The following is a 144,179-nucleotide window of genomic DNA, read 5'->3' on the forward strand; positions in this document are numbered from 1 at the left end:
CAGTTGCATGCGAGGAAAAGTTGCAAGATTGGCTAGAATTGATTCAGTTCGTCGTATACACAAACCGATGTTGCGAGCGCATCGGGTCGGTAGGTTTATGCTAGGAATGCCCCTGTTGTGCATCCTAAAGCACTAGAACATCGAGAGTCATACCGTACCGATGCGATCTCTCAAGTGCCCTGAGTCCAAAAAATTGTCAAAACTTGACGGACTATTTCTTCCAATCCAGGACACATACAGTCAATCCATTTGATCCTGTGGGGTCATATGGGACTACTCTACAATGGCCTATCTTGGTTTTCAACAACTCAGAGCCATTTTTGATTAGTAGCATTTTTTCGCTTGCTCCAAAAGTCGTTAGTTGCATGCAATGAAAAGTTGCAAGATTGGCTAGAATTTATTCGATTCGTCATGTGCAGAAACTAACGTCGTGAGTGCATCTTGGTGGGTAGGTTTACGCTAGGCATGCCCCTTTTGTGCATCCCAAAGCACTAGAACGTCGAGAGTCATACCCTACCGGTGCGATATCTCAAGTGCCCTAACTCCAAAAAATTATCAAAATTTGACGGATTGTTTCTTCCAATCCAGGACCCATACGGTTGATCCGTTTGATCCTGTGGGGTCGCGTGAGGCTCCTCTACAATGGCCTATCTCAGTTTTTGATGATTCAGAGCAATTTTTGATTAGTAGCATTTTTTTGCCTGCTCCAAAAATCATCAGTTGCATGCAATGAAAAGTTGCAAGATTGGCTAGAATTGATTTGGTTCGTCGTGTGCACAAACTGACATTGCAAGCACATCTGGGTGGGTACGTTTACACTAGGCATGCCCTTGTTGTGCATCCCAAAGCACCAAAACGTCAAGAGTCATACCCTACCGGTGCGATCTCTCAAGTGCCCTGAGCCCAAAAAATTGTCAAAACTTGACGGACTGTTTCTTCCAATCCAGGCCACATACGGTCAATCCGTTTGATCTCATGGGGTTGCGTGAGGCTCCTCTACAATGGCCTATCTCAGTTTTTTATGACTCGAAGCCATTTTCAATTAGTAGCATTTTTTTGCCTGCTCCAAAAACCGTCAGTTGCATGCAAGGAAAAGTTACAAGATTGGCTAGAATTGATTTGGTTCATCGTATGCACAAATCGACATTGCAAGCGCATCCGGGTGGGCAGGTTTACACTAGGCATGCCTCTATCGTGCATCCCAAAGCACCAGAACATCGAGAGTCATACCCTACTGGTGCGATATCTCAAGTGCCTTGAGTCCAAAAAATTATCAAAACTTGACGGACTATTTCTTCCAATCCAGGACACATACGGTCAATCCATTTGATCCCATGGGGTTGCGTGAGGCTCCTCTATAATGGCGTATCTTAGTTTTCAACGACTTGAAGCCATTTTCAATTAGTAGCATTTTTTTGCCTGCTCCAAAAACCGTCAGTTGCATGCAAGGAAAAGTTGCAAGATTGGCTAGAATTGATTGGCAAAATAGTCACAAATCATCTCATGGGATTTTATACAAAATTTGGCATTACAATATGTACGATTCAGCTCATCACCATTTTAATATACAAATCATCTCATGGCCTTTTATGCAACATTTGGCATTACAATATGTGCGATTCAGCTCATCGCCATTTTAATATACAAAATTTGGCATGTACATATGTACAAATCAGCTCATTGCCACTTAAATATACAAAATTTTGCATGTACATATGTACAAATCAGCTCATTGCCACTTAAATATACAAAATTATGCCCCTAAACATGTAAAAATTAGCTCATGGGCATTTATATATACAAAAAATGAATATAGAGACACTATATTGCCTCGTGGTCAGATTCACGAACTTTTCATAAAATATAGAGACACTAATTTTCTTGGATACTTTTGAAAAACACTTTGGAAGAAGATGAAGACAAATTTGAAGTTCAGTTCTACTTTTCACCCATAGACCGATGGACAGACAGAGGTAGTGAATAAAAGTTTTAGAAATCTATTGAGATGCTTAGTTGGAGAGAAAAACGAAACTTGGGACTTGATTCTTGCAAAACTAGAATTTTCCTACAATAATTTAGTGAATAGGAGTACCAGAAGAACACCATTTGAGATTGTTACCGGAGTACACCATAGAGGCATATAAGAATTAAGAGACATCAGTAATGAGGATAAGCAAAGTGTAGAAGCAAGGGAATTTGCAAAGCATATGAAGACAATACATAATTAGGTTAAACAACATTTGGAGGACATAGACAACAAGTATAAGAGAAAGAAAATGAGAAGAGAAGAAATAAGGAATTTGAAGTTGTCGATGAAGTGATGGTGTATCTCAGAAAAGAGAGACTCCCAGTCGAAACCTATAACAAGTTGAAGATGAAGAAGTTTGGACCTTGCAAGATCTTGAGGAAATTCAATTTCGAAAATGCATATGAAGTGGAGTTACCGGATACTTTAGGTATTTTCGTTGTATTCAACATTACAGATTTGTATCAATATCATGAGGTAGAATTAAATGGAGACAGTGCAGCAAACTTGGAGAACTAGATACCCTAGAAGGTATCAGACCAGATTGAAGAGATTTTGGATAGCAAAATTGGGCGTAGCAGTCGTAGCAAGTAGTAAAGAGAGTATCTTGTGAAGTGAAAAGGCAGACCAGTTGAAGATTCATCATGGATTTATCAGGCTGAGTGGACCATCTCGGTATTCCTTTAGCCCCGACAAAGTGAGGGACTCACTTTTCAATCAAACTCAGATGTTTGATGTAGGAGAATCCCCGGTTCTGGACAATCTTGCATCAATAAAAAATATATTCCTTTCAATTTGTTTCCTATTTTACAGTTTCAGTATTTCTTTCAGTAAAAATATATGGGACAATTTTCTTTCCTATGTACCAGAGTCGCCTGGACCTATTTGCTATTGGTGATTCTTGTGGATCCTTATTGTTGTTTCCAACATTCCTTAGTTTGTGACCAACCTTACTTTTGGGTCCGCACATCATTATATGTTGTTTTTAGAGGGATTTCTTGGCGGAGGCTAACCTTGTGTTCTAGATGTTTTATTTTTCATTCTTCAGTGTTTGTTCCTTCTTGGGCCGACATGGATCACTTTGGAGCTTGTATTTCATATAAATTTTTGTATTTGTAGTTCTAGAATAAATTAAGATAGAATAGATCAAAGATAGAAGAATAATCATAAGTCTTCGAGATTCGGAGCTGGCTAACATTCTTGCTTGAGCCTGGATGTTGTGTAATTAGGCCTGTGAGCTGAATCTGTGAGCTCGGATGTTGTTGGTAGTTTGATATCAAATTTTATGATACAATAAAGACTAATTCTGCATTGCCTCCATCGCACTATGTTGTTTGTGTTGTGTTTGATTTGTTGGATGATCCAGATTGTTCTCTTTGAGGACCCACCTAGCCTTGACTGGACCAAGTGGAGATAGAAAGAACAGGGGAGATCCAACAAATAGATACCAAAAAGTACCCAAAACCAAGATAGAAGAACCCTAGACCAAGGAACTTCGAGCACCATGGTCTAGGACTTGGGAACTTTGAGCATCTTGGTCCTCAGAAGTCAGAAAACTAGAGTGTGCTTGGCAACTAAGTCCACTAAATCCAACTTCAAGTTTTAGTCATAGGTGCACCTCTATATTTCCTATTCATTTTTGTGCATGTTACAATGTTTTTGTTTATGCATCAAGGTATTACACCCTTTTAGGTTTTCATTTACATCATATCTAAATCCTAATTTAACATCATCTCAAATCCATACACTTTCCAAAGTAGCGAAGGAATAGAAGCCCTAAGGTACTATTTAACTCTCTTTATCAAGAGTTAGTTAAATTAATCACATCTTTGTGACTTCGTATGCCAATGTTTGTGTGAAAGTATATCTTTTCCTTAATCCCACCTTTCTTTATTTTTACATTAGACACCACATATTCATGGATACTTACATAATGTCAAGGTCTTGTAGGATAACCATGAAAACACAAGGAGTACTCAAAAGTACCCCTCATATATCTACTTAACTAAATCCCAATGCACCCATCCATGATTAGGGATACATAGACTTCAAACTCACACGACTTGGGAAATTTTTGTTCTATTATGGACCATGACATACATAAGACAACCAACAACAGTTATATAAGGAACATTGGTCTTGTCCTCTACCCCATTCAAAGATTTTGGGCAATCCTTCATAGATAAATTTCGTCATTATTCCATAGGAACTATCGTTGATCTACAACTTGTCATGTTTAATATTTCTAACATAGAACTCACATACTCTAGCTTAACCCAAGATTTCTAATAGATTTATTATTTCATTTCAAATTGGGCTAACAACTAATACTTCAAGTCAGATTACAAAGATCCATCCCAAAAGAGAAACATATCATCTACATATAATAAAATAGTAAGAATGTGGCCACTATTTGTTTTGAAATAAATACAATGATCAAATTTACCTTTGAAATTTTAAACCCAACACTTAGGTATCAAAATTTTGGTACCACAACCTAGGAGATTGTTTTAGATCATATTAGGACTATTCAAGTTGCAAAACTAGATTTTATTTACCTTTTACCATGAAATTATTAAGCTAATATGACAAATAGATTTCTTCCTCCAAATCACCATGAAGGAATGCTATCTTCACATACATCTATGCAATTTTCCAATTATAGGTTGTAGAAAGTGATAACACACACCAAATAGATGTCATCTTTGTAATGGGAGATAAAATACATAATTTGTAATCTATTCCCTCAACCTACAAGTACCCCTTTGCAACCAATTGTACTTGTTGTCACAAGGATTTGCACATGAGAGCTAAGCTGGAAGCTTAGCAATCCCATGAAACATGGGAACATCTTCGAGCCTATGAGTTGCTCATAGTGAAGATGGACCTCCAGATTATGGGTTGGCTCCCCTTTAGATATCATAAGAACTAATGACTTGATTGAGAAAAGGGATAGAAGTATGCTACAAAACTAAAACTAAACTAAGAAGATGATACACCAATGATCAAAGGACTTGATTTTCTATTGAACTTACAAAAAATTCTCAACTACGAAGCTATCTCTACTCACAACTCATCTATACATGTTTTGCATTAATATTTCATGTGAAAGGTTTGGATGTTTATTGTTTGATTGAAGGAAAAAAATGATTATTTCACAGCATTCATTCAACAAAAAACAAAATGCACAATCCATAACCTGCACTATAACAATATGTTCTTTGAATCAAGCATTGAAAGAATAAGATAGAAATGAAGTATTTTTAACAAAATCATAATATTTTTATCTAAATTACTCACATATAATGCTAGAACAAAAGATCGTTTGAAAAGGAACTAATCTTCTTTATTGAGAAATAGAAGTCTTTTTCATTACAAGTCTAAAAAACTTTACATAAATCTAAAAAATACTCATAAGACAATGTGTTACAAAGCATAGATGTTGCTTCTATAGCAAAAACAAACTCAGAACTAAGAAGAAAAGAAGGAAAATGACTTATATCAAGAAGGAGCTCCAAAATATTTGAATTTTAAATTGTTGGTTGTCTTTGACTTGATTTTTGACTTCTCCAACCCCTCAAAATCGATTATTAACTGGTTGTGAGTCACCCTTTTCAGCAGCTGGGCAAGATGACTTGAAAATTCCTCAAAAAGAGGGTTGGAACTGAGGTTTAGTGGTTGTTAACTATCTCAAAACTCCCCTTGGGTGATGAATAACTCTTGGGGGCCTTCAAATCAGGTGTAGAATTATAGATAAGTCCTTGAAAATTCTTTCAAAATTAGGGATCTCTCTTTGAACGACCCTATTGGCTCATCTTTGAAAATTTGAGCTTGCATTAAAGATTGATTTGAATTTGAAATTCAAATCTCACTATCTTATTCCATGAAACTTTCTTTGATGATTAAGATGGTTATCTTTTCATATCTTTTCACTGTTATCAACCATCCTTTCTCATAGGGGATTGTACTTTAATCAGAGTGCCTGTGATGTTCTCTTTGTGTCCATTGAAGTAAGCTTCTTTGCAATCTTTCCCTGCTCTAAGGTCCATAAACTATTCTTTTTGATGGTTAGTCACAAATGTCTTGACATTTTCAAGTTTGCCCTTATTGAATGCATCACTATCACTATATTATTGATGTTTGCTTTTATGATCCACAATCCCATCTATCTCTATTGATGCTACAAACACACTGACTTTGTTGTCTTAAAATGTTATGATGGATGCTATTACATGAAATTTTCTCATATGATTGTCTCTGTTATTTCTTTGAATACCCTCACTAGAGAACAAAGCTTATCCTTATTCCCCTCCATCAAAATTTCTTGAACCATGACCTTCAGAAACACTTTCTTCTTAAACTATGATTGTCTTTTACTTGAAGTTGCTTACTGTCTTCATGGCTACAATAATACTTCTTTTACTATTTTTTGGCGATTGTGCAAGGTTGTCACTTTCTTTCAAACTTTTGAAACTTAGTTATCCTTCTTTCTCTATGGATGGTTGCTATTAACCTTACTCACTAAGAATATCTTCAAATAAAAGACTGTTGCAATTTATATGGAGGCTACCAAAACAATAGAAAGCAATCAAAACATTCACTATTCACTTTTACAATCACACAGACCCTTCTGAGACTATAAACTACATTTATTACTATACTCTTTGTGTGCATTTCTTTATCTCTGATCTAGGTTGCTATCAATGTCTTCTTTGAGGGCTATACATGGTTTGGGCCTTAATACAAAGGCAACTTGCCAAATGTATACTAAGGACAAGAAAACTTTCACTATGTTGTTCAAAAGCGTTGAACATCTTGCATCTATATTTAGATATTCCTCTTCTTAGGGATATGATCCTAACATAGAATAGAGCAGATTCACAAATCAAATAAAACAAAGACCCAAGAATGATTTAAAAGAAACAAACCTTCTCTAAGAGATAAAGACTTGTATGCCCTTCCCACGAGCTCTTCTTTATTAAAGGAGTGTATTTCATGTTCCTCAAACTTCTTAATGACTTCTTGACTTCCTGAAAATGGGGAGTTTGGCCATCATGAGAGGTTGGTTACAACAAGAATGTTAGGATTCCCACAGATACTGAGAGGGGGGGGTGAATCAGTATCTAACCGGTATGTGTAATTTCTTAACTTAAAACATGTAGACCATATTATAACAGTGTACTGGTAAGCAATCTAAATAGTGAAATAAACAGAATTAAAAGCACACCATAACACAATGTTTTAACAAGGAAACCTGGTGTGGGAGAAACCTCGATGGGATTTGTGACCCACAATATTCACTTACTAGCCAATAAGAGAATTTTACTACTACAAGAGGGGCCTGCACATGCAGGAAGGCCAAGTGCCTAGAGCTCACTACTCAATTACAAAAGGGAAGTCTCACTGACTTACAAAATGTATTATATAAATCTAGTGTCTTGTACTGCTTCAAAATAGCATCTATAATGCCAGATTCAGTACCGGTTTTTGCTCTGCTTCTTACATAAACCCTTAACCTATATTTCCCATAATAGGTCTACCTTATTTCACCTAATTACATTCTTCCATCTTTTTTTTAATGTCCTACAATGATCTCTTAAATATATGAGTCATTTTACAATGTTTCCAAGTTGGCTTCTAAAGATTTTACAATAATAAAAAAAATATAATATAACAAAAAGTCATGTCGGCCTTTGTCCCGGTATGCTTCCTTTCACTGCTGGTGCCGGTGGTCTAAGTGCTGGTGTAGAGTCTTATCTTGCTAGTGTCGGTGTGATGCCTTGTTGGTGCCATAGGATTGTAAGGTTGCCATCAATGACAAAACCTTCAATCACCTACAATGTCTCATTGGAGTGTGCATATACCAACAAAGAAAACTTAAACATGGAAAAGCTTCGTTGTGGAACAACTCCATCTTCCTTGATAGAAACCCTAGTTCAGCTCATGATATGTGGAAGAATAATACATAAAATGTTTAATGCACACCTAGACTCTCAGATTCTCTTCACACATTTAAGGCTTCTTTCACTTTGAAATTCAATTTCCCTCTAAATACATGAATTATGACCCTTTGACTCTTATTAATCATAGAGGATATAATTTCTTCCCTTCCTTTTAAAAGACCTTAATCGTCAAAGGACTAAGTAAAACCTATCTTAAATGAACCAAAGAATTTCAATTTAATAATTAACTCTTAACCATTGAAATCCTTGAAATTTTTTACCATGAAGACCAAGGACCCTATTTGACATGAAGGGCACAAAATAGGAAATGTTCAGTTCTTTATGCTTCTCAAAACTACCATCAGGACCATACTTTTTCTTGGACACCCATTTACATCCAATGGGCTTATGTCCTTTATGAAAAGGTACCATATTACATGTATTATTATTCTTTAAAGAAGTCATCTATTCATCCATGGATCTCGTCTAGGTATCTGCATCACTCATACCTATAGCCTTTCTAATAGTCCTAAGATCATCAATGTTAAAGAAATCAAAGGAAAAATACAATTAGAATCTAACATTGAATAACAAAACCTATATGTTTTCCACATAATTCTCATAGACCTCCTTAAACATTGAGCTCAAGGTTCTTCTTCTTCTAAATTTTAAAATCTACTAGATCTCTCCTCATCATAATGTCTATTAGGATCTCATAGTTCCTCTTTCTTATACATAGAGGGAGCCTCAACTACCTCCCTTTTCTATTTATCGCATTTCTCTTGCTATAGCTCAAATGTGTAAGGTTTCATCTCTATGAAGATAACACTTCTACTGTAGACACTAGTATATTTGGAGCGGTTTTCCGATGAGCTATGGGATTTGTTTTGTTTATCGGCTTAATTTGTTTGTTTTTTCAAAAATTACCCTGTGTTTGTCGAAATTCTGATGTGTTAAAATTTCAAGTCGGAATTTGGACGAAAAACCGATGAACATTTCCGACCGACTATGGGATTTCTTTTGCTTTGTCGGATTAATTTTTTTTTTAAAGTATACCCTGTGTTCGTCGGAATTCGGACGTGTTGAAATTTCACATCGGCATCCCGACGAACACAGATTTTACTTGTTGATCGGCATATGTTGGTCTGATGATTTTCACAACCTCTTGATTTCTTCTTACTCATCGGGATAACATAAGCCGATGACCTCTCTTCCTGCTGATCAGTGCGAGTTATCCTGCTAGTCTCATCAAGCATCAGGAAAGCTTAAAATGTGTTCAGGCGATTGGTATAATTTTCCTTATGTCTTTTCCCTCGATGTAGCTCCTCCCGATACATTATGTCTCATTAGCATAAGCTTTGACCTTTTATCATCGTAACCTTTGCTGATGTGTTTTACTTTTTCCAATGTCCAACTAGATAAGTCTTACTGATAGCATCATCGACTATCAGCAATACAAGATTTCTCCATTGCCACTAGTGTGCATTCTACCGATGGACTTCATCGGTGTATTCTATCCTGATCACATGCTTCTACTTGTGTGTTACCATCGGGTTGACTTTTGTTGATAGTTCAAATTTCATATTTGACGCTGGAATTCTGATGAACACAAGGTATTTTATAAAAAAAAGGTAATTACACACCATCATTATACATGGGCTCAGTGTGCGAAAATTGGGAGGAAGCGAGCACAATTGTTGTAGATAGATGCTTGACAACAACTGTACAAAAGGTTGGTCCTTTTGTTCTTGTCATCAAGATTTGTTTGCAATTTCCTTTCCTTTCCTTGCATTCTCTTGTTCACTTTATTTCCAATTGTAACCAGCTTTAATTCCTAGTAAATGGTCCCATAGAATAGTAGGGCCTTTGCTTTCAATTTGAATGAATTGGAATTTACTTTTAGTTTGAATGAATTGGAATTTAATTTGAATGAAATGGCCCTACAATTCTATGGCCTTTGCTTTTTGGGTTGGCTAAATCTTTTAAGTTTACTTTTGGTTTTTGCATTTGTCCGAAAAACTTCCATAAAAAGAGGTTCTTAATACCTCCCTTTATAATAGTGGGGGCATGAGATTGTATTATGTCTATATTCCTATAGCAAGTTCAAATTGCATGAGATTGTATTATGTTTGTATTCCTATAGAAAGAACAGATTAGCATATTTCTTGCCTAGATGGCAAACTATCCATCTATATTCCTATAGCAAGAACATGAATAGTAAGAAGTGGGGAGCTCGGGTAGAGGGCAGAGAAGTGGGGAGCTAGGGCATATAGGTGGGTAGCCTCTATAGCTTCTTCCCCAGTCGTCCCCTCCCTGTGTAGGGACGAAAAAGTCAGGTGATTTGGAGATGCCCCTATTGGGGCCTCATTTCCCAGCTACATGAATCCCAAGTTATTCTGTTAAGAAAATCGTGACAAAAATATTAGCTCAAATTCCCTTGCTGAATAGAAGGGCGTTAGCAACTAGTAATCAAATTGTTACCAAATTATTAGCTCGAATTCCCTTGCCGAATAGTAGGGTGTTAGCAACTTGTTCACTTTGTTTAATGGTATCCTCTTTGGAAAAATATGAATCCTCAACCTCCTTACCCTCTCCATTCCATGGTTGTCAGTTATAAATACAAGTCACTTCATAGCTTCTAGAGGGGTCAACAATTCTCTGTGACTGTAAACCCTTCCATCCCTCAAAATAGCCCTTTGTATGGAAGAAGTTTTTCTACGATTATTTAGGATTCTATGAGCAGCTGCTTGTACAATTTTCCCCACTAAAAGGGTCTCTTCATTTTCTCCAGTTAGCAGATAAAATTCATCATCCTATGATGGCTCTTTATATGGTGTTTGCCAATCCTTAAATCCATGTACCAATTCAATCTTTATGTCAGCAAGAGTTTCTCGCTTTTTATTGGATGTCTGTTGTTCGACACTTCTAGCATATTCGTCAATATCAAGGGCCTTTAACACATGGGGATATTTTTTAACATGTTCAATTTCCATTTTTTGTGTTTCCTCATGCATATCATCTATATCCTATCTTGCATCTTCATAGTATACATCCTTAGCCATTTTCTTGGCTGGTTCATTTGACATTGGATGAATTCTAGTATCATCCAATGGATCCATAACATGGTTCCCAGAAGTTGCTTGCCTGGTCCCTCTAACCCTTAAAAAACCAACAACATTTATAAAGGCAAGTCACTTCATAGCTTCTAGAGGGGTGAACAATTCTTTGTGACTGTAAACCCTTCCAGCCCTCAAAATATCCCTTTGTATGGAAGCAACTTTTCTAGGTCCAAGGCCAGCTACAAATTGCATATTTTATTTGTCAGTTGCATATTTTGTTATGGGTTAATAGAAGTATGGGTATTGTATAGAACTTTAAAAGAATTGATGGAGTAACTGTAACATCTCCATCAATTCAGTAAATTTATAGTGGAATTCATAGATTTAATTTCCTTTTGGTACTACACGATGGGCTCAACCCTCATGGGAGCCATATTTGTCCCCACATATAGCACTCGTGTTCATGTATTAAGCAAACTCTATAATTGATGCATATTTAATTGTTTTATCCTTCAAGTCTTTCATTAATGAACTTCAATAACAATGATCAAATAAACCATTCTTCTCAAGTTGAATGGAACCTTTTATACCAATGCATCTATGTTTTCCTCCCCTCATGGCTCAAGACTTGACATCAGCTAAACAATCTTCTTTATGTCATAGCATTTCTCCGAAGTGCCTTTGGCATGCTTTAGATGTGTCTATATTAACTACATTGAATATATTTTTAAAGTCTCTTAGCACATTCCATGACAAGGAAATGACTCATTTGGATTAAGGAGTACTTTCCTAAACCATTCCTTCATATTCAACAATCCCTTCCCATACCCACATCATAATCCATATCCATGTTAGTTGTAATGAGTGTTTAAAACCAACAATCAATGAATCATAGGATAGAAGAAAACTCATTATACACAAGGATAAGTATTTCAATCAGTGATTCTTAAACATCCATTGTGATTAAACATCACATATCATAAGCCTTTTTAACAATCACTAGGGTTGTACATAATATTCAATCATATCATAGGATATAAATTATCAATAATTATAAAGAAAGAGAAAGCCAACTATATAAGCCCAACAAGCCACCATACAAAAATAATATTTTGTAGAAAATAAAATAAACTATATGTTAACATACCATATATATTTTATATATAAACTATATGTTGACATAGCATATATATTGTACTCACATAAATATGTCTAGTTTAAGTAAATGAATATTTGATATTTATTTGATTAAAAACCCACTAGCCAATAGTTAAGTAAATGAATATTTAATTAATTCATCTTCTAACATTCTCCTATTAATTAAATAAATTATTCAATTTATTTTAATTAATTCATTAAACCAAATTCACAATCAATTAAATGAATAAATCTTATTTATTTCATTTAATCCCCTTTCCTCTTTTAAATAAATAAATAAAAACATTTATTTAAATCATTAAATCCCCCCCACTTGCATTCTCCTAAAAATGCAAGTTGCAACCACAAGTTGAAATAAAGTAATTTTATTTTAATTAAAATCTTATTTTCCCTCACCCACCAAATCCACTTGCAAGCCTAATCCCCTTCTAGATTCTTCTAACCCCTTTCTAATTAGCCTAATCCATCCCCTAATTATTGTCACATTCCTAAGCAACTTGAAGTCACTTCTCAAAGACTCCAAAGTCTTTGAAAAGCATTTAATGCTTTATGTGTTCAACAAGCCAAACCTCTAAAGTTTTCCAAACCACTAATGGCTCTTACATGACCATTAATGGCACCTACATAACCATTTATGGTTAATTCCACTTGCACTCATGTGTCTTCTCAAGCATTTATTGCTTTGACCATGGTTATCCCTTTAACCTTTGCATAAGAGTTTATCCATTGGATAAAAGCATTATTCTTTGGATAATGATTTATTCACTCAACCTAACCTTAAACTTAACCCCCAAGTTGACTCCTAGGTCATGTCAAACATTTAATGCTTATTCTCTCTCCTCTCAACCCATCTCATGTTGACACTTGCCATCCTGGGATTGGGTTGAAAGTCCTCACATGGATTGAATATCATTCAATCCTGACCCTTATTGAGATTATTGAATCTCAACCATCCGTTGCTCCATTTTTTCTATAAATAGAGCCCATTTCTTCATACTCCAGATCCTGAAAAATTGTATGCATTTAATCTATAGTCAATTTTAGAGAGAGCATTTAGCATAAATCACATATATTATCATTTTGGACTAAAATAAATCTTAGATCTTTTTCATAATATATCTAATTAGTTTGTTTTACACTTGCATAGCGTAGTTAAAACATTTCAAATCTTGAACCTCCATAAGCATCCATAGTGCAAAAAGCTGCTAAGAGCTACACTAATTTGGAACCTGAAGAGGAGAGGAACAAGGGAGAAGGAGCTAAGAGCATGAGAGAAGGCATTTGGAGATGCCTTGTTGTATTTACTTCCATAGTTAAATATCTTATCATGTTTTTAGTGTCTCTTTTGATATGCCTGCTTAGATTAGTTTTTGGTTGAATAACACTAACTTTGATCTTTGTTGCTTGTGTTTTTATGTGTTATTCCACCATAGGTTCTAGTCTAACCTCGTCCATTTTGCAGAGCATCATTTGGTGAACCCGACGTGAATCCAAAACTAACCTTTTTTGAAAAACTAACTTTTTGAATGTTTTAATTGACACACAGGTCGCACTTTAGCACCGTTGACCACGCTTTAGCACCTTCGAAAGTTGGCATTTTAGCGCTTTTGTTGGCTAGTTAGCGCCATTGTCCTCTATTTAGCACCTTTGTAATAGTTTTAGTGCTATTTTCACTCTTCTAGTGCGTTTGCGCTCTCTGTTTGGAAGATATTTCATTCTATGTAATAGTTTTTAAGTTTCTTTGTTGTTTCAGCACTTTTGTTGTTCTTTTCGTGTTTTTGTTGTTCTTTTAGCACTTTTGTTGTTGTTTGAGCACTTTTTTTGTTGTTTTAGCACTTTTGTTGTTCTTTTAGCGCTTTTCTTCTTTTAGCGCTTTTGTTTACATAGAAAAGCGCTATTGTAACAGAGAGTTGTAAAAAGGGCTTTTTGTAACCGATAATATTTTTTTTAGGCTTGTGGAAGCCCACCATGTTTTTGGATTTTTCTAACTGTTCGTTTTGTGTGTGGGTTTTAAACTAATCCCTTTATGTAATTAGCAATCAAAAACACTTCTTTTGGTGCTTAAAAATCAACAAAAACAAATTTTATTTCCTTGCAAGTTAGGTTCATTTCTTTTGGCACTTAAAAATCAACAAAACAATTTTGTTTACTTGCAAGTTAGGATTCAAATCTTCATTTTGGTGCTCTAAAAATCAACAAAACAAATTTGCTTTCATTGCAAGTTAGGGATACACTCTATTTTGGTGCTTAAAACAAGACCAGACAAAATTTATTTCTTGCATCAAACTAAAAATTCACAATCAACATTTCAACTTATTGTGCAAGTTAAAAAGAATCCCCAAATTTGTCAAAGTTGTTCTCAAAATGATTTACTTCATGCATACGTGCTTCAATTTCAGTTGACCAGGATTTCAAATTCTAGTTTACTCAAACATATTACCTTTGAAGTTAAAAAGAACATCATGGTTGTTGTAGCAACATCTCCAAATAGATAGAAGCATCATTGCAATGACAAGTTAAAAAGAACAAGTGTCTTTTGTGTTTGGCACACTTGTGCACAAGAGTTTGTCGAGTGGTCCTACTTCTAACACACACTATCCTCTCCCTTGGCTCTCATGGTCCTATGTGCAAGAGAAAAGTGTTAGTAACACTCAAGTTTTATCTTTTTAAGAGAGGCCTGCCAAGATACACATCACTCTTGGGAATGACCTCGTGTGGTAAATCCTTCGAGCCACTATAGAAATCAAGTGTGAGCAAAAGCTGTAGCCTTGGGTATAGTTGTTCCTACAGTGTAACTTGCCGAAAGGACAAATGGGCCCCACCACTAGTTACAAGGCTCTTAAGTGAGTCACTGGAGAATGAACTTATGTCCAAAAACATCGAACATTACTAAACACCTTTAAGTAGTAGCCCAACCATTCTATTGATTTAGGATTTTTGTGATTAAATTCAGTGCAAGAGAGTAGATGGTTTTGCTCCCAAGATACTCACCATACATATTTCCTTGAGTAGAAACATAGCTTTTTGAAAAGTCACTTGTGGCTTGATGAAAGTGGTGACTCCCCCATCATAGGGATCATCTATTTTTTATGCTCGTGCAAGACTTAGTATATCACATCCTTACCTACCACGATGAGATTCATAAGGTATGTAGTACCAAAGTTGAAGAAATATCAAGATGTGGGCTGAATTTATTGCAATTGGCCATTTGACCTTAGGGATAAAAAGTGTTTGAAGTGTTTTCATTTAGTCAAGACCAGTGCAAATTGAGCTGACTTTGGGCTTTGGAAAAACACCTAAAAATCATTTAAAGGAAAGGGTCATAAAAGTTCAAAGATTGGGTTGATCTAGACCCACACTTATTTGTGCCTTTTGAGGCAACATTCTTGTGTTTGTGTGCTTGCTTTGTTTTCTTGTCAAAGAAAAAATCAAACATCTTATTCCAAAACAAGTATCCATGCAGCACAAAAATAGTTTCAAATACCAAACAAAAGATCAAAAACAAAGTACAAGAACAAGGTATCAAAATATATGACCATTCTTCATATCTTGAGAAAGAAGAATATTCATCAACTTGTCAACTTAAAGAGAAGACCATTAAGTTCAAAAGCTCTCATCAAAAGAAGGAGATTCTTTTATCTCAATAGACAAATCTTTGTCTCTCATAGAGCTTTTCTACGTCACATGTGTCTCTGTCTTCAAGGGAAATCAAATGAGTTTGATCAAGAGTCATTAAACCACAGAGCTTTTATGCAATTTAGAGCTTTGAGTTATCACAATAACAAAGGAGGCAAAAACATACCTGACTTCTTTCCAGACATTTGCTTCACTTATAACATAGCTAGGGAAGAACCACCAACTCCCGAAAGAGAAGAGGTTGAATTTGTTCCATTTGTAACACAGAGCTTTTATTGAAGTTAAACATTTCATCCATTCTCACATACACATATCAACCCGTTTCAACTCTCAAAACATAAAGAGGTCTTGTCCAAAGTTCCTTTAGTAATTGCTTGAATCAAACACAAAACATATCACTTTTTAGAGTGTCTCTACATCTAGGATCAACTCATTCTAAGAGGCATTTCTACGTAGGTTAAAACTAGTGTATTCCTATCCTTCAAAATAATTACAATAAATACATCTTTATTTCTTTCTTTATGCAATTAAGTAAAATCTGCAACTAAGGTAAAATCTGCATCTCCTAGCTTTCTTTCCCAAGCAACCAGCATTTAAAATTTAAGGGTTGTGACCATGGGGTGATCACCTCCCAGCCTAGGCTTACTAAAAGCCACCCCTGAGCTTGGAGAACCAAATCCTAGACGAGGTTACAATCAAGCAAACACAAACAAGCAAGGGGAAAACAAAACACAACAAACACAATTGCCTTCCCAAGCTAAAACTTCATCACAAAATGTGATGTTTTACTAGGGTGGAAGTGGACCAAGTACCCTAGAGGAGATCTACTAGATAGTAACTCATAGCCAACTCATGGCATCCAAGAAAACACAATAAAACTCATCTTAACCCCCATATCCTTATGACCCCCCAAAGGCATACTTGCCATATTTTCTCCCCTTATGACCCCCAATGAAATAACACAAATATACAGCAAGGGTCACATGGACATACCCTTGAGATCACTCTCATAATGAGAGCCTCTCACTCTAAGGCTACCAAACGCCTTCCACCCTAAAGACCATTTTACCCTCCCAAGACACAATAAAATGCATAACAAGGTAAAGGAAGAAACCACATAAAAATTTTCACAATACAATACAATTTACACACATGCAAACATTTACGTTTATGAATAAAATACGATACATACGGGGTGTTGTCTCTCCAAATAGACAACCCCTAGTTTTACGAACGTACATAGGTCTAGGCTCGGTTCTCAAAATAATTTCCATGGTCACACGGACAATTTTCCTACACATCTCACTTGCACATTAGTAATTCCAAAAATCACGTATAATATTATCCAAAAGAACACAATTCAAACATTGCATAAAATTCCAACTATATAAATCAAGTATCCAATTTTCTGATATACATCCACATACAAGCATCTACTAAATGGCATCATCTATAAATGAAGTACTACAAATCAAGGTAAATGACATAATCATATCACTGTTATCCACCATATGAGATCATATAAAATCTATGTCCAAAATGCATCACAATATAGTATCCAAAATAGGTCCAACATGAAAATAACAAAAATGTTATGATGGGTCGGGGTAGGGCCTCACAGACTAGAAGACTTAATGAAAGCGCTGATGAAAATTTGAGGCTTGGTCATGAAAATGATATGCTTAAGACATATTTGATTCACATGCAACATGATAAAGAGGAATTTATAAGACAAGTTAACATTCTGGAAATTGAGTTGGTCATTGCAAATGAATACAAAGACAAATTCAAGAAAAGTTCAATGAAGCTTGATGATATGCTAAAAGGTCAGAAACCTAATGGAGATACAATTGGACTTGGATTTCAACATGGAGAAAGTTTCAGGACTGCAAACAATCAAGATCACAACTAACCAGTAAGACAACCTAATGCCTATAAATTCAATGGAAAATATTTTATTTGCAACAAATTTGGTCATAGAGAAAGTAATTGCAGATTTAGGAATAATTAGAATACAAATTTACCCACCAATCAATGCTCCAAATGCAATAAAATTGGACATAACTCATACAATTACAGAATGGATGTAAAATGCTATGCTTGTGGTAGATTTGGACACTTATCTAATCAATGCAAAACACAAATCGGTCAAGGTTATGGAAAAGCTATTCAGAGGAACAATTTAACTTGTTATGCATGTAATAAGATTGGGCATATTGTAAGATTTTGCAGAAGTAAGATTGCACTGGTGAACAATAAATAATCTAATGACAAAGGCAAGGAAAAAGTGGATGAAATCAAGCAAGAATTTTATAACAATGGATTAAGAAGAGAGATCAGAGAATTGATGAATCTGTCTCTGCACCGGTAGAACAGGGTAACCCTCCACTAGTAGGAGATTATTCATATAACTAAGGACTAATCCTTAGAGGCATGCCAACAAGTTAAAAATCATGCATTTACCCTTGATTGATGGTAAGAAGTTATGATTCTTCTTTACCGACATATATGTGGCATTTTTCACTTCACCGACGAAGCATTTATTGCAGCTGTAACTTAATTTTTGGTTATAAAGAAACTGTAACTTCTCATTTCAACTCACCCAAGAATTCAAGGATTCAAGAGAGTGAAATTGAGAAAAAGAATTATATAGGTGAAGCAGCAAAGGTCTTTTCAAAGCATTCAAGGTTTTCACAGTTAAGAGGTATTTATCTTTGCAATGGCTTCCTCATCCTCTATTCCTATATTTGTAGCAAACCCTACCATTGTGGAGAATATAAAATGACCTTGACCCATTTTCAAAATTATCCCTAAAATAGAAAAACTAGATGACTCTATTGGTGCATTTTCTAAAATCTTGAAGGGATTCGCGTTTGCTGAAGACCCTAGGGCATACATACGTTGCAACATAGAGATTTTAGGAACTAAAGATCTAAAGAACATGTATATGAATGAAATCACTAATAAGAATGGGGTAGTGAATGCAGAACATAAGATTGTTGAGGATTTAGGTTTCAAAGATATCCTCCATATATCAGAATTTACAGATGAAGTCATTTGGCTATGTCCTTAGCAGGGTTCATGGCGAATTTATATGGCTGGACTCAGTATTTGAGATTACCAAAGAAGCTATAAGGGTTGTTACTGGTTTACCCTCCACCAGTTCCAGACCTGACAAGAATAACAAAATCCCTAACAAAGAGGTTATGAGGTTAACCGGTGCTACATTTAACAACTGGTCACTTAGGGTCAATGATATAAAGGATAAAAATGTTAAATTTGCTAGCATGGTCATTGGTTATAAAGTTGGTCATACTAATAGGTTGAATTTTGTATCAAGTTCTTGTATTCACAGTGCTCATGAAATGATTTTGAACAATGCTAAGATTGATATTTGTGAATGGCTAAAGGATGAACTGTTAGAAAATTTGCACAAAATCAAAGGTGATAAGAAAGGAACCTTCAAATTTGGAAAACTGATTTTATGTCTAATGCTTTACTTTTCTAAAGAGATCCCCAGTATAGGACATAAGGATTTTGCCTATGATATTTATGTTGGAAAAAAAATGGAGGCAATTACCGGTATGGGATCTAACAGTGATGATTTGGTGAAAGATTACTTGAAGAACTTCTAAGATAAAATGAAACAAAGGGAAAAGATTTAACAAAGCATCATAGATAAATATGATAAGCAAATATTCTTTGTAGTAAAAAGAGATTAAATTTTTGGTAATGCTGAAACAATAGAGAAGGTAGTTGACATGCAAAAATAGAGGAAGAAAAGAGAAAAGCTAATGAAAGATGCTTCAAAATTGGTTCAGGAAGTGACAAAAGGATTAATGAATATTAGTGGTATTACTGGTAGTGTGAAAAGTCAATTGAAGCAGAAACCGGTAGCTCACATTTCCCTTGTGGCTACTTCTTCTGATTCTGACACTGATTAGGCAGTAAAATTCAAGAGAGTGGATAGGAAGAAAAGAAAACCCTCACCGGCACCTGCTCCATCTCCCAAGAAGTCAAGGACACAAATAAAGAAGCAACATGTTGTAAGAGATCCCAGTGGTCAGAAGAAGAAGAAGGTCACTCCAAAGAAGAAATCAAAACCTAAGGCACCAAACACTCTTTCACCAGAAGAGTTAATAAATGAAATCAACCAAGAAGGTAACCTTTCAAATGTAAATAAATTTTATCATTCTTTCAATGATTCTGATAAGGAAACCATAGAGGAAAGAATTATTTTATATCTAGATATATACAAGAGGGAACTCATTGAAGTTATAGATGTTTTGTTGAATGATTTATATTTGAGGTTAGAGGCTAAAAGAATGTCAATAATGGAGTCAGACAAGAAACTAAAGGTAGAAGCTCTACTTGTTGTACATCTTGTTAACTCCCAGTAGGAAATTCATGATTTAATATCAGAGGCAAATAGAACAGGTTTTGTGAGTGGTCACCGACAAGTCAGTCTTATGGCTAGTAGAGTCAAAGAAATAGTAGATGAAACAATAGACAAATGCGACATATTTTTTGTTGAGAGAGTGAAGAAAGAAGAAAAGGACCGATAGAAGGTAGACAAATATTTTGCTAACGTATACCAAAAGGTTGATAAGGGTAAAGGGAAAATTGGCAATATACTGGATATCATAGTTAAAGATATCCTACCTCCACCAGTACATGACACCCCTCTGGTAGTAGCAGAGGCATGGACACAAACTGAAATTGATCTTGAAGAAGAGAAGTCAGAGGAAATGATGAGAGATGAAACTAATTTGGAGTCAGACATTATTTTTACTATGAATGTGGACAATCGGGACTTCAACATTGTCATGGATAAGGAAACTTATCAGCCTAACACTGAAACACCAGTAGAAGCAGAAACAAAAACCAGAACTCGAAAAGAACATGAATAGAGTATATCAAAACCAGTAGATAGAAAGGTTGAAATATAGAATGAGAATAAGGAAGAGGTTAAAGATGGAAACAAGAGTGTAGAAGTGGTTAAGGATTCCACAGATGAGAAGAAACCAACTGTGGAACCTCACACTCCACCTAGCACTTCCACTATGGACTAGAAACCTACTAATGTGATAGATGTACGTTTAGATTCCATAAGGAAGATCACTGAATGCAATGCCTTAGCATTTATGGCCATTGATGATTCTTTATCAATTTTGCAACTCATTGCACCGAATTGTAAGATAGATCATATTTCTGGATCTTTAGGTAAATTGGACATATTGTCCAAATTCATTGCTTCAAATATTCAAACTGTAGATAAAATTAATGAAGAGACTATTAAGGAAAGGATGAATAAGGAGAAAAATGAATTCTTTGATAAGACTATTAAGGACTTTGCAAAGAAGATTGATTCTTTATTACCGGTACTTAATTGCACTATTATGAAATATAAAGAATTGTATAAGGAAGTATGCAAGCCTCACCACCTAACAGAAGGCATTGATAAGGAGATAAGGAAAACACAAAAAGAGATTGATGATATAGCAGATAATATGATTGTTTCTTTGGAACTTACTCATTTTTGGATCAGGAAATGACAGTTTTTGAGGAAAAGAATGAGAAATTAGAGAAGGAGAAAGCAAGGATAAGAATGAAATCTCAGGAGTTGAAAAATAAACTTGGTCCTAGATTGGGCAATCTTCTAACACACCGGATTGAGTTGTCTAAAGCAACTATTCAAGGAGAAAGATCATAGGAGAAATAGATGCATTATCTGACCAGAATGATTAGACAGACTGAAACAATTATTTCTAATAGCACCAAATTTATGCAGAGTCTTAATCTGATTTTGGTGGATATGTTTCAGATTGTAAATAACCGATTACAGGCTTTAAGGTAAAATTTTGGAATTATTTTATTCATTTTTACATCCTTTGTCATTGATGTCAAAGGGGGAGTAGTGTATTGAGAAAAATGTACAGAAGGGATCATTTGCTCAGGGGGAGCACTCTCATTTTTGGATCAGTTTTTGAACTTCACTTTGGATATCAGTTTTTGGATTTTTCTCATGAGTGTTGCCATCAATGCCAAAGGGGAATATTGTTGGCATTATACACTCAGATGAGAATAGTTGATGTTGTCATTGATGGCAACCAACTGGTATTATGGTTCATGAGTTAGACCAGCAACAAACATCATTTACTAGTACTGGTAGGCACTTCACATTGGCATCCAGTCTACACCAATAGTAGATCATACCGACACTCTAGGACGACTTGGAACAATAATGTTTTGTATTGTAAAATATATTTTTATTGACGACTTGATGTATTGTAAAGACTCATATATGTATGAGATCTTGTAAGTCATTTTGTAATGTGGTAGTGATGTAATAAGGCAATGTAATGAACAATATATGAGATATTGTAGGATGGTTGTTTATGCATTTTCATGTATCTATTTTGAAGAGCGAATAAGAAGCAGAGTAGAGTGATGTTTATTCACCGGCAAGGTTTTTGGTTAAGGTATTTGTTTGAGCTTAAACCGGTACCGAATCAGGCATTGCAGATGCTATTGTAAAGAAGTACATTGTATTTGGATCTAACCATCCATTTGTAGTTAATGGGAATCCTTTCTATTGTTGAGCAGTGAGCTCTAGGCTATTGGCCTTCCTCCATGTTCAGGCCCCTATTGTATAAGTAATATTTATTCATATTGGCCAATGAATAAATATTGTGGGTCACAAATCCCACCAAGATTTTTCCCTTACCAGGTTTCCTCGCCAAAAATATTTGTGTTATGGTGTGCATTGATGGTTGTATTTTTGTTTCTCCTTACTGCTTTATTATTTGTTTAGGGGCATATTAATCTAGGTTGTAAAGTTGCAACTAAGTTCAAATCTTTCATCTATCGGTTAGACATTGATTCACCCCCCCCCCCCCCCCCCCCCCGCCTCTCAGTGTCTTTGGGAATGTCATAGCATCTAACAATTGGTATTAGAGCATAGTCATCTATTTTCAGAACTCTAACAGCTTGAGGAATATTCTGAAATCAGTACCAATGAAAAGTTTGAGACAACAGTTAGAAGGAGCTCTTGAAGATTTTGATGCTAAAAAATTGAAGAATATCAAACTAGAAGATGATCTCAAAAATGCCCAGGAATTCATTAAAGCACTTCAAGAGAACTTGGTTATGGCACAAAATAAGAGCAAGGAACTTCATGAGCAAATGCAGAAACAAGATGATGATGAAAAGGAAACTCTTAGAGATATTGCATAAAAATTGAGAGAGGAGAACACTAACATGAAGAATAAAATGCAAGATTTAACCATGAGGCTATGTAAGGATAATGAAGACAGAAAGAGGGAACAAGAATATTTGACCAGAAGACTTAATGAAAGAGATGATGAAACTTTGAGGCTTGGTCATAAAAATGATATGCTAAAGATAGATTTGACTCACATGAAACATGATAAAGAGGAACCTATGAGATAAGTTAGCATTCTGGAAAATGTGTTGGTCACTGCAAATGAATACAAAGACAAATTCAAGAAAAGTTCAGAGAAGCTTGATGATATTATGAAAAGTCAAAAACCTGGTGGAGATATAATTGGACTTCGATTTGAATATGGAGAAAGTTCTGGGATTGCAAACATTCAAGATCACAAAAAACCAGAAAGACAACATAATGTCTATAAATTCAATGGAAAATGTTTTAATTGCAACAAATATTGTCAAAGAGAAAATCAGTGCAGATTTAGGAATAATCAGAATACAAATTTACCCACTAGTCAATATTCCAAATGTAATAAAATTGGACATAACTCAGACAATTGCAAAATGAATGTAAAATGCTATGCTTGTGATAGATTTGGAAACTTATCTAATCAATGTAGAACACAAACTGGTCAAGGTTATTGAAAAGATATTCAACGGAACAATGTAACTTGTTATACATGTAACAAGATTGGGCATATTGCAAGATTTTGCAAAAGTAAGACTGCACTAGTGAATAATAAAGAATCTAATGACAAAGGCAAGGAAAAAGTGGATGAAGTCAAGCAAGAATTTTCTAAACAATGGATTAAGAAGAGAGATCAAAGAATTGATGAATCTGTCTCTACACCGGTAGAATAGGGTAACCCTCCACAGGCAAAAGATTATTCATCTAACTAAGGAATAATCCTTAGGGGTATGGAAACAAGTTTAAAATCATGCATTTACCCTTGGTTGATGGTAAGAAGTTATGATTCTTCTTTACCGACAGATATGTGGAGTTTTTCACTTCACGGGCGAAGCATTTATTGCGGTTGTAAGTTAATTTTTTGGTTATAAATGAACTATAACTTCTCATTTCAACTCACCAAGCATTCAAGCATTCAAGAGAGTGAAATTCTGCAAAGGCATTCTAAAGGCAAAGCAACAAAGGTCTTTTCAAGGCATTCAAGGTTTTCACAATTAAGATGTATTTATCTTTTGCAATGGCTTCCTCATCCTTTGTTCCTGAATTTGTAGAAAACCCTACCATTGTGGATAATATAAAATGACCTAGACCAATTTTCAAAATTATCCCTAAAATTGAAAAACTAGATGACTATTGGTACATTTTCTAAAATCCTGAAGTGTGTCATGTTTGCTGAAGACCCTAAGGCATACATACATTGCAACATAGAGAGTTTAGCAACTGAAGATCTAAAGAACATGTACATGAATGAAATCACTGATAAGAATGGGGTAGTGAAACCAGAACATAATATTGTTGAGGATTTAGGTTTCATAGATATCCTCCATATACCTTAATGTTTAGATGAAGTCGTCTGATGTGTCCTTAGCAGGGTTCACAGTGAATTTATATGGCTGGACTTAGTGATGCCCTCCTAAATGGCACAAGGTTAGCAAATGATAAACAACACCAAAGACACAAAAACCGTTAGTGTTAGTCAATCAAAAACTAATCTAAAAAGGCATACCAAAAGAAACACTAGAAGCATGCTAATATATCTAATAAACAAAGCAAAGATTATGAGGCATCTCCAACTGCCTCTTAGCATGGCTTTAGCTTCTTCTCCCTTCTTCCTCTCCTCTCCAAGTTCCAAAATAGTGTAGCTCTCAGCAGCTTTTTGCACTATGGATGCTTATGGAGGATTGAGATTGTAATATAGCTCTAAATATGAAATAAAAAGCTAATACTGTGCTAAAATGATTGATTTTATCAAAAAGACAAGATATTAGATAATTATGCTAAAATGCTCTCTAAAAATGTCTATAGCCTAAATGCATACAAGTTTTCAGGATTTGGATTATGAAGGAATGGGCTCTATTTATAAGAAAAATGGAGCAATGGATGGCCAGGATTGAAGGGTTTAATCAAGGGTCAAGCTTGAAAGTTGGGGATCCATGTGCACAATTGGCACCAATGAAATGGTGACAAGTGTCAACATAGGGTTGGGTTGAAAGAAGAGGTTGGAAGCATTAAAGGCCTGAGAAGACCTCATGGTTATCTAAAGGCTAAGAGTCAAGTCTAAATTAGGATTACCCACTGGATTAGGAATTAATCCAAGAATAAAACTTTGTGCAAATGATTAAGAGATAATCATGGTCAAAGCATTAAAAGCTTGATGAGACCTTTGGGTTGGGTAGAGGTTGAGTCAAAACAAATGTTTTAACCATGTGGGAGGGTTGAATTAACCATTAATGGTTATTGGAGACTTTGGGGATTAAGTGGTTGAAGGTTGAAAGCCTTCAATGGTTATCAAAGACTTTCAGCCATTTAGTGGTTGAAGGTTGAAAGCCTTTAATGGTTATCAAAGACTTTGAGGGTTTGAGAAGTGACTTCCCTTTTGCTTAGGAATGTGACAAAGTTTAGAGAAGGGGTTAGGTTATTTAGAAGTGATTAGAAAATTCTAGAAGGGGTTTAGGCATGCAAGTGGATTTTGTAGGAAAATGCAAGTGGAAGAAATTTTGGTATTTTCAATTAAAATAAAATCATTTATTTCAATTAAATGGTGTAATTTGCATTTGGATAAATATTCAAATAAATATTGATGCCCTCCTAAATGGCACAAATGTTAGTCTAAGATTAAACAACACAAAACATTAGCGTTAGTCAATCAAAAACTAAAGCATGAAGGCATTCCAAAAGAGACACTAAAAGAGACATGCTAAATATATCTAATAAATAGAACAAATGATCATGAGACATCTCCAACTGCCTCTTAGCATGGCCTTAGTTTCTTCTCCCTTGTTCCTCTCCTCTCCAAGTTCCAAAATAGTGTAGCTCTCAGTAGCTTTTTGCACTATGGATGCTTATGGAGGATTGAGATTGTAGTATAGCTCTAAATGTGAAATAAAAAGCTAATGCTAATGCTAAAATGATATATTTTAACCAAAAGACAAAAGATTAGATTGTTTATGCTAAAATGCTCTCTAAAATGTCTATAGCTTAGATGCACACAAGTTTCAGGATCTGGATTATGAAGGAATGGGCTCTATTTATAGGAAAAATGGAGCAATGGATGGTCAGGATTGAATGATTTAATCAAGGGTCAAGCTTGAAAGTTGGGAATCCATATGCACAATTGACACCAATAAAATAGTGACAAGTGTCAACACGGGATTGGGTTGAGAGAAGAGGTTGGAGGCATTAAAGGCCTGAGAAGACCTCATGGTTATCTAAAGGCTAAGGGTCAAGCCTAAATTAGGATCACCCACTGGATTAGGAGTTAATCCAAGGATTAAACCTTTGTGCAAATGATTAAGAGATAATCATGGTCAAAGCATTAAAGGCTTGATGAGACCCTTGGGTTGGGTAGAGGTTGAGTCAAAACAAATGTTTTAACCATGTGGGAGGGTTGAATTAACCATTAATGGTTTTTGGAGACTTTGGGGATTAAGTGGTTGAAAGTTGGAAGCCTTCAATGGTTATCAAAGACTTTGAGGAATTAAGTGGTTGAAGGTTGGAAGCCTTTAATGGTTATCAAAGACTTTTAGACTTTGAGAAGTGACTCCACTTTGCTTAGGAATGTGACAATAATTAGGGGATGGATTAGGCTAATTAGGAAGGGGTTAGAAGAATCTAGAAGGGGATTAGATTTTGCAAGTGGATTTGGTGGGTGAGGGAAAATAGGATTTTATTAAAAATAAAAATTCATTTATTTCAATAAATGTGTGCAAGTTGCATTTGTAGGAAAATGCAAGTGGGGTGGGGATAATGATTTAAATAAATGTTTTATTTAATTTATTTAAAAGAGGAAAAGGGGGATTTAATTAAATAAATAGATTTTATTTATTTAATTGATTTGTATTGGATTTAATGAATTAATTAAAATAAATTGAATAATTTATTTAATTAATAGAAGAATGTTTGGGGATGAATTAATTAAATATTAATTTAATTAACTGGTGGCTAGTGGATTTTTAATTAAATAAATAGCAAATATTCATTTAATTAAAATGGACAGATTTGTGTGACTACATTTGCCCCTCTTTGAGACGGTGCAGTTTATCGCATCGTTTCAAAGAAAGAAAAACTGGTGTGAAGAAATGCCCCATAAAATGTAAATTTAATGGGTGGTATGCCCCCTCGAGAGATGGGTCGAAAAATTTCGAAAAATCGGGTGATCTCTCGAAAAAGAATGAAAATTGGCAGGGTGGTAGAAGAGAAGAAGTTAGGTATACTGGTGGAAAATAGAAGAAATCGGGGGAAACATGGAGAAATGGGGGGTTCGGGAAGTTCACAGGGACCACGGCGATGAGCGAGGCGAAGTTACGGTGATGGCGGGGGGTATAAATGGGGTGAAAGGGGTGAAAACAAGACCATTTGTGACCGCGACGAGTTGAAAACTTGAGCTCTGACAGTGACATTTGGAGGAGCAAGGAGGAGCAACGATGCCATTTCCGATCACCGAGCACCGATTTGAGCGAGTGCGACGATTCTAGCGCCCAGCCGACTATGGACCAGCGGTACGGAAATTCAAAAACTCACTTTTCATGCATTTTTGATAGGTTTTTAGCTGAGTCCAAGTCAAGTCGGAGCAAGAGCGCTCGAACTATGTTTTTAGTGCTTTTGCTCCATGAATTAGCGCTATTGTGCCACAATAGTGCTTTTGTAGGCTAGTTTGAGCGCTTTTGAGATTAATTAGCGCTTTTGTAGGTAAGTTTTAGCGCGTTTGATAAATTAGCGCTATTATAGGGTTAATTGAGCGCTATTGGCTCGGAATAGCGCTATTGTATGGCAGTTTTAGCGCTTTTGGTTGTGTAGCGCTATTGTAGAGCTGTTTGAGCGCTATTGATGTGGTTGTAGCGCTATTGTGTATATTTAGCGCTATTGTAGATAAAATAGCGCTTTTGCCTTAAGATAACGAGATGCCCTAGTGTCGGACAAAATAAATCTCCTGATGCCTAACGATTGATGGATGGCGAGGTGAAGTGGGAGTTGTTTTGAACCATAGCAGCCCGATGAGACTTAGGTCATTTGTTAGGATAAATGTCTGTTGAAGTCTAGGCGGCCATGATTGCTTACCTGGTGAGACCCGAAGATACTTGATCAAAGTATCTGATGATAGTCTAGGTTTAAACTTAAGAAAGTTTGATAACAAAACAACTGATGGTGGTTGGATGAATGTCTATGTGCAGGAGGATCTGCGCGTGTTGCAGTTACGCGAGCGCCACCCCGCAACACAGGGATTGCGGGATCGATTGACGCAGATAGAGATTGATTGTATTGCGGCTACTGGCCTCTACGAGGTGATGCATATGCCCGTGATTCGGATGAATCACGGCCTGATCACAGCATTGGCAGAGCGATGGCACAGTGAGACGTGCACGTTCCATCTGGCCCAGGGCGAGATGATGGTGACTTTAGAGGACGTGTGGCGTATCCTTTGGATTCCGATTCGGGGGCAGCTGGTGACATATGATTGAGCTTGGGGGACAGTGTCTTGCCAGAGGATATTTGATGAGGACGTATATATTGATGATGGCTCGATCGCATGGGAGGATATAGCGGCACTATATGAGCCCCTTCCAGCAGTATTGTCAAGGATCGTGGGAGGACTTCTGTGTCCAGACAGGCAGTCACATGGATTGGCAGTCGGGTGGGGACAGGTTATAGAGATGATGGTGACTGAGGGGACCCGATATGCCTGGGGGCCGTGCGTGTTAGCGCACATGTATCAGGAGTTACATGAGGTAGTGTACCGAGGGAGAGGGTCTCTAGCAGTGGGCATGACACTACTGCATGTGTGGGCATGCTAGCACTTACCAGTGACTCGACTGGTGAGTCTCAGATTTCGATCCATGGACCAGCCATACATGTTTATGTATAGTGGTATGATGAGTCAGCCCCACTTGGGGAAGTTAGAGTGGTGGCGGCGGGAATTGGATGACCTAGATGCAGTGATCTGGCGGCCATACTTAGAGTGTGAGCCATGGGAGGATGATGCAGAGGCACTACCGTATTGCTTCATGACCCGATTCCTTATTGGGAGGACGTCTTATCATGTAGAGAGACAGGTGCCAGGACGGGTGATGAGGCAGTTTGGGCGGCAGCAGGGACTGCCTAGCGGATCAGGGGAGTATGCACGAGTGATCCGAGAGCGGTATGCATGGGGTCCAGTGCTACCGTATGATCAAGCACTAGCAGAGTTCCGGACACTGCAAGCGAGGCCATGGGACTTACGACCGAGGGTCGTAGATGCAGGTGTGACAGCAGAGTATACACAGTATCGGGCGGCCCACCCAATCCTGTGGATATCAGACCCAGCTGAGCCGATCCTAGCTTTTGAGGATGAGAGGGGACGAGGACGGAGAGCAGGAGGTCGAGGAGGAGGAGATGGAGGAGGAGGTGGAGGTGGTGGAGGAGATGGAGGAGGAGGTGGAGGTGGTGGAGGTGGTGGAGGAGGTGGAAGAGGTGGAGGATCTGTGGGGATGCCGAGACAGCGGAGAGGGAGAGGTGGACTACCTCTGCAGATATCACAGGGTCCTTTGATGCAGGGAGGAGTGCAGCTAAGTGGGAGGGGGATGGAGAGAGAGATCCCGATGGATATAGGTGCAGGAGAGGGCGGTACAGGGGAGGGTGGTGCTGGGGGTGATACAGGTGCAGCAGCCATGGATATGGGGGAGGGAGCTACTGGGGATCTGTGGGAGCACATGATAGGTTATTTGCAGACCCGGGTGGAGAGATTAGAGGCGGAGGTAGCAGCTAGAGATGTGCAGCTATTTGCACGTGAGGCAGAGCTAACAGTGGTGCTGCGGGAGAGAGATACGGCAGTGGAGAGATTGGCGGAGCTGTAGGAGAGAGTCCGAGCAGGAGCACAGGGTCCGTCAGGGGAGACTATGAGGCAGTTTGGGCGAGCGCAGGCTGAGATAGAGTATTGGTGAGGTTTATATGAGAAAGTTGTGCCATTCAGTCAGCGAGCTCTCAGTTATACCCAGATGCGACAGTCGAGATCCGAGCGATCACAGCGGATGCAGAGCAGTGGGGGAGTGATGGGTCCATTGAGGCGGGATAGATCAGGAGATGCAGGAGGGAGTGGGGGTTCGATGAGGCCTCCATGGAGAGATGGATCAGGTGATGCCGGTACCAGTGGTGGAGTAGGTAGGGGTGGGGCAGGTACAGCATCTGGCTAGAGCGGCATTTGAGAGAGCATTTTTGCATACATGTATTGTATCATTGTCTATTTTTTTGGACTGTATCTTGGATGGCTCTTGGTAGCCGATTTTGTAGACTTCATTGTACTCTGATATATGAGTTGATATATATGAGGAGATCCCATATTGTGATGATTATGCATGTGATTATGGATGGATGTTTATGCATGGTTATGATTTATTGCTTAGATGTATATGTGTACATGTATGCATTTGATGAGATGTTTCTTTTATGCATGTTTTTATGATGAGTTATGATGTGAGATACTGACATATGAATGCAGGTTTATATGTGTATGATGTATTTGATTTGTGATGTAAATGCTTTATGTATGGAATGCTATGATGATATATGCTTATGCTTGATGCATGAACAAGATTTGATGTTGCCTATTGCAATGTAATGATGAGATGATTTTAATGCAATGTTTGGAATGAATGATATTATGTATGAATATGCATCTAGATGTGTTTAGATGAATGTAATATGGATAAACAAAATGTAAAGTACAAATGTTTATATGATGATGTCTAAATGAATGCAGATGAATAAACAAATGTAAAGTACAAGTGTTTATATGATAATGTGTTTTAAATGAATGCATACGTAAAATGGATATATGAAATGGTATGAACCAATGTTTTGTAAACAAATGGTCTTATGAATCTAAAATGCGTTTAAAATATGTTTGTAAGTACAAATGATAATGGGATGATACTATAACTAATATTTGTAATAACTGTACCTTAATACAATTAAAAAGAGGATAATGAATGCAATGTGAAAATGAATCCTAAAATGAGCATTATAAGATACTTAGTAATGAATGAATGCATCTTTTAACTATAAAGAAATGTATGCAAATGATAAATGATGAAAAGATAATAAAATGATAATGGGTAATTTATATTGGATGAAATGCTTAGTAAATGATTTAAAACAACCAAAGACAATTTGATCCCATGAATGAATATAATTATTTATGATTGATGCAATGATGAAAATGATTTTTAATGAAAACTAATGTCAATAATGAACTATATGCAATGTTTTAAGTTTAACAATGACATGAATGGACATAATGCAAGATGCACCTAAATGCAATGATGATATTGCCATGAGGAATGCAAGGTTTTTAAGACTTTGCATGATGCACTGATGATGTATCAGAGTACTCGGTCGTGATTTGTATCCAAGACCAGCTTTTAGGTATTTTTGCATGTAAATGCTACGTATGAATGAATGGATGGGTGATATGCAACGGAATGCAAGATAGAAACAGATGAGGTGAAATGACGATCCATAGTGCTCTATTTTCATCATTGAGCTTTAAAATGTTGGAAGAAAATACAAGCATCTTGACATAATGATTCAAGATGACCTGAGTATTTCTTTCATGGATTTTAATATAGAAAGTGAATACAAACGACTTGATATAAGGGTCAAGTCGACCAGAGTATTGCTTGTGGAACAGACAAGGATTATCTCCGTTCGTGCATGACTTGGATCGTCCTCCTTGATCTTAGGCTGATCAGATCCTGAGACAAGTGCATACCATACTAAGAAATAAAAACCTTTATCCAATTTGGAGGAAGAGGAACCAAAGAATGAGCATTGTACCTGCAACCAAACAGCATATATACATAAAGAATAAAGAATAAGGATCCTTGGTAATGGTTCATGCTCATATGGTCGAGGTATACGCTGTAGTCAGCAAGCCGTAGTGATCTATGACTGCATTTGACATAAGATCACGTATCTTGGTGAACTTCCCACGTAGACACCATTAGTACATGCCCCAGAACTTCATCGGAAATAATGTGCAAATGATACAAAACAATGCGGAAAGATTCTGATACAGATAAACAAGCGATTGTACTTACAAATCAACCAAGTATTTGATAGCTTAACATAATTTTCTTGTCAAAGAAAACGTCATCTTGTCTTTGTTTTTAATAAGGAAGGATGCATCCTTGTTGAAGACAGTTTGATTGTTGATGTGGATTGTGTGGTCGTTTGGTAAGTGGTCATTTTGTGAGTATTTTATCAATGCTTGTTTTGGTATCTGCATGGATGAGTATGTATAATGTGTTGCCATGTTTTTGTGTGATTTTCGATGGGTTTTTCGATGTTTTTGGATTTTGTGTAATAGTTTTTGAATGTTTTTGGATTTTGTGAGTCATTTTTGAATGTTTTTGATATTTTCTGATGATTGCCTGAATGAAGAGCGTAATGATATATAAGACAATGTAGAATCCACTTCCATCACTAGGGTAAGGGTATTGCCCCCAGTTTGTAGACCTGACTTATGAAAAGGTGGGATGCTAAACGCATGGAGTACTATCTTAATTGCAGATCAAATAACAAGCCATGGTTGGGATGGATGGATGTATGTGTGCATGAATATGATCGCAACGAACCTGAAAGATAATGGAGCCATAGCCTTTACGAGTGACGCCTGTTTGCCAGGTTTTCACCATCGTACTTACCCAAGGTGCCACCGGAGTGGTTGTTCACCGTTTGGATGCATGATTTTTCTTTACTTTTTTGAATGTTTTTGTATTTTCTTCAGGATATTTTCTGAATGTTTTTGGTATTTTTCTGATATGTAGGGGAGCCTGATGCTCTGTACACCTTAGGTATAAAACCATTTGAGGTGCATGTTGTTGATTGGATCTGCAAGCGGTTCTCCTTCTGATGTAGCCAACTGATATGCCCCAGACCCGAATACAGCAGTGACAACATATGGGCCGAGCCAATTTGATTCAAACTTGCCTTGATGTTCTCTATTTGGTTGGTTGCGAGGATTTTCGCGAAGAACAAGATCACCTACCTCAAATGTACGAGATCTAACTCGGTGATTGTAACTTCTGCTCATGCGCTGCTGATAGGCTTTGAGGTGATTGTATGCAGCTTGTCGCTTCTCATCAAGTAACTCTAAGTCCTGAAGATGTGAGACTCTGTATGCTTCATCATCAATGAGATTGTGCAAGGAAACCCGTAGTAATGGTATCTCAACCTCAATAGGTAAGATAGCTTCTGCACCATAGACCAATGAATAAGGAGTTGCACCTGTAGGGGTTCGAATGCTAGTTCGATATGCCCATAATGCTGGATTCAATTGAACATGCCAATCACGACCGGCATCATTGACTGTCTTCTTTAGGATCCTCAATATGTTTTTATTGGATGCTTCAGCCTGACCATTGCCTTGTGGGTAATAGGGGGTGGAAAAGCGGTGTTGGATATGAAATTTCTCACAAAGTTCACGGACATCCTGATTTTTAAAAGGAAGACCGTTATCTGTGACAATGGACATGGGTACATCATACCGGTAGATGATGTAGTTGAGGATGAATGAGGCGATCTGCTTGCCGGTGACTTGGGTAAGTGGAACAGCTTCGATCCACTTTGTGAAATATTCGGTGGCGGTAATAATGAATTTATGGCCATTAGATGAAGATGGATGAATTTTACCCACAAGGTCAAGGCCCCATTGACAGAAAGGCCATGGTGTTGTGATTGGTTGCAGTTCTTGTGCTGGTGCATGTATCAGGTCGCCATGAACTTGACATTTCTTGCATTTCCTGACAAAGTAGTAAGAATCCTTTTCCATAGATGGCCAATAGTATCCAGCTCGCATGATCTTCTTGGCTAGTGATGGACCACTTGAGTGAGTCCCACAAATTCCTTCATGTACCTCTTCCAAAACCTTTGTTATCTCATCTTGTTCCAGACATCGAAGGAGAGTACCATCAAGACCACGTCGGTATAGGGTTTCGGCAATAATGGTATATCGAGCAGTTTGGCGAATGAAGGTTTTACGTTGGTTATTTGATTGGTTGGGAGGAAGGGTATGATCGCAGAGATAGGTGTAGAACTCACCGTACCATGGGGATTCGGAACCAACAAGGCGACATATCATTTCAGATTCGGGGATATCATAAGCGGGAATCCAAAGCTGTTCTACCAAGAACTCGTAGCGTGTTGAATTTTGTGGAAGATCTAGGAGAGATGCGATGGTAGCCATGGCGTCAGCAGCTCGATTCTGATCTCTTGGTATCTGCTCAAAAGTGATAGTAGTAAATGATGTCTTTAGAGTGTCCACCATTTGCTTATATGGCATGAGTTTATCATCTTTGGTCTGATACTCATCAGTTGCTTGTCGAATGACCAGTTGAGAATCGCCATATACTTGTAGTTCTTTTAATTTCCATTATATGGCTAATCTGAGTCCTGTGATCAAAGCCTCATACTCTGCTATGTTGTTTGTGCATGGAAATGTGAGCCTGTAAGACTTCGGGATGCTATCACCTTGAGGTGTGATAAACAAAATGCCTGCCCCCGAGCCATGGTTAGTGTATGAACCATCAAAATATAGCTTCCATGGTTGTGCTTCTATGATCATGAATATCTCTTCATCTGGAAAATTGGAAATGAGGGGATGATCGCCTATGAGTGGTGCATCGGCCAACTGATCTGCAATAACTTGACCTTTGATAGCTTTACGGTCCACGTACCCAATGTCAAATTCACTTAGAATCATTACCCATTTGGCCAAGCGTCCTGTCAATGCTGCTTTGCTGAGTAAGTACTTGAGTGGATCAATCTTTGCGATGAGTTGTACGTTGTGTGTTAATAGATAGTGTCGCAATTTAGTGGCTGCTAAGATTACTGCTAGGCAAGCTCGCTCGATAGGTGTGTAATTGAGTTCATAGCCAACCAGTGTGCGAGAGATGTAGTATATAGCACATTCTTTGCCTTCTGCATTATGTTGTGCCAGTAGTACACCTAATGTTGTACTTGTCGCTGAGATATAAAGTAACAACGGTCTACTTGGATCTGGTGGCATCAGCAATGGTGGATTCATGAGATAGTCTTTAAGCGTCTGAAATGCTTGCTGGCATCTGTCATCCCACTGAAAGCGGATGTTCTTGTGTAGCAGGTGTGTGAATGGGTGACACTTATCAGCCAATTGTGCAATGAATCTTCAGATGGATTGAAGCCGTCCTTGTAGTGTCCTTAGTTGACTGATACTCTTTGGAGGTGGCATGTCCATGATTGCTTTTACCTTTGCTGGATCGACCTCAATGCCTTTGCTTGAGACAATGTATCCTAGAAGTTTCCCAGAGGTCACTCCAAAGACACATTTCTTTGGGTTGAGTCGAACATGATATTGTTCCAGTCTATCAAAGATTTTATCTAAGATGTGGAGATGTCCTTCTCTAGTGAGTGATTTTGCTAGTAAGTCATCAACATAATCTTCCATCATAGTATGCATCATGTCATGGAAGATGGTGGTCATTGCTCTTTGATAGGTCGCTCCTGCATTCTTTAGACCAAAAGGCATTACATTTCAGCAATATGTGCCCCATGGACAGGTGAAGGCTGTCTTATGTTGATCTTCGGGTGCGATCTTTATCTGATTGTAGCCGGAAAAGCCATCCATGAGTGAAAGCATGGCATGTCCCGCTGTTAGATCCACTATGATGTCGATATTTCGTAGGGGAAAGTCATCCTTAGGACATGCCTTATTCAGATCTCTGAAGTCAGTACAAATGCGGATGCCCCCTTTTGGTTTGCCAACATGCACAATGTTGGAGATCCATTCTGCATAATCAATTGGCCTAATGAAACCAACATCTAGGAGTTTCTTGAGTTCTGTTTTGACTAGCACTGCAATCTGGGGATGCATCTTACGAAGCTTCTGCTTGACAGGTTTGGCTCCTTTTGCTACTGTGAGATGATGCATGACTAAATCAGGATCAAGCCCAGGCATGTCTGCATATGACCATGCAAAGTTGATCTGACGCTTCTGAAAGAACTCTATAAATTTAGGTTGTTCCTCTGGAGTGAGAAGAGATGCCAGATGTATGATATGAGGGTTTTCAGGAGTCCCCACATTGTATTCTTTGGTTTCCTTGATGAGAATCGTTGATCGTTCCTGTTGTGTACTAGCAGGGAGAATGTCAAACCCTTCATCCTCAGGCGCCTCAGAGAGGTTTTCACCGTTGGATACGCTCTTTCTTTTTACTTTTGTGGGATCAAACTGTGCCACAGTGTGGTTTTCACTAGAAGATCCATGTTTTATTGTTATGTTTTTGCAGCTGAAAGGTTTGGCATCCGCCCCAAAGTATGCTGCGCTATTAAGTTCAATGGCGAATCCAGCTTTGTGATCCCCGCTTGGTAGATTATCCCTTAATTCCAAAAAGTCAATGATAGCCTCATCGTTCTGGAAGAGGTCAAGACATGGGGGATTTGGTTGGTTCCATTCGAGGAGTTTAGGGTGGACAATGGGCATTACTTCATCGATTAGATTAAGTTCGTTGGAGGTATCAGTGAGGGTTAAGACAGTGTGGTGAAGGTCGTTGATGGTACTCTGCCTGTCAGAATCAGGCGTAGGATGAGACATAGGGTCTATGGAAGATGTTTCCAGCTCAGGTACCCAAGTAGTCTTTATCTATGCTTCTCCGTAAACAGGGATGTCTTTGCGTGGTGGAGGTGGTGATGTGTCTTCCTCATCTGAAGTATTAAGTTGCACTGAATCGAATTCCCACTCATGTGAGTCGGTCTCTGAATCACTCTCCAGCATCCGATTGCTATACCATACTGGGATGTCTTTGGAGTTAAACTCGACAGGTGTGATTGGTTTATGTATCTTTGTAGTGATCGGTGCCGCAGGAATCGTGATGGGGTTTAATGGATTTGTCACTGGAAGTATCGGCAGTGTTGATTTAGTGACTTCTGTTGGAATGGCTGGTGCCATAGATGCTGCTGCGGGTTCCAATATAATTGCTGCTGCTATGGGTGTTATTGATGGGATTACTGGTTCGTTTGGTGGGATGAATGATATTGATGATGGTTGCGGTGGGGTTGTGAGCCTCGATGGGGCAGTGGGGATAATGCTTGATGGTGCTTTGATTATGAACGGTGTCCTCTTTGCAGTAGGTGGGCAAAATGGTTTGCTATGTTTTCCTCTGAATCTGAGTTTAGGAAGGATCTCTCTTTCAAAGCCTAGGCCTATATTACCTTTGGGCTTGAATTCTGGTAGCAGAGGTTCATGTCGTCCTTGTTTGCAGTATCCCAAAGCACTCTGACCATCATATCCCATTCTTTGCATAATGAGGAGGCCTTTGCCATATTGTTCCGTAGGAAGTGTAACTTGCGGTTTGTTAGTGGTGATGGGATCTTTATAGATCCAGTCCGCTAGGTCCTCATCTTGTGTTTCTTCCTCTTGACTCTTTCCAAGGATGAAAGGCGTCAAGGCACATGCTGGCATGATTAGTGGTTGTTGGAGTAACTGTTGTGGTTTACCATGTGTTCTAGGAGAAGTGGGCATTTGTCCCACACAAAAGAGCTGACTCAAGTTGTATTCTCCAGGACCTTCCTCTGCTACTTTCATCTTTAGCTTTTCTTGCTTGGGTATAGGGGTGTTAGAACTGGCAAGAGAGGCGGGACTTACATATGATGTGGAGGAAATGGCTTCCCTATTATTAGGAACAGTAATTTCTGGTTGATGGCTGATATTATGGCAAAATGCAAAGGGATTTGCATCGCCCAGGATTGTGATCTCTGCACCGTTATGTGGGAACTTGATACATTGATGGTAGGTAGATGGAACAGCTTGCATGGCATGTATCCAAGGTCTCCCTAATAATAGATTATATGGCAGAGGAAGGTCCAGAACCTGACAAATTATGTGCTTTACCACAGGACCGACTCGGATTGGTAGTACCACAGCTCCTTTGGATGAACGCTCCGCATCATCATAGGCCTTGATGGTGATCTTCTTGCGAGGATCCACTGATTCTATCGCATATCCCAATGTTGTGACCAACTGTAGTGTACAAATGTTTAGGCATGCTCCATTATCTATCAAGACTCGCTTGATCTTGTGTTGGTTGACAAAGCCTTCAATGTGGAGTGAGGCGTTATGAGGTTGTTGGAATGAAGAGTTGTCACTTTTGGAAAAAGTGAGACAAGGTGATGACTTTAGATTTCCAACCATGGCTTGAAATTGGTCCGTGTTCAGGTTTGCAGGGACTGACGCTTCTTGGAGTGCTTGATCCAAGATTGTTTTATGAGAGGGTGACAAACGCAAAAGCTCCAAAATGGATATAAGCGCAGGGGTTTTGTCTAATTGTTCCACAAGATTGTATTGCCTTGGGACAGAGGTGGTGCCCTGTGGAGCTGCCTTGATGGTGACCTTGCCACGACGTGTAACAACATTGCAATTTGAGGTGGGATTTTTGAAGGTGATAGTTGCAATTTGCTCACTGGCATCATACAGGTGATTGACAGTGTAATTATACGCAGCTTGCGTATAATCAGTGGTATCAGGACCTCGTCTGGACATGGAAGGACCCCTTTGATCTTGTGATGGAAGTGGATTCTTGAACATCTGATGATCATTATTGGTTGTTTTTGGGTCATGTCCTTCAATCTCAATTTCTCCTCGATCAATAAGATCTTGAATGAGATCTTTCAATCGGTGACAATTACTTGTCTTGTGTCCTCTTCCTTGATGGAACTCACAGTGTTCAATATCTCTCCACCATGCCGGTTTAACTTGAGGCTCATAATTCGATAACTTAGGTAGAGTGATCAAATTCTGAGAAATGAGTTGTCGCATCACTATTTCAATGGGTTCCCCTAAGGGAGTGTATGTGCGTTTTTGTTTTTGTGGATGAGGTCTTGGTTCATCATGAGATGTGATGCGACCTTGATTAGGAGGAACATTTGTGTTATTCTGAGGTGGAGGATTTTGTCCTGCAAATCGAACCACAGGTTGTGCATTTTGGATAGTTCGACCATCCACAACCCCATCGTTGACGGTATTCTTATTCTTGTTCCAGAAGTTCGGTTTATCGCTATTGAAGCGTGGGCGAGGACCATCTTTGGGTTCATTAAAGATTTTGATGAGTCCTTTTTTGATGAGTGCCCTTTCACATTTTATACCTTTGGTGATCATATCGTTAAAAGAATCTGTATCTTTGACATCCAGGTGAAATTCCATTTCTTCGTTTAAGTTGGAAATGAAAATTTCCACTAGTTCTCATTCAGGTAACTGAAGAGAACGTCTGCTAGACATTTGGCGCCATCGTTGCAGGAATACTGAGAATAGTTCACCTGGTTTTTGTTTGGTATTGCATAGATCAGCCATGGTGATGTCGCGTTCAATATTATAAGAGTAATGAGATAGGAACTTCTGGATGAGTTCCTCAAATGTTCTAATGCCACCTGGTAGTCGGGAAAACCATGATGTGGTTGTTCCTCCCAAGCTTTGGGGAAAAAGGCGCATTAGGTATGTGTCCTCATAAGCCACTTCAAGACAAGCAGAATGAAATTCTCGGACATGATCGCGGGGATCTCCCTTTCCTCTATATTTTTCGAATTTTGGTGTTTCGAACCTGCATGGAAAGGGTGGCATATAAAGATTCCTATCAAACGGATAGGGACAGATGTCGTTAAGTGAAAATTGATTGGTCTTAACACCACTATGAAGTTGTTGGGCGAGATTCTCGACTTGTTGCCGCAACATCTCCATTTCATTTGGAGGAGGAGGTGGTGGGTTACCTCGAGGGATGTTATATCTGATGGGATCTCTACGCCTTTCCTCCTCATGGCGACTTTGTCTTTCTGATGCTTGTCTTAATTGGGCAAGATCAAAGTCCGAGGGGAGTTTGGCTCCTTCTTGAGCGAGTTTTAAGAAGTGAGCATCCGCATTGCTCCTTAGTATTTCATCAAATAATCTGTTAAAATGAGGGTTATGCTGAACCCTTTCGATTGTTGAAGGAGTGGGTGTACCTGGGTTTTCATCATTCCCATTTCCTCCAAGTGCTTCTTGAAATTCATTGAGGTTGTCCTCTTCTTCCTCAATTTCTATTTCTCGTTGCCTTGATCGCGATCGGGTTTGAGCCATTTTGTTTACAAGTTTGGTTTTGAAGTTGATTGAAGATGATGATGAGTTGTTCGATGAAAGATGGATGATTTAGTGTTTTGTGTTGTATGGGGATCTCTAGCACTTTAAGGTAAATGTAACCGAAATTCCTTCTTTGAATTGCTTGTTTGTTTTGATAAGATTTGATGTGATAAGGTGTAGAGAAATCTGAGATGTGTTACAGATTTTGACTACCTAGTAATGAGAGGATTCACTCATGAACTAGTTTTAACCTGCGTAGATGTGTCTCTTAGGATGAGCTTATCCTAGATGTAGAAACAATCTAAAAAGTGATGTGATGTGTTTGATTTCAAGCAATATCTAAAAAGGAATCTTGGGACAATAACCTCTTAATGTTTTGAAAGTTTTGGGATGGATGGATGATGAAGTGATGATGTATGAATGAGATGATGGATGAAAATGTTTTCAACTTCAATAAAAACTTTGTGTCACAAATGGGACAAATTCTATCTCTTCCCTTTCAGGCGTTGGTGGCACTTCTCGAGCTGTGTTGTAGGTGATACAGATGTTTGGGAAGAAGTTGGGATTAATCTTTCCTCCTCGATTTTTGTGATAACTCAAAGCTCTATATTGCATAAAAGCTCTGCTGTTCAATGATTCTGAATCAAACTCGTTTGTTTTACCTTGAAGGTATAGACGCATGCGATGTAGAAAGACTCTATGTGAGACAAAGATTTGTCTATTGAGATAGAAGAATTTCCTCCTTTTGATTAAAGCCTTTGAGCTTAGTGGTCTCCTTTTCAAGGTGATATTCTGATGACACTTCTTCTTTCGCAAGATGTGAAGAATGGTCATAAAAGTTGTCTCTTTGTTGTTTGCACTTTGTTTTTGGTATTTTTGGTTGTGTTGACAGATGTTGGATGAGTACTTTGTTTTTGAAAGTGATTTTCTGATTTTTCTTTGACAAGAAAACAAAGCAAGCACACAAACACAAGAATGTTGCCTAAAAGGCACAAATGAGTATGGGTCTAGATCAACCCAATTGTTGGACTTGTTTTTGACCCTTCCTTTAGATGTATTTTAAGGTGTATTTCCAAAGCCTGAAGTCGGCTCAATTCGCACTAGGTCTGTAAAACGAACACACTTCAAACACTTTTTATCCCTAAGGTCAAACGGCCAGTTGTGATAAATTTAGCCCACATCTTGATATTTCTTCGACTTTGGTACTACATACCTTATGAATCCCGCCGTGATAGGTAAGGATGTGATATACTAAGTCTTGCACGAGAATAACAAATAGATGATCCCTATGATGGGGGAGTCACCACTTTTATCAAGCCACAAGTGACCTTTCAAAAAGCTATGTTTCTACTCAAGGAAATATGTATGGTGAGTATCTTGGGAGCAAAACCATCTATGCTCTTGCACTAAATTATACCTCAAATATCCTCAATCAATAGAACAGGTGGGCTACTACTTAAAGGTGTTTAGTCATGTTCGATGTTTTTGGACATAAGTTCATTCTGCAGTGACTCACTTAAGAGCCTTGTAACTAGTGGTGGGGCCCATTTGTCCTTTCGGCCAGTTACACTGTAGGAACAGCTATACCCAAGGCTACAGCTTTCGCTCTCACCTGATTTCTATAGCGGCTCGAAGGATTTACCGCTCGAGGTCGTTCCCAAGAGTATCGATCCCTTGGCAGGCCTCTCTTAAAAAATAAAATTTGAGTGTTACTAACACTTTTCTCTTGCACCTAGGACCACGAGAGCCAAGGGAGAGGATAGTGTGTGTTAGAAGTAGGCCCACTCGACTGACTTTTGTGCACAAGCGTGCCAAACACGAAATTCACTTGTTCTTTTTAATCTATCATGACAATATGATCTAACTATTTGGAGATGTTGCTCCAACAGTCATGGTGTTCTTTTTAACTTCAAAGGCAATGTGTTTTGTAATCTAGAATTTGGAAATCTTGGTCAACTTAATGAAAAACACATTTTTTTGCTTGAAGGAAATTTTGTTTGCAAAAATCAATCAAAAACAAGTGGTTTGTCAGTTTTATTTGCACCAAATTTTTGAAATGTGGATTGTAAATTTTAGGTCCCAATTGATGCAATGAAATCAAATTTTGTTTTGTTAATTTTAAGCACCAAAGAAAATGAGGCCCAACTAGAAAACAATGAAAAACTGTTTTTGTGTTTTTAAGTTCTTTTTAAGCACTTAAATGAAAAATTTTGTGATTTTTGTTGGGTTGTTAACCTGCACAAAGAAAAGAAACAAGTTAATAAAATCAATACTCAAAGGGGGGGCTTCCACAAGCCTAAATTTTGATTTTTTGGTTACAAGTCAATTTGGGCGACACTCTGTCGCAATAGCGCTATTCTGTGTTTTTGCAGAAGTGCTGATTCATACAATAGCGCTAGTCTGCGTGAGCAGAAGCGCTAATTTAAACGGTAGCACTGAAAGAAAACAAAAACCCGAGAAGACAAACGCGCTAGAAGTGTGTCAATAGCACTGAAACTGTGACAATAGCGCTGAAATGTTGTCAATAGCGCTGAAACATTTTCAATAGCGCTATTTTAGGGTCAATAGCGCTAAAAGAAATTTTTCAATAGCGCTAAAACGAGTTCAATAGCGCCGAAGCGCGACCTGTGTGGCAATTTCAACAAGCAAAATGTTAATTTCAAAAAAATGATCAGAAGGTTGCATGTTCGATTCACGTCGGGTTCACCAAATGATGCCCTCCTAAATGGCACAAATGTTAGTCTAAGATTAAACAACACAAAACATTAGCGTTAGTCAATCAAAAACTAAAGCATGAAGGCATTCCAAAAGAGACACTAAAAGAGACATGCTAAATATATCTAATAAATAGAACAAATGATCATGAGACATCTCCAACTGCCTCTTAGCATGGCCTTAGTTTCTTCTCCCTTGTTCCTCTCCTCTCCAAGTTCCAAAATAGTGTAGCTCTCAGTAGCTTTTTGCACTATGGATGCTTATGGAGGATTGAGATTGTAGTATAGCTCTAAATGTGAAATAAAAAGCTAATGCTAATGCTAAAATGATATATTTTAACCAAAAGACAAAAGATTAGATTGTTTATGCTAAAATGCTCTCTAAAATGTCTATAGCTTAGATGCACACAAGTTTCAGGATCTGGATTATGAAGGAATGGGCTCTATTTATAAGAAAAATGGAGCAATGGATGGCCAGGATTGAATGATTTAATCAAGGGTCAAGCTTGAAAGTTGGGAATCCATGTGCACAATTGACACCAATAAAATAGTGACAAGTGTCAACACAGGATTGGGTTGAGAGAAGAGGTTGGAGGCATTAAAGGCCTGAGAAGATCTCATGGTTATCTAAAGGCTAAGGGTCAAGCCTAAATTAGGATTACCCACTGGATTAGGAGTTAATCCAAGGATTAAACCTTTGTGCAAATGATTAAGAGATAATCATGGTCAAAGCATTAAAGGCTTGATGAGACCCTTGGGTTGGGTAGAGGTTGAGTCAAAACAAATGTTTTAACCATGTGGGAGGGTTGAATTAACCATTAATGGTTTTTGGAGACTTTGGGGATTAAGTGGTTGAAAGTTGGAAGCCTTCAATGGTTATCAAAGACTTTGAGGAATTAAGTGGTTGAAGGTTGGAAGTCTTTAATGGTTATCAAAGACTTTTAGACTTTGAGAAGTGACTCCATTTTGCTTAGGAATGTGACAATAATTAGGGGATGGATTAGGTTAGTTAGGAAGGGGTTAGAAGAATCTAGAAGGGGATTAGATTTTGCAAGTGGATTTGGTGGGTGAGGGAAAATAGGATTTTATTAAAAATAAAAATTCATTTATTTCAATAAATGTGTGCAAGTTGCATTTGTAGGAAAATGCAAGTGGGGTGGGGATAATGATTTAAATAAATGTTTTATTTAATTTATTTAAAAGAGGAAAAGGGGGATTTAATTAAATAAATAGATTTTATTTATTTAATTGATTTGTATTGGATTTAATGAATTAATTAAAATAAATTGAATAATTTATTTAATTAACAGAAGAATGTTTGGGGATGAATTAATTAAATATTAATTTAATTAACTGGTGGCTAGTGGATTTTTAATCAAATAAATAGCAAATATTCATTTAATTAAAATGGACAGATTTGTGTGACTACAAATATTAATTTATTTAAATGAGAAAAATGAAGATAAAGCATTAAAATGCTTGAAGACTTTGAGGGAAACCATTAAAGGCTTGAAGACTTTAAGGAAAACCATTAAAGTCTTAAGAAGACTATAGAAGGAAGCCATCAAATTTGAAGACTTTAAAGCCATCAAGTTTGAATACTTTAAGGGAAACCATTAAAGGTTTCAAGTGGGTGAGGATAAATAGGATTTTAAATAAATAATTTATTTAAAATAGTTGTGCAACTTGCTTTTGTAGGAAAATACAAGTGGGTGGAGGATAAAGGTGATTTAAATAAATTATTTATTTAAAATAATTGTGCAACTTGCATTTGTAGGAAAATGCAAGTGGGTAGAGGATAAAGGTGATTTAAATAAATGTTAATTTATTTAAATGTGAGAGGTGGGATTTTGGGGGATTTAAATAAATATTAATTTATTTAAATGTGAGAGAAGATTTAATTAAATAAATATGATTTATTTATTTAATTAATGGTCTGAATTTGGTTAAGTGAATTAAATCAAATAAATTGAATAATTTATTTAATTAATAGGAGAAGAGGGTTAAGATGAATTAATTAAATATTAATTTAATTAATTATTAATTGATGGTTAAATAATCAAATAAATACTAAGTATTCATTTAATTAAGTGGACAGATTTATGTGACTACACTTAGTATTTAAGATTACTAAAGAAGCTATAAGGGTTGTTACTGGTTTACCCTCCACCGGTTCAAAACATGACAAGAAGAACAAAATCCCTAACAAAGAGGTTATGAGTTTAATCGGTGCTACATTTGACAACCAGTCACTTAGGGTCAATGATATAAAGGATAAAAATGTTAAATTTGCTAGCATGGTAATTGGCTATAAAGTTGGTCATATTAATAGTTTGAATTCTATGTCAATTTCTCGTATTCATAGTGCTCATGAAATGATTTTGAACAATGCTAAGATTGATATTTGTGAGTGGCTAAAGGATGAACTATTAGAAAATTTACACAAAATCAAAGGTGATAAGAAAGGAACCTTCAAATTTGGAAATCTGATTGTATGTCTAATGCTTTACTTTTCTAAAGATATCCCTAGTATAGGACATAAAGATTTTGCCTATGATATTTCTATTGGAAAATAAACAATGGAGGCAATTACTGGTATGGGATCTAATAGTGATGAGTTGGTGAAAGATTACTTGAAGAAATTCCAAGATAAAATGAAACAAAGGGAAAGGATTCCAGAAAGCATCGTAGATAAATATGATAAGAAAGTATGATTTGTAGTAAAAAGAGATGAAATATGGATGGAGGCAGTTAAAACCAGGATTGTCTAGATTACAAAGATGGGATATGAGATGGATTCTCACATCTTAGATTCAAGTGAAAAAAATCTATTAGATATTCAACCAGAAACTTCAGAAGAAATTTTTGGTAATGCTGAAACAATAGAGAAGGAAGTTGAGATGCAAAAACAGAGGAAGAAAAGAGAAAATCTAATGAAAGATGCTTCAAAATTGGTTAAGGAGGTGACAAAAGGATTAATGAATATTAGTGGTATTACTGATAGTGTGAAAAGTCAATTGGAGCAAAAACTGGTAGCTTACATTTCCCCTGTGGCTACTTCTTTTGATTCAGACACTAATCAAGTAGCAGAATTCAAGAGAGTGGATAGGAAGAAAAAAAAACCCTCACCGGCATGGTCTCCATCTCCCAAGAAGTCAAGGACACAAATAAAGAAGAAACAGGCTATAAGAGAGCCTAGTGGTCAGAAGAAGAAGGTCACTCCAAAGAAGAAATTAAAACCTAAGGCACCAAACACACTTTCACCAGAAGAGTTAATAAATGAAATCACCCAAGAAGGTAACCTTGGGAATGTAAATAAATTTTATCATTCTTTCAATGATTCTGATAAGGAAACCATAGAGGAAAGCATTATTTTATATCTAGATATAAACAAGAAGGTACTCATTGAAGTTATAGATGTTTTGCCGAATGATCTATATTTGAGGTTAGAGGCTAAAAGAATTTCAATAATGGAGTTAGACAAGAAACTAAAAGTAGAAGCTCTACTTGCTATACATCCTGTTAACTCCAAATAAGAAATTGATGATTTAATATCTAAGGAAAATAGAATAGTTTTTGTGAGTGGTCATCGGCAAGTCAGTCTTATGGCCAATAGGGTCAAAGAAATAGCAGATAAAATGATAGACAAATGGGACATACTTTTTGTTGAGAGAGAGAAGAAAGAAGAAAAGGATCGACAGAAGGTAGACAAATCTTTTGCTAAGGTATACAAAAAGGTTGATAAGGGTAAAGGGAAAATTGGCAATATACTGGATATCACAATTAAAGATATCCTACCTCCACCAGTACAGGACACCCCTCCAGTAGTAGCAGAGGCACCGACACAAATTGATATTGAGCCTGAAGATGAGAAGGCAATGGAAATAACAAGAGATGACACTAATCCAGAGTCAGACATTCTTTTTACTATGTGGATACTCGAGACTTCAACATTGTCATGGATAAGGAAACTGCTCAACCTAACACTGAAACACTGGTAGAAGCATAAACCGAAACTGGAACTGGAAAAGAACATGAACAAAGTGTTGTGCTCTTTGTGTGGTGTACCTATTATACCTGTATCTACAACACAAAACAATCAATAAATTATTATAAGCATGGTTAGAAGATTTAATCAATGAAATGTAAAACCATGGCTAATCTACTTATTGCCTCCTAGTAAATGCGAGTATGAATTTTGCTCTCCGATCTTATTATGCAAATTCCAGTGACTTGACTACACCTAGATGGAGGATTTAAGATGATAATGATGATGCATTTAAGCTATAAATGAGATTAAGATAGATGATTTTATGATAAATGCTAATATTAAGCTAAAATGAACATGATAATGATGCTAAAATGATGAACTAGATGCCTATAGTAACAATGCTTATGCTGAAAATAAAATGGGATCATCAAAATGATATCAGAATTAGGACCCTTTGAGCTCCAAGATGGGGTTTATTTTTAGGATTTTCCAAGGCTAGGGGTGAGTTGGCAAAGATCAACGGTCGAGATTGATTTGAAGATATCAATGGTTGAATTGGAGGAGGTTGGAGAAGAGGTTGGATGAAAGGGGACAATTGGTGGTAGGTAGGAAAAGGGGTTGGTTGGAAGGAGACACTTAGTGACAAGTGTCATGATGCTTTGCTCATGAGAGGGAAAAGTGTCCAATGAGAGGGAACATGGTGGTTAGAATGAATGAGTTAGGTTTAAGAATGGTTAGGTTAGGTGGTTAGAAGTTAGGAGAATTTGAATTTAGAAATTCAAATAATAGGAAAATGCTAATTAATTTCAACAACTCATTATTTAATTTGTTTTAATTAATTAGGGGATTTGGAAGAAATGATTTTGATGGGGGATAATTAATTAATTTGAATTAATTAATTAAAGGGAGATTGTTGAAATGAACCTATTTAATAAATCCTTAGATTTATTAATAAGTAGAGGAATGAGTGAATATTAATCAAATTGCTAATGAATTTAATTAAATTGGGAATATGGATTAATTGAATAATTGCTTATTCAATTAATTATCTTCAGACCATTTTTGGGTGTATACATTTTGCCCCTCTTTGAAGCGAGGTGTGATGACGCGTTGATTCAAAGAATGATTTCTTTTTGATGATATTGGTTTGATAGGATACCCTAGACCTTGGTTGATAAATTGTAGTACAGTGATGCCCCCTCGGGAGATCAATTGAGATAATTGATCTGCCAAGTGGTTGGATGATTGCGAGATTGATGTCCCAATTAGAAAAAGTTTGATTCTGCAACTTTGATTGATGAAAGTGTGAGTTCTTTGATCACAATGGTGTGGGTTCCATTAATAAGATGAGATCGATAAGATCTAGATATAGTCTGGTTTCAGGAATGACACCTCCTGTATAAGACAAAGATGATCAAAAGTGTCTGGTTTCAAGAAAGATATATCATGTATAAGACGTGATCAAAATGTCTGGTTTCAGGAAGGATACATCCTGTGTAAGACATGATATGATAGATCAGATGTGATCAATTGATAGAATGGATTAAGATTGATTGGATAAAGAACTGATAGTTTGTTGATCTCAGGTTGCAGGATCAATAGATATGCTTGATAGTGATTCAGTTGAGGGGGTAACATAAGATTAGCACTGGGTTGACAACATCAAGAGAGATGAGTCATTAGTTTGATTGTGTATACACTTATGATGATGCTTTGATGATTCTTGCAATAGATTTAGCCTTGTATAAGATGATCTTGAGATTTACCCTTTGATAAGATGAGCTTGGAGATTTAGCCTTTGATAAGATGAGCTTGTAGGATCCCATGCAAGAATGAAATGCAAAACTACGACTGCACTAGTCACTAGATTATTGCTTTTTGTCATCATTGAGCTTTCTGAAATGTGGGAAGTGAATGCAAACGTCGATGGTATAATTAAACCATGATGACCTGAGCATTTCTTTCCTGATTTTGATATGGCAAGTTAACACAAGCATCGAGGTATAATTAAACAAAGATGACTTGAGTGTTATTTGCATAAAACATGTAGTATTAACCATTGATATATGCAAATTGGAAATGTCTTCGATGATACTCTATTGATCATGTCCTGAGACATATTTGCACCTACTAATGATCAATTTACGGATAGTAGACAAGAAAAATATCATGTTCCCTCCTTGTTCCTCTAGTTAGAGACATCCTGGATTCACTCAGAAATCATTATTCAAAAGATAGCATTTATTGAAAAATGTGTGATGTGCTTAGACTGATGTGCGATAGCTTGATGGTTAATAATGTGATTTCATATTTAACGTTGGATGTGTCTCAGTGTTTTCGCTTGACTAGTGTTGTCTAACTATTGTTTTACCTATTTGATTAAGCGTGAAATGATCGTTTAAGTTTTGCCCCCAGCTAGGTGTAGGATTTTTCCCCAAGCTCAGAAATAATTATGATATACCCAGTGATCCAAACCATGGCAGGAGGTTAGCTGCGGTGGCCGTGTTTACAAAAAAGCTTATGATGGATATGAATAATGCTGATGGAAATGAATGCAAGCTGAAATATGCATGAACTAATAGATGGAAGAGCTAGCTGACAGATAGCGCCTGTTTGCCAAGTTTTCACCGTATGTTTTTATTGCACTTTTTCTGGTTTTTTTTTTTTTTTAATTTTTTTTGCTGATTTTTCACTGTTTTTGAAATTTTTGCAGATTTTTCAAACATAGAACCTCTTCAGATGCATACTATTGATGGGTTCCTCGAGTTGATCCTCTTCCTATGTTGATAACTGATATGCTCCTGATCCAAATACTATTATGACAACAAATGAACCTAACCAGTTTGGTTCAAATTTGCCTTTCTTTTCTCGATCTACTTGATTGCGTGGATTTTCCTTTAGCACTAGGTCTCCAACTTGAAAGATTCTTGGTTTAACCCTATGATTGTAGCTCTGACACATTCTTTGTTGATATACCTTCAGATGATCAAAGGCATTTTGTCTTTGTTCATGGATTAATTCTAGCTCTTGCAGTCTTGATACTCTTTGTTCTTCATCGAGGATGAGACCTTTTAGTGATACACGTAGAGAAGGTATCTCTACTTCAATTGGAAATATGGCTTTTGATCCATATACAAGAGAGAAAGGTGTGGCACCTATTGGTGTGCGAATAATGGTACGGTAAGCCCATAGAGAAGGATTTAGTTGAACATGCCAATCTTTGCTAGCATCATTCACTGTCTTTTTGAGGATTTTTAGGATAGTTTTATTTGATGCTTCGGCCTGTCCATTTCCCTATGGATAATATGGTGTGGAGAATCTGTGCTAGATTTTGAACTTCTCATAGAGCTCTTGTACATCTTGGTTCTTGAATGGTCGACCATTATCAGTGATAATGGTCGTTCGTATTCCATAGTGACAGATGATGTAGTTCAAGTTAAAGACAACAATTTGTTTTCCTATGATATTGATAAGAGGTACTGCTTCGATCCATTTTGTAAAATATTCAATAGCTACAAGGATGAATTTGTGACCATTAGAGGAAGAAGGATTTATCTTTCCTACTAGATCAAGACCCCATTGGCAGCAAGGCCATGATGTTGCCAGAGCGTGAAGTTATTGCGCTTGTGCATGAATCAAATTCCCATGGATTTGACATTATTTGCATGTTCTAGCTATCTAAAAAGAATCTCATTCCATAGTAGGCCAATAATAGCCCAAGCATATGAGTTTTTTCGAAAGGGTAAGACCACTTGAATGAGTACCACAAGTGTCATTATCCACTTCATGTAAGGCCTTCTCAGATTCTTCTTGTTCAAGACATCTTAAGAGAGTACTATCTAGACTTTGTTTATAAAGGGTGTCAACGACGAGAGTATAATGGGAGGATTAGCGAATAAAGTTTCTCTTTTGATTCTTTGATAAATCGGGAGGTAGGGTGTTATCTTTTAGGTACATATAAGTTTGACCATAGTAGGAGGAATCACGTTCGACAAGGTGACAGATGGTTTGGGAATCAGGACAATTATGAGTAGGGTAAAACAACTCTTCCATGAGAATTCATAACGCTCTTGATTTTCTTGTGTCTGTAATAAAGAAGCAAGTGTTGCCATGGCATCTACTGCTTTGTTTTCATTTCTTGGAATTTGATCAAAAGTGATTTCGACAAAGTACTTGTTGAAATCATCAACCATATTTTTGTAAGGCATTAGTTTGTCATCCTTTATTTAGTACTCATCATTGATTTGATTGATCATGAGATGAGAGTCTCTGAAGACTTGAAGTTTTGTGATGTTCCATTCTACAGCCATTTTGATACCATAGATGGTTCCGTGTTGTGTTCCCTTATTGTTGCTTGCTTCTGGACTGATATTCGAGTGATGGATTGTAAGATATGGATCCAACCCTAGAATGTCTGTATATGACCAGGTAAAATTGATTTGCCTCCTTTTGAAGGGTTCCCAGTATTTCTTTGCTAGTGTTGATAAAGAGATTACTGGATGTAGATCAGTTGTGCCCATGGTAATTACCTCAGTTAGTTTGTTCAGAATAGATGACCTTTCTTGATAGCACATAGGTAAGGTATCAAATCTCCCATCTTCTAGCGCCTCAAGGAGGTTTTCACTGTCAGATACATCCTTTTTACTTTTTCTCGGTCTAATGTTGCCAGTAAATGGTTTTCAGCATTAGACCTGATATTGTTTTCTTAATTTTCACTTTTGCAACTAGGAGATTTGTCACCCACTTGATTCAAAGATATGTTAGCAGAATCCTTGGTGGAAGTTGTTGCGGGTTTGATTTCATCAAGATATAGGGATATAGTATGATCATTAGGTAAGATATAGATGTCAGTTTGTTCTTCACTTTCCCAATCAATAAGGTCAGGTAAAGGATCTTCATTTTTTTGGTCCATAGGTTCAGGATGGATTAGAGTTAAAGGATCTTCAGGTTGAATTGTTTCAAAGATATTAGGGGTTATGATAGAGATGTCAAAGCTTTCAATGTCTATTTCCATGTCCATAATGGTACTCCCATCAGAATAATCTCATGCAAGAAGCTCTTGATTGTCCTCGATTAAGTCCAAGTCAATCGAATGTGATTCTAATTCAAGTGGGCTAGTTCCTAGCATTTGTTCTGTATATGTATGGACTACTTCGACCTCTATGTCTACTTCTTCCCTTTTAGTTTTAAGTTGCTCTTGTTTAGTTTTCCCTGATAGAAAATGTTTTGCTTTCTCTTGATCTTTTGACTGTATTTGTTTCTTCATTTAGGACCAAAGTGATGCAAATAATAGTTCTTTGGATTGTGAGCTTGAAGATGTTGTCTCTTTGTTATTTGGAGCAATAACCTCTTGAACTAGTTTCAGATTGCTTGAAGATGTTGTCTCTTTTTTATTTGGAGCGATAACCTCTTGAACAAATTTTAGATTAGTAGAACACTACAATGTATTTGATTAAGCTTCTCTTGTGATTTCCTCCCCATGATATGGAAATTTTATGCACTGATTACCTTTTGATAGAGTAGCCTGTGTGTCCTGTATCTAGGGTCTTCCCAAGAGTATGTTGTAAGGTAAATCCAAGTCTAGGACTTTGCATTATGTGTCCTTCTGCAAAGGTCCCACTCTGATGGGTAATATCACCATTCCTTTAGAGGAATGTTTTTCTTCATTATCTGCTTTGAAAGTGATCTTTTTACGGTACGGGGATCAATTGCATTTTCTAAATATCTTAGAGCACAAACAAGACATAAAGAGAAAATGTTTAAGCTAGCTCCTCTATCTATTAAGACACGTCTAACAAGCATTTGATGGATGATGACTTTGATTTGCAATGAAGTGTTATGGGGGTTTGGTAATGAATTAATGCTTGGATATGTAGGAGTTTCACTTTGAATAGGAACCTCTGACATAGGTTTGATAGCAGTCATGGATATCCCTTGGGGAATTTCATCTTTGGGTGCATTGTTTAGCAATGATGCTATGGCAAGTTCTTGCTAGCTTTTAATAGGTGTAGGAATAGATTCTTTTGGAGAGTCAATTTTCTTATGGGGGGATGCACCATGGCTCGATATAGGTGTGTGATTTTAATCTTCTTCATTGAAATCTTTTAGGGATCTTTTAAAGCGTTGTAAAAAAGAGTTACCTATCTTGGGAGGTGTATCTGAATCCTTGTGAGGTTTTGATAGAGTTGGATTTGGACTTTGGATTTGTTTGTTTTCTCTGATTGGTTGATTTGTTACTCATGTTTTGCTTTGTTATGTCATGTTGCTATAATCTGTAGTTGTTTCCAATGTTTCAATGATCTTAGGTCTTTGCATTCTGATTATAATAGGCATTGTGTTTGATATTGTGTTATGATTGGATTGTCCAAAAGGTTGTTTTGATAAATGATCTATTGTCAATGTCAGAGGTATAGAGCGATATGACACAAAAAGGTAATTCAAGTGTTTGAAGTTTTCAAGTTTTTTGATCTTCGGTTTTGGGAGTGCAATGGTGATTTTGATAATAACCAAGTCCAGTAGGAAAGATATATTCTATGATATGGGATGAGGTTTTCCTAACCAAACGTTTCAATTTCATGATTGAGGATGATTGATCCTACTAAGAAACTATGTTTGCGTGATCAGTTTATCAAAGAGAGTGATAATGCACTTTGGGATGGTTTAGATCTTATACTTGTTGAGGGTAACAGCTTGAAAGTATCGATGTGTATATTCCTATAGTCTGATTTTCACAGGTTGATAGTTTGATCAAGCAAACCAAGAAGATAGTCTAAGCACAGCGACAGATAACAGGTGTTTTGATTTAAGCAAACTAACAGACCTGAGAGTATCATGCAAAGAAACAATTTTGGACTGACAAATGCAGAGTTTCACACAACAAAGAAGTCGACTCAGAACAACAAACAATTTAGAGTTATATGACAGAATAGAGTTTTTCATATAAAAGGCAGCAGCTCATACGACTTAGGATTAAGAACAGCATGACAAATAACCTAGCTCGTACGACACAGGATGGCCTCTGGTAAAATAAATTATTTTATGCAAGGTAACTTGTACGACAGAGATTTTGAATCGTACTATAGAGAATTACAGATCGTACGACAAGTTATAGAGTAGAGCTAAAAAGTGCTTGTCTTTCTGATTTTGATTTTTGAATTCTGATGTTTTTGCTAATGTTTTAGGTGTCTGTTTTTCCAATAAGGGGATGAATACATAGCAAACACATAACATGATAATTACTCCAATCAAGCTAAAACCCTAAGGAAGTTGGCTGAGAATGAAAACCTTTGCTTGCTGACTTAGGTACACACCCAATAGCTAATCAGAATACGACTGCTGAGTCTCACGCAATGGATTCTCAACATTGTATTATCCGACTCCAAACGCTAATGGGGTCACGATATGGCAAGTGTCTTGGGAGAGTTACTATCTCTCTTGCATAAATATTATCGCCCTTTCAAAGGTGAATCAGGTAGCTTCTATTTTAACCAGGGTTAATAAGGGATCCATTCGGTGCATCGAGGTATAAACTCAATTAAGAGGTCTCCCAGCCTTGAAAACCAAGGTTTGTTATACCCGAAGGTATAGAGGAGAGCTATTCCCAAGCATTGTCGTTGACTTGATTTTCATCAAATCACATTTATTTTATAGTGGGTTGGATTACTTGGCATTTAGTCGTTCCCACTTATGTCATTCCCCTCTCACCGGCCTTAAGGGCTAAGAGTTAATAACTCCTCGGGAGGGTAGGCCTGCTAAAGTGATGCACTAATGAAAATAAATTGATGAGTCTAGCTTTTTGATCACCTAAGAAAGGTGAGAGCATACTCGCCTATCATCAAAGACATGAAATACATGGTTGTTCATTTTTAGCCCAAAATTAAGTGTGCCTAGAAATTTAAATGAATACACCAGGTTTAGTTGAATTCATAGGCAACCTGCAATAAATCTATTAGTAGTCATGATTGTGTTTTGAATTATGTCTTTGACAAGTGTATCTTTGTAAATCGCACAACTAAACTGGTATATGGAGGAGATTGGAATCCTGGTAGTGTACCTAATTGGAGATAAGAACATGAGGTGTATGACTCAGGGGGAGTTCAAGTGCTCATGATGTAGAGCTGGCTTGCTTGAACTTGTAAGAATACTAACTGCCCAAAATGTAGGAGATGGAAATTGCAGAGATATTGCAGGTTGACCGACAGGTGAGCAATATTCACTGACACATCAACAACCGGTATCAGTCTTTCTGCAAATTAAGTTCAAATGGCTTCAGACCTGCATACTCAATTGGTGTCAATTGATGGTTAAGACCCCCATCTCAAGTGATATGACTTGAGAAGATGTAACAACCGGTGACAAGATAACAAGTGGTATCATAGGATATGTTACATTCAATGAAGATAAAGGGGAAGAAAGAATTCTATCAGTAACTAGTAAATACAAGGAGGATTGATATCTTGCCAGTTCCCTTTGTCATTGTGTCAAAGGGGGAGAAGGATTATGTAGTATACCGCATACTATATGTGTGAGAATCCATTGGATCATACAAAGGAGGAGAAGGAGTATGTAGTATGTTGGATACTACAAGAGTTGACATCAACGCCAAAGGGGGAGATTGTTGTCATTGATGTCAACTGATATGGGATGACCACCGGTAGAACAGATGTATGTGCAAAACTAATATGGAGGACTACAGGATGTGATATCTTGGATATCACCTTGTGTTGCAGAACACCAGAAATGGAAAGAAAGATGACCTTAGGTGTCATCAGTACACAAGTTAGTGCTTGACTTGTGTGATGAGATAGAGAGGTGTTTGAGCCGTTGTTTGTGATGAAGAGGAATAATGTTACCTAAGTCACATCAACACTGAAGGAAAAGAATGAAAAGGTCTGTAAGGTTGCAGAAAAACATGACTCCCACCGGATGAAGATGCAGTCAACATGAGAAGCAATGATTGATAGTGAATGTGCTCACATCAATTCACATGTGCCTGTTTGAAGAGATGTTGCACAAACAGGGAAGTCACTGTTGGATACAATTGTTTAATTGTGTATTGTCTTTGATGTTACACAAATGTCATATCAGTCTACCGAGTTCAGAATGTTCGGCAAAGCAGTTAGACAGAGTCTACCGAGTTCAGACGGTAAGAGAAGCAAGTTAAGTCGGTCTTCGAAGAATATGTGAAGGAAAGTCAGTCTATACCGAGTTCACAGTCTTTACCGAGTTAAGTCGGTCTTCGAAGAATATGTGAAGGAAAGTCAGTCTTTACCAAGCTCGCAGTACTTACCGAGTTCAGTCGGTTACCGAAGAATCAGCAGTGTTCACCGAGCACCAGTGAAATGTTCATGTAGCCGACCAAAGCAATATTTATTAATTGAAACTTGTATATGAAGCCGACCTATGTAATATTTATTGTAACTTATAATTGAGCCGACTTGGTAACCTGAATGGTATATATGAGAGATCAAGTTGCGATTTTGAAGTGTGGGAAAAAGAGTGAAAAGTATGGAAATGTGAAGGAGCAGAAATGTGCGAATTCTGATGAAGGATCAGTGATATCCTTGAGGTGCAGAAAAGATATATGTGATCAGTAAGGATCTATTGGCGCAGAACAGAGATCTGTATCAGCCAGATAAGTTGTGTTTAATTTAGGTCACTTCATTGTTGCTTTCTAACCATTGTAGCAGTGATACCGAAATCTCTTAACAGAGTTGGTCTAACAACCATTTTGTAAATCCTCTGACAAGGTGACAATTCGGTTGAATTGTTCTTAAGACCTTTCACAAGGCCACTCCTAGCAGGGTGATCAAATCCTCTAACAGGGTCACACCTAACAGTGTGTTTTGTAACCTTTAACAGGGCTCACTTCAGAAGAGTGAAAATCAGTAACTAGTTACATTGGTGGTTTTCCCAAAATTGGGTTTCCACGTTATATCTGGTGTTACTTGTGTTCATGTTATTTGTTTCATGCATATTAATGTTTGATGAACAATGATAAGCTAATTTACCGAGTTACAGCAGTTTATATTTAAGACATCTAAGAGACTTGTGGATTTATTTTTGTGGTAACTGATTCACCCCTCCCCTCTCAGTTACTCCATCCATATTTCCAACAATTGGTATCAGAGCTTTCGGTGCTTATAGGAAGGATTTCAAGGATCTAAGCTAAAGATCAAGATGTCTTACAAGAGGGAAATTCCAAGGTTAAATAGAAATAACTTTTCAGCATGGCAAGGTCTTATGAGACTCCATTTGGCTTCCATTGGAGATACAGGATTGACACATCTTGACACAGAATATGTGACACCCACTGGTACACTAACTGTTGCTGATATTGCTGCAAAGAAGACTCATAACACCATGATGATAGACATTGCATCTGCCCTAAGCTATGAAGAGTTTGATGATGTCAAAGATTGCAAAACTGCATTTGAAATGTGGAACAAGCTGAAAGATATCTATGGTGGTGATGACAATGTGAGAAGAGCCAAAGCAGAAAGCTTGAGAGGACAGTTTGATCAATTAAAAATGAGTGAGGATGAAAGTATTGCAAAATATGTTGAAAGAGTCAAAGCCAGTGTCAGTGCAATCAAAGCTTCTGGAGGTGATATCTCAGAGGAAACAGTCATAAGCAAAGTTCTCAGAACATTACTACCCATTTATGCAATCAGAGTTTCTGCAATTCAGGAAAGAAGATGTGAAGCAAATCACAAGATAAATTTAGAGGCCATAGTTGGAAGATTAACTGCATTTGAGTTAGACAACTATGACAACTATGTTCCAGCTTCCAAAAACATGGAATCAGCATTTGAAGCTAAGCTTTCACTCAAGGAGAAAGGCAAAAAGAAAAAGGAATCTCGGTCAGAAAGTGAAGATGAATCAGAACCAAGTTCAGACAGTGATCTTGAAATAATTGAAGCTCTTCTAGCAAAGAAATATTCCAAAGGCAGAGGAAAATACAGAGGCAAAGTTCCTCTAATCTATTTTTCATGTGATGAAGTCGGTCATATTGCTGCTAGATGCCCAAACAAGCAGAGCAAAGATGAGAAGAAAGATCACAAATGGAATGGCAAAAAGGACTACAAATCATTCAAAGGTAAGAAAACATGCTTTATGGCTAAGGATTCTGATAATAGTGAAGATGAAATTGTTTATATTGCTATAAGAGATGATTCTGATAATGATGAGGAAGATAAGATGGCACTTATTTCTCATATAAGCAAAAATGATACTTGGATCATAGACAGTGGTTGCTCTCATCATATGACTGGTGATAAAACCAAGTTTGAACATTTTATAGACTATGATGGAGGTAGTGTAAGGTTTGGTAATAATGAACCTCGCTACATAAAAGGAAGAGGTAGAATTCCTATAACCAAAGAACTTGTATTTGATGATGCCTACTGGGTTGAAGGTCTCAATCACAACTTGATGAGTGTGGCACAGCTACTTAATAGTGGACTCAAGGTGGAATTCATGCATGGGAAGGCCAGACTGCTAAATAATCAAGGAAAGCTGATTGGATCAGGCACTCAAACAAAAGGTAATTTGTTCCGACTTGAAACAAGTGAAAATTCATGTTTTATTGCTCAAGTTGAAGAAAGTTGGTTATGGCACAAAAGGTTATGTCATGTAAATTTTGATAACCTAGTGAAAATAAGTAAATTCAGAAAAGTAAGAGGTATTCCAGATATAAAGAAACCTGAGGTCGGTCTATGTAAGAATTGTCAAATTGGAAAGATGGGAAAGACTAGTTTCAAAAGCAAAAACTATCAATCTGAAGATATATTAGAAATTGTGCATACTGATTTATGTGGACCCATAGGAACTGAAAGTTATACAGGAGAAAAGTTCTTCATTCTTTTTGTTGATGATTACTCAAGAATGATGACTGTCATGTATTTAAGGAACAAATCAGAAGCATTTGAAAAGTTCAAATGGTATTTGGCTAGAGTAGAAAAAGAAACAGGTAAAAGACTTAAATGTCTAAGGTCAGACAGAGGTGGTGAATTTATCTCTCATGAATTCAATAACTTTTGCATTGAAAGAGGAATCAAAAGACAAGTTTCAGCCCCTAGAACTCCTGAGCAAAATGGAATAGCTGAAAGAAGGAACAGATCTATCATGGATTGTGCAAGAACCTTAATGATTGAAAAGAATATTTATATCAAATACTGGAAGGAAGCTATCAGCACTGCTGTTCATACCTTGAACCGAGTACAGCTGAAGAAGGACTCATTTCAAACCCCCTATGAATTATGGTATGGCTACAAACCTAATGTAAGTTACCTAAAAGTATTTGGAAGTAAATGTTACATTTTGAAAGAATCTAGAAAAGGAAAATTTGATGTGAAAGGTGATGAAGGTATATTCCTCGGATATTCTTGCAAGAGTAAAGCATATAGATGTTTGAACTTGTCTACTCAAAAAGTTATAGAAAGTGCACATGTGAAAGTTGATGAGTTTGCAGAAAGATCTGAAGAAGAAAACAAAAGAGAACCAGAAGATTATAGAAGATTTGTGTCTATTGAACCTGATACAATACCAGATACATCTGCAAATCAGGAATCTTCTACTCCCGAGTCATCAGTAACCGAGTTACAGAAAGAGCAAACCGAGCCAGTATCTACCGAGTCTGATGAACCAAAACCAGTGTCTACCGAGTCTGAAGAAACCGAGCAAATATTTACCGAGCCAGTTGAAGAACAAGAGGACAATGATGAAATTCATTCTAAAGGCAAGAAACCTGTATTAGCCGAGTATGTCAGACGACATCACTCAGCAGATCAGATCATTGGAGACAAATCTGAAGGAACCATGACAAGAGGTAAGTTGAAAAGTACTTGTTTACTTGCTGATTTTGAACCTAGAAATGTCAAAGATGCATTGGGAAATGATAGTTGGACAGAGGCTATGAAAGAAGAGATAGAACAGATAGAGAAAAACAAGACATGGACTCTTGTACCCAGACCTAAGGATAAAAATGTCATTGGAACTAAGTGGGTATTCAGAAATAAACTGAATGAAGATGGCAAAGTTTCAAGAAACAAAGCAAGACTAGTATGTAAAGGATATGCTCAACAAGAAGGAATAGACTATGGAGAAACTTTTGCTCCTGTTGCAAGATTGGAAGGAGTCAGAACCTTACTTGCATATGCCGCCTACAAAGGATTCAAAGTTTATCAGATGGATGTTAAATCTGCATTTCTTAATGGTATATTGGATGAAGAGGTTTATATTGAACAACCTGAAGGTTTTGTTGATCCACAAAAGAAGGACATGGTCTACAAATTACATAAAGCATTGTATGGTCTGAAACAAGCCCCTAGAGCATGGTATGAAAGATTGCATAACTATCTTATTCAGATTGGATTTCAAAGAACTAATGATAACAGTAGCTTGTATATCAAGGAAGGATCAGATAACAAAATTGTCTTAGCAGAAATATTTGTAGATGATACTATTTTCACAAGAAATGATGATCTTTGCAAAGAATTTTCAGTACAAATGAATAAGGAATTTGAAATGTCTATGTTTGGTGAGATCAAATTCTTTGTTGGTCTTCAAATTCAACAGAACAAAAATGGTATCTACATTACACAATCAAAATACATCAAAGAGATACTGAAAAAGTTCGGTATGGAAGATTGTAAACCAGTTGGAACTCCTATGTGTACTGGATTAAAGCTTACCAAGGAAGATGAATCACAAGAAGTAGATCAAACACTGTATAGATCTATGATTGGAAAGCTGCAGTATGTTGTTCATACTAGGCCAGATATTGCTCTTGCAGTTGGTATTGTTGCAAGATTCTCAGCAAAACCAAGAGAAAGTCACATGACGGCAATCAAAAGAATAATGAGATATTTGAAAGGAACTGAAGAGTATGGATTATGGTACAAATTTGGAGGAAATTTTGATTTGAAAGTATTTACTGATGCTGATTGGGCAGGAAACATTGATGACAGAAAAAGTACAAGCGGAGGAGCATTCTTTCTAGGAAAGAGATTGGTTTCCTGGACAAGCAAAAAGCAGAACTGTATATCCCAATCTATAGCAGAAGCAGAATATGTTGCTGGAGCAATAAATTGTTCAAATGTTGTTTAGTTTAAACAGCTATTGGCAAGCATGAAAATGGAAATCAAAGAACCAATTGTTATGTTCTGTGATAATACAAGTGCAATTGACATGTCCAAGAATCCAGTGATGCATCCCAAAACCAAGCACATTGCAATAAAATATCATTTTGTCCGAGAACTGGTGCAGGACAAGGAGATCAGATTGGAATATATTCACACAAAGGAACAAATTGCTGACATATTCACAAAACCATTGGCTAAGGATGCATTCTTGTATCTAAGAGTATAATCAGGAAAATATTGCATATGAATCAGTACAAAAGGTACATTATAACTCAGATAAAGTCTTATTGTCTTTGGCATGTGTTGTCAAAGAGGGAGAGTTACTGTTATATCCTACTAAAATTTGAAAGAAAGTTCATTAAGATAAAGAGGGAGAGTTGTTTGATAAAGAGGGAGAGTTTTACCATCCAAAGATGAAGTTACTTCACAGAGGGAGATTATTGAAAGAAGGAGTGTTCTCTATCCAAAGGGAAAGTTATGTTGGCATGTTGCTGTCATAAAAGAAAAGACCTATTTTCAAATTTCATTCTGCTATGACATGTTGTGTTGCCATCAATGCCAAAGAGGGAGATTGTTGGATACAATTGTTTAATTGTGTATTGTCTTTGATGTTACACAAATGTCATATCAGTCTACCGAGTTCAGAATGTTCGGCAAAGCAGTTAGACAGAGTCTACCGAGTTCAGACGGTAAGAGAAGCAAGTTAAGTCGGTCTTCGAAGAATATGTGAAGGAAAGTCAGTCTATACCGAGTTCACAGTCTTTACCGAGTTAAGTCAGTCTTCGAAGAATATGTGAAGGAAAGTCAGTCTTTACCGAGCTCGCAGTACTTACCGAGTTCAATCGGTTACCAAAGAATCAGCAGTGTTCACCGAGCATCAGTGAAATGTTCATGCAGCCGACCAAAGCAATATTTATTAATTGAAACTTGTATATGAAGCCGACCTATGTAATATTTATTGTAACTTATAATTGAGCCGACTTGGTAACCTGAATGGTATATATGAGAGATCAAGTTGCGATTTTGAAGTGTGGGAAAAAGAGTGAAAAGTATGGAAATATGAAGGAGCAGAAATGTGCAAATTTTGATGAAGGATCAGTGATATCCTTGAGGTGCAGAAAAGATATATGTGATCAGTAAGGATCTATTGGCGCAGAACAGAGATCTGTATCAGCAAGATAAGTTGTGTTTAATTTAGGTCACTTCATTGTTGCTTTCTAACCATTGTAGCAGTGATACCGAAATCTCTTAACAGAGTTGGTCTAACAACCATTTTGTAAATCCTCTGACAAGGTGACAATTCGGTTGAATTGTTCTTAAGACCTTTCACAAGGCCACTCCTAGCAGGGTGATCAAATCCTCTAACAGGGTCACACCTAACAGTGTGTTTTGTAACCTTTAACAGGGCTCACTTCAGAAGAGTGAAAATCAGTAACTAGTTACATTGGTGGTTTTCCCAAAATTGGGTTTCCACGTTATATCTGGTGTTACTTGTGTTCATGTTATTTGTTTCATGCATATTAATGTTTGATGAACAATGATAAGCTAATTTACCGAGTTACAGCAGTTTATATTTAAGACATCTAAGAGACTTGTGGATTTATTTTTGTGGTAACTGATTCACCCCTCCCCTCTCAGTTACTCCATCCATATTTCCAACAGTCACATGAGTAAACTGCATGATGTAGAATACAAGGTGCCACTCCACCGGTAAGTGGAGCTTATGTCCTATTATGCATTGAGTGCATTATAGTAAATGGAGAGATAAGGGTGAAGAGGTAAAGGAAAGTACTTGAAGGATCACACTGGATCTACCGATGAACTGAGGGAATTCCTTAAGAACATGAGATCAGGGGTTATGCACTGGACTGACATAGAAGGCATGTTGGGATGCTAGTACAAGGGAAGTGTGAAGTTTTTGTCACCTTGACAAACTGGCAGAGGAATTAATAGAATTGATCAAGGAGAAGGCAAGGATGAGTAGATGCAAATAAAGGAATATGACTTGATTGAAGATGGTGTCCGGTGAAGGATGATGACAGAATGTCATCAAGAAGGTTTACCGATATATAAGTCCATTGGTAATATGAGCAAAGGTGCAGATGCAAATGTCTTCCTACCTTGTGGGATTGACATACTCAAGAAAAACATGTCTGACGACTGGTCAAGGTATTCCACCAATAGTTCAGTAGAGTGCAAACATGATGAGTAAACTGGTACAATGTGAAAGACAGACAAAGTTGATAAACCGACAGAAAAGAGGAACTGGTAAAAAGTTTGGTCGGTGATCCTATGAGGACCGACATGAAGAGTCAAGGTGGTAGAGTTGGTCGACTTGGATGCCACATGGATTCAATGTGGCAAACCTACATTTGGATAAGGATAGAATGTACATTGACAGGGTACTTGCAGGGTTGGTCGACATTAATGGAGGATCCCACAAATCCTGGATATGTTGAAAATTTTAGTGGCTCGAGGTCAGGAGGACAACTACGAACCAGCTAAGAGTGATTGAGGAGATCGAGGTGGATGAAGGAAACAACAAAACCAAATCTCGGTGTTTGACAAAGAGACCAGCCGATAAGGTAAAAAGCAAATCGCCAAAGATGGAAGGAGTGATCTAAGAGGTGCATAAATGGCAAATTTTTGCAAACTGGCAGTCTGGAAGATCAGATGGGGATCTTATTAGATTTGGTTTTCCTTGAGGATGGTGAAGAAACCCTAACCTCCTAGAATTTGAACAAGCTTTCAATGGGAAAACCAGTCTATAAATATGAAGGCAAAAAGATATTGAGGTGCTATTGCAGAATAGAAGGATATTGTGTTAGTGTGAAGTGTGATACTTTTGCAAGTAAGAGAAAATAAGCTAAGTGCTCAATGAGCATCTGACAAGTGAGTGTGAGTGAGGGTGAACCTAGTTCAAACATTCAGCCGGTAGGAGAAGCAAAACTAGTAGTGGTTATACCAGCATAGGAAGAGGGAAGAGAGATGCATAGAAGGTAGATAGTGGATTGGTAGAGTTGAGCATTGATAAAGTGCAGAGTAGTGAGGAGGAGATCCCATAGAGAAGAAGAATTGAAGAGGTGTAATGGTAGGACTTATCCGCAGAGAAGCAGGAAGTGTGAGTAGCAAGAGAAGTGATTTAGTGTTGCAGAGAAGGAATCTCACCAACAGGGTAAGGTATTTGGAATGGTTGCAAGATTCACTTGTAACAGAGTAGCCACTTTTGTATTTGATGTTTTCATTGTGAACACTGAGTTGTAGCTCGGTGCATGGGTTGTAGCTCCTTTTGATTGTAGCCCATAAATCAGGTAGGGGTTGTAGCCCATATATCAGGTAGGGGCTATAGCTCCTTGGGTTGGTGCCCTAAACTTTATAATAGAGGTTTGATTGCGAGGCTGGATTGGAGCAGTAGACTCCAACAACATTGCTCACCAAGGTTTTTCCCATCTTGGGTTTTCCTCGTACATGCTAGTGTTATGAGATGTCTCCTTGTGTGTGATTGCAATTTTTTTGGTTTCCCCAATCCATTAATCGGTATGCTCACATAGGATAGCTAAAGGGAAAAATATTTGAGAACCACTAATTCACCCCCTCCCCCTCTCAGTGGTGCATTGTGTCTAACAAGCAGGTAAATCATATAAAGCAAAGTTTGAAGTGTTAAAAGAGTTCAAATGCAGCAATGACAACTCTAGTTCAAGATGGCTTCAAAAACTCTAATAAAAAACTCCAATACTTCTGTATTCAAATCTTGGACATCTTCCCTCTGAATCAACCTACCTTTCTATTGGGTTTTTGTCCATCAACTATTAAGGACAAGCCTATTCTTTTCACATATTTCCGCAGATACAACACAACTTAAATGTATCCATGGTCGATGCAAAGCAACCTTTGCTCCACCAATACCAAAAAATAGAGAAAGAACTTTAATGCCATTAGGATAAAATGCTTTCAAGACAAATAAATGGTATGCAACTATATCTATTTGGAATGCATTACCCAAATAGTGCAATCGATCAGTCGCACAAGAAGTTCCACGAGTGTGATCTTTTTCAAATCCTAATATAATTTCTATCTTGTCCACCTCTAGAGGAGCCACCTGACCTAGCCCCACCCAAACCAAGTTCCATTCTTTGCACTTTTCAAGAATGTATTTATGTTCACTATCTTGCAGTTTCCCTTGTGAATTTGCAATTATAGTACAGAGTTCTTCACGAAGGACACTACCACATCATCGAGAGTCTATGCAATTCAATTTTTTTCTTTGATCCCATGGAGGCCAATAGTCCTTTGTTTGAGGAAGTGCTTCCTGAATAGTCATGGGGGGGAGAGGTAATTCTTGAAATCACCCTTCTATTGGGAGATTGTGTACATAACCTCTTGGCATTATAGAAGTTGAAAAGTACTTCGAGTCCACCAACTTTGGTTCCATGCACTATAGAAATTTTTGGATATTGTCTTCCAAATATCCTTCAGTGCAAAAGCATCATTCTCATAATATAAAAAAAGGTGGCCCTTGCATGAACACGTTGATTTCCTCCAAGCGTGGCCCAATAGGTTTCCCAGAAACTCCAAAACCTGTTAGTCCCTCTAGACATAAATTAGAGACGTCACATCACACACTCTAGACATTGTTTGTTTGTATTGCATACTCTCTATGTATTTATCACCCTTTAACACTTTCCTCTGCTTTTCCCCAATTGCTCTCTTATGGGCAGCTGGTGAGCTTGTTTCCATGTCATTCAAGATAATGCCTGCTTGCTTTCTTTTATGAAATTTACTTGCACATGACTCTTCAGGTTGTATCTTTTGCTTCTGCACAGATATAAATTATAGTTCAGGCTCAGATGATTAAATAAAATAAGCATCTATAAAGAAAAGATTTAGTCATTTGATGTTACATATTATCTAATGGAAAGATCCTAGATCCAATTCTTGGAGAAAGGAAACATCATTGATAATATTTTTTTCAAAGAAGACTAAATTAAATAAATTAAAAATGTTTTATGTAATTTTTAAAAGTAGAAATCATTCAATGCTTTCATGCACTAACGGCCAAGTCGACCCACAGCATCTGATCCCGTCGGAATTTCGACGATAACTAAAGAAACATCCGACAAGGATGTTGTATGTCCGACGTCACTTCCTTGTCAGACGGTCGTCGATGCATGGTAGTGGGGGAGCGTTGGAATTCCGACCGTAATCCGATGACATTTTTGGTCAGAGGAGCAAACATAGAAGCCGTCAGAAGAGTTCATGGTGTCATTAGAATTCTGACACTCAATGGCATCGTCGGGAAGCCCGACGATGAGTTTTCGATGACTACATTTGTCAGCAATCTAATGATGGGTGGTCAGAAATTAGCCTCGAATGTACTAGGGCATGCATTGAGGAAGATGAAAGTCACTGTCAAAGTATCGATGAACTGTTTCCATTATTTTCTCAAAAAACAACAAAAGTGGAGACATCATCAAGTGGAATTTGGCTAATATACTTTTCTCTCTAGCCTTTATTCTATGTGATGTTTAGACTTGCTGATTATCTACTTTCTCATGCTCTAATGAGCCTTTGTAACTATTGTGCAATAACAACCCTGTAGTATTCTGACCCTCATACTCTTATGAGTCTCTGTTTGCAAGGACTTGTTTATGATGTAATTCTTGGTTGTGGATTGTTGTCCACTTCAGCTCTATCAACATTATATATTTTGTTGTAACTACTTATTGTAATATTAGCTTTATCCAATAATTTTTTTTTCCTTCAAATCCAATTTTCAAACTTGATTACTCTGTCTTATCCGCAAGCCCTACCCACTTCTAATATTTATTTATTTATATTTTTTCAAAACTTCCCTCCCATTTGATACTAGTTGCTTATTATTCCCAATATTTGATCCCTAAAATCTTATTAACTACAATACCTTAAGAGGGATGATTTATCCCCATCACATTAATCAATGTTATGAGGCATGGATTTTCTCCACCCTTAATTTTTCCTTCCATTTTTTTTGGTTGATGATGGAATGGTGTGCCCTTTTTTCTAACTAATGTGAAATCGAAAGTGGTGTATTGTCAAATCATCACTGCAGACATTTGTAATACTTCCTTGGTGATCAAAAGAATGGAAGAAGTGGGAGGTATGATAGCATTAGTATCACACAAAACTGCTATTATGCATACAAACAACACAAAAGTTGTAAAATAACTCAAAAATGATGGTTGTCCAAGTCAAAATTTCAAGTAGCAGAGGACTCAAAATGTTCTCCACCGTGCAAGACTTTAGAAGAGCCAAAATTTCTTTAGCTTTTATGACGAGTTTAGAAGAGCCATGATTCCACATTTTTCTCTCTTTGTTCTCAAATGGTTAGATTTGAGTGGATGTGTTTTCCATGCAAGTATATGAGTTTGAAATTTAATGGCCTCCTGGAAGTCACATTTCTCTTTCCTAGGTATTTTCCTTGTATTTTCTCCACCATGCAATACTAAGCTATATTCGCACGCCAAAAGCTCTTTGGGGAACTTCATATTTTTCTCCCTTTCCTCTCAATGGTTATCACTATTTTGCAAGCTCTGATTGCTGACATGAAATTTGAGTGGACACGTCTGCCATATAATTATGTCATTGTAGAATTTAATGGCCTCTCCACCATAGAATTTCTCTTGGATTTCTAGGAGGATCATGATGTACGAGATCAGGGTAAAAGTCTATAGAGAATATGTCAACCACTTTGTATACGAAATGTAGGTGAAACACTCTGAATCTAATAAAACTTACCCAGGTTTCTTTGAGTCCAAAAAAAATACTGAATAGATTCTCATTACATCACTTACCAAATTTATCTTATCATATGTCCTCTTACCTACTAAGACATAAATGGTAGTCCATACTATTTTTATTTTTTTAAATATTATCTATATTTAATATCAAAAATCAATCTAGTTCATTTTTTAAAGTTGTATTCAAATTTAAATTAACTTTTTCAAATTTAAACTTGAAAGTTGTTTCTTTAAAGATTTTCATTTTGAGAGGTTTCTTTTTACACTTTGTTTTTTTTCTATTAAATATAAAGGAGTTCAAACAGAGAAATACACGTCAAAGCCCACAAGCACCGAGCATGTGCACAGTTAGATAATGACTCAGATACAACCCACCATGAGCAAGATAATCAAAAGAGACCAAAAATTACATCATTGATATCCAAAATATTCTTGTAAAAGGGATAGAAGAAGAGAGCAACTACTAGTCAACTAAAAACAATGTCACCCTAGGGATGATAGTTAACTCCTACAGGCAAGATCCAAGCAGTCCAACCTCAGTCGCCCTCCATCAAGACTTTCACCATGCCATCTAGGATCTGCTTCTTGTGGGGGTGAGAAATCATCCCCCGAATCTGCTCCTCCTCTCTGTAGATCAAATCCTCCCTAGCCTACCATGCCTCAAGAGGTGCATGAACTTTATCAGTGCCTTCTCAAGCGGGGTCTTCTGGTGGTCACCTTGCTCCCATGTAAACCCATGAGACACCTCTCTGATGTGAACAAGAATGGTGCCATCATCTAGCCATTTATCAAACTTACTTTCATCCAACTTTATAACCATTGAAATCTACAAAGAGACAAGATGTAAAATGAGCCTCCTCAGAGACTCAGTAAGATTCCTACTCCTACCATTAAAAATTTTGTCATTTTGAAACTTCCAAATCAACCATAACATTTCCAAAGAAAAATAAGATTAAAAGTAGTTAAAAGATTTCTTACAGCCCTTAATGAAGCCTAAGACAACATCAATGCGTGCTACATTAATCTTCTCAAAATTAAAACCAAAAAGGCTCCAAAATTCTTTGGCAAATAGACAGTCAAAGAAAACATGCTGGACAAATTGAGGGAGGTGACAAGTTTGACAAAGGGTGACATTTCCATTGGGGTCTTTAAAGGGAAGTCTATTTAATAGCAATCTGTAGGCCAAAAACTTCTTCTTAGGTTCAAAAGGCCCATACCACCTCCTATTGAGAGATTTGCCCCACTATACCTTACTCCATTCCAAATTCCATACAAAATTAAGATGGTCAACAATAGAAGAGGAGTCCATCAGGGTATTATACATAGTTTTAGACTTGATGCCAGGAAGGGGGGCATTATCTAGCCAACCAAAGGCGGAGGGGCATGAGGGGGTCAAGGGGGAGAGAGCATCTTTCAAAAGAGTATAAGTTCTAAATTGAGAGGGAGGCACATTAAACCTGCAAGATAGAGCATCCCAAAATTTCAAGGAACCATTATGGAACACATCAGCAAAGGTTCTTATACCACTATTATGCCATTTTAAAGCAAAGTGGCCTTGAATCATGGCAAGAGGCTTATTCCTATGGAACAAATTCCATCAAATGGATCTGTTGCCACTGATACAATTATAATCTTTAAAACACTCATTATTTCTAATGAAATGAGTCACCATTTCCCAAGCCTTCCATAAAGACTTGAAGATCTCAGAGCCACTGGGGGAGACTTCAAACTTACCTCCGATTAGATCACAAAAGGGTAGAACCTTCCATTTCATGGCCCTCTTCATGGTTGACACCAAGATGTGTTGCCTTAATAAAAATTTCCACGGTTAATTTCCGGAAACTACCCTCAAATCCATTTGGAGGCCAAGGTAATCCCTTGAGTTCTAAGATCTTTCAGCCCCAACCCTCCAATCTCTTTGTTCAAAACACACCATCCCCATCTGACAACATGCTGTTTCTGATTGCCCTTTCCATCAGATCACAAAAAATTTCTAATTTGCTTCTGAATATGATTAAATTGATAGTTGCAGAAAAGCCATGTAGAGGAGAAGTATATATTTAATGAGGAGAGTATCTTCTAGAAAACTTGGTACTTGCTAGCCAATGAGATAAATTTCCTATTCCATTTAGATAGTTTCTTATCAATCTTATTTCTGATCCACTCCTACATTTCTTTTAAATTAGGGGATACAGAAAATGGGATACCCATGTACCTCACTATTTGATTGGGGTCTCCCCATTTTATTGAGAATCGAGACAACCATGTTGGGGGGAGTGATTCAAACCAAGCAAACAAGATTTATGTAGGGCCACCTTACTACCAGAGGCTTTGTAGAAAATATTGATGTTTTCCAACAGAGAAGACAAGTTATTTTCTTCTAGGGATATCAAAATTGCAGTGTCATCAGTGAATTGCACATTTGTCAACTCTTTTTTATTGGGAAGACTTATTCCTTTGACCTTGGGTGTGAGTTTATTATTCTTAACCAAATAATGCATAGCATCAATGGCAATAACATACAAAATAGGGGCAAGAGGGCACCCTTGCCTGATAGACCTAGAGAGTGAGATGTTGACTGACCTCATGCCATTCACCTCAATTTTTGCATTAGTATCACATAGTAGAGTCTGAACCAACCTGCAATATGAAGCATCTGTAGAATAAAATCCCATTCAATCCTATCATATGCCTTCTCAAAATCAATCAATAGCATAGCACTATTTTGCCCTGAAGCATTGAAAAGCACACAGTTATATTGAGAAGGGGGTGAATCAGTATAACAACAATCTTTTACCAATTTAATCTTTTTCAACTTCAATCGTAAGTATATAACTTATCTCATAAACATATTTATTGCATCCAAACATTCATACATGCTCTAACTAATGTGAACACAATTAGAACACAAGATATATACATGGAAACCCTTACAGGAGAAAACCATAGTAAATCAATGTTTTTATATGGATATCTTCTTTTACAATCTCCGTAGGCACCAACCTACTAGAGGAAACAACCCCTATGTTTATTTGTGAGCACCAACCCACTGGAAGCACCAACTCCCAAATTTTGTTTGTGAGCACCAACCCATTGGAAGCACCAACTCCCACTTCAGAATTTGTGATTTCCAACCCACTTCAGATAAATCTGAAATTCCATCTTGACAATGTTGCTAACTCAACAAATGATGGACCTACAATACTACTATAAATCTTCAACATAAATCTTCTATAATGTCTTCCTCCAATCTGCTACAATTCAATTTCTTAACACTTAATCTTTCCTTCACCATATTTGCTTATAACACTTCTCTATACATATCTTCTTAATACAAATCTACAATTCAATTTCTTAACACTTAATCTTTCCTTCACCATATCTGCTTATAACACTTCTCTATACATATTTTCTTAATACAAATCTGCATATATAAAACTTATATATCTGATCTGCCTTTAATGATCTTCTATTCATTACATTCTTTACTTCATTGATATATTTTTTAATAATGAATTCCCTCCATAAATCTTCAGTTTGCTCCCTTCTCAAATCTGCATATGGATGATGAGATATTTACACACAATGTTCCTTCAAATATTTTTCTCAAGATCTGCTTCAGAATTCTTAATGATATATCCTTTAAACCCACTTATACAACATACTCTTAAAACCACATGTCTGAGAACTCTTTATTTTCTGATTTATATTCTCAGAAGTATTATTCACACTCCTAAATTTTCTTCAGCATATATGTATCATACTTCACACAAATATTTCTTATTATAGACACTTCCTTATACCCCACAACTTCAACACTCTGTCTAAAATGAATTATAATAGCAATATGTATATGCCATATTCCATCTCCAAAAGAAAGGAACACAACTATTCATTACACCTCCACATGAATAGTCACACATTCTCTTTGTTTAAATATTGATAGGTAAATATTAGTTACAACTGCCATTAAGTAAATCAATTTGTTAATTACAACTTTATTATTTAAAATCAATTCCCACATAAATCAATTCTTACTTAATTACATGATCATGGAAATAATAGCATCCCGAACTTTTTACAAAATAAGGCTTCGATTTCATTATTATCAATCTTATCGAAACTTATTCATAGTAATCTTTTGTTTCAATAACATTATTATCAATGACATGAGTAAGCTCTTTTAAATGAATATATGGTGTGCATCATTTAGTTATTTGAGCCCCTATAGCACTAGGAACACCACAATATAGGGTCAACAATGAAAAAATGTGGATGCCCATAATACTACAATATGCTTCTAGTGAAAACAAGATGAGTAGGTAAGGAAGAGGAGAATGTTTTGTGCCCCATCAAGACTTCCCCAAAAACTTATGATGACTCTGAAGACCCCCAATTGGTTGTGGACACCCCTAGGTCCTCACATGGTGACACTGGTGGGGTCAAGAACCCCCTCTTGACTTCCCACACTCCAGCCAGCAATGATGGGCATGATAGCCCTACTGTCCCTGAAGGAGAACTCAATATGACTGTGGAAACCTCAAATTTTGCACTAGGCATGAATGAAAAAGGGGATGATTTCATTGAAGTGAAGTCTAAGAAAGCTAGGAAAAAGAGATCTCCTAGAACTGCTAGAGATGTAACTGGTAGGAAGGAATCCATTGGAGCAGACCAATTGTCTGAGTCCAGAAGAAAGAGAGGCATACCCAACTTAGTGGTTGCTTTTGATGCTAGCAATCTCAACAATAAGGAAGATTATCCTAAACGTTTTGATGGGTTCAAACCATCTATGGATTCCTCTAAATAAAATATTTTCATGATCTTAAACACTATATCTTAGAACATAAGGGGCTTGGAATCCCTAGATAAGAAATATATTGTAAAGAGGCTCCTAAATATGCATAGAAACATTGACTGCCTCATGCTCCAAGAACTGAAACCCGTTGGATTCTCCTTGGAAATTGGTTTGAAATGCATATGGAGAGAGGCTACTTGTTTCTATACTAATCACTCTAAGGCAAAAGGGCGTACTTCTATCCTACTTAGTCCCAAATGGTCTAATTTTGTAGTTAAATGGGGGCAATTCCCTTGTGCTACGGCTATCTGGGTAATGCTCAAAGTTGAGGATAATATTTTTAGAATATGTTTAGTCTATGCTTCTAATGACTACAGAGAGAGAGAGTGGTTTTATGGAATTGGATTTCTCAATTGAAATATGTCCTGTGGTTCATTGGGGGGGGGGGGGGGGGGGATTTTAACATGATTGAGAGCGCTCGGGATAAAAGAGGTGGATCTAGGTTTGAATGGAAAGGCCTTGAAAGAATGAATTGGGATAGAATGATTAATAGACTACTACTTGTTGATCCAATTGTTGGTCAGAAGGATGAACTAGGCTCCATCTAGTTCAGATGGTGTAATCATTAACAACATACTAAGAGAGTGTATTGCAGACTGGACAAATTTAACTATAATAAGGGATTTTTTGAGTTGTTGAAGGATGATAAAAGGGTTAAATATTCGGTCATACCATATACATTATCTAACCATCACCCTATTCACATCTCTTTGAATCTCTCTAAATGTGACCTTACTGTGCCGCCTAAAGGTGACTCTTTCATTCTAAATACAAGGCTCCTAGAGGATGATGACCTCAGATGTGTAATGGGATTTATCAAGGTCTACAATAAGGTCTATAATGCTTCACTCTCATGTTGTGAGAGATGGAATCTAAATATTAGGAGTTGGAAAAATTTGTGCCAAACTATGGACAAGAAGAAGGCTAAGGATTATAGGAAATCTGAATTGTATTGGCAAGAGGTTCTATCCAAGGGAGAGTTTGAACTATAAGCTAATCCTAGGGATGAATAGCTTAGCCATAACTTGATCTATACTAAGGACAAACTGAGAAAGATCCAAAATGTCAAGGTAATGGGGTGTAAAAGTAGGGCCAAACTCAAATGGCTTGATGCAGGGGATAATGGCTCTAAGTTCTTTTCCAAATGCTTAAAATGAAGGAGGCCAAAGATATGATATATAGTATATGGGAGGATGATAGAAGTATAACAGACCCTCAAGATATTCTTAACCATTTTGCCCATTTTTACAAACCTCTCTTTATGTTTGAAACCTTGGGGAAGATCAAGGTAAAGCTAGAGACATAATCAAAAATTTGGTCCCAAGGAAGTTGGGGGAAGAGGACTGTTTTCACATTGGGAAATCTATCTCCAAGGAAGAAATTGTACAAGCTATCTCCTCCTTGAGTAATGACAAGTCCTTGGGTCCAGATGGTTTCTCAATGGAGTTTTATAAGGCCAATGATGTCTGGATTGTTAATGATCTGTTAGATTTACATTTGGAAGCCATTGGTAGAGGAACACTTGGTTGGAATATCAATCAGGGCCTCATCAAGCTTATTCCAAAAGAGGGGATAAAACACTTATTAGGAATTGGCACCCAATTATTTACCTCACCCAAACAGGATTTGTGAAGGGTAGGTACATATTAGAAAATCTTCTCACCTGTTGGGAATCATTGCATTGGGCTAATGCTTGATGGAAATATTGTCATTGATGTCAAAGATGCAAGAAGACAAATCAGTCATGTGAAAGGTGATGATTTATATGAATTGGATAACTGTGATTTATATGAAGAAGACATCCACATGAAATCATCGAAGGATTAGAATTGAAGACATCTCCATGATCAGAATTGAAGATGAACTCCATATACAAGATGTGGGTATGTAGTGATCATATGCAGCAATGACATATAATAGAGGACAAATAATAAAGAACTATGACAACTGCTACATGAAATGGCAATGATCATGATTGGAAACTACACAGCAATTAGTTTGATTACCAATTTATCTGAATCAATGATTAAATCAGATTTAAAATCCACAAAAGGAATTATTAGAGGTAAAGCATACATCTATCAGCAAATAATCCAATGAAAATAGTTTGTATTAAGTGTACCAAATACAAACGCAGATACAGAAACATATCTGAAAACTATATTCTACACATTGAATGATAATTCAAGATCACTAAATTGAAAACATATATGCAGAAATATAATAGGATTCGCAGGTGTCTCCTATTTTGTCCAGGTTAAAAGTTTCTAGAGAAGGATTGATTTATTGAAAGCAAACATTAAGTATTGGGTCTTCAATAAATTGAATATCTGTCAATGAAAACCTGACTTTACATTACTCCATGTGTGGGGGCCATGGAGAATAACAATATTAATTAGAGAGTCAAAGTAAGCCAAAAAGAAAAGGGGAGACAAGTCAGGAAGGATAATTGCCACATCATTCATAATAAGATTAAGCAGAGATAGACATAGAAAAGTTTCAATTGAAGATCTACAAGAAAAATTTCTTGAACTTTGTGAATAGTATTGATCAAAGTATTAGATAGTTTTGTTGGCCATTTGGAGGAATTGATTATGTGTTGCATTGATGTTTTGTAATTTATGTCAACACTAGTTGTTTTGGATGCTTTGCCGACACTCTTCTGGTCCTGGTAGGTTGTGTGGTTTCTGGCTGGTTTAGATCTAGCATGATCCAGTATGCTCCAATATGTTTGGGTTATGAAATTATCTTACTCATGTTCATATTCAATCAGTTGGTATTTTTTCTGGTGATCAGATGCTATCTTGTTTGCTTGGAAGCTTGGTTTGTGGTTCCGACAAGGGTTTCACTGACATAGCTTTGATGAAGATCTTTGATGATAAGCATAAGTGGTGTTGGTGCGGCTTCTAGTAGATATTCAGGATGCTAATGGTGATCATGTTCAAGACTTGGTAGATTGGGACTATTGCTTTGGTGTGTATGGACCTATATTGGGTCTCAATGTATCTAGGTTATGGACCGGCTTAATGTAACGTGTGGATTGGACCTCTAGATATGTTTTTGGGATGTCTTATGGGTTGGATATTATTTGTTTGGTCTAAGGCCGACATGTTTTGTAATTATTTAATTCGTTTATTGTCTCATGGCTGACCTGATTGTTTGTGGTTGAGGGTTTGTATATATATGATGTAAGATCTCATTGTCGATGATATCAGGATATAGGAAAGGCATATGGATATTTAATGTGGAAATAATGTAATATCATTCAAGCAAAGGATTTGGTTGATCATTGGAGATTGAGTTGGGTTTATGTAAGAGGATTTAGTCCTCCAGTATTGAGCTTAACCAGAACTATATTCAGGCATAGGAAATGTTATCTTTGCAGTTCAATCATTCTTCCGAATTGTAGTCTGAATTTCTATGTATTCAGTTAGACTCCTATGATGAGCAGTGCGCTCTAGGCTATTGTCCTTCCTACAAGTGCAGGCCCCTCAATTTTAATTCACATACTTACTGCAGAAGTATTATCTGACTGTGGGTAGGCTTCCCATCATGGTTTTTCCCTTTACCGGGTTTTCCATGTACAAATCTTGGTGTCATATGGATGCTATTTATTCTCTAATTATTGTTTATGCTTAATTAGTTTATCTATTATTCTATTATTTGGTTTAAACATTCTAGTTCTGGTATTAAAGTTTTAAATTTCTTAAGGTTACGGTAATTTGAGACAAGTGATTCACCCCCCCACTCAATTGTCTTCTGGTTATTTGAATTGTCTAACAATTGGTATTCAAGCTCTGGTCCTCTCTACAAAAAGCTTAACCGCTTGAGGAAGATCCTATGACGACTAATAGTTCAAGTTCATCTATTTCATCTTGAGCTATCTTTCAGAGAGATATTCCAAGGCTTGGTGGAACAAATTACGTAGTATGGAAGATTCAGATGGAGACTCATCTGAGATGTCTAGATAAGGAGATTTTGGGAGATCACACAGAATGGTGTTACACCTTATAACTCGACATCTGGCAATCCTCGTTCGACAAACTTGCATAAGGATCTTGAGAATGATTGTAGAGAAAGAGAAGCCCTCTTGTGTGCACTTTCTAATCAGCAAATAATGAGATTAACTGACAAATCATCTGCAAAGGCTATATGCATGGGATAAGTTGGAACTCTTAATGAAGGTCACCCTACTGTGAATATTGCTAAACTTGATGGTTACCAGGTTAGATATGAAAACCTAAAGATGGAAGAAGATGAAAGGATTATTGCATTCATGGAAAGGGTAAATGAGATTGTTATAGGAATTCAATCTTGTGGTGGAATTCTGAGTGAAGATGAAATTGTTTCTAAAGTTCTGAGAGCCCTACCAGTGGCTTACAAGATGAAGGCTACTACAATTAATGAATTGAGAACAATCGCTAATACTTTTGTCAATAGAGATACCTTGGTTGGGAAATTATCTACTTTTGAGCTTGAATAATTTGGACCTTCTGGAGTTGTGAAGTCTGAACCTACTTTTCATGCATCTGCATCATCAACCAGTAAGCAAGATTGGAAATATTTATATGCAAGGAATTGGATGATATTGTGAGAGTTTGCCAAGATCTAGAGGCAATGGAAAACACAAATAATAGATACAAAATAGATGATAGGAATAAAATGTATTCTATCAAGATGCAAAATATGATCAACTAGATCATTACAAGATGTTCAATGAATTTATGTACAAATAATGTAGATGAGCCTCCTTATATAGGCAAGGCTTATGGATATGTGAGCAAACAAACATGGCATGTGGCTCAATAAGAAACAAGGGTAAGTAGTAAATAGGTGTGGGTAGGTGGGAGAAACAATAAAATATTCCACATGAGGTGGATCACCCACCGAAGGTGGGATTATCACTCCACAATAAGTGGATATGATAGAGTAGTAAAAAGATAAACACCATAAAAGGTGGAAATTCTCCTACACACACTATCCCAATGTGGCACAAACACCCAAGTGTCTCATACCCAAACTACTATTAAATGCATGTACCTAAGTAAACTTAAGTATAGTGTAATAATATCTAAGATGCATAATTATTTACACCAACACCCCCCCTTAAGTGCAACTTAGGGGGATGCACTAAAGTCTACAATGCAACTTGTCGAGCTCTATGAAATTGTACCTGTACCTACAAACACAATGCACTCAATATATCATTACAAGCATGGTTAGTGAATTTAAATCAAAGAAAGATAAAACCATAACTAAGCGATCTATTGCCTCCTAGTAAATGCGTGTATGAATTTTGCTCTCAAATCTTGTTATGCAGATTCTAGTGACTTGACTACACTTAGATGGAGGATTTGAATGATGAAGATTCATGATCTAGCAAGAATAACATGATTAAGCTACATGATTCTAGAAAATAGGCTAGAATGAAGATGAGATTAAGCTAAAATTGAGCATGATAACATTGCTAAATTGATAAGCTATAAGCTAGATGCCTATAGTAACAATGCATAAGATGAGATGATATGGGATGATCAATTTATATGAATTGGGACCATTGTTGCTCAAAATGGGGTCTATTTATAGGATTTCCCAAGGTTAGGGGTGAGGTGGCAGGAATCAACAGTCAAGATTGATTTGAATATATCAATGGTTAAATTGGAGGAGGTTGGCAAAGGGGTTGGACTAAAGGGAACATCTGTCATCTCTATGGTGACAAGTGTCAAGAGGCTTCTAGAAGAGGTTGGATGAAAGGGAAAACTTAGTGACAAGTGTCACAAAGGTTCTAGAATAGGTTGGATGAAAGGGAACATGTGGGTAGGTATAATGGGTTAGGTTTAGGAATGGTTAGGCTAGGTGGTTAAATGTTAGGAGAATTTGAATTTAGAAATTCAATTAATAGGAAAAGGCTAATTAATTTTAACAACTCATAATGGATTTGTTTTAATTAATTAAATGATTAGAAGAAATGATTTTGATGGAAGGAATTAATTAATTTGAATTAATTAATCAAAGGAGATTAGTGAGATGAACCTATTTAATAAATCCTTAGATTTATTAATAAGTAGATGAAAGTGGAGGATTTAATCAAATTGTTGATGAGTTCAATTAAATTGGGGAGGGAGATTAATTAAATAATTTCTTATTCAATTAATTATCTTCAGACCATTTTTAGGTGTATACATTTTGCCCCTCTTTGAAGCGAGGTGTGATGACGCGTTGATTCAAAGAATAAATTCCCTTTTTTTTATGATGATATTGATATGTAGGATGCCCCAGCTCTTGATTGCTAAATCCCAGTATGATTATGCCCCATCGGGAGATCAATTAAGATGATTGATCTTTGGAGTGTTTGCGAGATTGATATCCCAATAGATTTGATTTAATTTATGCAACTGTGGTTTGATGAAAATGTGAGTTCTTCTATTAGCTTGATTGCTTAGATTGGTAAGATTGAAAACTCGTGATCGATTTGATTGATAAGATCGAGATTCAGTCTGGTTTCAGGAAGGATACATCCTGTATAAGATAAAGATGATCATAGCATCTGATTTCAAGATGGATTCATCCTGTATAAGACATGATCAGAACATCTGGTTTCAGGAAGGATACATCCTGTATAAGACATGAATCAGAATCAGATTGTCTTGTTTCGAGAAGGATTCATCCTATATAAGACAATGATGATCAAAGTGTCTGGTTTTAGGAAGGATTCATCCTATATAAGACATGATCAGAATGTTTGGTTTCAGGAAGGATACATCCTATATAAGACATGATTGAATCGATTAGATTTGATTGATTTGATTTGATTTGATAAGGTTGATTAGATAAAGAACTGACAGTTTGTTGATATCAAGTTGCAGAAATTTTTGGATATGTTGATTGTTGATTCTGTTGAGAGAGATAGCATAAGATTCCTATGATAGATTTAATCTTGGATAAAATGAGCTTGTAGGATCCCATGCAAGAATGAAATGCAAGCTAAAATGCAAATGAAAATGCAAAGAGATGCAAACTATGCCCAGACGAGTCACTGGATTATTTTGCATTTTTTTTGTCATCATTGAGATTTTTGAAATGTGGGAAGTGAGTGCAAAAATCGATGGTATAATTAAACCATGATGACCTGAGCATTACTTTCCTGGATTTTGATATAGCAAGTTAGCACAAGCATCGAGGTATAATTGAACCAAGATGACCTGAGTGTTGCTTGCATAAAACAGGCAGTATTTATCATTTCTATACACAAATCGGTAATGTCTTCAATGATACTTCGATGATCATGTCTCGAGATAAATTTGCACATATTAATGATTAATTTTCAGACAATAGACAAGAAAAATATCATGTTCCTTCCTTGTTCCTCTGGTCAAAGACATCTTGGAGTCACTTAGAAATCATGATAATGAAAAGCAATATAGAAAAGTTGAATAATCATGTTAAAGTCATTATCCAAAAAGATATTATCCACTAAAAAGTGTGTGATGTGCTTAGACTGACATATGATAGCTTGATGGTTAACAATGTGATTTCATGTTTAACGTTGGATGTGTCTCAGTATTTTCACTTGATAGGTGTTGTCTAACTGTTGTTCTACCTGTTTGATTAAGCTAAGAATGATCCGAAAGTTTTGCCCCCAGCTAGGTGTAGGATTTTGCCCCAAGCTTAGAAACAAAGTTGCTATGATATATCCAATGATCCAAACCATGTCAAGAAGCCACTTGGGATGTCTGTGTATGTACAAAGGCTTGATCATGATTGATGCTGATGGAAAATGAATGCAAGCAGAAAAAATGCATGAACTAATAGACAGAAGAGCTAGCGGACAGATAGTGCTTGTTTGCCAAGTTTTCACTGTCTATTTTTATTGCACTTTTTCTGATATTTGATTCTTTTCTTTCTTTTTTCTTTTTTTTTTTGTATTTTTGTATATTTTTGTTTTTTTATTTTTCTGATTTTTTAGACATAGAGCCTCTTCAGATGCATGTTATTGATGGGTTCCTTGAACTAATCTTCATCCTGTGTTGATAATTGATATGCTCCTGATCCAAATACTGTTGTGACCACAAATGGACCTAACCAGTTTGGTTCAAATTTGCCTTTCTTTTCTCGATCTGCTTGATTGTGTGGATTTTCTTTGAGTACCAGGTCTCCAATTTGAAATGCTCTTGGTTTGGACCTCTGATTGTAGTTCCTGCTCATTCTTTGTTGATATACCTTTAGATGATCAAAGGCATTTTGTCTTCATTCATGGATCAGTTCTAACTCTTCATGTCTAGATATTCTTTGTTCTTCATCTAGGATGAGACCTTTTAGTGATACACGTAGAGAGGGTATCTCTACTTCGATTGGAAATATGGCTTCTAATCCATATACAAGAGAGAAAGGTGTGGCACCTATTGGTGTGTGGATACTAGTGCGGTAGGCCCAGAGAGCAGGACTTAGTTGAATATGCCAATCTTTCCCAGCATCATTCACTATCTTTTTAAGGATTTTCAGAATAGTTTTGTTAGATGCTTCTGCCTGCCCATTTCCCTGTGGATAATATGGCGTGGAGCATCTGTGTTGGATTTTGAACTTCTCTCATAGCTCTTGTACATCTTGATTCTTGAACAGTCGCCCATTATCAGTGATAATGGTCATTGGTATTCCATAGAGACAGATGATGTAATTCAAGATAAATGCAGCAATTTGTTTTCCTGTGATGTTTGTGAGAGGTACAGCCTCAATCCATTTTGTAAAATATTTTGTAGCTACAAGGATGAATTTGTGTCCATTAGATGAGGAAGGATTTATCTTTCCTACTAGATCAAGACCCCATTGACAAAAAGGCCATGATGTTGCTAAAGTGTGAAGTTCTTATGCTAGTGCATGAATCAAATTCCCATGGATCTGACATTGTTTGCATGTTCTCACTATCTGAAAGGAATCTTGTTCCATAGTCGGCCAATAATAGCCCAAGTGTATGAGTTTTTTTGAAAGAGTAAGACCATTTGAATGAGTGCCACAAATTCCGTTATGGACTTCATGTAAAGCCTTCTCAGATTCTTCTTTTTCGAGACATCTTAGGAGAGTACCATCTAGACCTTGTTTAAACAAGGTATCCGCGATGAGAGTAAAATGGGAGGATTGGTGAATAAAGTTTCTCTTTTGGTTTTTCGATAAGTCAGGAGGTAAGATGTTGTCTTTCAGGTATGTGTAAGTTTGGTCGTAGCGGGAGGAATCATGTTCAATAAGTTGACAAATGATTTGGGAATCAGGACAATTAAAGGTGGGATGAAACAACTCTTCAACCAGGAATTCATAATGTTGTTGATTTTCCTGTGTCTAAAATAGAGAAGTAAGTGTAGCCATGGTGTCTGCTGCTTTATTATCATTTCTTGGAATTTGTTCAAAAGTGATTTTAACAAAGTACTTTTTGATATCCTCAACCATCTTTTTATAAGGCATGAGTTTGTCATATTTTGTTTGATAGTCATCAGTAATTTGATTAATTACGAGTTCAGAGTCTCCAAAGACCTAAAGTTGTGTTATATTCCATTCTACAGCCATTTTGATACCTGTTACCAATGCTTCATACTATGTTATATTGTTTGTGCATGGAAAGCTTAATTTGTATGCTTTTGGGATTGTATGACCTTGTGGTGTGATGAATAGAATTCCTGCTCCTGATCCGTGTTGTGTATATGAACCATCAAAGTATAATTGTCATGTTTTAGTAGAGACTACTAGAATATCCACATCGGGAAACTCAATTTGTAGTGGATGATCATCTTGAAGTGGTGCATCCGTTAGCTGGTCTGCAATAACTTGTCCTTTGATAGATTTTCTGTCAACGTACTTGATATCAAACTCACTGAGAATCATGATCCACTTTGCTAGTCTCCCTGTTAATGTTGCTTTGTTGAGTAAGTACTTTAAAGGATCAATTTTAGCTATCAACTGGATAGAATGAGATAGTAGATAGTGTCGTAATTTTTGAGAAGCAAAAACTACTGCCAAGCATGCTTTTTCCATTGATGAATAGTTGATCTCATATCCCACTAGTGTTTTGCTGATGTAGTAGATGGCTCGTTCTTTTCCTTCATTATCCTGTTGTGCGAGCAAAACTCCTAATGATGTTTCAGTAGTTGTAGCATAGAGTAATAATGGCTTTCCTAGAATTAGTGACATTAGAACATGTGGTTGCATGAGATATGCCTTGATTTTGTTGAATGCTTCTTCACACTGATGGTCCCATTTGAATTTAACATGTTTGTGCAATAGATGTGTAAATGGTTGACATTTATCTGCTAGTTGAGCAACAAATCTATTGATTGATTGTAGCCATCCTTATAGTGATCTTAGTTTACTGATATTCTTGGGAGATGCCATTTCCATGATTGCTTTAACCTTGGCTGGATCTACTTCGATTCCTCTTGCTGAAATAATGTATCCCAATAGCATTCCTGAAGTTATACCAAAGGCACATTTCTTAAGGTTTAGTCGTAGCTTGTATTGTTCTAACCTGTCAAAGATCTTTTCTAATATCTCTATATGTTCTTCTCTATTGTATGATTTAGCCAATATGTCATCCACATAGTCTTCCATGAATGTATGCATCATGTCATGAAATATAGTTGTCATAGCTCTTTGATATGTAGCACTGACGATATTTAGTCCAAAAGGCATGACATTCCAATAGAAAGTACCCCATGGACATGTGGAAGTTGTCTTTTCTTGATCTTCAGGTTCTATTTTGATCTGTTTGTATCTGAAGAAACCATCCATTAGAGAAAACATGGAGTGTCCAGCAGTTAAATCTACAATGATGTTGATGTTAGGCAAAGGAAAGTCATCATTTGGATAGGCATTATTAAGATCTCTGAAGTCTATGCATATTCTGATGCTTTTATCTGGTTTTGAAATAGGAACGATGTTGGATACCCATTGAGGATAAGCTATAGGTCTGATGAATCCTACATCTAGTAATTTCTTTAGTTCTGCCTTGACTAGAAGAGCAATATGAGGATGCATCTTTCTTAATTTCTATTTGACTGGTTTGGCTCCTGGATTGACATTCAAGTGATGCATAATAAGCTCTAGATCCAACCCTGGCATGTCTGCATATGACTAGGCAAAATTAATTTGCCGTCATTTGAAGAATTCCACATATTGTTGCATTTCTACCTCTGATAGAGATGTTGCTGGATGTAAGATCTTTGGTTGCTCTATTGTGCCAATGTTAACTGCCTCTGTTGGTTTGATCAAAATGGATGACCTTTCTTGATAGTGCTTAGGCAAAGTGTCAAATCTCCCATCTTCCAGTGCCTCAAGGAGGTTTTCGCCGTTAGATGCGTGCTTTATTTTTACTTTTTCTTGGTCTAATGTTGCCAAGAAATGGTTTTCGGCATTAGACCTGATATTGTTTTCTTTATTTTCACTTTTGCGAATAGGAGATTTGGCACCCACTTGACTGGAAGATGCATTTTTTAGATTCCTGGTGGAAGTTGTTATAGGTTCGATTGCATTAAGACATATAGATATGGCATGGTCATTTGGAAAGGTATTAATGGCAGTATGTCCTTAATTTTCCCAATCAATAAGCTCAGGGTGTATTAGAGGAAAAGGATCTTCAGGTTGAGATGTTTCAAAGATATCAAGGGTCATGATAGATATATTAAAGTTTTCAGTATGTATGTCGATGTCTAGAACAATACTCTCATTAGAATGAATTCGCATAAGAAGTTTCTTGATCATCCTCGGTTAAGTCCATGTTAGCCATATGTGATCCTAATTCAAGTGAACTAGTTCCTGACGTTTGTTCTACATACGTGTGAACTACATCAACTCCTATATCTTCTTCAAAGCAATTTTCTTCAGCTAATTCTTTAGAGTGATAGGAACCCCATTCCTATTCATTAGAATTTGTATCACTAGTAGCCCGTAATCTATAGATTTGGTCATATAGCCATTCTTCTTCTTTTCTAGTTATATCTTTCCTTCTTTCATATTCAACTTCTTCAGGACTGAGATTGAGTTCTATCAATCTATATATGAGTTCCCCTTGATTAGGTTCATGTCTATTTTGATTGAGATTTGATGCTGCTTGAGAGATATCTGCAATTTGTTTCTCTTGGTGATTTGAAGATTGCTTCTTTTCCCATTTCATGTTTGCTTGTGTTTGTTGCTTAGCTGAATCTTCTTCTCTTTCAATTGCCAGTTGTTCTTGTTTGTTTGCATATTCCTCTTGTTGTTGACTAAAAGATGCGTCTTCTGGTAGAGTGACATATCCTAGACCTATTTTGTTTGTAGTCTGCTGAGTATGAGGTTGAATAGCTTCTGAGATACCTTCTTTTCTTTTTCCTATAGGGCATGTTCCAGTGTATCCCATCCTTCGAAGAATGTTGAATCCTTTTCCATATTTTTCTGTAGGTATTCTGACATTGTTGACCTTTTGTTGAACTTCATCGTTGTATAGCCACTGTAGCACATCTTTATCTTTTGTCTCCTCTGATAATATTCTAGCGCTAATGAATGCTTCATCAAATATCGGAAGATGTTTCACAATTGGTTGTTGTTTAGAGTTTGATTGTTTTCCAAAGGATTTAGGAGAAAGTGGTAATTGTGATATTGAGTATTCTCAATTCCCTTGGTCTCTTAGCTGCATTTGTTTTTCCATGCTTGATAAAATAGATGCAAATGATTGTTCCTTGGATTGTGTGTTTGATGTTTTTGCCTCCCTATTATGTGGAACAATTACTTCTTGAGCCATTTTTAGATTGTTGCAGTATTGGAATGGATTTGCATCTGCAGAGATTGTGATTTCTTGTCCCTCGTAGGGAAATTTGACACATTGATGATATGTTGATGGTATAGTTTATAAGTCATGTATCCATGGTCTCTCTAGGAGTACATTATATGATAAGTCCAGTCTATAACTTAGCATGTTGTGTCTTTTTGTAGAGGTCCCATTCTGATAGGTAGTATCACAATTCCCTTGGAGGAACGTTCTTCTTCATCATAGGCTTTTATGGTGATCTTTTTCCGGATATCAACTTATCCTAAGGCACGAACAAGACTCAATGAATAGATATTTAGGCCAGCTCCACCATCTATTAGAACACACTTGACTCGCATTTTGTGAATAAGGACTTCAATATGCAAGGGAGGGTTGTGAGGATGTTGCAAGGACATGTCATCTTCTTCAGTGAATGATAAGCAATGAGGGGTTGTGAGGTGTCCCACCATGGTTTGGAATTGGTCGATATCAAGATCTTTGGATACTGTGGTATCTACTAATGCTTTTTCCAAGATTTCTTTGTGTGCAGGTGAAAGTTTTAAAAGTTCCAACATTGATATTTGGGCAAGTGTTTTCTGCAATTGTTCCACTAGACTGTATTGTTTTGTTGTAGTGGATGATGTGTTTGTTGTAGGACCCAAAAAAACAACTTTGGCTTTGCTTCTTGTGATAGCATGAGCATGTTCTTGATTTTGTTTTTCTTTAACTACAAACACATTCACCACATTGTCATATGTATGAGCATAGTTTACCTTTTCTTTACCCTTACCATTGTTTGTTGTTGATGACTCACCTTTCTCATAGTTTGGAAGTGGAGTTTTAAAGGTGGTATGAGATTCATTTATTGTATGTCCATCCACAGTAATTACACCATTTATCAATTAAGTCTTGTATGACATGTTTCAACTTCTGACAATTATCTGTGAGATGTCCCTTGTTTTGATGGAAATCGCAATATTGATTATCATTCCACCAATGTGGTTTTATTTGAGGTTCATAGTTCCTTTCTTCTGGTAAAGAAATCAATTTATTTACGATAAGCGTTTTTAATGCTGACCCTAGGGGTTCACCAATGTCTGTAAATTGTCTTCGAAAGAAAGTTTTAATATTTGCTCTTTGGTGATTGTTGTTATGTTGTGTAGCTGTTGAGTGAGTAGATAAATTGAAAACTAGTTGCTTTGGTTTTACATTATTGTTATCTACTATTCCATCATTAACTACATTTGATTTCTATTCCAAAACTTTGGCTTGTCATTGTGATTGTTGTTATTGTTGTTGTTAGGAGGATAGACTCCTTCTTTGTATATTTTCAATTCACCTTTCTTTATCACGACTTCTTCCATTATGATTCCATTATCAACCATTTTTCTGAAACTTTGATTTCCTTGCATTTTTAAGTGAGAACTCATTTGATCATTTAAGTTGTCAATGAATATGTCCATTTTTCATATTCGGGCATAGTACGAGGATACCTGCGAAGCTAGCCGTCTCCATCATTGTAAAAATGTCACGAAAGGTTCTCCACTCTTTTGTTTGGCATTACACAGGTCTAGCATGGTTACTTCATGTTGTATATTATAAGAGTATTGTGAAACAAACTTATCTACCAACTCTGAAAATGATCTGATTCTAGGTGGAAGTTTGGAGAATCATTCCATAGCTAGTCCAATTAAGCTTTTCGGGAATAGTCTCATTAAGTAGGTATCCTCATGTGCAAACTCCATACTCATTGTGCAAAATTATCATATATGATCTTGAGGGTCAGTGCTTCCATCATATTTTTTGTATCTAGGAGTTTCAAAGCCTATAGGAAATGGTATCATGTTTAGATTTCTGTCGAATGGATAAGGACATATTTCTAGAAGTGAGTATCGCCTGATATTTCATGTTTGCATATCTTGAATTTGTGTTTGCATTGTTTGTAGTTGTTGTGTGAGAGTCATGATAGCATTATCAACATGATTTGTTCTTCCATAACCCTGATTTTGTATTCTAGAAGGATCTCGATCTCTTCTTGGTTCATCCTTAGTTCTTCTTGTATCTTCATTGGGTTGAATGTTATTCAAAATTTCTACTTCATCTCTTTTGGGAATGTAAGTCTCTTCATTGGTTCGGGTGTTACGAGGAATTGACGTGTCATTCATTTTGAGACCAAAGATGTCCTCATATTGTTCGTTATTAGGAGGAGGATCACTTTTCTTTTGTGTCAATTTGTTTATATCAAAGTCTTGAGGGAGTGTAGCACCAGATTTGGCTAACATTAGAAAATATTTTTCTTTTTCTTCCTACAACATTTTTTGCATAAATTTATCGAATTGGGGATCTTTCTTGATGTCTCTGATGTTTTGGTATGTTATTTCTCCTTCAACTTGTATTTCCTCTTCATGTTCCATGATTATATTTGTTTCCAACGTTTCAATTTTAGTCTCTACAATTTTTCCTCTCTGAGCTCTAGTTAGAATGGGCATACATGTGTGTTATTTTGCTAGTATTCGATTGTGCAAAAGGTTGTTTTGATAAGTGATCAATAGTCAATTTCAAGGCAATAAAGTGATATGACACTAAAAGAGAATTCAAGCGTGTAAAAGTTTGCAATTTTTTCGATCTTCGGTTTAGGAGTGCAATTGTTATGATTTGATAAGAACCAAGTCTAGTAGGAACGATACATCCTATGATGTGGGACAAGATTATCCTGACCAAACATTTCAGTTTTGTGATAAAGGATGATTGATCCTGATGAGAAACTATGTTTGAGTGATCAGTTTATCAAAGAGGGTGATAATGCACTTTGAGATGTTTAGATCTTGAACTTGTTGAGGGTGAGCACTTGAAAATCTTGGGGTGTTTATCTTCTAGAGTTTGATTTTGATAGGTGATAACTTGACCAAGCAAACCAAAAAGACAATCTAAGCACAAACTAATAGATAATAGGTGTTTATGTTTGCTGCAAATTGATCAAGCAAAAATGATAAATCTGAAACAGGCATGAAGGACACAGCTCTGGACTGACAAATGCAGAGTTTTGTACGACTAGATATGCAGTTTAGAACAACACAAGATATGAGTTTGTACGATAAAGAAAAAGTTTTCATGTAACAAGAAGAGGCTCGTATGACACACTTTTCTGAACCATATGACAAAATAGCTGACTCATACGACATAGAATGTTGTGTAGCATGACACAAAATTTTATGCAAACAAGTTCGTACAACAAAGATCCTAATGTGTACGACAGATAACCGGATAGAGATAAAAAATGTTTGTTTAGTTAAATTTTTGATAACTGAAGTTAAATGTTTTGCTTATGTCTTCCATTTTTTGGATGTATAATTTGTCGATTTAGGGATGAATACACAACAAACACATGATGTGATAAATGACTCCAAGCATGCTAAACCCTAAGGAAGTTAGCTGAGAATGAAAACCTTTGCTTGCTGACTCGGGTACACACCCAATAGCTAATCAGAATATGACCGTTGAGTCTCATACAATGGATTCTCAACGCCGTATTATCTGACTCCAAATGCTAATGGGGGCATGATATGGCAAGTGTCTTGAGAGAGTTACTATCTCTCTTACACAAATATTATCACCCTTTCATAGGTGAATAGGGTAGCTTCTACTTTAACCGGAACTAGTAAGGGATCCATTTGGCACGTTGAGGTATAAACTCAATTAACAGGTCTCCCAGCCTTGAAAACCAAGGTTTGATATACTCAAAGGTATGGAGGAGAGCTATTCCCGAGCACTGCCAGTGTCTTGATTTTCATCAAGAACATATTTATTTTATAGTGGGTTGGATTACTTGGCGTTAGCCGTTCCCACTTAGGTCGTTCCCCTCTCATCGGCCTTAATGGCTAAGAGTTATTACTCCTCAGGAGGGTAGGCCTGCTAAAGAAATACACTAATGAAAGCAAAAGATGAGTCTAGCTTTCTAATCACCTAAGAAAGGTGAGATCATACCCGCCTATCATCAAAGACACGAAAGACATAATGGTTCATTTCTTAGCCCAGATTGAAGTGTGCTTAGAAAATTTAAATGAATACACAAAGTTTAGCTAGATTCATAGGCAACCTGCAAAATAGATCCATTAGTAATCATTGATTGGTTTTTGAATTATGTCTTTGACAAGCATATCTTCATCAATCGTCCTGCAAAAAAGAGTTAGGCTACCAGAATCTCACAAACCATTCAGGGTTAGTGTTAGAAAATCTCAGATTAGAATCAGAAAATGCTAACATGCAGTTTATCAAAAAATCACATATGCAGAAACTCGTATGGCATGATTTTAGTATGACAAATATTTAGACCTCTGACACAAGCCAAAAACCAGATTGTACGACACATAATTATGATTAGTACAAGTAAAGAATTTATAAGAAATAGACTCGTAAGACATAGCTTTAGACCTAGTACAAATAAAGAACTTGCAACATAAAACCTTGTATGACACAAATTTATACCTAATACGAGTTAGGATGAGGTGTCGTCCTAAGATAAAAGGAAGTTCATACAAGCTGAAAAGGTAGTTCGTACGAATTTCTAAACCAAAGCCAGACAGAGATGAAGTTTTTTGAAGATTAAGAGGCCAAAAGTGATGATTCCGACCCCACAGTGGGCGCCAAAATGTCGTGCTCTATGAAATTGTACCTGTACCTAATGTATGTTAGGAAATAGGAAATCATCACAAACAAATCAAAATATTAATAATAGCTCAATCATGAAAGCTCATTGCAATGATCTATCCTAAACAACACTCAATAGAGACATGAAAAAAAAACATTCAAAACTAGAAATTAAGCAAACCAAAGGTATGATTTGAATGCTTCTTCCATGCGGCTCCATTGTTCTTCTTTCCTCTTCAAATAGTTTGGTTGTAGATTTCACCTACAAGTGCACATACATGATTGAAAGCAAGTAGGTAAGAAAATTGCTCAAAAGTACTCGAAGCGTGATTGATTAGAAATTTGATAATCTGATTAGGGGGGCTTGATTGAAGAAAATCATCCAATTTATAGAAAAATTGGAGAAATGGATCAAATTAGCATGATTCAATTCAAATGGAAATTGCAAATCAATTGTGTCAATTATGACAAATTATGCACTTTCTATGCAAAATTTGATTGATTGATAATTCATGACAATTTATGACAAATTTCTATGTCAAAATTGATTGATTGTCAATTATGACAAATTATGAGAAATTGAAATGTCATTCCCATAGAATTAGGAGATGAAATAGGAGGAAATTGAAATTAGGAATTAAGAAATTAGAAAATTGAAATTGATGAAAATTAGGAATTAAGAAATTAGGTAATTTAATTAATAATTTGTCATTTATTAATCAATTCACAAAAAGAGGAATAATTAGCCAATTAAATGAACATTTAATTGTGATGAGAAGACTTAGGATGAATAAATAATTTATTAATCCTAGAGGAAGAAAATGACACACAAGGTTAAATGATTAAACCATAAAACCCTAGAAGATGAATTAGCATTGCAAAGATGACAATTAGGTCTTGATGAAAGATAATTGACTCGATCATGATTTTGAATTGATAAATGACCAATGTGATAAATGATTTGATTGATATATGCGCCAATTGATGAGGAACAATGACAAATTGATCCAAATTGACATAATTGAGACAAACAATGATCGATGACAAATCGATCGCAAAATGACAAGATTGACAAGAGGACAAGAATCGATGACAAAATAGATTGCAAGATGACAAGATTGGAAATGACCACGATCGATGACAAATAGATCGCAAAATGACAAGATTGAACATGACAACGATTGATGACAAATCGATCGTAAAATGACAAGATTGATAAACCGATCGCCAGATGATAAGATTGAAAAGAGGACAAAACCCTAATTAGGATTGACGATGTCCAAAATGATAAGATTGATAGGAGGACAAAACCCTAATTAGGATTGACGATGTCCAAAATGGTGACAAATGAATACGCACATTGATGCAACGGGATAAAATCGATCAAAATCATGACTGGATAATGTTGTCGACAAGACCAAATTTGAGAACGAGATGATTGAAGAATGTAGAAGAATAACTCGATGATTGCAAATGATAAAAACCAAGTGCGTGACATAGGAGAAATGTTAATACAACGCAAAAACCTAAAATGAGGCAATGCACAATTGTTAAAATATGACTCCGCAAGCGTTGACCATTTTTAGGTGTCTACATTTTGCCCCTCTTTGAGACAATGCGATTTTAAGCGTTGTTTCAAAGAACAATGCATAAGATGAGATGATATGCGATGATCAAATGATATGAATTGGGACCATTATTGCTCCAAAATGGGGTCTATTTATAGGATTTCCCAAGGCTAGGGGTGAGGTGGAAGGAATCAACGATCAAGATTGATTTGAAGATATCAATGGTTAAATTGGAGGAGGTTGGAAAAGGGGTTGGACTAAAGGGAACATTTGTCATCTCTATGCTGACAAGTGTCAAGAGGCTTCTAGAATAGGTTGGATGAAAGGGAACACTTAGTGGCAAGTGTCACAAAGGTTCTAGAATAGGTTGGATGAAAGGGAACATGTGGGTAGGTATAATGGGTTAGGTTTAGGAATGGTTAGGTTAGGTGGTTAAATGTTAGGAGAATTTGAATTTAGAATTTCAATTAATAGGAAAAGGCTAATTAATTTCAACAACTCATAATTGATTTATTTTAATTAATTAAATGATTAGAAGAAATGATTTTGATGGAAGGAATTAATTAATTTGAATTAATTAATCAAAGGAGATTAGTGAGATGAACCTATTTAATAAATCCTTAGATTTATTAATAAGTAGATGAAAGTGGGGGATTTAATCAAATTGTTGATGAATTCAATTAAATTGGGGAGGGAGATTAATTAAATAATTGCTTATTCAATTAATTATCTTCAGACCATTTTTAGGTGTATACACAACTAAGCAATGCAAGATGGGTTCTGACTACATGGCCATGTTAGGTACCCATGTACAAATACAAATGCAATCTCTCATAAATGGAGAAAGAGAGAAAAACCTAATGGGAAAAAACTCTCCCCCAAATGAGAGATGAAGAAAGCACACATTTCTCTCAATGATGAGAAGAAGAGACCATGAAGACCCCCTTCAATGCTGAATCTCCTACAAAGATGGTCCAATGATGATGACCAAAATACCTCCCCCATAAGGAAGAAAGAGAGGCAATGTTGCACCAATAATGTCAAAGTGTGACAAAACCAGGTACCAAGTCGATGACGATGAATCACTCGATGCAACAAAATAAAGATCAGGCATGGAGACAACCTGCTTTGAGCATCATCTCAATACTCGTAAATGGAAAAAATATTGGTACAATCTAAGTCTCACGGGAGCTACGCACCAAGTCTCACAAGATATTTCTAATCTACGTGTACAAGAGGAATACATCAAATAGTCAACAAAAACAAGATATAAAGAGGCATGGCACTTTATGTTAGTGCAAGTACAACATTGCTCATGCAAGAGCATACAACATGATAGTGCAAATCTAGAAACATAAAAACGATGCCACCAAGAAGCCCTGTAGAATACTGTAGAAAAAGATGCCTCTGATTGGGATGTGGCCAAGAGATATAAAGGAGAAAATCAACCCCCCCCCCCCCCCCCCTCCCCTTGATTGTTGGTTGGAAGCACTAGAAGACAGGTATGAAGTGACAAGAAAAAATTGTGTTCCCAATTTGACTTATTCCATGGTATTTGTGTTTCTAAAAGATTTTTAAAATCTAAAAAACAACAACTTATTATGCCCCCAAAAAAAACTTAATTAGAAAATAAAGAAAAAAAATGAAAAAAAGGCTTTTTTTTTTTAAATAAAAAAAAGTTTAATAAAAATTATTAAAGGAAAAAAAAACTTTAAAAACTTTATTTTTTAATTATTATTAAAAAAATTATTTAAAAAAAAAAAAAAAAAGTAGCATTTTTTTTATTTATTAAAAAAAATTAAAAAGCGGGGTCTGCAGGGCAACCTATGTCACTCACAGGTACCTTGCATAGCAGGGCCCGTAGGTACACCTATGGGCCGCAAGTCGCAAGTGGCCTGTGATACCCGCAGGTACAATTGCGGGCCAATAAGGAACCACCACCCCCTCCCCCCCAAAAAAAAAAAACTAATAAAAATTAATTTTGTTTATTTTTTAATTTTCCAAAAAAAAATAAACAAAAAAAATTAAAAAAACAAACCTATACCTGCAAGTCCGTACGGTGGGCCAGGAGGGAAAACAATTTCAACTCGGGGTAACGGAGGCCAATTTTGATGAATTGACAGTCGATCTTGGGTTTTCTGGGCCTTCTCAGCGCAATGCGGATGATGGATTTGGCCAAAAATGATCCAAAATTGCAGATCACTACTGGGATAAGTCACCACCCTCCACCTTCAACCGACTCTAGATTTGGCCTCGGATGTTAGATTTTGACGAAACAAAAGGCGATTCTTAATTTCTCGAACCTCCTCAATCCAATGGTGACCTCAGATCTGACCCAACAAGATCCAATAATAACCTGCAATAGAAAGCTCCAAAATGCAAAACCTCAAATTTCTCTCAATTGGCAAACCAATGACACTCGAATGGCTCTGATACCATGTGAGAATCTGCCAAGATCTAGAGGCAATAGAAAGAAAAAATAAGAGAGACAAAATATATGATAGGAATAAATTGTATTCTATCAAGATGCAAAATATGATCAACTGGATCATTACAAGATGTTCAATGAATTTTCGTACAAACAATGTAGATGAGCCTCCTTATATAGGAAAGGCTTATGGATATGTGATCACACAAACATGACATGTGGCTCAATAAGAAACAAGGGTAGGTAAGAAATAGGTGTGGGTAGGTAGAAGAAACAATAAAATATTCCTCATGAGGTGGATCGCCCACTGAAGGTGGAATTATCACTCCACAATAAGTGGATATGATAGAGTAGTAACAAGATAAACACATGGTAAAATGTGGAAATTCTCCTACTCACACTATCCCAATGTGGCACAAACACCCAAGTGTCTCATACCCAAACTACTATTAAATGCATGTACCTAAGTAAACTTGAGTATAGTGTAATAATATCCAAGATGAATAATTATTTACACCAACAAATATGAAGAGAGAAGATGACGAGTTTAAGAAAATTGAAGAACTATTTGCTAGAAGAGTACCTAAAGGACTGGTAGGAAGTAAGTATGAATGAAAATAACCTTTTAAATGTTTTGCATGTAATAAGATTTGTCATTTTGCATCTAGATGTCCTGAAAGGAATTCAAGATTTGAAGAAAGAGTTAGAAGATCATTTAAGCCTAACCCTAGATATCAGAAAAAGTATAAGTACAAGAAAAACATAAATAAATCATGCTACATAGCGGATGAGGAAGGTGTGACTGATTTTCATGATGAACCAACAAAAGACTCTACTAGTGATTTTGGCAATGGGAGGGAATGGGTGTTCCTGGCTATCAAGGAAGATGTTCTGACACTGGAAGAGAATGTACCTAAATAGAAGGCACTTGCTGCTAAAATTGAAGACAAGGATGAATGGGTAATTGATAGTGGATGTTCACATCATATGACTGGAGATAAAGGGAAGTTTCTATCTTTGCAAGAATGTGATGGTGGTCTAGATAAATTTGGAGATGACAAAGCATGTATGATCAAAGGAAAAGGAACTATATAATTGGATGGTAAGAAAAATATTGATAATATTTATTTTGTTGAAGGTTTGAAGCATAATATTTTGAGTGTAGGACAATTGGTGGATAAGGGATTTCAATTATAGTTCAAGGATGGAAAATGCAAAATCATTAATAGATCTTGTTTGGATATTGCAACCGGTACATAGACAAAAGGTAATATATTTCATTTGAATTCTGGTGAGAAGACATGTTTGATTGCACAAATTGATGAGAGTTGGCTATGGCATAAGAGGCTATGTCATGTGAATTTTGATTGCATTGTAAAGATTAGTTCAACTAAGGCAGTTAGAGATATACCTAAGATTGTTAAGCCCTATAATCTGGTACATGTAAAGAATGTGAAATGGGAAAATAGGTGAGAACCTCTTTTAAGAGTATACAAGATAAATCTAATGATGTTCTTGATCTTACTCATACTGATTTGTGTGGCCCCACTAGAGTTAAAAGTTTTCAAGTTGATAGATATTTCATGCTGATCATTGATGATTATTCTAGAATGATGTGGGTTACTTTTCTAAGGGAGAAATCTGAGGTTTTTGAAAAGTTTAGAATATTTAAGGCTAAAGTGGAAACTAAGAAGAGATTGAAGATAAAATATTTGAGATCAGATCATGATGGAGAATTCACATCCAATGAGCTTAATAACTTTTGTGAGAAGCATGGTATAAGGAGACAATTTTCTGCTCCCCGGACACCTCGGCAGAATGGAGTTGTAGAAAGGAAGAATAGAACTATCTTTGATGCTGCTAGAACAATGATGATGAAAGCTAGTCTACCTCACATCTACTGGAGAGAAGTAGTAAGAACAACAGTCTATACATTCAACAGAGTACATATCAAAGGAGGAACCAGTAAGACACCTTATGAATTATGGTTTGGCAATACACCTTTAGTTATATTTGCTATTCTTTGGTAGTAAATGTTATATCAGGAGAGATGATATCATTGGAAAATTTGATCTTAGATGTGATGAAGGCATATTTCTTGGTTATTCTAATGAAAGCAAAGCATATAGATGTTATAACAAGAGATTGCACAGAATTGTGGAGAGCGCTAATGTCAAGGTTGGAGCTGAATAGAAGTCAAATCAGAGTTTATGAGCAAGAACCGGTTGTGGAAATGATTATATCTAGCACCTTTACCAGAGTAGAATATTGAACCAGTTACTGCGGTAGTATCAAAAAAATCAACAACAACTGAAGATCCAGGAAGAGGAACAGAGAGTCAAAAGATTCCTAGGTATGTGAGATTGAATCATTCAGAAGATCAGATCATTGGGGATAATAGTATTGGAGTGATGACAAGAAGAAGACTAGCAAGTAATGAGGTATGTTTATTTTCTCAAGTTGAACTGGTATCAGTAATTGAAGCATGTAAAGATGAATGTTTGTTGAAAGCTATTGAAGAAGAATTAGATCAAATTGAGAAGAATAACACATTGACTTTAGTTCCCCGACCTAAAAAATAAGAATGTTATTAGAACTAAATGGGTTTTTAGGAATAAATTAATGAGGATGGTCAAGTTGTAAGGAATAAGGCTAGATTGGTTTGTAAAGGATATTCTCAAAAGGAAGGAATTGAATATGGTGAGACTTTTGCATCTGTATCTAGGATTGAAGCTGTAAGATTATTTCTTGCCTATGCTACTTATAAAAACTACAAGGTTTATCATATGGATGTTAAGTGTGCATTTTTGAATGGGGACCTTTATGAGGAACTCTATATTGAGCAACCTGATGGTTTTTCACTTTCAGGTGATACAAACATGGTTTGCAGGCTAAGGAAAGCTTTGTATGGATTGAAACAGGGACCTAGAGCTTGGTATGCAAGGTTGGATAAATATCTTTTGAAGCTTGGTTTTACTAAGGGTAATGCCAACAATAATTTATATTATAAGATCACTAATGATGATATATTGATTATTGAAGTATTTGTTGATGACATCATTTTTGGAAGTGAAGATAAGTTGTGCATAGAATTTTCTAAGAATATGGAGAAAGAATTTGAAATGTCTATGATTGGGGAAATGAAATTTTTCTTAGGTTTGCAAATTACTTGAACTGATAAAGATATTTTAATTTGTCAAACTAAGTATGCTAGAAAATTGTTGAATAAATTTCGTATGGGAGATTCTAAACCAGTAAGTAGTCCTATGGATACAAGTGAGAAATTGGAAAGGAAAGATGTTTTTGCACTCGTAAATCCTAAAAGATACAAATTTGTGATTAGACCTCTACTTTATTTGACTGAGACTAGGCCTGACATAATGAATGATGTTTGTATTGCATCTAGATTTCTAAGTGATCCTAGAGAAAATCATGAGAGTGCGGTGAAAAGATTTTTAGATACATGCAAGGTACATCTAAATATGGTTTGTGGTACCCTAAGGATGATGACTTTACATTATGTGCATATACAGATGCTAATTGGGCTGGAGATGTTCATTACCAGAAAAGTACTTCTAGTGGAGCTTTGTTTCTTGGAAAGAAGTTGGTTTCATGGATCAGCAAGAAACAATCATGTACTTATTTGTCTACAGTTGAAGCTAAGCATGTTGTTGTTGGTACTAACTATACACAGGTTCTATGGATGAAGAAAATGTTGAAGGATATCAAAGTGAATTACATTGGACCTGTAGTTATTCACTATGATAACTTTGTTGCTATTGACATATCAAAGAATCCAGTATTTCACTCTAAGATAAAGCACATATCTATCAAGTATAACTTTTTGAAGGAGAAGGTGGAAGAAAATGAAGTTAGATTGGTTTATGTGAACACTAAAGAGTAGATTTTAGATATTTTCACTAAACCTTTGTCTAAAGAATCATTTGAGTACCTAAGAGACAGGTTAGGGGTTTCTACCCCTTCTTCAGAGAACTGATTGATGCCTTTTGGCATTAGTCCAATATGTATTATCAGAGATATTATTCATTCTAGTACTGATGATATTGCTTAGGGGGGGTAGTTATCCTTATGTTTCAGTAATTTTTATTTTTTCTTTGATATTTTTGCCAGATTTTTGGCATTGATGTCAAAGGGGAGAGATATTGATGTGAAAAACTTAAGGATTTGTATACATCATGGGGAGAGATATATGTGTAAAATGAAGATTTACAGAGATATCATTCACATGGGGAGTTTGGTCTTTGTTTCAGAATTTAATTGTTATATCTTTGAGTGGGAGATTGTTGGTTGTCTTCCATTGGGGGAGACTTGTTTGGCATTTCTTGGTACTTAGATGTTTTTCACATCTAGTGTTGCCATCAATGCCAAAGGGGGAGATTATTGGCCATTTGAAGGAATTGATTATGTGTTGCATTGATGTTTTGTCACTGATGTCAACACTAGCTGTTTTGGATGCTTTACCGGCACTCTTCTGGCCCCATTAGGTTGTGTGGTTTCTAGTTGGTTTGGATCTGGCATGATCAGGTATGCTCTAGTATGTTTTGGTTATGGAATTGGCTTACTCATGTTCATATTCAGGTAGTTGGTTTTTGTTCTAGTGATCGGATGCTATCTTGTTTGTTTGGAAGCTTGGTTTGTGGTTTCAGCGAGGGTTTCATCAGCAGAGCTTTGATGAAGATCTTTGATGATATGCATAAGTGGTATTAGTGTGGCTTCTGGTGGAGATTCGGGATGTTGATGGTGATCATGTTCAAGAATTGGTGGATTGGGATTATTGCTTTCGCGTGTATGGGCCTATATTAGGTCTCGGTGTATCTAGGTTACGGACCGACTTAATGTAACATGTGGATTAGACCTCTTGATGTTTTTTTGAGATGTCTTATGGGTTGGATATTATTTGTTTGGTCTAAGGCTGACATGTTTTGTAATTATGTAATTAGTTTATTGTGTGGTGGCTGACCTGATTGTTTATGGTCGAGGGTTTGTATATATATGATGTAAGATCTCATTGTAGATGATATCAGTATATAGAAAAGACATATGGATATGTAATGTGTGAATAATGTAATATCATTTAGGTAGAGGATTTGATCGATAATTGGAGATCAAGTTGGGTTTATGTAAGAGGATTTAGTCCTCTGGTATTGAACTTAACCAGAATTGTATTCAGGTATAGGAGATGCCATCTTTGCAGTTCATTCATTCTTCCAGATTCTAGTCTGGATTTCTATGTATTCAGTGAGACTCCTTTTGTGATGAGCAGTGCGCTCTAGGTTGTTGGCCTTCCTACAAATGCATGCCCCTCAATTGTAATTCACATACTTACTACAAAAGTATTATTTGACTGTGGGTAGGCTTCCCACCATGGTTTTTCCCTTTACCGAGTTTTCCACATACAAATATTATTGTCACGTGGATGGTATTTAGTCTCTGATTATTGTTTATGCTTAATTGGTTTATCTACTATTTTGGTATTTGGTTTAAGCATTACAGTATTAATGTTTTGGGTTCCAGTATTAAATTTTTAAATTGCTTAAGGTTTCGGTAATCTGAGACAACTAATTCACCCCCCCTCTCAGTTGTCTTCTGGTTATTTGAACTATCTAACAAGTTTGAACTCTTGTTTAAGTTGCAAGTCTCTTTTCTAAGTAGATGAGGTAAAGTCCCAAATGTCCGTAAATTCTAAGACACCTTTTTTGAATAAGCTCTTACTTTGTAATTGGGAACAAAGAGCAAGTTGATCATCAAAGCATATCAATTGATTCTACCAAATAGATGAAGATGATAAGCTCATTTCATGGCTAAGGTCTTATTCATTTCATTCAAGAAGAGGAAACACAAGCTGCTACACTTTCCATATGCTTAAAAATTTTCTAGAAGATTGAGGTTTAAAGTATCTTGCCATAATGATTTGATCTTTCCACCCAACTTCTTTCCAAGCATTGTTGGCTCTAGTGGTAGCAATTCAGTGTCTAATAAGTGACCTCAACGGTGCTGATCCATGAAGACTTCTTCTAATCCATTTGGTAATTAGGAAAACTCCTTGTGTAAAGGGGTCAATCACTCCTAACCCGCTTTTCTTTTTGGTTGAATACAATGTGACCATGAAGCAATAGCATGTCCCATTTTATTATTCCATCTTCCCCACAAGAACCTTCTAATCAATTGTGTTTGTTGAAATATATCCATTTTTCAAAGGGAGCCAACAAGATGAAATGTAGACATGGTTGGCTATGAGAATTTAATTAGCAATTTGAATAGAACCAACCATTGAGAGAAATGTGTTTAACCAATGTTCAATCTTCCTTTTTAATTTGAGAACGAACCATTTCAACATTTCAAACAAGGAGACTCCTATCATAAATGGGATGCCAAGGTTTCTTGAGATCACACCATGATAGTTGAATTTCCATTGGGAGGGAATCTAAGAGGGTGATTGATCAACTAAAGTCATCCAAAATTTAGTTTTATTAGGAGAAATTAGAGAGCCAGAAGAAGCATAGTATAAGTCTAAGATTTCAAGAGTTAGTTGAGCTCCTCTTGAGAATTTTGAAAATAATAAGATATCATCAACAAAATGAGAATTTGAAGCCACTTCATCACCTGATAGAGAAATGCCATGGATAATTTTTTGTTGTTTAGTATGATGTAGAAGGTATCCAAGGGCATTAGCAATGAGCACATAAAACAAGGGAGCTAAGGGACAACCTTGTCTTATTGATGTTGAAATGTTGATATTTTTTAGGGATTCCAAATTCAACATTTTAACATGAAAATCATTTGAGCTCAACCACTTGAATAATTTTATTTATTTACCATGCAATATTTTTATTTATTCATTTTGCTTTTTTTTTTAATGATTTATTTAACATTGTAATACTTAAATATTTATTTTTAATAGTTATGGTTCACTTAAATTATTATTATTTATTTAATGGTTGCTATAATCAAAATATAGTATAAATAGAAAGCACCTTGTAATGAATTAATTCATTAGCAGATGGTACTTGCATACTTACACACATTGTAGAGCTTATAGTTTTCTCCAAACATTTAAAAATATTATATGTGATTCTAGCAACTTTTTGTTCAAATATATTTTCACTAGTACTTTTGGAAATACGAGCAAGATCAAATTGAAAGTTATCTTAATATTATGATGCAAGTGTGATATAGATCCATAATGATCTTTATATAGATCAACAATTACTTCAAAAAAAAGAGTGTATTCAGTAGAAATCCATTCAATGATTTAAGTGTTAAACTACAAAAATATTCTAAACTTTTGTAGACAAATGCATTGAATAGAATGATGCCAATGAGAAATGTGAACCTAGGAATATATAATCTGAACAGGTTAAACAAAAAACAAAAAAAAACTATATTCGAGAGAAGGACAAAAGTGGTCATGATTAATTCTAATTCTCGTCCATCTAATTTTAAGTTTTAGGTTCACATTTGATTACTGACGGATTTTCTTTTCGATCACTATTTTCTTTTTTAATTTGCTAGATTTTTTAGAAAGATGAGTTCAAATATGATCAACATGAGGAAAATAACAATAAGATTCTGCCTTTATTTTGCTTGTCACATGCAACTTTGATATAAGTAGTAAAGTAAGTACAAAACACATTTGAATTGGCACATTTTTTAAAAAACCACTAATTAACACTCACAAATATACTCAACCAACCCCTCTTTTCACTTCAATAGCTAACTTAACCAAGTAAATAAATATCCACAACAAACAAAACTCTAAACACTTTTCCTATCTAATTATTTTCACAAAACCATGACAAATTTTTATTTATGATTAATATTTAATTATATATTATACATTATTTTTTTATCAAAATAGTCTACAGAATAGATTCATCTTTATGTAAAAGATGAACTTGTCCTTTAATTTTTTTCTGTTGATAATGGAATGGTGCACCCTTTTTCCTACCTAATGTGAAACACGGAAGTGGTGTACCATAGCGTTGCAGACAATATTATGCGTATGAGCTGTAGAAGTAACTTAAAATTTGACTACGACGACCAACATTAAAATTGATTAGACGTGTCCTCGCTTTGAATTTAATAGACTCCTGAAAGTAACCTTACTATCTCTTCCAGGCAAGTTTTCATCTTAGAGAGACGAAATCAGGGTGAAATTCTGCTTACTTAAGCAGATTAGGAAGGGAATAAAGCACATATTATTCTATTGTCTCATCCACCTTGTAGACACAAATGGGCAAGTTCCTAGATTACTAAAAACAAATAGTTTAATATCATATGTTAATTTTACTTCATAGAAATGTGAAAAACAGATATTTACTTTTGGGTTTGGATGACCTCTAAATTATAATGGATTGTTTGATCATTAAAAAAAATTAGGTCTAATAGAATGTAATATTATACACGATTGTAAAAAGATTAAATTGAGTTGTTTCAAAGAAACACCATCCAAAGACTAGTCAAACCACAAGTGTCAAACCACAAACAATTTCATCTTATCTCATGTAATACATATCGACATTTTAGGTGTCCATACGTCAATTATCAACCCTCTATCATGTTGTTCATTATAGGTGCTCAAATGAGTAGGCAATGTATGGCATATGCTCCTTTCAGAGACCTTACTCACTTCAAATAACTTATAGTAATGAAAGAGTTGTAGTTCGATTAGTAAGAATAATATTATGTTCATCATACCATCCACCAAGATTCAAATCCCTCAAAAGTGAGATTTAACCAAGTTTGATCCTAGGAGATCTTTAGCCCCTACTTGTGGTAGCTTAGGCAAATGACAACTTTTTTTTTAGGTGCATACTTCAATATATAAATGCAGGGGTATTGATATCTAAGCAATCTAGTTGTTGAACCACTAAGAAAAAACTCTTAATAGATTCATTTCATGTTTTTACTTAGTACATTAAGCCAATATTTTGAGATATATCAAACTTGATATAAATTGTAGAAAATGGTAAAGGTAATTTTGCTAATAGCTTATTCTTATATGATAAAGGGGATACTGTGTCTAGAGAGAGAGGAAGTCATGCAGTTCTACAAGTCTTTCAAAATCAAGAATAACATTTGAAAAAGGGGATCAACTAAGAAGGATTTGTTCAAGGATAAGAAGAGTGAGGTTATGTATTGCTCCTTAGACTATTTTGGTTTCAAACTATCTTGATGCAACTTTACTCCTTTAATTCATTACTTTTTAGCCTTCATTTTCCTTATCTCGACTCCTTTCCTGATTGTTATTTTAATTCAACCATAGATTTATTTGTTCCATACTACTCTTTGATGTTTGTTTGGGATTTTCATTATTTTACCTTTCACATTTCGTTAAAAAATGCATAAAACCTTTAAATAGTAATTAATGCAGACACAGAGGAAGGTTTTAGAGATAGGACTATCAAACCATGTAGCCTAGATTTACACACAACAAAAATATCTTAACACCATGAAATATCATCGATTCATATAGTAGAATGATTATAGAATTTTTATTTGCTTTCTAAGTATAAATTACAGATTGGCCACAAGCCACCACAAGCTAATTGCAAGCTTACATGAAAATATGGAATTCAGGATAAGACTCTTGTTACTAACTCACTAACTTGTTGACTCCTAACTTGCTTAGTGACTACTATCTCTCTAGCTTCCTAACTACTTTCTCTTATATGGAATAGATGTTTAGATATTCATTCTAAGCCTTAGCAATTATTTGTGTCAATTAAAAGTTGCCCCAACACTTGATGCTTCATGAAATGTGTAGGTTGACTTAATCTTGATGATGAAGCTCAAAGAACTAATAAATTAGGCTAGGGTCCCATTTGGAAGTTTCATTGGTCACTATCTATTGTGTGATATGTTATATTTTATGTTGGAAGGTACAAAAAGGTTTTGCATGTGTCACTTGATAAACTGTATGATATTTTATTTGTACTATGATCTTTTTTTAGTGATATATTTCTAAAAATTGACCCAAATGCCTTGATACTTAAATATGTTGTTCAAATGGTGTCATATATGTTTGGTTTTTTGTTCCAAGCCAAATGATTGTAACACAATAGATCACATTAAAGTTTTTTGGGATGTGCCTGCATCAGACACCCAAGGTTATTTGATAAGTGAGTCGTTCACTTTACCAATTGTGGATAAAATCCAACGCATTCCATCTCTACTTGTGAAACCCATGATGAGTCTTCTACTAGTATTCCTCTCTCCTTCACTAGGTATTCCATGTACCATCAATTTTTGGTATTATGCTCAACTTTGTTGTCCAACATCTATTCTATCTACTCTTGTTGGTATTGTGGTAGTTTCTCCTTGAAACAAACTTCTATATTGCCTCTTCTTAAATGTCTCTCATCATACTAATGAATATCTACAATGTTTAATATGGGTGATATGTCAATTACATTTGGTAACTTAACTTCATGCATGTTACTTGAGTCAAAAATTTTAAAAATTCTTCATGGACCAAACTTCTTTATCTTGAGTTTGTTGTATATGCCTAGTAGGAATCTCTCCTTCTTGAGATATATCTTAAATTCATCACCAACTAGGAACTCTTTGTGTCTCCTTCTCTCAGGTACTTAACCTTTGCATTTGTTATTCATTGTCTATAAGTGTTTCCCAACTTCAATATGAATCGTAATTTTTCATTTAGTTTCTAAATTCCTCTACTGAACTACACTCCTTTTTCCTTCTATATTGGTAAATTTGAGTTTTGCAACTCTTGTGGGGTGCACCCCAATCAAAATCTCAAATGGTTTTCTTCTTGTACTCATGTTTATTGAGTTATTGTATGCAAAATTTTCTTGTGTTAGGATCATGTCCCAATTTTCTATCTTGTCTCCTACCAGACATCTCAACAAGTTGCTCAAACATTAATATACTACCTTCGTTTGTCCATTAGTTTGTGGGTGAAATCTAGAACTAAACTTTATATATTTCTTCTTCTTTTTCATAATATCCTCCATAAATATTTTTAAAATGGTGTTTCAACCTTACAATTATATAGGGTTACTGTTTATAGTAAGTTTCCATTTGAGTGCAAATTGATCCTATTGGTAAACAAATTTTTCACTGTGATTGATTCTCCAAAACTGACATTATTTTCCCAAAGAGAAGTGACAATCATTCCAATATTTGGAGAGATTATTATGAAATAGCATGATTCCTCTATTTTTTGAGAGGAGCAACTCTCTCGTATGATGGTGTTTTTATGGGTTTTGTGTGCGTTTAACTTGAAAGTATTAAAGGAGACAAGACAAAACTAAAGGAAGATGAATAACAAAATCCCTACTGGCAAACCTACAAATATTGAATATGATTTCACAACTGATAATAATTGCAAAGGTATTTTCATGATAAAGTATGTTTTTTTATGCAATGACAATGAAAGAAGCATGAAATATCTCAACATATGAAGAGATGAGTAACTCCAACACATTCAAATTAAGATACCAAATCTTAAATGTACTTAATAAGATCAATTGCATGGATTATAAGAAATTTAATAGATGTGATTTTTTCCCGTAGACAAAAGATATCGCCAACTTGACATACAAAAAATTAGTAATAATAACTTGAAAATTAATCTAGAACATTCGAGCTAAATAAATTCTTTATTGTTTCCATGGAATTATGCAAACTCAAGAACCCTTCTATACAAAGTGTAAACACAAAAGCCGTCAATGTATCTCTCTAAGAATTTTTGCAAAATTTATCCTCTATAAAAGTCCCCTTTACATTTTAATTAGCATTGTATTTATATGCTAGCTCTTTGATAACTAACTTGTAACCACTTTTTGTAACTACCTAAGTAATCACTTTTCATAACTACCTAAGCAATTATTTCTCGCAGCTACCTTAGTAATTACTACTCATAACTATCTAAGTAATTGGTTTTTATAACTACTTGTTGGGAACAAGTTAGGATTTACCTAACTTTTCTATAAATTGGGTCAAAATTATAAATCTTAATTACAATAAGTGACATTAGTCAGTTTTACAAAATGATAATTTAAAATTTGTAACTAAAGAAGAGCGTATTATTGGATTTTTTGCGATGAGCATTGTGTCTCTTCCTAATCCATGAGTCATGCATTCAAAATCAATGTCTATCAATGAACAACCTATCCTTAATGGATCCTTACCTTGACAAAAATTTGAATCTCCATGCTCTGTTAAGTTTGATCACTAAATTTAACTCTTTTATCGCAAATATAGGAAATTTTCTCACTTAGGGTTAGGATTATAGGATCTAGGTAGTGTCCCATTACTTTTCTCACAAATTTAGTTTCTCCTAGTACTCCATCGACACCTCCAATTGCACTTACTATCTCATTCACTCAATGCAAGTTACCTTCAATGATCTCATCTTCAAACATCCTCATTGTCTAAAATTTATACTTTAGATTATGCATCTGGACTTGCTTGATCTTTAGATCTCCTTCATAAATCTTGCTTAACTTATCCCAAATTTCCTCTATATATTTGTAACCCATGACCTTCAATAACTCTAAGTCACTCAAACTACTAACAATTGCATTTCTTTCCTTGGCATTATTCTCATGCTCATTGATCTCATCCGAAGTAGATGGACTAGTATAACTACTATTAATAATATCCCATATTTCGAGTGATGGAGAATTCAAATAATATTCCATATGTGCTTTCCAAAAGGAATAATTTGTGTCATCAAACTTTGGTACTTTGTAACTATCCTCCTACACCATCTCAAAGATTCTCAAGTGGTTAAGATTTACTTAGAAGAACCTTGCTCTAATACCAATTGTTTAACACACCACAAGACTAAGAAGTGGGGTGAAATATTCTTATCAAAGTCCTTTTAAATTTCTTTAGTGATAAATACTTATCAATTATCATTAACCAACTAAACATCAATGAAAGATGAAACAATAAACACCAAACACTAAACACATGAACACCAAAATTTTACATGGGAAATTCAATGTGGGAAAACCCGTAGTGATAATCACACTCACAATATAGGTGATTGAATACAATGTTTTAGGCACAAGGCCAAGGAAGCTCACTACTCTTGATTTGGACTTGTAGGATAAGGCACACAACCTTAGGGAAAGATACAGTGGACATACATTATTGAGACTCATGATCCTAAAGAAAGATACAGATCTAGCAAGCTACCAAAAGGACTCGATACTTTTTGACAAACATTGAGAAAAGATGAATTGAATCTAAGTAGGATCTCCTTATCATAAATACATCACAAGTTGATATATTCACACTTTTTCCTTCAACACATGTACTTCTACATCATCCTCAACCAATCCACACCTCAATTCACACACTTGTACATCTATATAGATCAACTTATTCATCGACACACTCAAATGCATCGGTCACAGACAATCATAAATTACACAATGTCAACTACAATGAAGTATTTCACTAAATGTGGTCCACTCTAGGAGATAAAGGGGACCGCAATACATCACAACATGTCTTCCTAAGTTAATTCCAACAAACTACACACACCAACACATCCTTCAAAGTCAACATCAAACGTAACATGTAGATAAACAATAAAGCACACTAGCCAATCATCCCAAAATAATTTTCTAGTGCAAATAACTTAATATGTATCTTCACATGCCCCAATAAAACCCATAACAACATGTTAACTCAACCTCCAATCAATATCCAGACCAAAAGAGTATGATCCAAATAAGATAAACCAACTGAGTCGGCTAGAGACCAATACAATAGATAGAACCAAACAATAAAACAACATAACTTTAGTTGCAGAGAAAACCAACACTTGAATTTTTAACTATAGCATTCCATGAGCAATAAGAACATGCCCTCCAAGCCAAAAAACTTGAACTAACACTGCAGAGTGATGCAAAGCACTCTTTGGACTAGTCTTAATAAATAACCTCACTATTAACAAACTACAACAATCAACTTCAACATTCAAAGGACTAAGGACCTAAAAATATAATACTACAACATCCACAAAAAATAGGCATTAAATCCAAAACTGCAATTCATCATCTTCAAAAGAAAAGGAATGCAAAGAATTCTCCCATTAGGACTTTAAATACTCTTTCTTGTGTATTTCAACTTCCTTTATTGCCACCTTTTAGAAACACCACATACTCACTCAATATTACAACTAGACATCATAACAACATTTGAACTCTCATTTTCAGATCATACAATACCAATTAATAATTAGATCAATGTTAATGACCACAATTGTACTAAGAACACAACTGAGCAACTACAACTTCCTCTTTACCTATGTCATTAATACACACAAGTGTGACATTAATGACAACACCATGCAAATTGTAAACTGTACACACCTATAATACTCCTTTAATTAAATAAATATTTATTATTTATTTATTTTATATTTTATAATGTCTTGGAGGCCCCTGCTTATCGTCTCTCGCAAAGACAAGGTTGCGAAGCGCCCCTTAAGTTGTTGTTCTTTTGAGTTTAAGGAGATTCCAAGTGTGGGACTGATTTTTCTACCATTGGGCATTGACCTTATGAATAGCCCATTTTTGGTGTGTCTTCTTTTGTAATAAGATCAATGAAAATTTGGGCTTTGAAGATTGTAGGCCATACACTTGTTATCATTAATCACACAACAACCATTATGTCTTCTTTTTTGCAATGTTTTCTTGCCCCAATGATCATCAAAGAATTAGATTTGGTCACATTCAATTCCGAAAAAACAAATTTATACTTGGATAGGCATTAGGGAAAAAAAACATCCCCAAAAATGTGTCTCTAAGACTTCTCGTTGCATTTGTGGCACTTTCCATCACATCTCTGAGACATCTTGTCACGTGTGTGACACATCTTGTTGTGTTTTCAATATCTATTGTCATGTCTATTTTTATGCAAAAATACATATTTGGACATTATTATTGTGTGTTTAGATCTTAAAAACACATTTGTGACATATATCATCGCATCCCTAGTATCTTTCTATGTATTTCATTAAAGAGATTGACAGAGTTTCCCAACTAAATCATTAGGATTCCTAGTCAGTCAACCATCAGGTCACCATTTCTACCTTTTCATTTTTAGTGCTTTCAAACCCCAATTCATCCAAAACACCAACCTTGCGAGAAGTTAAAAGTTATATTCTTGTCCTCACTATCTTGCATCAAACTTTGATATCACCAAGTGGTCTCTTCCTTAGATCTATCATCTTCAAGTAGGACACCATTATAGTCTCTTGAGTTAGGATACCTTACCTTGGAATTTGTCATGTTACGAGAAGTCATATCTTGCTTGAGTTATCGATTCATGGATATCTATCATAATCCTAATTCTATCATCATTGGAATTTCATTTTAGGACCTTTACAAGGAAAACTCCTGACTTTTGGTCATTATCATATATTTGCCCCATCATTACCCCTTGGTCATCTTTCCATTCCCTCAAGTCAAACTTGGATCTTATATGATTGAAACTAGTGCCCAAAGACTCAAAAGAGAATCCTAGGAAGCTTAAAGATCTCAAGACATGGATACTTATGCTTATGATGAATAAGAGTTTTACAACACTAGGAATTTCAAAATCTGTAGTAGTGAGCAAGATTCAGATGATGAGCCCAACTCAAAATTCAACAAGTTGCTTGAGACAATCTTACGCAAGGATCCACAATTGTATTTCTTAATGATTTCTCAAGATGGTTTCAAGTTACCTCCCGATTTTGATGTGTCTCGACTTTTGGAGGTCAACCAATATAGTGTCGATGCTAGTTAAAATAGACATAGAGATACCCAAGTGTTTGAATCACCTTCATGCCTTTTGCAAAAAACTAGACATCCATATCCAAATGCGTATTTGATGAACTCATGAGCAATATCATACTAGTGACCTTCATAGTTGAAGAACTACCAATACACATATTAATGACCAACACTAAGATCGACATCATGATACAAATCAAGGTCAGGTTTGTGTTCATACTTTCAATAAACAACCTCATGTTTCATTAAAGGAGAATCAACATGGTCATATCCAAGGTTAATGTCAAGATACCAAATAAGGTCGTGGTCATGGTCCCACTAGACAACCTGATGTTTTGTTTGATGATCAAAACCAAGGTCATGTTTCTAATACCCATCGTAATCACATTCATGATTCTCACACTCATTCAAGGTTCTTTAATCAATACCAAGGTCATATTCTAGGTGGTTAATATAACAATTGCATTCCTCCTCCACCACCTCCAAAAGACCCATATAGTTACATTCCTCCACCCAGTACCCAATATCCTAGTTATTTACCTCCTCTCGCTAGTCATTGCAACACCTTCATTACACCTCCTAATGATATTTGCAACAACAAGTGAAGGAATTACAACAATAAATGGATATTATGCATACTCTTCTTAAGAACTACACGCTTCAAAATATTTTTCCTTATCCCTTTGATAGGAATATACCCATACCACCCTTTCCCTCTAATTTTGATGTGCCTAAATTTAACAAGTACAAGGGAAAGGGTGATCCTAAGAAACATATTAGAGAATTATTCAGTGCTTGTATATAGGTTTCTCATGAAGATTCCTACCTAATTCACCTCTTCCCTCATAGTCTAGGGGGACAAGCTATGGAGTGATTTTCACGATTACCTTCTGGGATTAGTTCTTAGGGTGACTTGGCCAAGAATTTCATTCAACACTTCTCCTAAAAAACTAAGTATGAGGTCTCAATGACAACTTTATATACCACCTACTTCTAGTGCAAGACATACACATATATTGACAACTACAGACTATTTTACTAAATGGGTTGAGGCCATTCTAGTATGAAAGACATCCTCAGAAGGTTGTTTGTAACTTTTTGAAAGAGAACGTCCTGGTTCAATTTGGGGTCCCGCTAAAAATTGTGGCTGACAATGCTACTAATTTCTCTTCTGTCGATATTTCTTTATTTTTCTATGATCATGGAATCTCTCTTGCTCACTTTGATTATTATCCTTAGGGAAATGGTCAAGCTGAATCCAGTAATAAAAACCTCATAAATATCATGAAAAAAATTAGTGAGTGAAAACTTCAAGGATTGGCATAAAAAGTTGTATGAATCCCTTTGGGTTGATCGTACATCGCCAAAGCAAGCTATCGGGATGTCACCATTTGAACTGGTCTATGGTGTAGGCACTCAGGTAGCACTTCCTTTGGAACTGGCAACTACTAAGTTACAAACTATCATTGAAGACGCTTATTTTCAGAATTCTTTGGAAAAGCAGATTATGCATTTGATGAGAATTGATGAAGAAAGGGATAAATTAGTGGACCAAGTAACAGAGCACCAGATGAGGGTGAAGAGGATATTTGACAAGCAGGCCAAGCCATGAAAATTCATGCTAGGCGATCAAGTACTGCTCTAGGAAAGAAGAAGGGAACCCAAAGGGGCACATGCAAAGTTTGAATCGCTCTGGAAAGGACCATTCTTGATTCATGAGGTAAAAGGACCAAATTCATTTAAACTTGCATATCAAGATGGTACTGCTCTTCCTCTGACATATAATGGTCAGGATTTGAAGTTATATCAATTGTAAACAAGTGTCCCTCATGGTTTTGTATATAGTGTTCTGGTTGTTTGGCAGTTGTGTGTCTTTTCTGTTTTTGTTTCTGTTTGGGTCTTTAAATAAAGTCTGCTTGCAAAACCAGAGATTTTGGAGTTCATTTCTAGTTCCTTCACAGTCCTAGTCCCTAGTCAGAGCCAATGTTATCTCCCCTGCAATTTTCCCTTTTGAATGTTCATACTTGCGAGTTGTCTTATTATGCCTTTATTCTCGTCGGGTCTTTTGTTCTCCTTCATACTTGAACCATTGAACTCTTTCTTAAAAGTTCAATAGGTTCAAAGTTCAAAGAGTGTTTTAGGAAAAAAGAGTCATTTGTGGTCTTTTTCTTCGTGAGAGCAAGCACACTTTTGTTTTATGTCTTGAGCTTTGAACTCGTGAACCTTAATTGGTTCAAGGTTCAAAATGTCTTTTGTAAGTTGCGGCAATGTATTGTTGTATAACGAGCGCATGTCTATATGTTTTAAGTTAAGTTTTTGACCTTGAACTTTGAACCAAATCTCAAGTGGTTCAAATGGTTCAAGGCTTCTGCTTAATAATCATTGTTGATGCTCGTTCTCAGTATTGTTGTGTGCGGCTCATTCATTGTTGTACTTCCTAAATGAACTTGAACCGCTGAACTTTTTGTCAAATGGTTCAAGGTTCATGAGTTCATTTCAAAACTAACTCTAAGGCTTTTGATGATAATGAAAGTGGCGCAACAAGAAGGAATATTCCCAACATTCAATAGTTTTAAAATTCTAAATATGGAAAGTAATCATGAGTGCACCAACTACTTGTGTGGAGGTGATAGATAATTAATAAGGTGTCATATTTTAGTCATTTCACTATTACTTCGCACGCATGAGTAAATCATTATGAAGCGTGTGTGGCTTTATAGATATTTTCTCATCTGATCAAAAGGAATGTATGAATTTATTTCCATAGTTTGTAAGGGTTGTGACTGTCATACTTGAGCAAATTGGAGGCGTTGAAGGTAAAACCAGCTCTGATTTCCTGAGGAAGTTTCCAGTTTTCATGGTGGTAACGGGTAAGTTCAGACGACTCTTCCTAAGCTGTGTTTCTTTAAGTTCTGAAGATTTATCAGTATAGGAAGAAAATCTCTAAATTGTTGGAGTAGAATTTTGCCTTGTTTTAGAATTTCTTGGTTAGAAGTATAGAAAGGGAGTATGAGGCCAATATTGTTGAAGCTTGGTCGGACCTCATGTCTAGTGAGCATATTATTAGAGCTAAAAGATACTTCCTTGGTTCATGTTGATTTAGGGGATTTCTTAGAAAGAGGCAAGAACCCTCAAACCGGTTCAATGATGGAGAAAATAGTGAAAAGCGGTCTTGTTGAAGACGCTGCATTTCCGCTTGTCGCACCATGTCCGGATTTGGTGATGGCTTGCATGAATAGGTATGACACAGAGAACAGATGCATCAGAACTAGTAATGGTGAGCTTCTAGTCAATATCAACAGAGAAACAATAATGGCGGCAATGGGAATTCCGCACAAGGACGAATACGAAGACTTGACAATTGGGAACTCGTATGCCTATTTCTCGAAAAAGAAAAGTACATGAGTGTAATTGCTAGGAATTGGCTCCTAAAAGTTCAGAAAGGAGGGTCATGGCTGCCAAAGCCCTTGACTAGAGAGAATTTCATCCAGGTGGTGTTATCTAGTGACAGGTATCTCGATTGGTCTCAGGTAATTGTAGAAAGACTTCATGAAGGATTGAGTAACTTTGTGGGAATGTCAGGTTTTTATATGTCTTCTTATCTTTTCTACATACTAGCTTGTACAAGGGATTGACCCAGTTTTCCTAATGAACCTTGGGTAGATGGGATGAGGGTGTATAATTATTATCCCCTATTACAGCAGCAGAGACATGTCAAGAAAATTGACAGATGGAATGGGGTCTTCGTGGGAAAACTTGCTTTTGAGCTCTAGAGGGATGTGAACAGGAGAATGTCTATTGAAGCAATGGAGTTCATAAGCATATATGGTAGTTTCTTTATTCAATTTCCCAGGTTTACTTACCTATGGGTAGGTGGTTTTGAGGGTCAACCATTCAAGTTGTCTAGGTATGCCTTCGACAACTATGTACTTATAGAGGTGAGCAAGAAACTAGCTTACATTGATAAAAGATTGGGAACAAAGGGTGAGTCTGGAATTGTATTCCTTGTTGAACTCGGATACTATAGTTGTAAATCTGTATCTAACGCCCTGAACCTGGAATTAGAATTCAAGAGGATGAACATGTAGTCATATGTGGCAAGGCAAAAGTTTGACAATAGAGGTTATGCCAATGAAAACCTAAATGTAGATAACCATTTTTTCCATGAGCCTCAGTTGGAGGATTACTAGGAGAATTGCAGTGATGAATATGAGGTAAGGAAAAGACTGTGGTCAAGGTTCACTTTGCAACAAATAATTACCATGAAGCTTTCGATTAATATATCTGGAGTATTAGAAGATACAGGGGAAGATGTCCTAGATCCTGAGTTCGACACAGAGGTTCAAGGAAAACCAATTCTAGAAATTGATTGGAATAAAAAGGAGGATGGCAGTATTCAAGCTAGAACTTTCAATGTTGTGAGAAGAACAGAAAGATGGTCGAGAAACCAAAAGTTTAAGGAGGGATTTCACCTGTCCTCGCGTGAACTAAGAATTAATTCACACATTGTGACTCAATCTCCCATTTCTTCCACTAATGAAATTGTTAATGTTGCGGGTGTTTCAAGACCTATTGTTGAGAAAATCCAACCTAGGAGATCAAAGAAGTCACCATGAGGTCTCACAGTTGCTCTGGTAACTCGGTCCAGGAGTAAGAAGAAGAGTAGGGAGCCCATTTTGAAATAGGTTGTTGTTGACCTAGACCCTAGTGAAGAGATAGAGGAAACAATGGATCCACAGGATCTGGATGAACGTGAGATCTGGAAATGGACACGAGCAAGGAAGAGGAAATCTGACAAAACCCCATGAACACCTTGATTATTGTCACTTCACCCGATATGCAAACAACTCCTCCGCCTAAAGAGCTTGCAAACGCACCACGATGGTTGGAAGTTGTTGTTGGAAAGAAACGTAGTGTAGTTCCGATTACAATCCCTATGGAGGACATGGTCAATAGATGTTTGGGAAAGGCGTCAAAGCCAAAGAAACTCAAGATGCGGACAATAATTGAAGTAGATGAAGCAACAGGTCATTGGACGGCCGAGATAGCCCAACCAATTCCAAGGAAAGATGTAGATAAATCTACTGAGGAGGATTTTACAGTTGAAAAGATAGATTTGGGAGTTGCTTCACGTGTTGTGGATGTTAAGCATCTGGAATCATCCACAAAAAGGATAATTTCAAGAACATGGAAGGATGAAAAAGACAAAAGGGAATTGAAGCAAGTTGTTACTCAGATGGCTAAGTATATCAATGCCATCCATAATCCAAACCCCCAACCTTTGTCATAGATACCAGTATCATTTGATCCCAAATTCCCGGCTAACCAAAAGATGTTGGACCAGGTTCAAAGGAAAAGAGTAGTTACAAAAATGTTCAATAAATGGTTGGATCTTATAATGCAACAGGGATCAGATTATATCATTAATCTGGTGAAAGTCTATAAAGATGCCAAAACTGTGAGCAAAGAATTAGAGCTAGAGACGGTGGCTTGGGAGAAAGAAAGGATCAAATGGGTGGCGGTCCCTATGCAAATGAATGATATACAAAAATATGGGGTGATGAAGTTCTTGGCCGAAAAACCAGTAGAAAATTTGGATGATAATGTATAGTGTGTATCAAGGAAGAATGTGGAATGGTGCAACTCAATCATCAAACAAGGTCATGAAGAGTCCACCAAATTGCTCAGAGGATTGACAGAATTGATTGATACAATGCAGAAGGATCTCAAGTGCATTGACATCTAGCTTATGAAAGACGATGCCAAGACAATTGAGGTAGCTGTGGATATGACCAAGATTTTTCAAGAAAGAATTCAATTCATTCAAACAACAAAATCTTTGACCATGGACGACTTCTCAAAGGTGGCCAGAATCGAATCGATGCTCATAGTCTTCTCGAATCATTTGGAGGTACACAAGGAAAAAGTGAAACAAGTGAACATGGATAAGGAGGTGTGGAAGCAAAGAATTTAGCACATTGGTCTTCCTTATTTTCAGGTCATCTTGAACTTCTCGGCAGCACACTTGGAATGGCATGGCTCTGCGGCAAAGGAGGACATATCCATAACCTCTTCTGCCATAGTGGAAGCATAGTTAATCTAAAAATGAGGTGTTAGTCTCATAGTGGCTGTTGATTTAGTTTTCTTTTCTATTATAGTAAACGGTTTCTTTAACTTTGGTTAAAGTAAAGTGTAATTTTTTAATGTAAAAACTATGAGCCTGGAGGCTACTTAAGCTAAAAAGCTTGTCTTTGTAATAGTTCCAAAAAACTGTGACTTTTCGTGCATCAGATAATATTTTGGTTTTTCTATGAATTGTCTGAAAACAGAATGGCTGATTATCAATAAAGTGCTATGTTATGCAGTCTTTGAATCTGTGTGTTTGAAGATTAGTAATCTTTCTTGAGAAAATTGCTATAAGCATGATATCATTCTAAGATCAGTGATCTCTATGTTTTTCTCAATTCATGGTTATCATTAGTTATTAGAAGACTCATACATATTGATTTGCTTGATCCTTCTTGCCTTGTGAGGCACAAGAGAGTATCGATCAACCTTCAGTATTGTTGAGCTTCTGCTATGCTTTGAATTTATACAGTGAGCATGTTTATGAATCAGAGTCTGTGAGCTCTCATTAAATTCTTTAAAAAAGATTATTTGCTCTTAGTTTGGAGGCATTTATTTGTGTTGATGGATGAATGTTGAATCCTTTCAATGCTTTCTAGTAAAAAGTATTAGCATTTCATTTATATAATAAATTCATTGCAAATCATACAAGGAGCTGCCCTCTAATGCAGAGGTTGAATTTTAATCAATTCATCCAACTACAATGGTAGTTTGTTTCCTTTATAAAGGGTGAAACAAAGTTATATTTTTGCTTAAGGAAGATAATTATTAAGATTTCAGGAAAGGGACAAATCTATTTACCAACAATATGAATGCTTAGGATCATAGGTTTATTTGTCTTTCATTTCTAATTGTCACTAACATTGCTAACATTTGAACTTGTGTCTTGTGCATCCTTTCTAGTGTGCATCAGTAACAACCTATTAGGGTAAGGTCACTCTATGAGGTACCATGCCAAAACTTGCTTCATCCTCTAATCAATATAACTTTATTAAGAAAATTGGAAAGGTACCAACCCATATATCCATTCTTGGTCTTTTATGTATATCCCCTTCAGATAAGGCTATCCTAGATAAAACATTACAAGAAACTTTTGTACCTACCGACCTAAATGTGGATTAGTTTCAAGCCATGGTCGGACACTTATCTTCACCCCATCACCTTACCTTTATTGAACAAGATGATTCATATCCCCAACAACTTCACAATTCACCCCTCCATATTGAAACTTTTTTCCGTAAGCATCGAATGAAGAGAGTCCTTATAGATGGAGGAGTAGGTCTAAAACTTTGTACCTTGAAAGTAATTCTAGCATTACGATTCTCTAAAGAGGCTATAGATTCAAAGAAAAAGATAATCAAATCTTGTGATGATGAAAAGTGCAAGCTCATGTCCAAAGGAACAGTTACCTTAACAATCACAGTTGGTCCAATGGTAAAAGATGTGGTTTGCCAAGTTTTAGACCTTGATCGAGCACCTATAGCATACTCTTGGATCATCCTTGGATCCATGAGCTATGTGAGTAATTCCTTCTATGTACCATCAATGTATCAAATTCCCACACAATGACATAGAAGTTATCATTCTTGTTGATGCAAATCCATATCTCTATTGCAAAAACATTCATCCTAAGCCCAAAGTTACAATGCCTATAAATCAAGAAGCCAGTTCATCTTCATCTTACATCAATCCTACATCATTAAAAGCTTCTACTTCCAAGAAACCTGATATCAAGGCTAAGGTTGAACATACAAAGGAATAGTAGAATATAGCTTACAACAATCCATGTATCTTAGACAAATTATGGAATCCCCTAAGACTTATGGAAGACCACAATCATCAAAATCTATGACAATTGTTACTTTTAAATGGGATCCCATAATTTTTACCAGACATGGAGAAATGGAAGATGAAAAACTTTTTAAAATTCTATTTAAGGACCCAAAGGAACAACCAAATCAAGAGAATATTAAGATACCTCTTGAAAATTATGGAAATGACTTCAAAATCCTACAAAAAATGGGATATGATGGTAAAGGTCTGCTTGGCTTGCGAAATCAAGGAATTGTGGAAACTATCCAACCTTAATAAGTACCCAAGAAACAAAGGGACAAAGGACTAGGATAGAACCTAAGTTGAGATTGTGTGCTCCCTCTATTTGGACACTAATTTGATACTATACTTGAAACATATTGTCCATCAAAAGTTTCCAATGAATGGGAATGGGGCTCAGATATGTCATCTAGTGACTATGATATTGAGAAAACTTTCAAAGAGTCAAGAGATCCTACTTTTGAAGAAAATTTTCGAGTTGGACAAGCATCAGTCATGCCAAGAACAAATCAAAATTATTCAACACCCCAAGATGAGGACCTCAAACCCTCTAGGTCTCGAGGCTAAAGGTCTAAACCACGAAAGGTGATAACTCCCAATACGATATCCTTCTAGTAGTGTTGTTTAAACTATCTCCACAATTGAAACTAATGAGGAGAGTACCAGAGATGATCTTGCTGACACCATTGGCATATATGAAGACTCATGCATCTTTACCCTTACCGCTTTCAACTTTTATCAAATTGACGGCCTTCCGCTTGTTCTCCCTCAACTTATTGAATAGTACCAACAAGAAACTCCACAACTCAATACATTCCAAAATGACGAGGCTATCATCGATTACCTTGGACTTTGATATGAGCTTCCTATTGGGGACCATAGATAAGGATTCATTTGAACTCAACAATATGACTTACTTTGGAGAGGGTGTCAAGCCTTTTAGTTGCAAAAATATAAAAAATAAATAATAAAAGGTCTTCTAGTGAAAACGCATTGTGGTGCCCTTAGACCATGAAAAGGTAAAAAAAAAAGGATGCATCTAATGGTGAAAACCTCTCTGAGGGACCAGAGGATGGAAGGATTGACACTCTTTCCTTAGCATCATACCACAAGAGATCACTTGTGTTTATAGAGGATAAAATGCAAACTAATATTAGGACTGAAGAGGATATACATAATACCTATCTTGCAACATCATTGATAGAACAAGAGCATCCCAGTTTTGTCAAATTGTTCAAGGTTCAACATTAATTCAACTTTGCATGGTCATATGTCGCTATGATTGGTTTAGATCTTGATCTTGTCATGCATCATCTAATGGCAGCACCAAGTGCATAACTAGTAAAATAAAATTTAAGAAAAATGCACCCATAAGTGGCACATTAGTCAAAGTTGCACTTGAGAAATTGATGGATGTTGGTTTCATTAGACCTATAGAATACATAGAATGGATTTCAAACCTTGTGCCTGTATCAAAACTAGATGGCTGCATCAAGATATGTATAGATATCAGAGATATCAACAAAGCTTGTCCTAATGATGATTTTCTATAACCCAACATAGACTTTATTGTTGATCTTACAACTAGACATGCAATGTTATCACTCAAGGATGGATTCTTTGATTGTAATTAAATTAAGATTGCACCTGAGCACCAACATAAGACTGCTTTCACATGTCCTTGGGGAACCTTTTGTTGGAATGGCATGCCTTTTGGCCTAAAGAGCGTTGGTGCTACCTATCAAAGAGCTATGACCATAATATTTCATGTCATGATGCACACTTTAATGGAAGATTATGTAGATGACCTCTTGGGAAAATCACTCACAAGAGAAAGCCATTTGGACGTTCTACACAAAATCTTCACTCGACTAGAAAAATACAAAGTTCATTTGAATCCCAAGAAATGTGTCTTTGAGATAACCTTTGAGAATATCCTAGGATATATTATGTCACGATGAGGTATTGAAGTTGATCTAGCAAAGGTCAAAGCTATCTTACAGATTCCTCCACCAAAGAATATCGGACAACTCGGATAATTAGAAGGGAAGCTACAATCAATCAGAAGATTCATTTTTCAACTTGCAGACAAGTGTCCCTCATTTACACATTTGCTACACAAGAACATTACATTCAAATGGGATGAATAGTGCTAACAAGCTTTTTCGATGCTCAAAGACCATCTCATGAATCCTCTTGTTCTCATGCCACCAATTGAAAGAAAGCCTTTACTTCTTTACATATCAGCAACAACAACAACAACAACAATAGGGGCACTTTTAGCACAATAAGATTATGAAGGAAAAGAAAGAGCCATATATTACATCAATCGCACATTAGTAGGATACGAGCTAAATTACTCTAGAAAAGATCTTAAGCGTTGGAGTTTTGTTGGTTAATTCCTTAATTTTTGTAAGTTTCTAGACTTTTATAATTTCATAGTTGTCCAACCTAATATGTCATCCCAATCGTCTCCATTTCCTTTTGTCTATCAAGCTATCAAACCTCGTGCTTTCAATATACCTTTCCACCCGATCCCAACAATCTAGTCTTAAACTTTGTAAAATTTGCCTACATAGAATTTATCAACCTATCATACCTACAAAGGTTATTATGCCACTCATACCAACTCCAAAATTTAAATATGTTCCTTAAATAAATTTTCATTGACAAGGTGCCAAAGTTGTCCCTCCATTAGTACCATTTTAATGGCATCCTCAAACCTCAATACCTAAAAAGTCCTCGTTGAACATGTCTTTTACTCCCATTTTTTTATTTTTTTTATTAACTTCATCATCCTTCTATGGATTTTGCTCATTCTAACATTTATCTATTAAAATTCCCCTTTCCAAAAAAAGAAGAAGAAAAAAAAAAAAAATCCCCTTCCCTAAGTGCTCTTGACATATCATCCCTCAATCCCAACTCTCCTTCAATATTTTTTTAATAAATCGATTAGAATTAGAGTTGCAACCATCCTTTTATACGAATACTAATTTATTTCCATCCATAACATCCTAATTCCCTACCCTTCAAATGTTTCTTAAGTCCAATTTTCAAAGTTGATTACCTACTTCATCTCATCCCCAAGCTTAAGTGCATGCATTTTTTTTTTAGTTTTCAAACTTTACCCCCATTTGATACCAGTTCCTTAGTATTCTCAATATTTGATCGCCAATACCTTAAGAGGGATGAGTTATCCCCATCACATCAATCAATGTTATGAGGTATGGATTTTCTCGGACGCGTCTATTCTGGCTCCAAAACGGCAGTACGAATTGACTAGTCACGCATTTTACACCGTTGATTTTGCATTAAACGGTTGCGATTGACTAACACGTTGCTATCACACTGTACGAAAGGTCTGTTTTAGCCAATTTTCTCCACCCTTAATTTGTCCTTCCATTTTTTAGGTTGATGATGGAATGGTGTCTACCTAATGTGAAAACGAAAGTGGTGTATTCGTCAAATAGCGTTAATCACGCAAAGCAAAAGCTGTAGAAATAACTCCAAATTCACGGTTGTGGTGTATTCGTCAAAATTCCACCGTTCAAGACTTAAATATGTGACTTAAATTCCAAGCGCCAGAGGACTTAAATATGTTAGACGACCGACATTAGGATTGAGTGTGACTTTAGAATTTAGAGGCCACATTTCTCTTTCCTGCGATTTTCCACCTTTGTATTTTTCTTGTATTTATTTCTCTGTTTGCTTTGCCGTGCAATTGTGTTCATGACGTCCGAGATCAGAGTTAAGGTCTAGAGAGAAAATATGTCGGCCACTTTGTCAAATAAAACTTAACCAGGTTTCTTCGGGTCCAAAAAAATACAGAGCAGATTCACATTTCATCACTTCCCAAATTTATTTTATAATATGTCCTCTTGCATATTATGACATAAATGGTAATCCATGGTAATTTTATTGTTTCTTAAAATAATATTTAATTTAATATAAAAAATTAATTTAGTTAATTTTTTAATTTGTACTCAAACTTAAATTATTTCTTTTAAATTGAATTATGAAAGTTGCTTCTTTTAAGATTTTCGTTTTGAAAGGCTTCTTTTTAAACTTTCTTTTTATTATCAATATATATGTGTTTCTAAGAAAAAATTAGTCATTAAAATAGGATAAATGTTTATCACTTTTAATGTAAAATTTTCAATCCACCAATTTTCAAAAATTTCAAGAAGAGAGTTTGAAATTTTTCCAAAAAGCAAAAATAAAAATAAAACTATGTTCCTTTTCCTTCTAGCCATTTTCCAATTTTCAATTTATTTCTAATTTAATTTCCTTTTTCTCAAAAAATATGTTTCATTAAAAATAAAATGCTCAATTTATTATTTTTGCTATTTAAAAATAAAACTTATTAAATCAATTCAAATACTTTCATAGTCTAATGAAATAATTTCAATTTAAATATGAATTGCATTCGATTAAATAATAATTTTCTCAAACAATTAACTCGATGATATTTCTCTTTTCTATAACTATCAATCAAAATACACTAACTAATTTCAATAATACATGTTTATGGAAAAATAAGAAAAAAAAACCATCAAATTAAAACATGCAAATAGAGGTAGTCCACTTTTCACATGGATTTTATAATTACCTTGATTCAAATCCAAATTTACATAGGATCACATAGTACATACCTCATACTCAATTCAAGTATAATTAAGGATAACATATAGACAAGGCCCAATGTAATAACTTTGATATAACTACCATTGGGGGAATAACTCAAACCTACCAATTTAGGTGAAGAAATATACTATACCTACATCCTCAAAATAAACACCAAACATACCTATTCTATATATAATGGGTGAAGCAATGGAAAGCAATGCTACACGCCCAATGGGTTACAATATTACAATGATCACATAAAGATGGAAATATAATCATTTGATATCTCAAAATACATGAAATATGATGCTAAATATAAATATCTCTTGGAAAGAAGTAGGTAGGCATTACAGGCAATGAAAAATTTAGGTGTTGGTGCTTTAGGTGCTACCAATTACAATACACCCCCTTAGGCAAATTGCAAAAAAAAATATTCCCTAGCACCACAACCAATGCCTAAAAGACTCATTTCCCCATTAAATTCCTTACAAACAAGCTATCCACTAATCACTAATAGGGTCAATCAGAGTTTACTTTAGTGGCAAATATTCGCCAATGGCGAATTTTTCACATCAGCAACCTGGGAAATAGCAAATATTTTGTACTGACTGCGGGTGGCCACATCGCCAGATTATTATCAATTTCTGTCAAATTCATGACCCGATCACCATATGTTTCATGTAATTAAATGTTTCTATGCAAGGATTTCACCAATACAATATACGGTGGACACAGGGTAAATTTAATTTTTTTGCCTACACTCTCTGAGGTTTCCTTAATAGATGACCATAATTCACCTATAGGCATGTGAAGATTTGTTAGCCAGGAGGACCCAATTCGCCCAACACTTTGTTGACGCGTGTCTCCATTCACCCCAACTTTCGCCAACTATATTGCATTTGCCAATTATTTGGACGACCCATAATCACCTCAAAAATTACATAAGTCGTGTTGTAGTTACGCGGGATTTGCCAAATATTTGTATACCATATAAAATTCCCGCAGAATTCACCATATAAGGATTGGTATAAATACATGCAAATATCAGATCTATCTCAACACAATCTGGTGGGTTCTAGGCTCTGAATTCTGATCAATAGCGAAGTTTTAGACTAAGGAAAATCATTGTTGTTGACTGCATTGGCGACTGCTAGTAACCTAAAGGTGAGTGATCATAGTTTTGAAGTGTTATAATATTATTCTTAATTTATCTATATTTGTTTGCACTATTAAGTTCATTTTTATTCAGTGGCGACCCATCAGTGCCAAGTGGTTAGCCGGGTCATTCAGACCTCAGACATCTAGATTCCATTAACTCCTGGGAAAGCTCTTGTTCTCCTTTCCAGAAGACTGGTGTCTAAACACCACATAATTCCATCAAGTAAGATTTCTCCAGTTTTCCTTTATGGCTATTTCTAGAATGTATTATGACTAATTTATTACTTAGATTTTTATTAAACATGGAAATAATGTATAGAGAATAATAGAGCTTGTATTATGTTATAGAGGGCAAAGATAACAACCTTGACCAATTAGATATTAGCTCAACTATGGTTATGCGTTGTGTGTTCAACCTTAGTATTCTTTAAGAGGAGCAAATTCATTCTATCAAATTAACCATTAAGAAAACAATATGAAAAAGTGATGGCACAAGTAAAATCATCTAAAAAGAATGGACTTTACTTAAAAGATTGTTACTTCTAATTTTTCATGTTTCTTTGTTTCTTGTACTAGATGAAGGTCCACCTGTGCCAGCTACTCCAACTTTGCCAAGACCTTATGCCTTAGTTACTGGTGGAATTTCCTGCTGATGGAGGAATACTTTGTTCTACTGGTGGAGTTATCAGTATAGATCCATCTCCACTTGGTTCTTCAGATTTTCTAACCCATCTCTTGGTGTGATCTTGTTGTATTTCATCTACCTTCTGCTTTCCTTTCTCATTATTAACCGATTGAGTCTTGCTTCTGCAATACTTAGCAATATGACCTATTTTATTGCATGCATAACATGTAACATTGTTCTTCTGAATTGCTTTGACATATCTGGAATCATTTCTTGACCTACAATGATTAGCAAAATGTCCAAACTTTCCACATGCATGACATTTAACATTTATTCTACAAACTTCCGATCTATGACCATATTTCTTGCAATTTGTGCATTGACCGGGAACAAAATTGTAGTTTTGATTTGCCTTATTTCTACATTGTTTAGCCATATGCCCAATTTTATTGCAAACAAAACATCTACCATTGAATTTATAAGCATTAGATTGCCTTACCGGTTTCCTCTATTTTGATGAGTTCTGCATGTCGGTTGTCTGATCATAATTTGCAGTACTGGAGCTTTCACCTTGTACAAATCCAAGTCCTCTAGAATCATCAATTTGTCTTTGTCTTTTCAATAAGTCATCCAGTTGTGCAGCACTGATCCTAAACTTCTCTTTAGACTCACTTGCAGTAGTCAGATCATCTCTCAGAGTGGTTACTTGTCTTTCAACTTCTTGTTCATTATTCAGAGAGTGTGCCAAATCAGTTCTTAACAAATTATTCTCATGAGTCAATCTGTTGCATTCATTAAATTTGTTCTTCAGAGATATAACCAGATTATCTTCCTTCTTTTTATCCTCAATATCTTTTGATAACCTCATAGTCAGATCTTGCATTTCATTCTTCATGAGCATGTTTACTTGACTTAGTTTTTGACATTGTTCCTTAGGAGCATTCTTCTCCCCATCATCTGGTTGTTGCAAAAGTTCTTTTCTCTTGGCTTGAGCAGATGATAACCTTTCTTGCAGGATAAGAATGAATTCATTTGCAAAATTCAATTCTTCTTGCAATTTCAAGTTCTTCATCCTTTCAGCATCATAATCCTCAAGAGCCATCTCAAGTTGCTTCTCCATATCCATGTTCAAAGATTCTAGTTTCAAGATCTTCCTAAAGCTGTTAAACTTCTTCCAAGGTACCAAGCTCTGATACCAATTGTTGGGATCTAAGAACACTGAGAGGGGGGTAAATCAATGTTCTGTCGGAATGAATAGTTTTTAACTTTCTAGACCATGCATATATATATCGGTAAACAAATAAACATATAACAAGAAGCAAATAAACAATCCACATAAATGAACACCATAACACACAAAATTTATATGTGGAAAACCTCAATGAGGAAAAACCATGGTGGGATTTGTGACCCACAATATCAGTTCACTGGCCATATGAAGAGATATTACATATAATAGGGGCCTGCACTTGTAGAAAGGCACACTACCTAGAGCATACTGCTCATCACTAAAGAGCCTCACTAACTGCCAAAGTAAATTACTGAAAATGAACTCAAGAATGCATCTGCTATGCCAAATAGAGTTCCGGTTCTGGCTCTGCTCTGTACCGGTTCATAAACTCTGAACTACTACTAGTATCTCTTCTCCTCCAAGAATGCTTTCCAAGCTAACTACAGATCATTGCATGATATAGCATCCGCATACAAAATGATCTCCATACATATATTTCGCATCATACAGTTCTGTTATATTCTCCTATATCCCCACATATCATATATCTTCTTTTTTTTTCACAAATAACCTAGCAGACTGACCTATATACCTATTACAAATGATATGCCTTATGTCGGCTTACAATACATTTACAAAAATGTCAGCTTAACAATAATAATTACAAAATGATTTAAGTAAATCCTCCTTGATGTCAGCTTCCAAAGAAGTGTTGATGCCGGTGTCGGTGCCAGTGTAGCCCTGAATGCTCCAAAGCCAGTATCTACCGGTATATGCTTCCTAGTGTCGGTTTATTACTTCCATCATATCTTGCTGCCATCAATGACACCAAAATGAATCCAATGAGTGTCAATTGCCAACAGGTTCTTCTCAGTGATAACATGATCAATTTTAATAAGAATGATGATAAGTTTACTCTTCATCCATGCGACAAGTAGTCAAGTGTGAGTTGTAATTCAAATACAAACATTCATAAATAATCCTAGATATAAGTGTACAAAAATTAAATTGAAGATTCCATCATTTAAAGAATAATAATATTTATTAAGAAGGTATATTACATGTATGATCTATAATTAATAGATATATAAATGTAATGTGTATGTGTAGACATGCTTAAATATACTAATGTATGAATATGATATATTAAATATACATAAAAAAATAAAAAAGGTAAGATAATTAAGGTCCTTGATTAAGATCTAAGGAATGATGCCCTAAAATATTATAAAAACATATATTGACTATGACCATACTATTTAAAACAATTTACAACTAGATAACATTCAACATGCTAGAGGTTTATAAAGGCTAGTTACCCATAATAATGAGTAAAATAATCATCCAATATGTAAGATTAAAAAAGGTTCAAGGTTGTCCACATTTACTAGATAGTAAATATTTAGAAGCAATGTCCAAGTGATGCTATGACATCGCTTAAATTTCAATATTAATTATAACAAGCTCTCACTTTCTAGAAAATTTTACAATATAAACTTCATTTTCCAATGTAACATTTAGATTCTGTAAGGTTCAAATTCATTACACTATTAATACATACATTAAGATAGCAAAACTTCCAGAGGCTTTGAAATGATTCAGTGTGCGTAAAGATTGCTAAATTATTGATATGCTTATTACTTTCTTCTGAAGAAGTTGAGAAAATACAACTTCAGAGATCCCAAGAACACCTGCATGCAAATACCTGTCACAAGAGAAGAATGGAGGCACATAAAGCAAAAAAGCATAAATGCTCTAAAGAAGAAAATGATCATTCAGAAAGGGAATCAATTTTTAACGAAAAAGTACAATACAATCCTTATAAAAGGATAATAGCAACCCTAAAGGTGTGCAACCCTAAATAAACCCTAAAGGGATAAAGAGTATTTAATAATTAGAATAATTATTAAATACCTATAATATTATTAAATGCCTAAGTTTATCTTAAGCATAGAGTATAATAGACTAATAATTAAATAAATAATTATTAGCTAATACAAGATAACTCTAACACCCCCCCTTAAGATGAACTTAGGGAGTAGCTAAAAAACTAAATGCATGAAGCAAAAAATGCAACTACATGATGAAGGCAAATTTGGGTCCCGACAACAAGGCCTGATGAGCTACCAAATCACAACCAAATCTCTATGAACCGGAGAAATAGAGAAAATCACGTGGGAAAAAAACTCTACTCCAAAAAGAGATGGAAAATCAAGAAAAACACCACTGAAACAAGAAATAGCTGCAAACACTGTCGAAGAGTAACTGCTGATCTAAAGAAACTCCACTGAAATAGAACACAACCAAGTAGAGAAGACTGTAATCTGCATGAGTGCCCTCAAATGACACTACTTGAATCAGATGGCAAACAAAGACAAACAACTGAACTCGAAGATACAGATGGCATGAGAAACCAAAGCCTAAAGAGCTGATTAATCGAACCAAGGAAGCATTAGAACCAACAAGACAAACCTCCCCATAATGCTGAAAAGGGAGAGGGACAAGTACACTGAAAAGAACAGCCAACAAGAACTGCATGATGAAGAACCAGGAACATCAAAGGCACAGAGAAAGTACACATTGTCGTGGAAGGAACACTCACTTGACACACAACATGAGGCGAATGTCATGGAAGGAACACTCACTTGACAAAGGAAGATAGCAAACAAAAGACAAACATCAACCCCCCCATGGCACTTTATAAGTAGTGCATGTACAATAAGGCACAAGATGTGCATGATCCCAAGTAAACAATGCATGGTGGCACTTTTTATCAATGCATTTGCATAAAAGAAGCTACAATGATAAAAAGACTAGAAATAGAAAGGAGAACCAAAATAGAGACATCCTACTCAGAGAAGAGATCCCAAGACCTGAAACAACCAAGATATCCACAAAGTGCTGAAAAAACTAAAAAATTGAAGAAAATATTCTTGGAGCAGAATCTGGAAATAAAACCCATATGGATAGAAAGTACACAACACATGCTTTCCAAAAATATAAAGTTTTCAAAAAACAGAATTCGGATGCTCAAGTTATGTCTCCCGAAGTGTAAAAAGGAACTTCTGGCTTTGACAGCAAAAAAAACCATCAAAAAAGAAAAATTAGAAGATCAAACCTCTAGATCTGAAGAGAGATCGAAAAGAGCTTTCCGACGATATAAAGTTTTTGAAAAAACGCCTCCGTATGACCAAGTTATGGCCAAAAGAAAAAAAACCCCTTTTAAGACATAAAAAGGGTAAAAAAATTATTATTATTTTTTTTTTGACGAAAAATCTTTTGACGCATTTGCAAGTATAGTCATACGGTTTTTTGTGTCTTGTAAAGCGTGCCAATGAAAAAATCATGGCCTAGATGCCCTTGTCACCGAAATAGGTCAAATTATATATCAAAATGACTAGAAATGCCCTTTGGGAGCCAATGGTGAGATCTCTTTTGGCCCAAACTGCTCTACAAAAATTGAATGTTTTTTTTTTGATGAATTTGAGAAAATACAACTTTAGAGATCCCAAGAACACTTGCATGCAAATACCTGTCACAAGAGAAGAATGGAGGCACATAAAGAAAAACCCTAAAGAAACCCTAAAGGGATTATGTGTATTTAATAATTAGAATAATTATTAAATACCTACAATATTTATTAAATGTCTAAGTTTAGCTTAAGCATAGAGTTTAATAGACTAATAATTAAATAAATAATTATTAGCTAATACAAGATAACTCTAACATCTTCAGTATATCATAGGTGCAAAAAATATTAACTTAATCTAAAACTTAACTCTTATATGGGAGTTTTGCAATAAATAATATTGTATGCAACACTTTTAGTAGGTAAAAAGTTTTATTTAAAGAGAAATATTATTTAAATTCCACTTACCTTATTCAACATGCTCCTCCCAATCATCATCTCTGAGGTGTTGGAGAATAAGCTACCTTTTTTAAAAATAATTTACTATCTTCCTTAAAATACGATGGATGGGGTAATGAGTACCCTTAATGTAACCTCCCTTCTCCATTCTTATTGTAACTTACATTGGCTATATTTTGTCTTCCCTCCCAATTATAATATCATCTTGTCTTCGTTCAAAGTTTTTCCCAATTATCAGTTGTAACAATAAACTCTAAGATTCTCATTTTTTTAATATGTTTGAATTCAAACAAATAATAAATTGAGAAATATACTTACAATGAATGCTCATAATCAAGTTATTTTAGTGTTAACATGTAGTCCACATTACCAATATTATCTTAATTTGAAACTCATAAATAATTTAATTAATTAAGGGAATTAATTATCATCACATTGTTACATATATGCTATTGTGAATATTTTCTCTCAGATATTTTAGAAAAATTTATAGTGGTTACTTTGAAAAATGTTATCTTGAATACCTATAATTTAATTCAATGAAACATTCTAGTAAAATAAGGAGATACTTTAATATGGGGAGGATCTTGCATGAATTCCATTGAACTCCATAGTTTCAACCAATCAATACAAAAATCTAGAACTAGATATATAATGTTTGATATATTAGAATTTATAGAACTAGAAGAAACTTCTATATATTTTTTTCCTAAGGCCCAAATATATGGTCAAAGGAACTATCATTATAATAGAACCACATATTTATATTTGATCAACATACTTTAGATCTTTTACATGAATGAAATTTGTTACAAATTCAATAAACTTAATATATGGAAACAACATCTTTGTTCATTCATTAATTTTCATAGTAGAAAAGCACAATATGATTTTATTTTCAAGGATTCATTAAATCAAAACTAATACATGAACTAGGAAGAATTCACTTTAATTAACATGCAACTCTTGAGATTAGTAGGCCCCTTATATTATTTTCTAGATTTTATTAATGCCTTCATAATTATCCATTCCTTAAGTATTCAACTTCAATTTGAATTCCTACAAATGGAATGAGATATTTTAATATCCATTGAAATAGATATATTTTAATTCCTAAACCCTCTACCCTAAATTGTATATCCTACACCCTAGTCCCTAAAACCTATACCCTAAATAGTTAATACACCCTAAACCCTATAGCATATAAAGTGGAGGGAGAGGTCATGATCTAGAGAGGGGAGGGAGGGAGAAGAGGAGAAGCAAATGAACAAAGACAAAGAGGAGTGAGAAGGGATGGAGGGAGAGGTATACATGGAGGGAGTGAGGGAAGGAGGAGAGAGAGATGGGAGTGGAGAGAGAGAGAGAGAGAGAGAGAGAGAAAATAAGGAGAGAGTTCATAAAGGGAGAGGTGTTAGAGGAGATGGAGAGAAGGCAGAGAGGGAGGGAGGGAAGTAGAGAAGGGATAGATAGAGAGGCAAGATACCAAGATGAGGGAGAGAGGTGAGAGGTATAGATGAAGATCTAGAGAGGAGTGAGATAGATAGAGAGTGATAGAGAGAAGTGGGTAATGAGAAATTGATGGAGAGGTATAGAAATGGAAAGTGAGGGAGGGAAACATTTAAAGAAGGGAGAGAGGGAAAGAGAAAGAGGTTCAAGAGACAAAAGAGAGAGAGAGGGAGAGGGAGAAATAGAGGTAACTATCAACCTAAGCAATACCCTCAACTCCCTATGCACTCTAAATGGTGTACCATCAATCTTGTACACTAAACCCTATACCAATACCCTCAACCCTAAATGCTATATCCTTAATCCTACACACTAAAGCCTATATGCTACACCAAATTACCTAAATCATATACAAGGAAGGGAGAGATTAAAACCAAGAGAGCGAAGGGAGAGAGAAAATGAGAAAGAAGAGAAAGGAGATAAAGAGAGATAAGGAGGGAGGGAGGGAGGGAGAGGTAGACAGTGAGTGACTGAGAGGCCTACAAAGGTGAGAGGGAGAGAGGTGAGGAAGAGAGGTGGAGAGGGATGGAAACAACTAGAGAGGGGAGAGATAGAGAGGGGGAGAGATGGGTAATGCGATAAGGATGGAGAGGTGGAGAGGTATAGATGGAGGGATGAAGACACCTAGGGATGGGGGGAGAGAGAGAGGGTGAGAGAGGGAGTTAATGGTCAAGAGAACGAAAAGATAGGGTAGATAAACAATAAGAGCACGATCGAGAGTAGAAGAGACAGGGAGGGAGGCAATGATAGAGATGGGGGTAATGAGAGAAGGTGAGGTAGAGAGGGAGAGAGAGAGAGAGAGAGAGAGAGAGAGAGAGAGAGAGAGAGAGAGAGAGAGAGAGAGAGAGAGAGAGAGAGAGAGAGAGAGAGAGAGAGAGAGAGAGAAAGACCAAGATAAATAGAGGTAGGGAGGGAGTGAGGCGAGGTGTATAGAGAGAGAGAGAGAGAGAGAGAGAGAGAGAGAGAGAGAGAGAGAGAGAGAGGAGATATATAGTAGAGAGAACAAATGGTAATAGAGAGAGAGGTAGACTAGATCTTGGGGGAGAGAGGAGAGAGTGAGATAGAGAGAGTTAGAAAGTGGACAAATGAAGAGTGATTGAGAGAGAGATGGGTCTCGAGCCTAAGGGAGATAAAGAGAGAGAATGTTGATTAGAGCCTATTGATTACTAAAATTTGACTAATTATAAAAAATTATGAGATCTTTTAAAACTTAAAATCTACATTGTAACTCCAAATATCTTAAATCACTCTCAAACATCTTTCCAATATATACATGATATGTAACTTAAAAGTGTAAGAAAGAACAAAGACATTGAAATGTGACATACTTAAAATGATATATTTTATGTATATATTCTTCTTGGGAAATTAATTTTGGCTTGAAGACATAATGACAGATATAGAGAAAGAGAATTGATCCAATGCAAATAATTTGGTGCTACAACTATTAGGCACTAGCATTATAAAAATACATTTTTTATTTTTAGCATTTTCATTTGGCGCTTGCCAAATTTGGCTAGCACTAAATATAAATACATTTTCATTTGGTGGAAGCACGAAATTATTTACATTGGGAAATTCTAACCCTTTGGGTTGGATTTGCCTAGGGCATCCAACCAAAAGGGTTGGACGACCATTTCATGCTAATTTTTTTTTTCAAAAACTATAAAAAAAAATTCACACACTTTTGGCCATGCTCTCCATTAGGTTTGCACATGTTTCAATGCAAATTAGATTTAGAAAAATATCATGTAATGATGTTAAGATATCTTTCAACTATCTAGCCATAGAATTGTTTTCACGTTTTGATTTTGTTAAAGTTTTCATCTTTAATTTGTTTTTTAAGTGTGTCCATCTTTTGCAAAAAACAAACCTATGGTAATTTGAGTATAGTTTTTTACTCGTTCATAAAATTTTGAAATAAAGTATATTTTTTAAAAAATGATTTTCAATTAGTTTTCAAAAAATTTAAGGGTGGAACACTTTAAAAAATTTATTTTTCAAGATGTGTCCAACTCAAAAACTAGTAAAAAATCATATCTTCCTTAAAAATTTGGTTGAAAATTTGGCATAAACTACATGGTATTAGCTAATTTCTCACTGGAGTGATTTTTGAAATATAAAATAAAAATTAACAATTTAGGGGGTGCACACCAAATGCTATATTAATCTTGTTTTGAAAAAATAGGACCACTTAGTGTACTCTCCTTTTTTAATCCCTTGATCTTCAGCGTTTTCAAAAAATATTAATAGAGTAGAAAGTATATTTAGAGAACTATAACTCTTGTTCTTGTTATAAATTCAAAGCACTAGAACTCTTTTTCTTGTGGCATCTTCAAATTTTTAGTGTAACTATCTTCATTTTACCATCTAAGACCAATATTTGTTGATTTTAAAAAAGTGGCATCTTAAGATCCTTTTTGCGCCCCCATCTTTGTACACTTACCCCTATGTTATACTGTTATGTAAATGAGTTTTTTCAATAACTTTGACTTAACCTAGTTGGGAGAAATATTTAGGCCAACCTGCACATGGAATAGACACTATGTCCTTACATTTAAAGAGATTCATTGAATTTATTCTAGTCATTGGACTATAAGGATAAATCATTCACATCTATGCAATGAGTTGTTTCTCTAAAGGGAACTTGGTATTACATAATACCCCAGAGGTATTTGTATGAATGAAGAGTAATTTTTTATATCGTTCAGTTTTAAAGGGTTTAATAAAAGCATAGTGCCCTAGCATCTAGTTTGTATAAAATTCCAACCATGGTATTCATTAATAGTACTTATTCCCAAAACTTTATAAAATGGTGGGGTAGAAGATAGAGTATTAGTTAACGTTATAGCACAAAGTTGCGCGAGATATCAAAACAATTTAAAGCACAAGTTTGTGGTGATGACACTATGGATAACTCAGATAAGTAGAAGGATGGAATCCAAGTCGTGCTAATATTTAGCACACAATTAGATACATACAAACCTATGGAAGAAAGTTGTCAAGTATGACATTTTATTTAGGAATTCCAACTCACTTTAATATAAATTAATTTAAATTTCTTGATATTCATTTGCTTAAAATTTGTTTATAGGATATATATATATATATATATATATATATATATATATATATATATATATATATATATATATATATATATATATATATATATATATATATATATATATATATATATATATATAATGAGAGTTCACAAAAGATACACTATAATATATAAAATTGAAAGAAATATTTATATAAACTTTTCCTAAGGTCAAGATATAATACATGATGGAAGTGTATAAAATTGATCAAAGATCTGCTCTCGAGAATTGCATATTTATATTTCATCACTATGCTTTAGACCTTCTATATTGATGATAATTATTGAAAAACTAACACACAATAGGGAAAATGTTGGGAGTAAAAGGTAAACAACTACTAGATGGAAATGTGAAAATCAATTTTACAAATCTCAAATTAAGTTCATTATATAATGGAAACACAATCAATCTTAATTGTAGAAAACCATATATATTTCAATTCAACAAATTGATAACATAAGAACTTAGCAAACTACATGAAAATATCACAACATAAATTGAATATGGAGAAACCCTTGTAAAAAATCCACCAAAAAGAGAGGCCAAATATGTATTATCTTCAAAAGAAACATTACAATACAATACAGTTCCTTTCTCCTTCATTTGTCTTCAAGTTGACATCTCTTATGAACTTGTCAAAATTTGATATAAAACCTTCATCTCGAGGCTCCAATTTATAGAGTTATTAAACTTGGTGCCTAAAATGACTCTCTTCAAAACCAAAAGTCACCTTCATAAACTACAATGGACATTCCTTTTTAACTACCCTCACTTGAGGAGTTAATAAATTAGTTACAAATAATAATTTTTTTTTACTATCGAAGCACTTCATCCCTTATAAATACATTTATAGACTGCAGGTGAAAAATTGTTACACCATTAACACTCGAGGCATCTAGAGATACCTTATTAAGAATGTTGGAATAATAAATGAAAAATAGTTTACAAGGTTGATGACAACTTAATCCTAACAAATTCTCCCACTTGACATCATACATTATAAATACATTGATAGGAACAAACAATCCAATCAAATACAAGAGATGAGGACCATGACCTCCCTACACCAAGAGAATTTTTCCATTCTCATAAGCTTAGTAAGATAGTCTACAACATTTTCCCGAGTGTTAACCTTCCTCAAAATAACCACCATATTGCACTTTGACCATGATACATTTTCTAAGCATATTGCACTTTAATTTTCACAACTAATATAAATTTTCCTACAATGAAAATTAATACCTACACATAACTTATGCAAATAAATACCTCTTTAGAGACATGGGTAGCACCTATACATGCAACATCAATGGTGGATAGAGAAATAATGAGCTACCTCTTATTCATCCAACTCATTATACCAACAAATAAAGTGTAAAACATAACCATTACTCAACTTCCAACTATCTAAATCACTAGCCTAGTCTACATTACTCAAGCCCTACATGTCCAATATTATCTATATTATCGATAATATAATAAGTCAAATAAATAAGTACCCTCTTCACATTGTTCTAATGCTTTGTACCAATATTAGATACAAACATACTTAATAATCCCACTGCTTGGGCAATATATAGCTAGTTCAAAACAATCCAAACACGAGGCTACTAAGAACACTATTATTTGACACATTAGACATAATATAAATCATCCTTGTATTTCATATGCATATCTAAAGTAATATGAGTGCAAAATAGGAAAGGAATTTTAATTAGCTTACATCCTACATATTAAAATTTTATAAAATAATATTCATATATTTATTCTAAGACAACCAAAGATTGTTTTGCTCATGATTCCTCTTAATTTTCATACACAATATATATCTCGTTGTCCCTAGATATTTCATCTTGAAAGGATTTAAAATATGATTTCTTAGCTCTAATTTAATACCCTTCTTGTTATTGAAAAATAATATGATATCCACATATAAGGTAATAATTAGTATATGATCATCAGTACATCTAATGTAAATATAGTGTAATTGCTTGCTTCTTAAAAAATTCAACTTCAACACAAAAAAAGTCAAACTTTTGATACAAGATTTAGGATGATTGTTTTAAACTATAAATAAATCATTATTTGCAAATCAAGTGGTCTTTTCTTCTACTTAGAAACCTTTAGGTTACATATATAAATTTCCTCTTGTAGGTTCCCATGCAAAATATTAGTTTTAATATCCACTTTCTCTATTTTAGTATTATACGTAGCAACTATGATTAAAATAAATCTAATTGAGGACAATTTAGCAATTGTATTCTTACAAAATTTATTAAATTCCTTAGAACAATATTCTCGTCTATTATTAAATCTCAAAATGTATTATATAAGATGACATTAACCTTGCAATCCTAGGTCATTTTCATGTGTATCCATGATCCATGGTAGGTGTACTTAGATCCCCTACTCACACATGTCAAGGGTAAGTGTACAAAGATGGGGTACCAAAAAGGGGTCTTAAGATGCCACTTTTTTTTATCTGAAATCATCAAAGTCTGAACTTCAATGAGAAATTGAAGATAGGTACACTCAAAATTTGAAGATGCAACAAGAACAAAAGTTGTAGGTGCTCCGAATCTACTTTCTAAACTACTAATTTGTTTTGAAAATGGGAGAGATTAAGGGTTTCAAAAAGGGGCACTACATATATTGCTCCTATTTTTTCAATAAAAAAATAACATAGCATGAAATGTGGTGCCCCTAAAAAGTCAACTTTTTTTTTATAATTTTGCGAATCACTGCGGTGAGAAAGTAGCTAACACATTGAAGTTTATGCTAGATTTTTCAAGTTATTTTTTAATGAATATTTGAATTTTTATGGATTTCCAAAGTGGACACATCCTAGAACACATAAATTTGAGCATGCTCCCCCCAAAAATTTATGAAAACTAATCAAAAATCAGATTTTATTTTTTAAATTGTGTAGAATGGAATCTAGTTTCTAAAAATGTAATTTTTTTCAAAATTGGATAAACAATTAAAAATCTATGGCCAAAATATGTCATGTTGGTTTTTGACAAAAATTGAACACACTAACAAAAGAAATTATGGATGAAGACCTTAACATTATCAAAATTTGAAAAGAACTATATGGTTGGATATCTAAGAGAGAGCTTGACGATTTTATGGTGTTTTTTTATCACATTGAAACATGTGCAAACCTAATGGAGAGCACGAACAAAAAAGAAATTTTTTAATATTTGCTGGAAAACATGTCTAAGGCCTAAGAAGGGTGTCCAACCCATTGGGTTGGATGCCCTAGGCAAATCCAAGCATTATGCAAGTGGTGTTTCCCAAGGAGACACATTTGGTGTGCACGAAATGGAGAAAAAATTGAAAATACATTTGGTGCAAGCCTTATTTGTCACGCGCCATATTTGGGGCACGCCAAATATATTCCATGCAATTTTTCATCTTTGAACTTGCACAAATATTTCTCTCTCCAATATATACATAAAATATAACATGTTTTTGTCTTTTTCCTTCATAGTTTTATTTGTCTTTTTCCTTTCTTATACTTTTAGTTATATTTTATGTATATATTGTCAAGATGTTTGAGAGTGGTTCTAGATCTCTAGGAGATATAATGTAGATTCTAGTTTTTAGAGTATTCATATAAATTTCAGACATAGTTAAATTTCAGTAATCAGCATGCTCATATCAACATTATCTCCCTGGTCTCTTCCTTGCATTCTCCCTCTCTCTTCCTTAACCCTTGCCCCTCTCTCTCTTAGGTCTATCCCTCTTTACTTCCTTCCCTCTTAGGTATCTCTCCCTCTCTTTACCATCTCCCTCACCCACTCTCTCTCTTTGGTATATCCCTCTCTTTTCGTCTTTCACTTGGGGTCTCTCTTTCTCTCCCTCTTGCATCTCCATCTCTTACTCTCTCCCCCTCTCTTAAGTGTCTCTCTCTCATTATCTCCCTCTCCCTCCCCATCCCCCTCCATTTCTCTTACTCTCTCAAGTCTCTCTTTATTTCTCTCTCTCTCTCTCTCTCTCTCTCTCTCTCTCTCTCTCTCTCTCTCTCTCTCTCTCTCTCCCTCTCATTCCATTTCTCTTTCTCTCAAGTTTGTCTCCCTCTCTCTCAAGTCTCTCTCCCTATCATTATTCTTCCTCCCTCCCCTCCTGTATCTCCCTATCTCTATTCTTTCTCCATATCCTTGGGTTGTTGGCATATGCTAGATTTGGTTAAGTGTTGTCATTGATGTCAACAGTGTATCCCGGTTGGATATGGTTTTGCTATCCTGGTTGGACCTATCCTGGTTAGACTTGGTGTTCATCTTGGTTTTGGCTTTGATTATGATTCGGTATGATCAGATCCTTGGATTTAGTTTTCGATGCTTATTTAGGATGGTTATATGCTTGCCATATTCTATTGGTTCATGATTTGGTGCTCTGATAGCTATCGCTTATGTTCTCAGTTAATATTTCTTGGTACCGGTTAGCTTTACCGATTAGCGATATTTAATGATTTGGTTAGATAATTTTGGCTCGACTTATGAAATTGTTTTTTATCATGTTGAAGGTACTTCTTGATCGTATCTTAACTATTTGGTGACTTTGCATTGGGTAGCATGTTGTTATGATATTTCTATTTGGATCCGGTTAGACTTTTTGTATTATTGCACTGAGGGTTTCTACCGGTTGGTGAAACATGTTGGATTTTGGTCTTAGCGGAATTTTTGCAAATAAAATAGTTTGAGAATTTGAATTAGGTCCATGCTATGTAATGTAAATCATAATATTGGTCTAAAGGTATCGTGTGATGTAATTTTTGTAATGATGGGTTTTTGGGTTTAGGGTTTAGTCGACCTTATCAATAAGGTTGATGATCTATATTTATAGGTGACTTATTCATGTAATTTTGGTATCTATATTTTTTGGTATTGATGGTTATGTCTACATTGTCAGAGAAAGGCTTATGTGTGAATAAAGTTATATCTTTAAGCGAAGGGATCAAAAGGTTTTTTTGTTGCAAGGCAGACATTTATGCTTAACCGAAACTGTATCAAGTATTAGTACATGCTACTTTCAGAGTTCATTTTTTTCGGATTTTAGTCCGATGCTTTATAAGTCAGTGAGATTTCTCTCTTTGTGATGAGCAGTGAGCTCTAGGTTGTTGTCCTGATTGCAAGTGCAATCCCCATTGTAATTATTTCACATACTATTGCAGAAGTATTATCTGATTGTGGGTAGGGTTTCCTACCATGGTTTTCCCTTTACCGGGTTTTCCATGTCAAAAATATTAGTGTCATGTGTATTGTGCTTTCATGCTTTATCTTTCATTGTGTTGTGCTCTGGTATTAATCTTATAATTTGCATTAACTACTATACTTGTGACAAAAATAATTCACCCCCCTCTTAGTTTTCTCCCAGTATCGGATCATTCCAACAATTGGTATCAGAGAAAGGTCCTCTCTGCAGAATCTTAACTGCTTGAGGAGATCGGTGACATTAGCATCAAGTTCTACATTCAATCCCTATTGAAAGGTGAGTCTTAGATTTGATGGTACAAATTATAAAATATGGAAGGAGTGAATAAGGATTCATCTGAGATGTCTTGGAGCTAAACTTTGGGAGATAGTGGAGAAAGGGTATATACCTCATAATCCTAATTATGGAATACTGACGCCTGTTGATGAACAAAAGAGAGCTTAAAATGATGTTAGAGCGAAAGAAGCATTGTTGAGTGCCCTATATGATGAAAATCTATTGAATGTCATAGAGTTAGAGAATGCAAAGAAGATCTGGTTGAATCGTGAAACTCTTTATGAAGGTGACCAAGCAATAAAGAATGAAAAATTTGAAGGTTTCCGGGTAAGATATGAAACTTTGAAGATGGAAGAAGATGAGAAGATTAGTTCTTTCATGGATAGAGTAAATGAAATTGTCATGGGAATCAAATTTTTTGGCGAATCAATTAGTGAGGATGAGGTTGTGTCAAAGATTTTGAGAGTTCTACTTCTGACTTACAAGATGAAGGCTATTGTAATTAATGAACTTCAGACAATGTCAAGTACCCCTTTTACTAGAGGTACATTACTTTGGAAATTTACTGCTCTTGAGCTTGAGGAACTTGGAGATCAAAGTGCTACTAAAATTGAAATTGCATTTAAAGCATCTGCCTTTGGTAAGAAGAAGATAGATTGGAAGAAGTTGTATGCTAAATACTTGGAGGACATTGAAAGGGAAGACAGAGAACTTGAAGAGTTGGAAGCCCTGATTTCTTATAATGAATTCCTAAAGGATTGGTTGGAAGTAAGTATAAAGGAAAAGTCCCTTTTAAATGTTTTTCATGCAATAAGATTGGTCATTTTGCTTCTAGATGTCTTGAAAGAGCTGCTAGAAATCATGAAAGATTTGTGAGGAGTTATAAGCCTAATCCGAAATATCAAAGGAGACCTAGATTTAGAAGGAATAAGGATAAATCATGTTATTATGTTGGTGATGATGGTGATGATGAACCTATAAATGGAACCGATAGTGGAAGCTTAGGTAAAGATTGGGTCTTTATTTCTATCAAGGATGATTCTCTGGAACCTATCATTGAAGAAACTCAAACTGAGGAGAAGGCTTTCGCTACTAAAATGGAAGAAAAGGATGAATGGGTTATAGATAGTGGATTCTCACATCACATGACTGGCAACAAGATAAAATTTCTAACACTGCAATTATTTGATGGCAGACTAGTCAGATTTGGAGACAACAAGGCATGTAGGATCAAAGGCAAAGGATCAATATCATTGAATGGTAAGACTAATATTGATAATGTTTATTATGTTGAAGGCTTAAAGCATAATCTTTTAAGTGTAGGTCAGATGGTGGATAGAGGATTTCATTTGCAATTCAAGAATGGAAAATGCAAGATCATCAATAGATCTAGATTGGAAATTTCTTTTGGAACACAGACCAAAGAAAATATCTTTCATTTGAACTCTGACAATTCTTGTTTGATTGCTCAGATTGGTGAAAACTGGTTATGACATAAGAGGATGTGTCATGCAAAACTTTGATTGCATAGTGAAGATCAATTCGACACAGGCTGTCAGATATTTGCCCAAGATTGTTAAACCTCATAATCTAGTATGTTTTTCAATCCTTACAACAGATCTCTAATCGACAAGCACTTGAAAAATTCACTTTGGCTAAGAGAGCTGCTTTTGATCAGATCATTGAGAGAGAGAAGAAAAAGATTGAGGAGAAGCTAATTTTGATAGAAAATTCTTTGAAACAATGTACTAATATATACAGGGTATGTTGCAATACTGAGATACTTACAACAAATGTAGATAAAAAGATAAAAGAGATACAGGAGAAGATTGCTAGTATTGCTAACTCTTTTGATGGACTAATTTCACTGACAACATCTATTGATGGACAAATTTTGACTTTGGAGAACCAAATTTATGCTCTTGAAAAGGAAAGAGATAAGATCATTCGGAGAGCCAGAAGTCTCAGAGGTTTGGTGAGTCCAAGATTGGATTCACTCTGTGTACATAAGAAGGAATGCATGGATATGCTGAGAAATCCCACACCAGCATAAGTTAATGAGAAAGAATCACTTGCATATTTACTGAGTGAACTTGTATCTATCTCCGACACATTCAAAACTGGATGGGATACTTATATGGAATTATTGGAGAAATCTTCTCCGAAAATCTTGAAACTAGTCAAGCTCCGGTAAGATATTTTTGGAGGTATTTAGTGTACAGTACTTATTCTTTGACATATTTTTTTTGGGCATTGATGTTAAAGGGGGAGTAGTATACATGTGAAAAAGAATGAAGAGTTGCATACGTTAGGGGGAGTTACAGAGAATTTGGAGTATTGAAGTACTTGTCATATTCAACTCAGGTGGAGCAGGGTAGGATGAAACCGACGGTTGAAACCATGACCATTTTTCACATGAGTGTTGCCATCAATGCCAAAGGGGGAGATTGTTGGCAATTGACACTCCTTTGGTTAGGTTTAATTATGTTGTCATTGATGGCAACATGATTTTGGGTTCAAACTTCATATGGTGTATTGGTAGGCACTTCACAAACTCTACATCGGCACCGACACCAACACCGACAGGATAGAAGATTTCTCTGGTCACCGACAATGTAGGCTGACATGGTATAGTTAAGGTTATTAGTATTGGAGGTCGACTTATCTTGGGTCTAGCATAGGCAGCTTATTTTAATGTTTATTTATTTATGTTATATGGCCAACATGTAATATGATATTGTATATATCCTTGTAAGCTGACATAAGGCATAAATTTGTATAGGGTATATAGGGCAGATTGATTAGATCATTTTAAATAAGAAGAATATTATAGGGATATAATGTAATGCATATGTAAATGTGATATGATGCGAAATATATTAGAGAGACTATTTATGTGAGGAATTTATTGTAAGGGTTATTCCAGTACAAAGGTTTAGGGTTTTTACCGAAACTGTATTCTGGCATAGAAGATGCTATCTTAGCAGTTCTCACTTCTTTGGATTGTTGTCTGGATTTTTATGTAGTCAATGAGGCTCCTATTGTGATTAAGCAGTGTGCTCTAGGCTATAAGCCTTCCTGCAAGTGTAGGCCCATAATATATTGTAATATATCTTCATATTGGTAGTGAATTGATATTGTGGGTCACAAATCCCACCTTGGTTTTTCCTCATTGAGGTTTTCCACGTATAAATTTGTGTGTTATGATTCTCATTTATATGTTTGGCTTATTGGTTGATTTACTTCTTTCAATTCTATTTATACTGGTATACCAGTTGGTGTATGAAATATTTTGTTAAGGCTAAAATTTACCATTTCAGTATAACATTGATTCACCCCCCCCACCCCCTCCCTCTCAGTTTTATTGGTTAGGAAAAAGATGGAAGAAACAAAATAACAAGTGGGACATATATTTACATGATTATCCTAGCAACAAAGAGGAGATAAAAAAGTTTGTGTTAGAGAAATTTAGGAATGCCATGTGGACAAAGCAGCTAGGCGGGAAAAATGTGTACTATATTAAATAATTCAATCCTACTTAGGAGGATGGTGAAAAAGTTTACTTGATATTTGTGATTAATGGAAAGACCAAAATTCTAATTGTACAGTTAATGACTGGATCTCATGATTTGAGATGTGATATGGGTACATGGAAGGTGCCCAAAGAAGATTGGGAAAAAAAGGATGTGCATTTTTTGTAGCGAGTTGTATTTAATCAAGGAGTGTGCAATGTATGAAGATATTCATAGCCAGTTTGATAATGAATTAAAGGTAGATAGTTTTAATGAGCTTTTTGAAGAGACAAGGCTTCACAAAACAACAAGTCTCTTACTCAAGATTCATAAGAGAAGGACCAACATGGAAAAGATCTTGAAATCGGGATAATTTGGCACATCTTGGTCCCTTAGACCATTGGGTCTCATGGAAATGATTAAAATTATTTCATTCATTCATTCTTTTAAGGGAGCTTCCACCTTTGTATTTCTCTCGTATTTTCTCCATCGTGCAAGACAAAAATATATACATGTGCCAAAAGCTCCAAGGTGATTCCATATTTTTCTCTCTTTGCTATGAATGGTTATTATTATTTTGCAGGATATACAACTGACTAGGTGGTCGTTTTTGTGTACAATTGTGTCATATTACAATTAATAGCCTCCTCAAAGTGACGGTTCTCTTTCAGAGTAGTTTCATCTGAATTTCGTAGAGGGACAAAATTAGGGTAAAATTCCCTAAAATCATTTGAAATGGAATACCTATTGAATAAATTCTCATTGATCAACTTCCAAATTTATTTTATCATGTGTCCTCTTATTTATTAAGACATAAATGGTAGTCCATAGTAATTTTATGGTTTCCTAAAATATTATTTAGTTTAATATAAAAAATTAGTTACCTTAATAAAATTTAACTTGTATTCAAGTTTAAATTGCTTCTTTCACATTTTAGCTATTTCTTTCAAGATTTTTGTATTATAAGGTCTATCTTTATACATTCTTTTTATTATTAATATATTTAATTTTTTAACTAAAAAAATTACTAATAAAATAGGATAAATATTTATCATTTTTGGTGTAAAGGATAAAT

The sequence above is a fragment of the Cryptomeria japonica genome, chromosome 11 (assembly GCF_030272615.1).
Source record: "Cryptomeria japonica chromosome 11, Sugi_1.0, whole genome shotgun sequence".
Lineage (NCBI taxonomy): Eukaryota > Viridiplantae > Streptophyta > Pinopsida > Cupressales > Cupressaceae > Cryptomeria > Cryptomeria japonica.